The 142,187-nt window shown below is 49.4% G+C and overlaps 1 protein-coding gene across 1 annotated transcript; it reads left to right on the forward strand.

Moving 5' to 3' along the window:
* Nucleotides 1–2,453: 2,453 nt before the first annotated feature.
* On the forward strand, nt 2,454–78,974 carry SEPTIN9 (septin 9). Its single transcript, XM_030961840.1, is given in 12 exon segments — nt 2,454–2,609; nt 18,067–18,570; nt 18,573–18,725; nt 59,950–60,144; nt 64,030–64,158; nt 64,559–64,640; nt 65,291–65,428; nt 70,741–70,858; nt 73,140–73,235; nt 74,447–74,543; nt 75,995–76,046; nt 76,870–78,974. Coding segments are annotated over 12 exon segments (1,755 nt in total). The 5' UTR covers nt 2,454–2,554; the 3' UTR covers nt 77,006–78,974.
* The last annotated feature ends 63,213 nt before the right edge of the window (nt 78,975–142,187 follow it).

Below are 142,187 nucleotides of genomic sequence, written 5' to 3' on the forward strand. Positions count from 1 at the left end.
TTCTCTTCTTCTAGCAGGAGCTTGGGATATGTGCTATGGGGTGAGCTGTTTACATGCCTTGCTGCTTTAAATATTTACTGTTAGAGCTCTGGATATTCTTGCTATTCTTCAGTTGCTGTAATTTTCCATCTTTCTCTCCCCCTCTCAGTGCCTTAGGTGCACATGGGTGCAATACGACCCAGCTGGTTTTAATGAAAAGGAACTCCTACTTCTAGCCCGGATATTTTATTTCACACTTCTCGGGGCTCGCCTCTCGGCCGCTCCATTTGCTGAACTTTTATTAGATCCAGGATGATAACATTGCCTTTGCTTGGGAAACACAGAGTGACCCAGGGAGCTGGGACTGACCCAGGCAGCTGGGACTGACCCAAACTGCCCCAACCTCTTCTGCTGAAGTGCTTTGAGCTCCTCCACCAGCTCCACCAGACGTCATTGTGACGCTCCCCACCACAGTCCATCAAGAAGGTTTTGAGGTTATTTTCTAGTGGTTTATTTCTTCTTGCCTCCTGTTGACCTCAAAAACAGGGTTCCCATCACAGCATCACCCCAATCCCTGTGCGACCACAGCTCAGAGAGCGCCACCAAACTCCAAGCAGGGGCTGTCACATTGAATCTTATGGGATTTGCAAGGGGGTAGACTCTGAACATCAAAAAATGTGCTTGGTCCTTCCTCAGATTGCTTGTATTGCTCTTTTAAAGTCTTCTTTACAATAAGGATTTTTATGTTGTCTTGCTTAGTTTTTGTTTTGGTTTTGGTTTTTGTTTTTTGCTTAAACCCATTCTACAACTTTGTGATGAAGCTGCAGTCAGGATGTTTAACAGATTTTGTAAAAGGCTAATAATCCAGGTTCTGTTCTTCCAGGGAGCGAGTCATCCATGATTTTTAACAAAGAGGGACTTTTTTCTTGCTCAGGAACAAAGTTAATTATTGACAACTACATTTTTACCTGCTGGAAACGGATTGCGGGTGTGACCCGCATAGGACTGCTTGGGAGGGGAAAAAGAAAGACACTTTCTTTCAAAAATCAATGCCAGTGACAACGGGTCAGCCCTCTGTGGTGGGGACAGCAGGGACCTGGCACCCGGGTGCTGAGCTCAGTGCCACAGGAGCCACAGGTCCATGGCCATTCCTGTTCTCCTCTAGGCCATCAGGAACAGCAGATGATGTTCAGCCAGGATGGCACCAAGGTGTTTTATTGGCAGTGTGTTGCATGGAAAGGCATTTTTGTTTGCAGTTGTGATGCAGAGAGATGCAGAGCTGCTCCTCCCCACGCTGCTCTGGTGGTTTGTGACACCACGAGGAGAGCAAAAAATGGAAGAGCTGAGCACTGCTGCCTGCCAGAGGAGAGGAAACCCACTGTACCTGCCCTAAAACATCATACCTGTGTTGTAAAGGTGTTCTCAAGATTATTTAAACAGTTCTCATGGTTTCAAGTAATGCCTTTCCTTGGACAGTGTGGAGAACATGGAGCTTGTTGAGTCTGGCAAACTGGTACTGTTGGTTTCATTTTCTGGTTCATTTACACTCTGGGGGAGTCTGTGGTGTTTGCAGACTTTAAATGTGTGAAATTAAAAGGGTGACATCTGTGGTGAAGCTCATACTTTCTGCAGTAACTGTACTACTGTTTTACATAGTTTTCCTTTATGGCTCACCCCAAGCGGACTGAAAGCCCAACCCATTCATTTTTCCTTTCCTGTTGATGTGCCTGGACACATTTCAGGGGGTATCATCACTTTTAAATGATGCTATTAAAACACAGGGCGGAGAGGATAAAAAAGAGGGTCAAGAGGGCAGGATTTGAATCAACATCGGAAAGGGAGAAGCATCAGATAGCGAGATGCTCAACCTGGGAGGGTGTGAGAGGTGGGCAAGGGGCAGCAGTGTCACGGACGGGGCTGGTGTCGCTGCCAGAGCGTTTTCCTCGCTGGCTCGGGCTGGAGTGGAGGGAGCTCGGGGCAAATTTTGCCTCCTCCTCTGCTCCTTCCTGCAGCGCTGATTTTCCAGAGCGGGGCTGCTTGGATTTGGCAGCGGTGTGTTAGCCTAGCGCTGGTTTGATTTTGAGCAATCACAAAACGGAGCGTGGCCGAGTTGTCCCTTTCCAAACAAGGCTAAACCGAGAAGCGAAAGGCTCCATCAGCGCCGGAGAACATCGGGGCAGCGACCCGCCCGTGCGGGGCTGCTTCCACCCTCCGTGGGGCAGCGCTGCTTGGTTCCCCAGCGTGTCCCCCCTCACTGGGGCTCCGAGCCGAGGGGACAGCGGGCCCGGGGGATGCGGCACAGCCCGGGGGTGCCCTCCGCACCCATCAGGGCGGGGCGGGGGTCGCGGCCACCGCCCCGCGGAGGGGCCGGCGCGGCGGAGGGGGCGGCGTGACGGGCGTGGGGAGCAGCCAGTGCGCGGCGAGGGGCCGTGCCGGGCCGGGCCGGGCTGGGCCGGGCCGGGGGCACGGCTGGCTGCCCGGCGGGGCGGGGGGCGGCCGCAGCCGCTCGCCCTCCGCCATTCGCGCGGCCGCAGCGCGCACCGCGGAGCCGGGGGGCAGCGCCCCGCGCCCCGCCATGGCCGACCCGGCCGTCAGCGCCCACCTGGAGGGCATCATCTCCGACTTCGAAGGTGGGTGGAGCGCGGGGTTGGAAGGGGGACCTACAGAGGGAGCCCCGGTGGGAGCAACCACTTTTTGGGGTTCAGCCGGGACGAGCCGCCGTCCTGCCTTTATTTTCAGTCTATGGAGCACTTTATAGTTGCTGCCTTTGCAGAGGGAGAGGCTGGGGAAAGCTGCGTGTGTCTGAAGCCAAAAGCGGAGAGGGCTGAGCTCGGCTCGGCGTCTCCCGGGTTCGGCGTCCCCCGGGCTCGGCTGCCGCAGCCTCCCCGCACCGCTGGTCCCCGATGGGGTCCCGGGCGAGGCTGGGGTGGCGCCCCGCGGGCAGGGAGGGCTGGAAGGAGCGGGATGCCCCAGGGCGGCATCCCCAGGGCTGTCGGTGCCTTTTGTCCGGAGCGGCTGCGGCCGGTGGTGTATGTGCCAAGGCAGGGTCTTACGGGATGTTTCTCCTTTCCTGCCCTTCCCGTGTTCATTTATGTAGTTTTTTCAGCCGACAACACCCGCCTGACCAGACTGAAAGTCTGAACAGAAAGCCCCTTCTGTTGATTCCCACTTTTGGGGTGCAAACCCAGCCCTGGGATGTGGATAACGATCCCAAGTTTCCCGAATCCCCGCAGCAGGAGCTCTGCAGTTGTCCCGTGGCAGAGCTCCAGCGCCCTTGGAGGATCTGCCCGCAGCCCCCTTGGCGTGCGGACCGGGACGGCTTCTCCCCCGCTCTTCTTGCCTGGTATTCTGCTTTTTCCAGGCGAGGAGATAAGCTAGCGGGGAGCGTGCTGCTGCCAGATGGGTCTGGGAGTGAGAGACAGGCAGAGGAGGGCTGGGGGGCTGTGCCTGGAGCAGGCGTTGAGAGATCGGCTCGAGGGAGCTCATCTTCCTCCCGAGCAGAGTTTTGGAAGAGCAGCTCCATCCCTGCGCGCTCGGCGCGTCCTGGCAGCGACCCAAGCGGAGCTTTGTGCAGCGGTTTCTAGAAAAAAAAAAAAAGAAGAATCCGACAAAAAAAAAAAAAAAACAAAAAAAAAAAAAAAAAAAAACCACAAGAAATAGCGGAGATGATGGGGCCGCGGTGAAAGCTTATCCAGGGGCTGCGTGTGCAGCGCTATAGGCTGAGGCTCCTCCGCCTCCTGGAGAAGCCGGGCTGACCTTGGGCAAGCAGAGCTCTGCTGGTTTTCCTGCTGGGGAGCCGAGGAGGCTCTGAGAGCCGGGGTTCCTCTTCCAGGTCAGGCAGGAAACGGGTGGCAGAGCTGGGGTCTCTGCAGTCCCTGCTGTAGGCTTTAGACACGGTCACCTCCCCTGTTTCCAGCCCCTGGGCTTTCCCCAGCGCAGGAGGCTGAGGGAAGTCACGTCCCTCGGGGAGATTGGGACTAACACGCGTTGGGACACAGAGTGACCCGAATCCGCCACCCCTTTGGGTTCAAGGGCGCCTTTGTGACTGTCCTTGAGCTTCCCCACCGTAGGGCTGCGAGCTGATGTAATTACCGCTTCCCTCCGGCTGCCCCCATTGCATTTAAATCTCTGAAGAATGAGTAATTCCCCACTCGGACACGATAAAGGCTCTGCTGTGGGCCCCGGGGCTGCGTGCTTGGGCTGCGTGTGTTCCTCCATGGCACCCAGCAGCTCCGTCCTGCCTTTATTTTCAGTCTATGGAGCACTTAACAGTTGCTGCCAGTGCAGGGGGAGAGGCTGGGGAAAGCTCCGTGGGTCTGAAGCCAAAAGGTCTGGCCTTGCCCTTGAGCAGGGATCTGGGCTACTGTTTCACAATTTAATTAGCTCTCAGCCTGGCACGGCCGCTTCCCAAAAATCAGGCAATTAATCTGCAGCCCGGAGGGCAGGAGATGCAGTGTTCCCCGCTGCTGGGTGGGTACCTCAGCCCCACGCAGCCCCTGGCCAAGCTGGGAAGAGCTGCCAAAAACACCACGGAGCAGCAAGAGCAGAGCACCCCGAGCTCTCTTTGTTCCCTGCAGTCACACTCTGCCTGCCCTCCCCAGTCACCCTGGCTGTTCCTGCCTGTTTTCCTCGCAGCATCCGTGCCAGTTTTCCTCCCAGCATCCCTGCCTGGCTCCTTGTCCCTGCTGAGCTGCAGCAGGCAGGGAGCTGCAGCCTTGGCTGTGGAGCTGCCAGCCTGAGGAGGCTGCAGGGGCCCCTGGGGAGAGGCAAGCAGCACCAGGTACTTGATTCCAGCTCAATTTCCAGATTAAAGCAACATTTGAGAAGAAAACAGAGCACAGCAGAGTGTGCTGTTCCTAGTGCCCAGTGCTGTGGTGGGGATGCTCACAGTGCCCATCTTGCACTGGCCAGCAGGTCCTGCAGGAGGAGGCCACTAGGAAAGTCCAGGAACTGTTCCCAGAGGAACTGTGGCTGTCCCATCCCTGGAAGTGTTCAGGGTCAGGCTGGATGGGACCATGAGCAGCCTTGTTTAGTGGAAGGTGCTCTCTGCCCATGGCAGAGGGGTTGGAAATAGATGATTTGTAAGGTCTCTATCAACCAAACCCATTCTGTTATTCTGATCCCCCTTGTTTGGCTGACAAAAGCTTCCCTGTCTCTAATGGGGCAGAGCATCATTAGGTCTGTGGTTTGCCAGGATTTACAGAGCATAACAGCTCTGCCCCTGGGTTTATAGATTCTGGCAGGTTTTCAGCAGTGTGGCCGGTTCAGCTGTGATTCCAGCAGTGCTTCCCAAGCTCCCCTCTGCCTCTGAGGGAGCTCTGGGTCCCTCAGCTCGCTGGGCTCTCAGCACAGACCCTGAGCTGCAGGGAGGGGAGAATGCAGTGCTAAATCCACCTGGTGAGGTGACAATCCCTGCGCCCCAGAGCTCCCTGACCCAGCCAGGCTGGGTGATGTGGGCGTGTTGGTGTCCACGGTGCCCCACTGTGCAGGGGGTGATGCTCCTGCTCACAGCTTTGGTTGGTTGTGATGCTGCTCAAAAATAATCCCACAGCATGGAACTCCTCATCCTGCCAGAGCTTTGTGCACTCAGTTTCTGCTCCCTGGTAGCGAGACAGGGGAGATCTGCTCCAGTCCCTCATCCCAGGGTGGCTGAGGTGTGTTTTTGCTGGCAGTTTCTGGTGCAGAGCACCGATGCCAAGCACTCCTTGCCTTTGCCAGTGCTGTCAGTCAGCACCAGATTAGTTTCCCTGTAATGTTGAAACACAAATTGTCACAGTGGGTGTAAACTGTGCCTGCTGGAAATGCTGAGCGGGGCTGTGAGTGTGTGGAGAGCTCTGCAGGAGGGTTCCCAGGGGTTCTGTGTGAGGGCAGCTTTGCTCTGGCAGAAACCATGAGACAGCATTTGTGGATGGCTCCTAATCCCCGATTTTCCCATTGCTCAGAGCCCAGCTCCCTTGGGGAGTGTGTGCTGGCTGTGGGTGAGCCTTGGCAGTGCCGTGGAGCTGGGTGGGGATTTTCCAGCACTGCCAGGACATGACACTGCTGATCAGAGGGTTTCTGTGGCTATTTTATTTATTTACTCTTCCTTATTATTGCACACTTTTCAGACACTTCTCTCAGCACCCAGTGCAGGGTATTTTTAGTATCTCACCAGCAGACTTTGTCCCAATGAGGTACAAACTCATGCTAAGTTATGTCCCAGTGCCACCAAAAAACCATCACTCCGCTCATTTTCAGGAGGGCTCTGCATTATAAATAGTGCACAAAACTCACAGACTCATCCTTAAAACTTCCTTGAGCAGATGCCTGGGATGTCTGTGGGACACGTGGCCGTGCTGCATCCCTGGGCTGTGCAGGGCCACGTTCCTGCTGCCCCTGGAGCAGCTGCAGCCGCGTGCTGCACATGCTGGGACTCACCCGGGCTAATATTAGCAGGAACGTGCCAGTGTGGGTGATGTGCCTTGAATTCAGCAGGGTGGAAAGGCCTGGAGAAGGGATGTGCTTTGTTTTTGTGTGTCTCACTCAGGTCCAAGGTGTGTCCCCCAAGCCCAGCCCGAGGGTTTGCAGGATGAGCTGCAGGCGGGGAGCTGAGTGTGTGACTAACAGTCCCTGGTGTGCCAGCGCTCAATGCCTGGAAAAGGAAATGCAAAAAAGATCTTTCCTATTTCCATCTTGGATCATCCCAGCCCTGGGAGTGAAGCAAAGCTCCTCAATTGTTGGATTTCCTGGGCTGTCCACAAAAAGTCACACAGTGACTGGTTTCTCCTGGAGTTCTTTGTGGCCAGCTCGGTGTGGGCACAGCCAGAGCTGCTCCTCCAAGACAGCAAAGGCACCTCTGATACCCTCCAAGCTGGGCTTTACAGCCACTTCAGAGTGTTCTCCCTCTTATTCCACGTCTGTGTTTCTCTACCTGGGACAAAAGGATGGGCTGGATGGGGATTTTCTGCCAAATCCTCCTGTGGTGGGAGAGGAAGGAGCCAGAGGAAGGTGCCTGTGGGAAGGGAAGTTTTGTGTCTTCCCCAGCAGAAGTTGTATCTTCCCTTGCAGAACTGGCCTTCGAGGCACAAAGTCAAAAACCTGCATCTGCCTGGTCACAGCAGTGGGTACCTGCTGCTGTGGGCTGGGTTTTTCCTGAGTGAACCTAATTCTTTGGGAATAAAAAGGTTGTGAGGGAGTAGAAAGGGAAGAATAGTTGATCTCTCTGTCCACATGACCTGGGCTCTGGGAGGGCCTCTGGCCCTGGTTTGGCTGTAGGATCATCCAGGGGCTGTTGTTTACAGTCCTGTTGTGCAGGGGGGGCTGGGCTGTGTGTCCCACTGTGGCACTGAGCAGTGTCCCTGGGGCTGTGACAGCAGGGAGGGCTCCAGGGCTGGCACAGGTGAGCTCCAGCCCTGGGCAGAGTGAGCACAGGCTGTGCTGACCATGGAGACCCTGCGGAGGAGCCTGGGTGGGAAGGGACAGGGAGGGGATGGCTCTCTGCACCAGCCGGGGCAGCTGCTTTGGTTTTGCAAGCACAGTGCTGTGCCTGGAGGTGAGGCAGGGGCTGGAGCTCTGTGCTGGCTCTTCCCAGTGCCTGAGGTGCTGGCAGCACCTTTCCCTCAGTAAGGGACTCACCTAAAGTGCTGCACTCTTTGCTCGTTGCCTCTTGGTGGGCTGGGGCACTGCAGTGAGTGGGAAGCACCTCTGGGACGTGTTGGGTCAGCTCTGAGAGCTCTGGGTGGCCATGGACAATACATGGCAGCAAACCTGGGGCTAAATTACTGCCAGGCATTAACCTGGCACCTCTGGGTGCTCCATGGCCTCACTGGGTGCTGGTTTAATTTCTGGTGTGCTGCCCTTCCTTGCAGGGAGCTGCTCAGCCCTTTTTCCAGGAGCCAGGACTGAGGCAGCAGCCACAGAAACCTGGATGGGGACATGTCATAAATCCAAAAATAATAATGGAGGCTTCAGAGCCCATAACCACTCCAGATATTCACATTTCTGACTTTGATATTTAAGGCAGCAAGAATATCATGTGGGCTCTTCCCCTCTCCAGCCTCCCTGTCCCCTCCTGCTGCGGTGGACTCTGGCACCCCTTTGGTCTTTAGCAACAGGCCAAGTGACCCTAAATCCAGGTTAAACCTGTTTGGAGCCTGTAAAATGAGTCAGTGGGTCTGAGTTCAGTTCCTGGGGGGCTGTGCCTGGTTGGTGGGGGTCAGGCTCCATCAGGGGAGCTCTTTGTGGGCTGTCATGCCCTTCCCAGGGGTGGGGCTGTGTCCTGGCCACCTCTCATTTCACACCTGCAGGGTTTGGTTTGGTCCCGGCACCCCTCTGGTGGCACCAGCAGTCTGTACCCAGCTGCTGTGCTGGTGCTGTGTGGGCAGAGCCCTCCTGGGTGCAGGGGACCCCTCCTCACTTCCCTCCCTGCCACACACAGTGCAGGTGAGGAGGAGCAAGAAGGGCTTTGTGCTGGTAACAAACAAAGGAGTGGCAAGAAGGGCTTTTCTTCTTGGCCAGGAAGGAGTTTGTTGCTGCTCCAGCTCATTCTGAGCAGCTCTCATCTCCTGATGGCTGTGACTCAGGCTTTTACCCTGATTGCTTCTGTGAGGCTGGTGGTGCAGCTCAGCCCTTGGCTCTCCTGGGGACACCTCCAGAGCGGTGGCACAGGGACAGTGGCCACCCAGGCTGGCCCTTGGCTGGTTCGTGTGCCCAAAGGGGACACGCCATGGGTGCTGTGTGACCCTGCAGCCTCCCAGTGCTGCGGGCACCCAGGCCAGGGCAGTGTGGGGTGGGTAGGCACAGTCAGTGTCAGCCAGCTGCACTGTTGTGAGGCCTTCAGGATGAGGGAAGAGATGAGAATTTGACTTCATGTTTTCAGAAGACTGATTTATTATTTTATGATATGATATGATATTATTGTCACAGACATATTTTATGACAAATCCTTTTGCTAAGATCTTCTGAGAAGCTGAAAAGCCTCAGAAATGAAATGTAAACAATAATTATCTGCTGCTGTGGAATGCAACAGGTGCATCTTTGATTAGTCTTGTGTAGTTGTTCTTAATTAATAGCTAATCACAGTCCAGCTATCTCAGACTCTGTGGTCAGTCACAAGATTTTATTATCACTCCATTCCTTTCTATTCCTAGTTAACCTTCTGATAAAATCCTTTCTCTATTCTTTAGTGTAGTTTTAATATCTAATTTTCTTTTAATATAATATATGTCATAAAAGAATAAATCGACCTTCTGAAACATAAAGTCAAAATTCTCATCTCTTCCCTCGTCCTGAAACCCCTGTGAACACCACCACAATATTATTATATTATATTATATTATATTATATTATATTATATTATATTATATTATATTATATTATATTATATTATATTATATTATATTATATTATATTATATTATATTATATTATATTATATTATATTATATTATATTATATTATATTATATATTACATATCACATTATATCATATATTACATTATATCATATATTACATTATATTATATATTACATTATATAATATATAATATATAATATATTACATTATATATTACATTATATTTTTATTATATTATATTCTTCATATTCTATTATTTCTATTATTTTATTTCTATTCTTTCTACTGTATATTATTTCTATATTATTTCTATTATATATTATTATTTATATTATATATTATAAGAAATTATATACTAAAACTATACTAAAGTATAGAGAAAGGATACAGACAAAAGGCTAGAAAAGAATGATAATAAAAACCCGTGACTGACCAGAGTCTCGACACAGCTAAAATAAATTAGTCATTAAGTCAACACAATTCACATAAAACCAATCAAAGATACACCTGTTAGTAAATGATCTCCAAGCTACATTCCAAAACAATCAGATAATTATTCTTTACATTTCTTTTCTGATGCTTCTCAGCTTCTCAAGAGAAAAACTCCTGGCAAAGGGCTTTTTCAGAAAATATCATGGTAACAGCCAGCCTCCTGTGGATTGCAGGGCAGGGGACATTGTGACATCATCTGTGCCACTCCTCCTGGGAGGAGAGGTGGCAGTTTGGGACAGAAGCATCGCAAAAACCCTTGCTAGGGTGAGGTGGGTGCTCTGCCAGCCCTGGGGGTGGTGATGAGGGCAGTGGCACTGGTCTGTGCACTGGTTTGGGGGACAAGGAGTGTGGTGAGCACTGGGCTTGGGACTGAATCTTTATTTCATCTTGGCCGATGGAAGTAAAACTGCAGGGAAGTTTGCAAAGGATGGATTTGATTTGATTTTTCAAAGCTCTGCTCCCTGGCAGCCCTCAGGGCGTTTGGGCAGCAGCTGACACTGCAGTGCTGGGTGTCCCCTCCAGGAGAGCCAGCAGAGCTGGCTGCAGGGACAGCAGCAATCAGGGCAGCACTGCAGGGCTGAACGGCTCCTGGGGCCCTCCTTTTCCCCAATTTCCCCTTTTTCTGGAGCTTTTTAACCAGCATGTTGCAACACCACCCATCAAAGCATCTTCTCCAATGGAGACTTCACTGATTTAATCACCCAGTCCCTGGTCACCCCCTCTCCATGTCCCTTGCTGGGCACTGGGATTCAGTGGCATCTGTGGCACCAGCACGGGGCAGGCTGGGCTCTGCACGACCATCTGCATCATACTTTTGTCTCTGGGTAATCATTTCAAGGCATTTTAGAAATATTAGTGAACCAAACCAAATCTGCAGCCCCATGGGAGGCACAGCAAAGATTTATTTCTCTCCTTCCTCCTCCCCCTGTGAGAGGAAACTGGAGCTCAGACAGGAGACAGGAGCTGGAGTGAGCCCCTGGCAGAGGCAGTAATGCAATCTGCTGGGCTGGATACCCTGTGTTTTATGTAATTTTCTGTACAAGTATGAAATGAATATAAGGGATGTAAAATACACTGCTCTGAGCTGGAAGCATTTTGCTGCGAGTTAATGGTTATATAAACCCAAGTGTAATAGAGAATCAAGCTAAAATCTTTTGAGAACTGCATTATGGGGACTGGAAAGCTGGGATTTTGTATTAATCTGAGTGTGGATTTTATTGTTTTTTTTCTATTCTTAGTCCTGACTTTGCTTTTGCATGTTCATCTCTGGGAAAGGAGCAGTTTGCTGCATCAGCCTCAGGCTGTTTTATACCTTGCTGTGAGTGAGAGAAACGCTGCTTTGATTGATGTCAGAGCCCTGAACTTGCATTTATCCCCAAATTTCCACCAGAACTCACCTCTTGGTGCTGTTTGCACCATTCAGGAAGGCCCTGCATAGTGACAGCACATTGCCAGCCTTTCCTTGTGCGTGTGATTCCTGTCAGAGCAGGCAGTCTGCTGCAGCTTCCTTTGAAGGCTGGCTGTGAAATCAGAGAAGGATTTATTTGGGCATAAACTGTTCATAACCTGACCCAGGATAGTGTGAGAGTCAGGGTACAACAGCAGAGTGTCACTAGATATAGATAGATATTTTTAGATAGATAGATAGATAGATAGATTTATTTTATAGATGTAGTGCAGCAGGGTTGGTTTATTGGTGAAGAAAAGGTGTGAGGCCTCCTGGCACAAGCACAGGGAGGGGCCCCAGCCCCTCTTCTTTCTTCTGCTGCTTTCTTTTGTTAGATCGCCAGAAGCTTTGGGAAAGGTGCTTTTAAAATGTCCTGCCTTGGTCTCTGTGGGTGTAAGAGGGGATCTGAGTTTCTCAGGCTGTTTTGAAGCTGTGTGTGCTCACAAAACCCTGCCAGCTTGTGCAGCCTGCGCTGCCAGGGATTTTCCACCTCAGCTCCATTGTTTTAACCCCACTGAGGAGCTGGGAGCCCCTTGTTTTTGAGGCTGGGGTACAATTATCCTGCTGTGGTGCTGCAGCAGGGGTGCAGCTCCCTTCCCTTTCTGCTCTGGGACCTTTAGGCTTAACACACAGTGGAAATACCCTGTAGGAACATGCAGAACACCCTCCTTGCCCCCATAACTGAGCCTTTAGCTCGCTCCAATGCACCCAGCTCTGTTATGGGTGGTGGCAGCTCTTCAGGTTCTTGTTTATTGTTATCTAAGGTTTTGTACACTGTCCACACCAGGCTCAGCACACTGGAAAAGCACCACAAAAATGGCCAACAATCTCTTGTTACAAGGTATTTTAAAGCTGCACTATCCAGTTAACAACTGACACCTGGATTATTTTCCCTTTTAACCCAATTACAAAATGCCACCCAAAGCCATGGAGAAGAAGGAAGAAGAAGCATGAAGAAGAAACCCAGGATGACACCCTGTGCCCTCCATCTTGCTGCCATCCACAACACACTAAAAATCCCAAAACCTCAATTTCCCACCTAAGTGACACACCTACACTGCTCTCTATAATCTATTTCACACTTCTGTGGATTCCAGTCTATCTTGAAGTCTGGGAACTTTCTGCATGAATGAGGGTCAAAGTCAGTGCTGCCCTGGGGGCCAGGGCACCCCAGAGCAGACAGAGAAATATTCCTGATGCCCTGGGTTTCCGCAGGCAAACACTCTTTGCTCTCAGCCTGGGCCAGAAAAGCACCGTGAGCACCCTGCTGCCTGCCAAGGGGCTCTGGGAAGCTTTAGGGCCGTGAGCAGTGAATGCTGGGTTGGGTTTCCAAGGGTTCCTTGAAAGATGAGAGCTGCAGCCTCCCCCCTTTCCTGCCTGGGAACAGGAGGTGACCATCTGGTAGCAGTTTAGAGCTCTCAAACGCTGCCATTGTGTGCTGGGGAATAACGGGGCGCCCGCTGTCCCGGCCCCACTGGGCTCTGATGTGTCCAAAAACCCAGGGAAAGTTCTCTGTGCTTAACAAAGCAAGCAAATGTAACCCCTGGGTTACAGGGACCATGAGAGGGGCACAGGATGTTTAATGGGAAGCAGTTGGGGGCCGTGGCTGTGACAGAGCTGGGAAGCAGGTCCCAGAGGAGCCAGCATCCTTTGCTGTTTATTTTGGTCTCCTCCTGAGCTCTGTGCATAGATGTTGCCTTGTGTAAAGCCTCTCCCTGGCCTGTTGGTGGGATATTCTGTTTAAAAAGGGAGGAGAGGAGGAGCAGATGTTGCAGATGTTCCCTGGCTGACCCTCCTGGGGTGCCCAGGGCCAGGCTGCAGAGTGGGGTGAGCTGTGGTGGCAGTGAGCTGTGTGCTCCAGCTGGGACATGTGTGTGCTGGGGTGTGTGTGCTTGTTTGTGTGTGCTGGGGTGTGTGTTCTGGTTTGTGTGTGCTGGGATGTGTGTTTAAGTGTGTGTTCTGGTTTGTGTGTGTTTTCCCCTTTCACAAACAGGACAGCACTGCTGGGGTCCGTTCCTTGAGCTTTATTTGCAGCATCAGCCCCATCGCGTGGCTGAGACAATAGGAAGATGGCAAAGCTCACGTGCAGCCAGCAGCAGCCAGAGATTTCTTTGTTACAGAGCATCTTAAAAACTTTCTAGCCAATACCATATTGCTAAAGCTTACAGACAGTTGTTCTAACCAATTACTAGAAGTACACTTACACTTACTTCACACAATGTTCACTTATATGATTTCTATTAACACACAATACTTCTATTAATACTTTCTATTAATACACAATACTTCATTATTAGGTTTAAACCTTCTACTATCTTGCTAAACATATTTTTTTGCAATCTTAAGGTCTGTCTTAACCAAACCTAAGACTTCAACTATTGTTTCATGTCCTTACTATACTGTTGTAACTTTTTCTACCTTCAGACTTTACAATTACAGGTAATTCTCTCTATTTCTGTTTCTAAGACCTACCTTTCCATCTTTCTAAAAATGTTCTTACCTTTACTATTTCCCACATTGTGGAGCTAGATCCCTCCATGGGATCTGGGCACCCTTGTGACATCTCTGCAAGACTCTGGGCTGCTGCATGAGCTGCTGGGATTTGAACCAGACCTCTGGCTGCATCCCTAAATGTTGGAATCATGGATGCTGAGAATTTTAAACTTTCTGTGCCTTACCTTCAGCTGCTGTTTTTGTGAGGAATACAGACACTTCCCTGCAGGAAGCTGGGAGGAGGAGGAGCAGAGGCTGTTTACTTTCCTTTCCTGGCTCTGGGGCAGGACACACTATTTATAAGTTTTTTCTCTTTTTTTTTTTTTTTTGAAGCTGTTGTGCTTCCTGAGGTGCTTCTCTCTTCTCGTGCAAGGAGGAGAGAGGCAGAGCTGAGCAGGGAGCTCCAGCCACGCTCAGTCCCTCAGGAGGAGGTGACATGTCGTGCTCATGGCAGTGGGGCTCTGTCTCACAGGTGGAAACACAAACCCTCATGATCACAGTCCTGGGACCTGGGGCTCCTCATGATTTTGCTGTCAGAAACTGTGCTGAGCCATTTCTGCCCCTCTTTGAGGTGAAGGTTCCTTGTCCAGCCCCTCAGCCCCTTCCTGCCTGCTGGCACAGCAGCACAAGGGAGGATTTATCTGCAGGGCTTGGTTGTCCTGAGGCTGTAATCGTGGTTCTGCAGCTCTGCCTGGGGCTTTTTGAACCCCTTTGTGTCTGGGCTTTGACCTTTTTTTCTCTTTTCTGCCACAGAAGGATCTGGAAAAAAGCCATTTTTGGGTGTTGTAATTCAGTCCAGCCCTTTGATAAGGACAGGGGCTGGCTGTGCTCCAGAAAGACCACATGGGTGGCATTGGGCAGGTTTACCCTGGGCTTGGGGCACTTTGTGAGGTTTAAAGTCAAAGGAAAGGGGCTGTGTAGGTCAGCATTGCAATGGGGTTACTCACCATTTCTTTGGGCAGGTTTACCCTGGGTTTGGGGCACTTTGTAGGGTTTAAAGTCAGAGGAAAGGGGCTGTGTAGGTCAGCATTGCAATGGGGTTACTCACCATTTCTTTGGGCAGGGGCAGCAGGCCTCGGAGGAGTGGGGATGATGGATGTGGCTCATGTGAGGAGCCCTTGGAGGTCAGCAGGGCTGTTTGTACCCAAAGCTCATTAGCAGGTCAGAAAGAAACCCCCAAACCGCTTGGTACTGAGGGATCTCCAGGGCAATGTTCTTTAAGGAAAGACACTGCTCAGCATTTCCTTTGCTGCTGAGTTCCTTGAGAGCATTTAGCCTGTTCTGTCTCTCAGGAGGTCAGAGAGCTGCTTGTTGAAGGGAAGAGGTGGAGACTGAGCTGGCTGGAGGAGGGACAGGCAGGTTTGAAGGGCCTGATGTGGACAGAAGTGTGGTTCCACCCCTCAGGGAGCTGCCAGTGCTGTGTCCTCTGCTGCTCCTGCCCACCCAGCTTTGCTCAAGGCCAGGCAAGGGCTCCCCGTCGGGTTGTCCCTTCCTCTTTCTTTGTTTCCAGCAAAATGCAAGCTGGGCTTGGCTGCTACATTGTTTTAAACGTGGGGGTTTTGGAAAAAAACCCAGCTAAAATGTTTGTTTCTGGATAAAGTGTGTGATGGAGAGGGGAAACTGTGGAAAATCTGTGCTGGAGGGTCAGAGCTCCAGCTGAGGGTTGGAGACCTGAGAGTTTGAACATGTGTAAAGAGCTTTCCAGTGTGGGGCTTTTTTGGAATTAATTATTCTGGGATGCTGAGAGCTGTGACTTGGACATAGACCTGCAGTGCATGAGCTGTGCCGAGTGCAGACTGCAGGGCAGGGAGTGCTGCAGGAGCTGTCACCCCTGTGAGCAGGTAAAAACATGGCTGGGAGAGCTCCACGGAAATCAGAAACCAGATAAGTCTGACCAAAAGCATTTTTAATTTTCTTTATTGCCTCCCTCCTTTCTTCCACCAATGTCTGAATATTTCTGAGATGCAAGACAGAGCATTTTGTCACCCGGTGCCCTTCGTGGGACCCTTCCTGGGTTTACAGGGGGGGTGAGTGTTGTGCTTTGGTGCTTTCCTCTGGTGCTGCTCCCATCAGGCTGACTTTGGGCTTGGATCCCTCTGTGCATCCCTCCAGCTGGTACCCTGTTGTCGCAGACATTTTTTATGAAAAATCCTTTCCTTAGGATTTTTCCTCCTGAGAAGCTGAGAGGCCTCAGGAACAAAATGTAAACAATGGTTATCTGCTGCTGTGGAATGCAACAGGTGGAGCTGTGATTGGTCCATGTTGGTTGTTTCTAATTAATGGCCAATCACAGTCAGCTGGCTTGGACAGAGAGTCCGAGACAGAACCTTTGTTATCATTCTTTCCTATTCTATTCATAGCCAGCCTTCTGATGAAATCCTTTTCTTCTATTCTTTTAGTATAGTTTTAATATAATATATATCATAATAAATCAAGCCTTCTGAAACATGGAGTCAGATCCTTGTCTCTTCCCTCATCCAAAAACCCCTGTGAACACGGTCACACCCTGTGGTGGTGTTCACAGGGGTCCCAGGAAGAGGAAAGAGATGAGGATTCTCTTTCAGAATCACAGAATTCACAGAATCACTGGGTTGGAAGAGACCTCCAAGATCGTCAAGTCCAGCCCCAAGCCCTCAACTCAACCCTGGCCCCCAGTGCCACATCCAGGCTTTGTTAAACACACCCAGGGATGGGGACTCCACCACCTCCCCGGCAGAACATTCCAGAACTTTATCACCTTTCTGTAAAAAACTTCTTCCCAATATCCAACCTGTATTTCCCTTGGTGCAGCTTGAGGCTGTGTGCTCTGGTTGTGTCAGTGCTGCTGGAGAAAGAGCCCAGCCCCAGCTGAACACAGGCACCTTTCAGGAGCTGTGCAGAGTGATGGGGGCAGCCCTGAGTCTCCTTTTCTCCAGGCTGAGCACCCCCAGCTCCCTCAGTTGTTCCTCACAGGGTTTGTTTTCCAAGCCCCTCTCCAGCCTGATGTCCTGTGGGATCTCAAGCTCAGATTTTTAAAGGCTAAATCTCACTGCTGCTGTTCTGTTGATGTAAAGGATGGGTGGACTCATGGCTGATGTTTGGGCTGGCCACTGGCAGTGTGGCTGTCACCACACCAGCTCAGCCTTGCCTCGGGGAGGCTCCTTTGGGATCCCTGTGCCTTATCCTGCCCTGTCCCTGTGCCTGCCTGGGGGTTCTGGGGGGATCAGAGGGTATTTACAGCCTGTGGCTTCTCACTGGGATCCAGCAGTGGTTCCCTTTCTGTGGAGTTCAGCCTTTTGTTTCCACCTGGCTGTGTCCTGTAAGGAGCAGGGATCAGTTGTCCCTTTCCTTGTATCAGGGTCTCAGGTCCATGTGCTCAAAACACTTCAGTCTTTGGGTTCCTGTGGTCTCTAGGTTTGTTTTTAAGGATATGAGCTTCTGCCACCTTTGGTTTTCTTGCTGCATTTGTATGGGTTTGGTGCTCTCCTGGGATTGTTTTTCTGTTCCCAACTTGGATTTTGCTGGCAGTGCTCACAGGAAAGCCTGTGTTTATCTGTGCATCCTTTGGATGTGAGAGGGAAAGTGAGGTGTTGTTGCTGACCACTTTGTGTGTCACTTATTTAAACCCATAATTTTTTCTGTGTAAAGGGGTTTCAGTAGTTTTAACTGCTAGCAACAAAGGAATTAAAGTCTTTGCAAAATGTTAGCAAGAAAATGCACTTCATTAGCTCAGTGGGATAAAAAAGGTTACTTAAATTTTAACTACTGTTTAATGGTTGGTTTCACTGATTTCACCTTACAACATTTTAAAACTAAAATGTTCTGCAACTGAGTGGTTACCAGACACGAGTGACAGCAGAAGCAGGTCATAAACTGGCAGCAAATATCATGCTGAAGAATAGAATCATTGTGTTATGAGGATTGACATTCAGCTATAGTTCAAATACAGTATAACCACCAGCTCTTAGGAAATTTGGCATTGCTGTTTTTGTGACATAGGTTAAAAAAAAGAGAAAGAAAAGGGAGCTGGATCTCTATCTTCGTCCAAATGCAGTGCCCTGCTCTGCTCTGCCATACCATGGTGGGACCTTCTGCTCCCCTCTGAGTGTGGGGATAATTTCTGCTCTGGGGCTGAGTTTCCTGGCCTTGATTTGTTTTATTGCTGGGTTTTTCACTTGTCTGAAGAGGCAGGGCCTTTAATCCCCAGCTGCCTAACTGGATTGTGAGTCCTGGGATGAAAGAGCAGAAATGGAGTTTTGACCCTTGTGCAGTGTCTGTAAGCACCTCTGGACACACTCAGGTGGACGGTAACTAAATCCTGAACTACTTTTCATGTTTTCCAGCTCTGAAAAGATCCTTTGAGGTCGAGGAGGTAGATCAGTCTTCAAATTCCTCCACCCCACAAAGACGGGCCCCCAACACTCTCCTCAGGTCCACCGTGTCCAGCTCCACGCAGAAGTTTCAGGAACTCGGCGCCAGGAACTCGGAGCCATCCACCCGCCATGCGGAGCCCACAGTCCAAAGATCCCCCAAGCCCCCTCTGAGGAGGGTGGAGCTCTCTGGACCCAAACTCCCCGAGCCGGTGTCCAGAAGAACAGAAATCTCCATCGACATCTCCTCCAAGCAGGTGGAGAACTCCACCTCGGGCCTGTCGCGGTTCGGCCTCAAACGAGCCGATGTGGGCCACAAACCCCCTGAGGGCACGGCCAGGAGGACTGAGATCACCCTGGGCAAGCCGCAGGAGCTGCGGCGGGCGGAGGCGCCGGCGTCCAAGATCCCCGAGCTGCCCTCCAAGATCCCCGAGCGCCGCCGCAGCGCCCCGAAGCCGGGCCCCGTGCCGGACGCCGCCCGCGCCGCCCGGACAGCCAGGGGGGAAAGGGCACCGAGAGCCCGGCCATGAGGGCGGCCGAGAGCTCCGAGCCTGCCCTGCCCGCCCTGGCACACCTGGCAGAGACAAAGGCACACGGGCTGCCCACCGAGAGCCCGCCAAAGAGAGAGGAAGGTGAGTGCATGGCGCTGTCGGGTCAGGGATGGAGTGAAAGGCTCCGTCTTCATGAGGTGGATCAGAAGGAAATTTATAATTTTATAATTATTATATTTATGATTTTATCATTACTATATTTATAAATTTTATCATTACTATATTTATAAATTTAACAATTATTATATTTATAAATTGTATAATTATTACATTTATAATTTTTAAATTTATAAATATTTATATATAAAATTTATAAGTACACATTTATCATTTTTATAATTTTAAAATAAATGATTATGTTTATAAATTTATAATTATCATATTATTAGTTAATAAATAATTATGTTAATAAATAAAGTTAATAATAAATTTAATAATAAAGTTAATAAATAAATAAGTTAATAAATAATAACTATCCTATGAAACATATAAATTAATATTAAAAATTAATATTTAATAGTGATCAACAATTAATATTTTAATACTATATTATTAACAATTATTAACAATATTATTAATTAGTAAAGAATTTATTATTAACGATTATTAATAATAGTATTATTAACAGTTATTAGCTATTAATATTTTAATAAGATCATTACACTAATTAAAATAATATTTAATTATAATTTTTAGTATTAAATATTTATTATAATTTATTATAGTTTATTGATATAGAACATTAATATTGAATAAATTAATTATTAGTATTATAGAACATTAATATTAACATTTATATTTATCTTTTACTATTAATATGTTAAAATTTAATCATTATTATATTATTAATTATTATTAATAATAGCTATCATATTATATCGTTGTTTTATTCTTTTTATTGTTATAACATTATTTTATAATGAAATTTTATAATGAGACTCACTAAGGTGAGACTCAAAGTCTCTTTGGTCTCAAAGTCAAAACCTCTGACACTGTTGGTGAGCTCTGAACAGCACACTCTGGAGAGCCTTATCTATAAACAAGGGTTACAGAAAGAGAGATAATAGTTGTTTTAATGCTTTTATCATGTTATTTTATAATGTTATTTTTTTAATTGTTATAATGTTGTTTTATGATGAAATTTTATAATGAATTTTATAACGTGACTCGCTAAGGTGAGACTTGATTGGTCTCAAAGTGAAAACCTCTCACACTGTTGGTGAGCTCTGAACAGCACACTCTGGAGAGCCTTATCTATAAACAAGGGTTATAGAAAGAGAGATAATAATTGTTTTAATGCTTTTCTCTAAGTTTCCCACAACTTCTCACAGCTTCCCAGGAAAATCCTGGGAGGGCTGTGTTGTGGCATTCACATTCCCTGGACATGATTCCTTTTCTCCTGAGAAGCTGAAAGGCAGCGAGAGAGGCCTCAGAGAAAAGGAGAACAATTCTTATCTCATTTGCTTCTCCTGTGTTGTGCTCATGTGGAATGTGGTTGGAGGTTGTTTACCCACAGGTGATTGTTTCATTGGATTCTGCTGTGAGTTGTTTTCATTCTGACCAATCAATCCCAAGCTGTGCTGGGACTCTGGAAAGAGTCAGGAGTTTTCATTATTATCTTTTTAACATTTAGTAAGTATCCTTTCTGTATTCTTTAGTATAGTATAGTATTCCTTAATATAATCATATAGTATAATATTATATAGATATATATTATATTATACTTTATTATACTATATAATTATATTGTGTTATATAATAATATAGTATAATAAAGTAATAAATTAGCCTTCTGATAAGATGGAGGCAGATACACCATTCTCTCCCTCGTGGGTGACCCTGCATTTACAATACCCTGTCTCTCTCTGTTCAGAGGATGTGTGATTACCCTGTACAGCCCTGGCTGGGGTGGTGGCTGCCCCAGGTGTCACACAGGAGGTGGCAGGAGCTGTGTGCTGCTCTTTCAGCTCCTGTGGTGACACCTCTCGAGGCTGCTCAGGGATCTGTGCTCAGATGTGTCCGCAGGCAGAGCTGTTCCCCTTGGGTTTATCCTGCCTGAAAGAGCTGTCAAGTTCAATAAGAGCTTCTAGAAGGAAAGAGAAAAGGAGGTGGCAGTGCTGGCAGAACAGATTTGAGCAGTGCTGTGGTGCCTGTGTGGTTCATCCCTGTGAGGAGAGGAGCTGGGAATCACTGTGGGGCTTCATCCAGAGACATCCACCTGCCCTGTGCCATGGAGAGATCTCCTGGGATCCTCAGCTGGATGAGGGACAGGCAAATCCTCAGGAAAAGCCACATCAAATCTGCCATGGGTGATCCTAGCACATCCTCCATTGCACTGTGCCTCCCTGGGTGCTGGAAATGCCAGCTCTGCCAGCTCAGGCCCTGTGTGCACACCCAGGAAAGGCTCTGAGGTGTGGGAGAGGTGCTGGCTCTGCAGGTGGTGTTGGGATATCGTTGTTTGGTGCTGTTGTTTGTGGTTGTGGGGCAGGAACTGCCTCTTCATTAGCAGAAGTCAGGGTTTTTGACCTTGGAGACAAAGTCTAATAACATCATGGACCAGAGCCACTATGAAACTGGAGACCTGGCTTATATTAGCTCTATCTTGTTTTCAATTAATTCCATGTTAAAGCCAGCTTCCCTCCCTTCCCAGCTGTCGTCTATTCTCCATAATGTTTTGGAGATTTTCCTTTCAGACCTGTTAATTACTTTTCCATTCTCCCTCGCCCATGAGCTCTCTCCTGTGAGGGATCCGGTGGTCAGGGGGAGGGCATCTCCTCCCTCCCCACCCTGGGGGCTGTAGGATGGGCTGGGGTGGCTGAGCCAGGGCCTGGGAGGTCCATGCCTGGTCCTGGAGCTGGACCAGGGGTCCCATCCCCTCTCCTGTGGTCACAGTGATGTGCAGGGAGGCCAGGCTGTGGTGTGTGCTGGTGTAAAACCAAGCCAGGAGTCAGCAGGGAGCTGACTCAAACCTGCAGCACTCAAGTGGGTTTTTCTCACTGTGTGTGGTGTAGGCATGGCTTTTCTGAGCTGAGTTTTTTTCACAGGCTGGGCCAGCTGGGCACAGCTGAGCTCTGAGCCCAAACCCACGGATGGGGATTTTGTGAGGCCCCCTCTGTCCCCAGCTGCTGTGTGTGGTGCCCAGGAGCCCCATCCTGCCCTATGGGAGGGTGCTCAGCCTCACCCTGCTGGGTCTGGGCTGCTCTGAGTGCCCCAACCCTGAGCCCCACGGGTGGTTGGTGCTTTAAGAGCAGAATTCTGGCTGAGCTGCTGAATGCTCCAGCTGCCCAGGGCAGGGACAGAGTGGGGACAGCTGCTGGGACTGTGTCACCCCTGAGCCCAGCTGTCTGGAGTCTGCCTGGCAGCGCCATCAGCCTGGCTCTGCTACAAAAGGGGCTTTCAGTCCAAATGTCTCCAAGAATCAGCACAGAATGGTTTGGCTTGGGAGGTGTTGGGACCCAGGACATTGCTCTGGCTGCCCTGGAGAACTCCAGACCCTGGCAGGGGGCTCAGAGACCTTGGCATGGAGTCAAAAACACCTGTGCCTTTGATTTTAGCCCTTGGAAACAATGACCAACTTTGTGTGAAGAGTTACAAGCCACAAGAGTTTGAGTAGAATGATAGTGAATTTGTCACAGGGTGAAAAAGTAGAATTTTGGGGATTTAGAATGGGGGTTCAAGAGGCAAAATGGAGGAATCTGGGTGTGTCCTGTCCTTCTTCTTCTTGTTCTCCATCTTCTGCTGTGATGGTGACACTTCTGGATTGGTTTAGAGACAGACTGTCTAACACAGGTGATAGGTATTGGAAAATGATTGTAAATAAAGTACACGCAGTTCTTAGTATAAAAAGCCAACACCACCCCAAGGGCAGGGACTGTGCCACAAACCAACCTGCTGGACAGATCTCAGCAGGTCAGAAGAGAATGTATTAGATAAGAGCAAATAAAGAACCTTGGGAACCAGAGCCAAGGAATCCTGGCTTCTTCTTTGGTCTTGGGGCTGGGAAAAAGAAACTTTCTGACACCTCGGGGGCATCTCAACACCAGAGACCTCATCAGGAAGGGACCCTAAAGATCATCAAGGTCCAACCCCACTGCCATGAAGACAAGGTTGGAGGGGTTGTGAGGGCTCTGTCTCCTTTTCCCTGTGTGTCAGCACAAGGGTACAATTCAACCATTTTTGATAATGAGTTACCATCTGAGACTACTTGCAGTCTCTGCTTTGTGCTGTGACCACCTCAACAATGACACTGCCCCTGTGATGTCTGCAGCAGGGACTCGTGTGGCAGCTCCTGCTGCAGGGTTTGGGTCACCAGGAGCTGCTCCTGGGGCTCTGGGCACCCCTGCACCCCGTGGCTGGTCCAGCACAAACAGCTGAGAGGGGATGCAGCTGCCTCCAGCTGCCCTCTCTGGGTGGGGGTGACCTCCCCCAAATGCAGACACTGCCCTGCAGAACAGACCAATGGTGAGCTTGTTAGTTAAAAGAGTGAGAAGTTGTTGAGAAGTAAAAAGAAGCTAATAAAGAGCTCTCTCTAAAGCTGTTACTGAAGAGACTGAGAGAAGAATTAAAAAAAAGATAAAGAACTTTACAGCTAGGTGAAATATTTTTAAAGTTAGCTGAAGTTACTGTTACTTTTCACTAATAGTGTTAAGTTAATTTATTGTAACCAATACAGTAAAAAATATAAACAATTAGAAAGTATATTTTATATTTTCTGTATTTTTATATATTTTATATATATTTTGTATTTTTTATATTAGAAAGTACATTTTCCATCATAAAGAGTTACCATCTGAGACTACTTGCAGTCTCTGCTTTGTGCTGTGACCACCTCAACAATGACACTGCCCCTGTGATGTCTGCAGCAGGGACTCGTGTGGCAGCTCCTGCTGCAGGGTTTGGGTCACCAGGAGCTGCTCCTGGGGCTCTGGGCACCCCTGCACCCCGTGGCTGGTGGCTCTCCAGCACAAACAGCTGAGAGGGGATGCAGCTGCCTCCAGCTGCCCTCCCTGGCTGGGGGTGACCTCTCCTGTTCTGGAGCTGCCTTCCCCAGCTGTTGGGCTCAGCTGCCCTGCCCTGCTGCTGAAGGTATGCAGGAGAGCGTGCTGTGCAGGAAGAGGCCAGTCAGAGGAGAAAAACAGTCCCAGGGAGTTTGGCAGATCACAGCAAACCACAGAGGAAAGGAGCAATTTCAGTGCTGAGCTCCATTAGGGCAGCAGGGCTGGTGGTGAGGGCTGAGCCTGCTCCAGTGCTGGGCTTCCTGAGGTGGGAGAGCAGGAGAGCATTCATGTTCTCCCTCCCTGAGTCTTTGTGCTCTCCTGCACTCCCTGGGGAGCATTTGCTTCGTTTGTGCTGGTATAACATTGAATTGGGCCATTACTGACAGGGAGATGGGACAGAGGCACCCATCCCTGTGGGATGTGTCACTCAAAGGTGGGCTTTGTGTCCCCAAAATCTCCAGTGGAGATGTCAATGGAGGTTTTGTGTGGCTGTGCACCCCAGCTGGGACAGGGAGATGAGATGGGATGAGCAGGTGATGTGGATTGCTATAGCTGGAGTGTCCCAGAGCAATGTGAGCTGGGCTCAGTGGGGGTAGGCAATGGGAGGATGTGCAGAGGGCAGAAAGAGGCACAAACAATTAAAAATAGCCATGAAAACAGGGTGAGGGGAAGGGCTGTTTGTGAACCCACAGCCTTGGGCACTGTGGGAAGCTGTCCTTGCTGTGCAGGGCTCACCAAATGAGAATACCCAAATTGGAGTGCCCGTGGGTGGGGGTGACCTCTCCCAGGCTCCTGCTGTGGGCAGCAGCTCCCTCCCAGTCCCAGGGCACTGGGCTGGGGCTGGCAGAGGAGGATGTTCCTGCCCTGTGCTGGCAGAGCAGGTCTGAGCAGTGCTGTGGTGCCAGTGGCGCAGGAGCTGCTGGTTCATCCCTGTGAGGAGAGGAGCAGGGAATCTCTGTGGGAGCAGCAGGGCTTCATCCGGAGACATCCACCTCTTTTTGGGCTGTGTGTGGTTTTGGCTGTGTTTTTGGTTGGTTTTGGGCTGTGTTTTTGAGCTGTGTTTGTTTTTGGGCTGTGTTTTTGGTTGTGTTTTGGGCTATGTTGTGGGCTATGTTTTTGGGCTGTGTGTGTTTTTGGCTGTGGTTTTGGTTGGTTTTGGGCTCTGTTTTTGAGCTGTGTGTGGTTTTGGGCTGTGTTGTGGGCTGTGTTTTTGGGCTGTCTGTGTTTTTGGGCAGTGTTTGTTTTTGTGCAATGGAGAGATCTCGTGGCATCCTCAGCTGGATGAGGGACAGGTGAATCCTCAGGAAAAGCCACATCAAATCTGCCATGGGGGATCTGCCACAGCATCCCCTTGCACTGTGCCTCCCATCTCTGCATTGTGCCTGTGTGGTTGAACATCTTGGCCTTCTCTTGTTCCTTGCAACCTGTGCTGGTCAGGCTTGGAGAGTGGGAAAGGCCATTTTGCTGGCATTTACCTTTACACTGGCTCCAGTGTAAAGCTCTTTGTAGTGGTGTCTCAGCTCTGGGATCTCAGGGGGTGGATTGGGAGCACTCCCAGATGAACAGTGGAAGCTGATTTGATCTGATGCTCCTGTCTGTCTCCCCACAAGCTGCTGTGGACCCTGGGACAGCACACAGCCAGCAAGGCAGGCTCTGTCCCACCCCTGTTCCTGTTCCTGCCCCTTGGGCCTTCATGGCAAGCATGCTCTGGAGCTTGTTTAGATAAATCAAGGGAGTTAAAAACACCTAAAACAGGGATGTGACCTTCCTCTGTGCCCCAACATGAGTCCATGCAAAACAGTGAACCATCTCTGAGCTTTCAGCTTTGTTGGAGTCTTTGTCCCGTGGCCCTTTTGGGACAACCACACAGGGTGCCAGGTGTCTCTTGGTCCCCCCATTTATTTTGCTGCACAACAAGCAGGGCAGCATCAGGAGAGTGAAGCAATTCAACTGTTTTCACTCTTTTTTTCCAGCTAGAACCTTTATGGAAAGACTCTTCTTTAGAGCTCCCATAGAGTTGGGTTAAAATTTAAACAATTAAAAAACACTTAAAAATAGAAAGAAGCAAACTTTGACTTCCACTGAAATCCTTGTGAAAACCAAGGACCTGTTGCTGTGTGGTGGGAGCTGCAATTTCAAGCCCCTGTCGTGCCATGGACACGCAGGGATGGAGAAGTGAAGCCACACAAGCCTTGGGGTGACTTTTCTTCTGTCCTGTGCTGCTGGGGTGACACCAAGTGTGGGGCTGCAGGGTTTTTAGGGATTTGGACAGACTCCCTAGGATGGAGAGCCCAGGGCTGAGTGAAGATGCAGTGAGTCACCATTTCCAGCTCTTTAACTGTACAAAGAGATTAAAGCTGTAGGGAAATGTTTCCTCCTAAACCAGCTGACAGATTCAGGCTAGGTTATGGACAGTCTTTTTATTGTTATTATTTTTATTTTTAATGGGAAAATTCCTCCAGCCCAGGATTCCAAATGGAGGGGCCGAGTGGGAAACGCTGAGTCTTGGCTTGTGAACGCAGGTGCCAAAAATGAGATAATCTGGAAAAATCTAGACCTGCAGGCCTAATGACATGGAAAGAAGAGTGGGAGCGTGTGTGGGGGAGAGAAATGTGTCCCATCATGGAAACACTGCCTGATCCAGGACACCATGTGCATGGGAGGGCACGGCCTGCTTCCCTCCCTGTGTGTGCCCTGACCCTGGCTGTGGTTTTGGGCTGTATTTTGGGCTGTGTCCTAGGCTGTGTTTTGGCTGTGTGTTTGAGTTGTGCTTGTTTTTGGCTGTGGTTTTGGGCTGTGTGTGTTTTTAGCTGCGTTTTTGGGCTGTGTTTGTTTTTAGGCTGCGTTTTTGGGCTGTGTTCATTTTTAGGCTGTGTTTTTGGGCTGTATTTTGGGCTGTGTTTTTGGGCTGTGTTTGTTTTTGGCTGTGTTTTGGCTGTGTTTTGGGCTATGTGTGTTTTTGGGCTGTGTTTTTGGGCTGTGTTTGTTTTTGGCTGGTTTTGGGCTGTGTTTTGGCTGTTTTGGGGGCTGTGTTTTTGGGCTGTGTTTGGTTTTGGGCTATGTTTTGGGCTGTGTTTTTCATTGTGCTTTTGGGCTGTGTTTTTGGGCTGTGTTTTGAGCTGTGTTTATTTTGGGCTGTGTTTTTTGGCTGTGTGTGGTTTTGCGCTGTGTTTTGGGCTGTATTTGTTTTTGGGCTGTGTGTTTGGGCTGTGTTCTTGGTTGTGTTTTAGGCTGTGTTTTGGGGTGTGTTTTTGAGCTGTGCTTGGTTTTGGGCTGTGTTTTTGGGCTGCGTTTATTTTGGGCTGTATTTGTTTTTGGACTATGTTTTGGGCTGCGTTTTTGGGCTGTGTTTTTGGCTATGTTTTTGGTTGTTTTTGGGCTGTGTTTTGGGCTGTGTTTTTCTTTGTGTTTTTGGGCTGTGTTTGTTTTTGGGCTATGGTTTGGGCTGTGTGTGTTTTTGGGCTGTGTTTTGGGCTGTGTTCTGGGCTGTGTTTTTGCATGGGCACACACTGTGTGGATGCTGTCCCATGCAGAAGCTCCAGCTGGGCAGGATACACCCCAGGAGATGAGGCTGCTCACTGCAGCCAGCCAGCCCAGGAGGGTTTGTTTGCCTTGCTGGAAGTCCCCGAGGGCCCATAGGAAAAGCAGAGACCTCCCAGTGGAGCTCCATTATGCAAAGGGACAGTTTCCCATAGGAAACACCCTCTGCACCATTCCCACTTCCTTTCCCTGGTGTCTGAGACCAGGAGAGGGCAAAGCTGGGGATGCTGCATCCAATATCAGAAGGATGTGGTGCTGATGGAGTGAGTCCAGAGGAGGCCAGAAATGCTCTGAGGGCTGGAGCCCCTCTGCTCTGGAGCCAGGCTGGGGGTGCTCACCTGAAGAAAAGGCTCCAGGGAGAGCTCAGAGTCTCTTCCAGGGCCTAAAGGAGCTCCAGGAGAGCTGGAGAGGGACTGGGGATAAGGGCCTGCAGTGACAGGACACAGGGAATGGCTTCCCCCTGCCAGAGGGCAGGGTTAGATGGGATATTGGTGTTAAATCCTTCCCTGGCAGGGTGGGCAGGCCCTGGCACAGGTGCCCAGAGCAGCTGGGGCTGCCCCTGGATCCCTGGCAGTGCCCAAGGCCAGGCTGGACAGAGCTTGGAGCAGCCTGGGACAGTGGGAGGTGTCCCTGCCATGGCAGGGGTGGCACTGGGTGGTCCCTAAGGTCCCTTCCTACCCAAACCAGTCTGTGATTCCATGCTGAGCTGCTGAGTGACCCTGGCCTGAATGACCTGGCAGGTGTTTTCCATGGCTGGGCTGGGTCTGGGTGAGGCTGTGCATCCATCCATGCCATCTCCTCACCTCCTGCGCCTTGCAGGAGGGATCCAGGGCTGAATGTGTGTCTGTAGAGGGCAGAGCCTGACTGCAGGGTCACCTGGCTGTGGCTCAGGGCTCTGTGCTCCAGCTGGGTGTGAGCCCTGAGCACCCTCAGCAACCTCTGGCTGTGTTTAACAAAGCCTGGATGTGGCACTGGGTGCCAGGGTTGAGTTGAGCTGTTGGGGCTGGGTTGGATTTGATGATCTTGAAGGTCTCTTCCAACCCAGTGATTCTGTAATTCTGTGAATTCTGTGATTCTGTGAATTCTGTGATTCTGTGAATTCTGTGATTCTGTGGCTCCCCTCTGGGATGAAAACTGGGGCAGCCCCAGGACAGAGGTGCCTTTGCTGGCTGAGAAAGGGGTGAGTGCTCCTGCCTGCTGTGGGATTTGTTCATCCAAGTGGTGCTGAAAGGCAAAGGGAGACACAGCCCTGGCTGAGGGGGGCATGTAGGAACCAAGAGTTTCTCTGCTGATCCTGTGGTATTTGCATGTCTGCAGCCCATGGCAGTGGTGCTGGGGAACATGCTCCCCACCCATCAGCTCCTTTGGATCCTCCAGCTTTCTCATATTTAGCTTAATCATCCTGCAGGCTGATAAGGCAAATAAAATCCGTTATCTTGGCCAAGATAAAACAAAGAGTTTGCTTTGATCTCCTGCAGTAAGGCCTGGCCCCTGGTTTTGTGACTTCTCTGCTGTCTGATGAGGGAGGGAAGTGATGGCAGTGGTGATGAACCTTCTGTAATTAAGGAATCTTTCTCTTTTAACCTATTTCTAAACTGCTGTCCCTGCCTGAGATGTTTCTGTTGGCCTGTGGTTGAAGGGACACCATAGGCTGGGTGCAGTGCCAGCTCCATAAACTCTGTCAGAGGACTGAATTGAGATTATAGAGAGATAACTTTGTTTTGAGAAGATCAAACGATCTGTTGTGAGCAGGAAAAGATAAGATGACAGCAAACCATTTGTGTTCTTTACACTCCTCCAGCAAACAAACAGACACAGAGACCCTTCTACATTGTCCAAAATGCCCTGGTGAAGCTGAAGTGAATGTGGCTATAAATGGAAAAAGCAGCTGGTCTTGGATTGCAGCCTGTGCTCAGACTTCTTTGAGCCCAGTTTTTCTTACATCTGTTAGAGGTTTTAAAGGAGGGATGTGAGGAGAGAGCTGCTTTGCTTTGCCTTGGTTAAATTTGGGTCACTCATTGATCTTCTGAACTGGTCCCTGCACAGAAGTTCCCAGGGTTTCTGTAGGGTCACATGCACGAGTGCTTCACCCTCTTGAATCATTTTGGTTTATCCAGGCATGCTGGGAGACAAAGCTGGACCCAAGGCTCTGCTCCAAAATATTTTGCAAGCAACAAAACTTTGCAGATGTTCATGCATTTATGAAAAGCAAATCATTTAAACAAACCATCTGAGGTTGCTGTGCCAGCCCAGGAGTGACAGGGTGGCCATTTGGGGTTACTGGACTTGTACCAGCTGCAGTTGGTTCTGTGTGGAAGCTGTAGGCTGGTTTTTGCATGGCAAAGGCCATTTGTCCAACAGGAATTTAGGATTGCTGAAATGAAGCATTTTTCAACACCTTGAAGTTCAGAGGTTGATGATGCTCTGGCACATATGAACATAACCTTGGATTTATGTTTAGCTTTTCAAGCCTTGAGGAGATGCCCAGGGTTTGTGGCCTTACCAGGTGTTCTCCTGTGTTATTCCTGGAAGAATGGAGGTGAAAAGGGATTTGCAGCAGCACAGAACTGGGTAGGCATTAATCCCTCATTATCATGAGGGCCTGACACCCCCCAGCCAACCTTGGCTCAGGTTGTTCTGTTGCTGAAGTGTGTGTGTCAAGTTTTCTTTGATGCTTATCCGTAAAACTTGAACTTTTTATGGTGGCTCTGCCTTCCCCCCTTTCCTCCTCTCCTGCTGCCCATGGAGTGGGACAGACATTCCTTCCCCCTTTCAAAGCAAAGCTCAGCTCGTGGAGGTCTCAGAGTAAGAAGATTAGATGGGAATCCAAAAGGATGTGGTGCCTAGGTGGGGAGGGCAGCGATAAAAGTTCATGATGTGTGAACTCCTGTTAAGGCAACCTCTGTGGCAGGAGAAATGACAAGGAGGACTCCACGGATATCAGAAGGCTAATTAATTACTTTATTATACTATATTATTCTATACTATATTACACTACATCTGAACTGAAACTGCACAAGAATTCAACTCCACTGCCCAGAATCTCGTGACTGTCAGCCAAGTCCTGACACACACACATGGATCCAATTGGTCAGTGAATCAAAACACACCAGAATCCAATGACTAATTTCCTTCAGGTAAACAATTTTCCACAATGTATTCTGCTTGTTCTAAAACACAAGAGCAGTAAATGAAATAAAAATTGGTTTTTCTTTCTCTGAGGTTCAGAGAATGTAAATCCCAGAAAATCCCTGGGAAGCTGTGCTTTGCTTTTCTCTGTGGAGAGAAATGCAGCCACACTCCTGAAAGGAGCTTTCTCAACCCCAGCTGTGTGTGGTAACTCACAAGTCTTGAGTTGTAGGGCACTGCTTTCAACTCCAGCTCAAATGCACCTGGGTGTGTTTCATGTGGGCTGGGTACATCTGGAGGGACAGCACAGGAGCTGCCCTGCCCAGCTGGGGCTGCCTGTGTTTGCTTCCCCTGTGTGTTATGACTTTGGATGGGGAAGGAACTTTGCTCACTCTGCTGGGTATTTGCTCTGATCTGGGAGCTTGTGCTGTTCTCTGCTGATGCCCTGAGGGAGTTGGTGTGCTCTGGACCCTTCTCTGAAGCTCTGGCACGTGGAAGCACAGGATGAGTCCCTGGTTTCAGTCTCCAAAGCTACAAATGTGCAGGCTCATGCTCTTATGTGAGATGCACTCAGGGCACTCCTCCCATCTGCAGTGGAAGTCAGTTCAAGGACCAAGAGCCAGAAAAACACTGAGGAGGTGGCAAAAGTTTGAGTGAGGGGAGAGCCTGGTCAGGATCCTGCCTTTGCTGTCCACTCCTTTGTTGTCTTGGAGGAATCCCTCTTCCAACTTCTCCTTTTGTAACAGGGAGCTGTGAACACGGTGAGATGCCTGAGGTTCAGTCCTTGCACTGGGCTCTTTCTTCTTCTGGTGCCTTGAGAAGGCTGAGCTAGAGCAGAGGCTGGACAGAGTTACAGAATAAATAGGGATTTATCAAAAGGATCTCCTCAATGGATCCACCTTGGGCAGCACAAGAGCCCAGCCAGGGCTGCACCCAAGATGAACCAAAATGGTCCCAAAATGCACGGCCGGGCACGGGGTCTCTCATTTTCATCAGTTCTGCTCCATTTGCACATTGCAGTTCATTGTCCAATTCCAGCTTTAGCCCATCCAGTCCCACCCTGCTTGTTTTTCTCTCTCCAGCCCACGGTGTTTGTGCTCTTAGGGCTGGGATTTGGATCATTTGTCCTTGGTCCCCAGCTAGAGCAGGAATTGTTTTGTCTCCCTGCTCTGTGCACAGAGCTCACCATCCCTTCATATGAGGCTCAGACCCACACACTAAAGCAGCACAGAATGTGAAAAATAGAAAAGCCAAAACCTGAGGCATCACTTCCAGCTTCAGCTGGTGATGAGGAATTAGCTGGCCCTGCTTCCAGAGGTGCTGTGGGATTGTGCAGGGTGGGAGCAGCCCCTGCCCAGGTCGCTGGGGTGGCCCTACAAAGGGAGGTCCTGAGCTGTCCCGGAGGAAAGGGATGCATCAGGTGTTTTCTCTGTCAGCTGTTTTCTGAATCACAACCTTGCCAGTCTACCTTGCTCACTCCTGAATTTGAGAAACCCATAGTTTGAAGAGGAAATAAGGATTGGGAAGGCAGACTTTGGAGTGTGGGGAGCAGATGTGGGATGGATTGTGCCTCTGGTTGATGGGTGTTGGAGGCTGCTGGCACTGGGGGAGGAGCAGGGGGATTTGGGTGCTCCTTGCCTCGTGTCGTCTTCCATCTGCTGCAGGCTGGATGGAGAATGGAGAGTACCTTGGAATTGTCCAGATATGTCCTGGGAAAAAGGAGTAGATCTGAGCAGCTTTTCTGATAAAACACAATTGTTTAGACAAACTCTGGCTGAACTTGCTTCCTCCTGCATCCCAGCATGCAGATAAATGGGGTGGAAGTGGGAGGCCAAGTTCACAGGCTGCTGGGGCCCTCCTTGGGGTCACCCTGGCCTCAAGACCCCCTGTCCAGCCCTTTTGGTGGCCTTGGAGAAGATGAGAGGATGCAGTTGAGTGCTGAGGATGATGCCCTGGTTTTGGGTAGTTCAGTGCTCTGAGATGTGATGGGAACCTTGATAAGGCAGCACATCAGGGGTGTGGGTGGTCCTGGGGGCAGCAGGGAATCCATCATGGTCAGAGGCTGCAGTGAATCCATCATGGTCCAGCTGCAGGGGCTGGACCTCGGCTCTGTGCTGCTCTGGGGGATGCAGGAGGTGAATTTGCTCCAGCCCTGTTCTCTCCAAGCCTGGCCCTGCTGGCTGCAGGGTGGCTGGGCAGATCTGTGCCCTGAGAGATCCCTGTTTGAGCTGGCAGGGTCAGGATTTGGTGGGGCACTCAGGATCTGGGGGGGGATGTGGCCACTGCAGAGGTGTTGTGGCTCCTGCTGAGGTCTCCAGGAACTGCTTTGTGGAGTCAGATGAAATCTGAGATCCTGCCGTAACACTGATGTTCCTCCCACCATTCCTCAGGGAAACAATCCTCCTTGCCCTACTTTGTGTAGTAAATAAAAGTTTATTTACAGCCCAGGAGGGCACGCCCTGAGGTTGGGAGGTGAAGGGTTCCTGCAGGGCCCTGGAGGAGCTCTGGGGTTTCCTTTCTGCTTCGTGGCTTCAGTTCCTGGACAGAAAAGTCTTGGGAAGGAGCAGCCCTGTGAGTGGGAGCTCAGGGGAGCAGAGCTTTGCTGGCCCTTGGGGCATGGCTTTGTTTCCTGGCCCTGTGTCCCTGAGTGTCACCTGGAGAGGAGCTGAGAGCAGATAACAGAGCTCACAGGTGACAAATGGGCTGGAGCAGCCAGGGACAGCAGCAGGAGGTGAGCTGCCATCCTTGTGTCCCCATCCCTGGCTCAGGGTGCTGTGGGGACAGGGCTGAGGAGGCCCTGTGTCCCTGAGTGTCACCTGGAGAGGAGCTGAGAGCAGATAACAGAGCTCACAGGTGAGCTGCCACCCTTCTGTCCCCATCCCTGGCTCAGGGTGCTGTGGGGATGGGCTGAGGGGGATGTGGGGCTGAGCTCTGCTGACCTGTGGGGTCTGGGGGATTTCCAGCTCTGCCCTGGCACTGCCCAGAATTCTTCCGCAGAGCTTCAGGGAATGAACATTTGTCCTTCTCCTCCACTTGGAGGAGTGGGAAGGGTCTCTTTGGGGTTATTTCAGCCCATGTGTGGGACAGATTATTTATGGGGCAAGCAAACCAAAGCCATGGTTTGGGCTGCACAGAAAGAGCAAAGCTGGGAAAGCTTCAAATCGTGGCTGCAGGGACAAGGGGGGATGTGGCTGTGGCTTTCTGCTGGGGACCAGTGTTGTGTCCCTTGGGAGAGGCACAGAGAACATTGTTTGGAGTTTCTGCTTTTCCTTCTCATTTTTCAGACATGCAAGATGAATTGCTCTCTTTTATTGTCCACAGCAATATTTATTTTGCTGCTCTGCAGCAGCAGGGATTGGATAGGTTTCACAAACTGAATTTTCCCTGGACAAGCCCCTCCTCTGATTTCACACTCCCAGCTGCCAGGCTCGGTTTTAAAACAGTTTGCACCGAGGCTGGAAATATTTGAAGGGCAGAGCAATGCCTTGCAGGAAATGGCTTAAGCTTCCTGCTCCCAAGATGGTGTGAGTGTTAAAACAGAACTGGAGAAATATTAGACATCCTACATCCGGCCTGGCTGGGGAGGGTGACCCTGGGGTGAGGGGATGGAAAGCCTGGCCACCCCCTCCCCGTGCTGCTTCCTGCAGGACGAGGGGCCCCGAGGGTCCCCCTGACCCCCATCCCCCTGACTTTATGGGGGAAAAACTGGGAAATTGTTTCCTGCTCCTCGGGGCTTTGCTGTGTTTGGGTTTTGTGGGTGATGCGTGGGGTGAAATGTCTTCAGAGTGAGTTTGCAGCAGAGGATGGGAGTTAGAGAAGCAGTGGTTCTGCTGAAATGTTTGTAGCAGTTTATCCACCATCTCCCAGGCTGAAGTTGATATAAAATTTCAACTAAAATGAAATTGATATAAAATTTCAACTAAAACTAAATAACTAAACTGAATTTCATTTTTATATCTTTTATTTTAAAGAAAGCAAGCAAGGAGTGCTGGGTGGCCAGGGTGTCACTGCTCTACTCATGACACACAAGTTCAACAAAGTACATATACTGTTCTTAAGCTTACAAAGCATTTTCTAATGTGCTTGGTTAGTTTGAATCAGCAAATATCAATAAGCTGGGATCAGCAATTTCATCATCTTTCTAGGTGGTCGTTGGCTTCCTGTCCTTGTGGTTGTCTGGAGGGAGGTTTTACACTGGTGTCTGCTACATGATTTTGTCATCAAGCTTTTTATTATACAGAAACACTTAGGTGCTTTGGTGTAATATCTCTTAGTTTTACCAAAACTTCCTCTCTTTTATTCTAAGCATCAGTTGTCTTGCTACCTCATCTCTTTTACTCTGCTATACTTCTTTTATTTTGATGCTTTATTTGGCTATTCAGTCAGAAATTGTTCTTTATGTCTATTTTCAGTATATCAGATACAAGAATTTGCTGATTCCATTGCCAATTGACACCAATGACAAAAACATTTTTCAGAGAGTGAGAGGTGAAGATCTGGGAGAGCTGAGTCTGAGTTGGTCCCGTTTGTTTGGGACCTTCCTCAGTGAAAATCACTGAGTTATCGACTCCATCAGAGGCATGGGAACCCTTCCAGCACGGAGGAATTCCCGCTCGGTGCCGGCTGAGCACCATCTACCTGGCCAGGCAGGGAATAGCAGCTGCTGTGTGTCCAGGACAGACGGACAGGGCTGGGACAGACGTGGCAATGTGCGTGTGCACAGATGGAATCCCCTGGGCAGAGGGGACCTGGTGGCTGTCACCCCTTCATCTCTCTGGGGGTCACTGCCCTGGTATGGAAAACTTCTCCAAACCCTGCTTTGCTGCATGTGGAGATTTGGGAGATTGTTTTTATATCCAACCGACAACATTCTGAATAAAATTCCCTAAATCTCCACCCTCCAGCCTTTGGAGTTTACCTAGCCAAAGCAAAAATACAGATAAAAGACGCTAAATAAAAGCAAATAGGGCTGACATTAACTGGGTGCTTCTAAACTAGGAGTGTTCAATTTGCCTAAATGAGAAATTAATTGCATTTGGTAAAATGATATTATAAATCCAGTCTTATTAAATATTAGAAAAAAGACGAGAACTTGTTTCATTTGATTCAGGGCTCTGTACTTTCTGTTTTACATTTCTGAGTGAAGAACTTTGCAGTGAAAAATAAAATGGTTCCTATTTTTGGCAAAATGGTGGAAAACATAATTTCAACCCTTTCTGCTGTTATTTTTTGGGTTTTTTTTTGGAGGATGTGGAGATTTGGTTGGATTAAAAAATATCTGAGCTGTGTCTGGGAGTCTGCAGGTGCAGGAGGAACGAGGTGGAGGCTGTGGGCAGAGCAGGAGGAGGAGTATGGTCTGAGCTCACTCACAGTCACTGCCTCCAGCAGCCACTGAGAATCCTAAAATTGCTCATCATGAAGGCAAAATTACAGCCATGCTGGGAGCTGAGTCCCTTTGGGAGGGACTCAGGAGCAGCAGTGAAGTGTGTGGGTGCATTTTGGGGTGAGAGCAGCATGAATGGAGCATTCTGCTGTGCTCCAGCCACCCTCCTCCTCCTCCCCAGGCTTCCCTTCCCTTCCCTTCCCTTCCCTTCCCTTCCCTTCCCTTCCCTTCCCTTCCCTTCCCTTCCCTTCCCTTCCCTTCCCTTCCCTTCCCTTCCCTTCCCTTCCCTTCCCTTCCCTTCCCTTCCCTTCCCTTCCCTTCCCTTCCCTTCCCTTCCCTTCCCGGCCGTTCCCAGTGGGATGCTGGCAGCCCTGGCTGCTCTGTCAGAGCACAGAGGGGTGAGTCCCATCCTCAGAGGCAGCTCTGGCCCTGGGGGATTCAGGATTTGGTGCCCACCTTTCCCCTTGGCACAGAACCCCCCAAAGCCTGAGCAGTGCAGCCCTTGGGGCTCGGGATTCGGCCCTGTTTGTTTTCCCAGATTTTTCCACGGGGTGGATTTCCTGGGAAAGCTTTGGAAGGCCTGGGGGAGGGGAAGATGAGGATGATTTAAATCCCAGAAGTAGTCACAGCTGGCTGAAAGCTGTGTCTGCAGCACATCGGGGGTGCCCAGGGCTCTGGGGGAGCCAGTGCTGAGGCTGCCACTGCAGGGTGTGGGGGGCAGGAGAGGAGGGCTGGGCTGCACCAGGCATCACTTGAGGGGCAGATGCTGGAGCTGTTTTGGGGCAGAAATGCAGTTATTTGCCCCAGAGTTATCCCCCCTGGCCTGTGGCTGCCACACTGTGCAGGGACCAGCAGGGTGGTTGGGCAGGGGATGTGTGTAAAGAGGCTTTGCTGCCCCAAAAGCTGCTTGGGTTTAGGGCTGCTTTTATCCTCCCTGCCCCATCAGCTGGTGAAGCAGATACTCACACAGCATTCTTGGATCCACAGGGCTCCGGGTGGGGTGGGAGAACGGGGGGAGGAATTTATGGGGAAAGGGAATAACTTTCCCCAGGAGTGTCCTGGCTGCCCTGGCACCCTTCAGGCAGCCCCAGGGTGTGCTGAGCAGCTGTGCTGGAGCTGTGGGGCTGCAGGAGGGAGCAGTGCCTGTGTAATCTCTGTGTGGGGGATTTATTTTTCCTCTTCAGGCTGGCTGACCCTCGGTGTGCCCCTGCCACCCTTCCCTCTGTGTCACTGCGGGTCAGGGTGTCCCTGTGTGGGACGTGCCCTCCTTCCCACAGAGGGACACAGAGCCCTGGGGCTGCAGCGCTGGGACAGGCACAGAAAGGTTTGGGAAGAGGTTTGGAAAGGGCTCCTTGAAAGGCTCTGTGCAGGGCAGGGGGCAATGCTGGTCTTGCTGAACCACAGGTCTGATGCTGACCATCTATCTGTCTGTCTGTCTATCTATCTATCTATCTATCTATCTATCTAATCTATCAATCTAATCTATCTATCCATATCTATCTACCAATCTAATCTATCTCTCTCTATCTATCTATCTAATCTATCAATCTAATCTATATCTATCAATCTAATCTATCTTTCCATCTATCTTTCCATCTATCTATCTATCTATCTATCTATCTATCTATCTATCTATCTATCTATCTATCTATCTATCTATCTATCTATCTATCTATCCATCTATCCATCTATCCATCTATCCATCTATCTATCTATCTATCTATCTATCTATCTATCTATCTATCTATCTATCTATCTATCTATCTATCCATCTATCCATCTATCCATCTATCCATCTATCCATCTATCTATCTATCTATCATTATCTATCTATCATTATCTATTTTCTGCAAGCTCCTGAGGAGTATTACAGCCTAATTGGAATGAGGTGCCTAAATACCTTTTAGGATGGATGTCTTGGCTCTCCTTGTGCCTCTGAAGCCAGCACTGCCCCCTCACCCTGTTGCTGGAAGGGCATCAAAGCCCAAGATGTGCCCTTGGGAGGATGGGAGCAGCTGGGGTGAGGCAGGATGCCCCTCTTGGACCCCCAGGAAATGCTAACAGGGCTTCTTCCACCTTGTGGTGGAGCCCATGGCAGGCAGACATTGTGGGACAGCTCAGCATGGCTGATTTGCTGTACACACCCTCTGTGTTCAGTGTTGAGGTGTTTCTCCAAAGAGCGGGTCAGGACACCACAGCTCCAGCTCTGCCACCCCACCTTTCCTATTGCTCTCTCCAACAATTAGGCAGCTTGAATCCATCCAGGCCCTCATTTAAACAACTCCTTGAGCTACAGGATGTCCTGTGAGATTACTGAGTGCTTGAATGAGGGGCTTTCTTAGCTTGGCAGAGGCTGAGCAGACCCCAGAGAGCTCCCGTGCTGGGGGAAGAGGCTGTTGCCAAGTCGTAGGAGGAATTCCCACGTTCCTGTTCCTTCCTGCTGCCTGCCAAACGCTCGTCCTGTCCACAAAAGCTGATGTATTTGGTAGGATTTAACCTTTGCTCACAGAAGTGAATAATGGAGATCTTTTACTTTTGGTTTCTGGGTGTAAATTCACAGCTCAGTGCTGGTTTTGCATGCACAGCACGGACCTGTGGTGGGAAAAAACGGAGGAGGAACAGCGAGATGCTTCACTTGGTGAAATCCTCTGTAGCCATAGCTGGGAGCCTGCAGAGACTTGTCCCTCCCTCCTGCCCTGGTGAACCCCCAAACCAGGCTTTAGGTGCCAACCAGACCTCACCATTTCAGCAGAAACACAAAGGCAGCCCTGTGGAAAGCAGAATTTGGGATTTCTCACGCCCAGAGTGGCTGCAGGTCCTGCCTGGACAGACAGACAGGCTCCTGCATTTTCCCTGCTGGCAGCAAGCGTGTCCATGGAGTTTCAGGGAATAGAAATGCTCTGGTTTGTTGCTTCTTTTCAGAAGGCACAGCCAAACTAGCACTGTTTTCTCTCCCTGGACCCTCTTTCTTCTCAGTCTGTGTCCTGTGGGACAGCCCTGGTGACACTGGTGCTGCCATGTCATCAGCAGCACCCAGAGCTGCTGAAATGGGGTGTGGAGCACAGATGGGCACCTCTGTGTGGGGCTGACCTGGTCTAGCAGAGGTGAGAATGACCCAAAGCTCAGCTCCCAAATCTGGGCAAAGAGGAAAAGTAAAAACCAGCAGGTCCAAGCATGGCCTGAACTCATTTTTGGAGGACACCACGGGTGGGATCAGCAGGAGGGAGCCCTGCACAGAGAAGAGAGGTCTCTGAAGTCCCATGGTGAGGGATTGGGGCATCACAGTTCTGATGTGCTGAAGGTGTTCCAGCAGATCCCCTCCTTACTTGGACCCCCGTGTTTGCTGGTTGGGTCCCTCAGTGGAGCTCCAGAGGGACTTTGCTGCTCCATGGCTGCTTGGCACAGCCAGGGGTTCCCCATCGTGGAGAAGTGTTGGGTTGTGTCACACTGGACAGGGACAGGCCATGAGGAAAGCCCCACATCCCCCTGCACCCAGCCCTGCTCGAGGTCAGCTGTCCATCCGGGCAGTGTGTGGCCCCCAAAAAGCTGGAATGAATCTCCTGTGCTGCTCCAGGATTTGGTTCTAATTAAAGGGACACCCGTGTAGGTGACCCCAGGGCACTCCTCCCCATAGGGGTGGGGAGGAGCTGCTGATGCATTTGCTTAGGAGTGGGACCTTGGGAAGCAACGTGGAAAGGTCCAACCTTACCAGTATTTGCTGCTCCTGAACCAGCAATTCCTTCCTGGAGCTAAAGTTCCATGAGATCAGCAGAAGCAGGGGTAAAACTGAAGTGGTTTTGCTGTGAGCATGTGGAAATCAGACCCACAGATGGATGGGAATTGGAGTAATTGCCCCCAAAATGACGAGGTGCTGATAATAAGCACAGCCTGTGGCGTTACAGCTGGCCCAGGGGTTATGACCAGTGCCATAACCCCACAGAATTCTCTTTTCTTGCCTATCTGTGTAAATCTCTGCTCTCCTATCAGTGCCTGCCCTCAGCACTCCCTGAAAATTGCCCAAAAATTCCATCTTGGTGCAATTTAGGATACGCTGCAGCCTGCCCCGAGCACATCTGGTATCTGTGTGTTGGGTGATATTAATCACAGCATGAACACAGCCAAGTGTTCAACAGCAGAGCCCTCCCACCTCCCCCCTGCAAACCAGGCTTGTTTCCATGCTCCAGCAATAAAATGAACCCAGCATTCCCGGGCAGGCAGTGATCTGGCAGGAACAACTGCTGTGTGGGATGGAGGGATGAGGAACTCTCTGAAACAGGCCAAGAAAGCATGTGCTCCTAGGACTTTTTGAAATCCCTGTGGTGTTTGAAGCTATTTTCTAAGTCCTCCTCATTTTTTGGATCCGTGGCTGTTCCTGCTGCATCTGCAACTGCTCCCTGTGCCCTGGAATTTTGTTGGTTTGGGTGTAAAAGCTGCTCCTTGTTTCCAGGAAGGTAAACACCCCTCCCTCACCCTGCTTTGCTGTGCAGATATCAAAGTGCTTCGCCAAGCAGGGTGAAGATGTAGATACCAATCTACCAAGGGGTAGATGTTGTTTCTCTTTTTCAGATGGGGGACAGGAGTTGCAGAAGCTGCTGAGGAATCCATGGGAATCTGCTCACTTGGAGGGTGCTTGTGGTTTTGCTTCAGGACACTCAGTGGCTTCCTTTAGTGTTGGGCAATGAGCAGGCAGGGCTGGCACAAGGGATATTTTTGCTCCCCTTTTTCTGGGGTGACCACACAGCAGACAGTGGGCAAAACCCCACCAGACCATGCTGGTTGTGTTGCCCCCAAAGGAGAGCCTGGCCCAGATTTGTCCCCAAGTTCCCCAGTTTGTGGCTGATTTAAAAAAAAAAAAAAAAAAAAACGCAGAAAAAAAACCCCAAAACTGTGTTTTCAGCACAGTTGGTGCCTCAACCACTGAGGTTGCTGTGCTTTCAAGGGAGGCAGCCCCAGCACTGGTGCCTGGGAGGAATGGGGGGGAGAGAGCTCTTGTGTGGTGCCTTTGATGTTGGAGGCTTTTACCCGGGGAGAAACTCGAGTGCTTTTCATGTCTGCTGGTGAGGGAGGCAGAGAGCCAGGAGGGATCTGCTTTGTGAGACCTTTTCCAAGGGAATTGAGGGAAACTTTGCAGAAGTTGCAGGGAGGCTCTCAGGGGCAGCAGCTGAAATAGGTGCTGAAGCATCCTTGGCTGTCACAAGCACTGGGCAGCGTGCATCATCCTCATCATCATCATCCTTGGCTGAGTAAGTCTCTGCTTGAGCTCTGCCCAGCCTCAGGTAGTAAAAATCTGTGGCAAAGGCTGTGCTGGGGTCTCTCACACAGCTGTGCCAGTGGGGATCTGTGGGGTGGGGAAGCTGAAGGTGGCTGTGCAATGGGTCTGGGGGGGTTTGAAGGGTAAGGAGGGGAAAAACAGAGCAGTGGTTTAGCAGGGGGAGATCCCAGGGATGTGATGCAGGCGTTGTCACAGGGGAATGATTTGTCAGGGCCTGTGCTGAGGGAGGTGGCAGAGCCTCCTCAGGCTCTCTGTGGGATGGGATGTGCTGGGCTGAGCCTCTGCACCAGCTGAGCAGGCAGAGAGTGGGACAGGGGAGTCACAGAGGCTGGCATCAGGTCCTGGGGGTGACACAGAGTGGCACCAGGAGGTGGGAGCTCCCTGGGGCAGCAGAATGGGCCCCTGATGCAGATGGGCCATCCTCAGCCAGCTCCTGCAGCCCTGAGGTGAGAGGCAGCCCTGGCTGCTGGCAGTGCCAGGGAAGGGGGGAGGTGCTGCCTGTGCTGGGGTCCCTGCTGAGTTTGGGGGCCCAGCCCCAGCTGGAGGGGCCAGGTGTGGTTTGCATCTATGCAGGTAATAGAAAATAAGTTTCTAGTTCCATCACAGCCTTTGCTTGAATGGTCCCAAACTCTGAATCTGGGGTCTTAAAGCCCTGAATGTTTTTTTTCAAGTTAAAAAATATCACTGGTGGTTGATAGATTCCCAAGTGTTCTCGTGGGGTTGTGGGGGGACCTGGGCCCCCAAGAATAGGCTGAAGTCAGCAGCACTCTCTGCTCTCAGCTTCAGGAGGGTGTCAGACATGAGAGCTGTATCCTGCAGAGCTGAAAACCTCAAACCCCTTTGGGGCCTGTGACCTTTGAGCTGCAGTGAGTGTCACAGAGCAGAGCCTCTGCCTTTACCAGGTGGGAAGGGCTGCTCAGCCTCCCCAGGCTGGCAGATGTGGGGCTGCTGGAGCTGCTCTCAGGTTGCTTTTGGCAAATGCATTCCTGTGACATCGGGGGAGTGTGTCTGGTGATGTAAGGGAGGCCTGGCAGCCCAGGGCAGCCTCACTCCTTGGTTTCTGCTCTGCAAGTTGGCTGTGAACTGATGTGGAAAAGGAACTTCCTGGTGTTTGGTGGCCTCTTGTCCTGATGAACACCCCCTCTTGGGCATCCCTGTGTGCCCTGGTGGGTGCAGGGCTCCTGTGCCCAGCCCTTTTCTGTGCCTCTCAGTGCCTGTGTGGGAAGTGCTCCCCAAAAACAGCCTCCTGCTCCCCCCTTCTCTTGCCCATCTTGCCCCAGCCCGAACAGTGGGGTTTGGGGAATGGGGCTGGGGGTCCCCGCAGTGGGGTTTGGGGAATGGGGGTGGGGGTCCCTGCAGTGGGGTTTGGAAAATGGGGGTGGGGGTCCTCAGTGGGGTTTGGGGAATGGGGCTGGGGGTCCCCGCAGTGGGGTTTGGGGAATGGGGGTGGGGGTCCCTGCAGTGGGGTTTGGAAAATGGGGGTGGGGGTCCTCAGTGGGGTTCAGGGAATGGGGCTGGGGGTCCCCGCAGTGGGGTTTGGGGAATGGGGCTGGGGGTCCCCACAGGGGGGTTCAGGGAATGGGGCTGCAGGTCCCCTCAGTGGGGTTTGGAAAATGGGGCTGAGGGTCCCTGCAGTGGGGTTTGGGGAATGGGGCTGGGGATCCCCAGTGGGGTTCAGGGAATGGGGCTGGGGGTCCCCGCAGTGGGGTTTGGGGAATGGGGCTGGGGGTCCCAACAGTGGGGTTTGGGGTGGGGGGGACACAGAGGCTCGTTGGTCCCTGGGGCCCAGGGGTGGCAGCCGGGTCACGCCGTGCTCCGGTCCCACTGTGTCCCCACAGTTTGTTCTGTGCTGTGTCACAGCCCTGGAGTTCTGCAAACCAGCCCAGCTCCGAGCCTCACTTTTTTCCCTCCTTTTTCTTTATTTTTTTAATAATTTGAACCGGCCTTCTGCAGCCTTGTCTCACCTCTCCTGACTGTTTGCCCAGTGGCTGTGACATGGATATTTAGATGATGCAGTGGGATCACCTGGACTTGGCAAGCACAGAGTTTTTCCCTCTTGCCTTAGTCTGGCAGAGGATGGGGTGCTGGGCATGGCAGCTCGGGCTGTGTCAGTGTGAACCCTCAGGAATTGCTCTTTCCCTCTGTATCCCAATTTCTCCCCTCTGTATCCCAATGTTCCCCTGTCAAACAGCCCTTGGAAGCAGCCAGGGCTGCAGGAAAGGCTTTATGCCAGAGGATCTCAGGCTAGGCTTTTTATATCCATCCCAGTGTGACCACACTTCATTTAGGGAAGGAGCATCCGGGATGGATCTGGGCTGACGTGTTCAGGGCTGAGACTATCTCAGCTCTGCCAGAGCAGATCTGGGCCAGGGGAGCAGCTGGGATCCAATGGGGCCGGTGCTGCTGCCCTGTGCTGTGACTCCCAACACACACTGAGCTGTTTATCTCGGATTTCTTGGTGATTTCATGGGTGTTGTGTCCGCCCTTCTGTAAATAGCAGGTCATTCCATCTCTCCCCTAAACCCTGCTTTGGAACCACGGGTATCCAGCCATCCACGAGCTGGGCAGCCTTGTGCTCTGCACAGCACCCTGAGCTTGCTGCTGCTGCTGCTTCCCAGGGTCAGCTCACAGGAACACACGGAGCAGAGGAGCACAGGAACAGCCCCCATAGCACCAGGCAAGTTTTGGGTTAAAGTTGCTGAATTTTATTGAATTTCTGCTGCTGTGGATGGTGGGTGCAGTGGAGGGAGCAGACTGGTGCTGCAGCTCTGGGGTGGGAGGGGATTCTGTGCTGCTGTTGGACATGTGCTGGCTGAGAGTTTCCTGGTGCTAATAAATGACTGTTGGTTGGTGGGCTAAATTCCCCTGGGAGATAGGTGAGCCAGGCAATGGGGCATTTTGTGCACATACAACACTGGGCTGAGCTTTGGTTTGGAAACAAGGTAAAAATGCAAAAAAAAGCAAGAATTGTGATTATGTGTGAACCCCTAAGTGCTGCTGCCTTGTCCAGGTGTGATTCCAGACCGTAGGATACAGCATCCAGGAGGGGTACAGCTGTCCAGGGTGTGTGCCCTGCTGTAAGGGCATCCTGAGTGCAGATCAGGACATGTCACAACAGATAAAATAAGTTTGGAGCACACGGAGGACTGTGCTAGCCCTGGGAGCTCTGACCTCTCCCATGCTGTTGCCATCCATGATTTCCCATGTTGAGATCAAGATGCCTGTGGGGCTCGTGGGTAGCTCAGTGGTGGGGTTTGAATGTGTTTGACCCCAAAGCCCCTCAGCACATCCCCTCTCAGCAGAGCTCGAGCTATGCACATGTGGCAGGCTCTAATGGCTTGGTGGCCAATGACCCAGCAGCAGCGGTTCCTGGACGCCTCTCCATGGGGAATCCAGACTTCCCTTCTCTGAGCACGGTGGAATTTTTATAGCCTGTGGTTTTAAATGCTGTGATTTCCTTATGGCCCTGTCAGAGCTGTGCTGGGGCTGGTGAAACACAGGCTGGAGCTGCTGCTCCTTGGGTAATGTGTCTGAGTTTGCTCCAGTTCAGGGGAAAGGGAAGGTTGGCTCTCCTGGGCTTGTGCCTGCTGGGTGCTGTGATCTTATGGCTGAATTCAACTGGACTTTATTTCATTTATCCCCAAAATTTGTCAGGTTTTGGGGAGTAGGGTACAGTAAAGCAACCTTGTTTGTTAAAAAATGATCACCAGAATGGGAGTGAAAGAGTTAATCTTGCAAGTACAGCTCAGTGACATCCTGGAAGTGTCTGCCGAAAAATCAGGAGGGGAGAGGGCATGTAGCATTCCAAGGTAACAGGGTAGAGGGGCCAGGCTGGCAACCCCCACATAGCACAGGGACTCGGCTGTGACTCGGGCAGGGACGTGGCACTGTGGGATGTGTGCCCAGGCAAAGGCAGAGAGGGTTTGTGCACATCTAGAGGGTGTGAGCACTGTCTGCCTGCCAGCTTTGTTCCCTGGGGTCCCTGTCCTCATGGGGACGAGGCAGAGTTCTGCCATTAACGCTCTGAAAATCTCTGCTGGCTCATCCTCATCATCCCCAAAATGCCAGGCAGTGCTGGGGTGCTCACAGGTTCCTCCTCACTGTGATCTCTAGCAGCTGGTGGGAAATCAGCAGTGGTGCTTTCTCCAGCCCCTGATCAATCCCCTGAAACCACTGCCCAGGTCTGGCTGTTCTAGGGATGCTTTGGGGCCATGAGATTTTCCAGGCTGACACATCCATGTCCCCGGGGTCCTGCTGCAGGGATGCTGCCTGGGTCCAGCTGCCTCCACCCAGCTCTCCCTTCTCACAAACTTGTGGAAAAGTGATTTCCTTTCCTGTTTTCTGGCCCCTTCTCAAACTCAGACTGGGTTAACTCTTGCTGTAGATGCAAAACTTGTTGGAGGGCCCTGCTCAGGCGGGGCTGTAAAAGCCACATTTTCTTTGGGAATCGGATTAAGGCCCCTTTTTCTCCCTGCAGTGTGGGTGACATGAAGTCTCTCTTTGTCCTGGATGGTATTTCTGGCCCAGCTGCAGTGGGTTAACCCTTTGTCATCCCACCCAGTCCTGGTGATGAATGGCCCTTTGCTAAGCAACAGGGACCTTTTCCTGGGGTGGAAGCACTGTGGGGGCCCTGTGGGCTGTGTCCTCCCCCTGCCCAGCTGGGGGATGAAGTGCAAAGCCTTGGTGCCTGGCTAGGGGACGTGTCTGTGGGACAGGGACCTTCCCTAATGCTGCTTCCCACTGCATTTCTTTGCCATTTTTAGTCTCTCTTTATTCTCCAAGATAAATGGATGGGACTTTACACCCCAGTTCTGCACTGGCACCGCAGGCTGCCTGGATGGCACAGAGGGACATGGGTGGCAGAAGGAGGGGGCCAAAGGGACAGTGAGAGCAGAGGCCAGGCCAGCTGGCAGAGCGCCAGAGCTGCCTGTGTGCTCCCTGGGGGCACTGACCATGTCAGTGGTGCTCCCTGGGCACCGGTGCCCAGCCTGGTGTGGCACTGGGCTGGGGCAGGAGCATCACTTTTCCAGGAGAGCTGGAAGGCTGGATAACCAGCCAGGAGCAGGGTGATGGCAGAGACCATCCATGGGTATCGCAGGAGCCCTTGGCTGTGGTGCCCAAGATCCAAGGAGGTGTTTTGGTTTGATATTTAGTGTTGGGCTCTGTGGCCAAGCAGAAATGAAGATGATTTCCTGGCCATGCCCTGCAGTCTGGTGGCTGTGAGCATCTCATACACCAGACCTGGGTCCATTTTACCTTTTTCCCCACTGTGCTGCATTGTTGCATCACCTTGGATCCATCTACTTCTGCTGTGAGCCTGGCTTGGTTTGTTTGTTTATTGAAAAGCCAAATGGTAGCAGGAAATGTCCCTTTCTGGTGGCCTGGAAACGCTGCCAGGGGCACACAGTGCTGGCTCCCTGCAGCCTGATCCTGTGCTGTTATCAGGGAGCCTCCTGATAAGAGCAGAGCAGGGATTTCCCCAGAGGGGGTCCTGGACCGTGTCAAAGTGGCATCAGGAGCTCCCCAGGCCTCCCAGCAGTGCGGGGGGTGCAGCACAATTCTCCCTGTGTCCCTCCTCTCCCTGCTGAGTTTTAGGACGTGATCACCCCAAGGTGATGGAGGGGTGCCACCACCTCCCAGAGCTGAGCCAGCAGCAGATGGGCACCGAGCAGGGCTCACTCCCAGCGCTGGGAACTGCAGGGAGGCAACACATTTCCCTCCCAGCCCTGCTCCTCCTCCCCCCCATCCTCCTGACCTTTTCCCATCAAAACACAAAGCACTATTCTTCAGAGCGAGGCACCTCCATGCGAGGAGACAGCTGGCGCTGCAGCAGCTTGCTGGGGATGGGTTGTTATTAATTAAGCTGCAGGAGACAGCCAGGCAGCTTGAATGGAGTTTTCCTTCTTTTCAGGCTTAGGATGCCCTAAATTCTTTATTCTTTACCTCCAAACGTTTATAGGTTGAAAAAGGGGCAGCAGACAAAGGATGGAGAAGGGCCCATTATGTGCAGCTTGCAGGGACATGTATCCCTGCACATGGGCTGCAGGGACTGTTAGGGCACCCCAGCAGCTTCTTTGCAGCTTGGTTTGTGCCAGGGGGTTGCTGTGACCCCCAGGGATGTCACTGCCTGGGCATGTTCCCATCTAGAGAGGAGATGCCACTTTGGGGTGAAACGATTTAAACTACTTGAACAAGTTTGGGGTCTTGAACAAGTCAGGCAGTCGAATTTTCCACTCCCTGCTCTTTTCCTTTGCAAAGGGGATTTCTTCTCACCAAACTCATCCTCTGCCCCTGCTGCTGGGTCTGCTTTGCCCATGTTGCTGGTGGTGAGAGGAGCAGAAGTGGTGGTGAGGTTCTCTGAGGGGCTCCTTGGTGTGTGAGCTCTGTGTAGGCTCCATCTGCTCCCCTCTCTCCACAGGGCAGGATAGAGGGCTTTGGTGGAGTGAGGTGCAGAGTTTTGGGCATAATTTGTCCTTTGTGATAATCTGTGGGGGTGTCTGGGGGAGCAGATCATGCCCTTGAAGAGGAGGAGGAGGGATGAGGATTGCTCCTAAGTGTGTTTCCTCGGGCATGGCTGGGCTGTGCCATCTGCAGAGCTGGCCCAGGGATTTGAGCAGCAGCTTTTTGGTGCCAAGGCAGACCTTTCCCTGCTGAGCAAAACCTGTGCTCAGAGCTGAGGCCATGGCAGAGATGCTCAGTGTGCTTTGGGTCTGTCCAAACCAGCATGGCAGTGCCCCAACCAATGCCCCTTGTGAGGGAAAAGCAATCTGGGAGGAATGGGATTCTTTTCTTTTCTTGGGGTTCTTTCTTTCTTGGGGTTCTTTCTTTTTCCAAATATTTCTGACTGTGGAGTGCTTTACTAGCAGAGCCTGCTCCCTTTTGGAAAATTCTGGATTGCTCAAGCACAGTGAGGAGCCTCCTGCCTACAGATCCTCTGCAGGAGGAATGTGCCAGAGGAAGGGGGAGGCTGCTGCAGGGACACTCTGGGATGTGACACCAGGAACTGAGGCACGGCCTCCCCAGGGACAGGGTGACTCACACCAAGGCCAGTGCCAGCTGCATGTGATGGTTGGTGACAGCGTGTGAAACAATTCCTTCCTTCCTTCCTGGACAGTGGGACAGGCCTGGAGATGTCCAGCTGGAGCAGACTCTGGGTTCTGGTGTGGGGGGAGCTGGGGCACTCCTGGGTTCAACAGAACAGCCACGGTGCAGTGATGCTGTTGTGGGGCAAGGCATGGAGGGGTGGCTGCTCCCTGTGCTGCCTCAGGATTCCCTGAGCTCTGGAGGGCTCTGGGTGCTCCTGGCAATGCCTGCACCCCTTGTTACTGCTGTTCCACTCCCCTCTCTCTTTCTCCAAGGAGATTTAAGCCACCAAAGAGCTGCTTCCATGAAGGAAATGGTGGGATACCTGCAGAGGTGTGTCTGATATGGGCTGCTCAGCCACCAAAAGAAAAAAAACTGCATCGTCCAATGGACTTGGGAGTTCACTACAGACAGAAGGGGGGAAATGTCATTGGTCTGTGGGTCTCAGAGATGTTCTGGGAGTTACCCTGCCCATGCTGAAGGGACCATGGTGGCTGCCTGCCAGAGCCCTGCCCAGGTGGTAACATTGCAGACCTGCACTCAGGCTCTTAGAAAAGCTTTGGGGTCGTTTTTAGCTGTTCCTGGCACTGGGGGATCCTTTCTGTTCCTGCTAGAGGTGATAGTGTCTCATTCAATGCTAAAAAGAATTAACTTTTGGTCTTGTGATCTGCAAGCTTGTGTCCTTTTCTCGGTCATGCTACTTTCCACTGAGTTTGCTGGTGCTCTACCAAGGTCTCTGGATGTGCTTTTCATTCTGCTATTGATCTGAGATTATAAATATAGCTGGCAGAATTTCCATCTGTCTGTCACAGTCACTGGGGACTGGCAGGTAGTCAGCATTGCAGCATTATTGAAAGAATTAAAATTATTTCCTAAGCCCTAACGATGCACTTTTATCTGGGGCTTGCTCAGGTGCAGTAAAATTGGAAATTCAGCATTCCTGGAGAGAACATGTCCTGCTTGTTCTGCCTGTGCCCAAGGGATTTGATGTTTTTTTAGGATCTGGGCAGCTTGGGATGAAGGGGGTTTGTTGGCAGCTCTGCCCACAGGCTGGGTAGTGCTGGTGAAGCTGCCTTCATTTGCAGATCTTGGTTATTGCTCACAGCTGGGGGTTAGTGGTTGGAGCTGGCTGAGGGTAGAGCATTGCCTGGCACAGAGGAGGGCTCCTGGGGGACAGCCCCACTGCTGGGGGACAGCCCCACTGCTGGGGGACAGCCCCACTGCTGGGCACTTTTCTGCTGCAAAGGGCTGGGGTTGGGATTGTCCCCAGAGCTCAGGGACTGCTGAAACCCTCTTTGGTGTACCCCTGAGTGTTCTCCAGTGAGCCCTACCAGCCCTGCATGGTGTGGCTGTGACATGGGGACCTGCTTTCACTGTCAGGGATGTCCCATGAAACAGGAGAGATTGGATTGTGTAAGACAGACAGGAATCTTCCTCAACATTTCAGATTAGTTGCAAGACTAAAAGCTGGATCTGTAGTTAGTTCAAATCCCTTGATACAACTTACAGCAGCAATAGGCCTTGTTAGAATTGCTCCTAATTCTGATTATGAGGTTTTTCTAAGAGAAGAACAATGAGTTTGTGATTTTAAAACCCCTAATTAGGGGATTTGGATCCAGTTCTTGGCTCTGCTGTAAGATTTCTGTGTGACCCTGGGCGAGTCACTTAATCCCTCTCCAGCTGATCTGCACTGGGAGCTGCTTCCTTCCTCTGCCTGTCAGTCCTGCCTGTGCTCAGAGCCAGGAATGAGCAGGGGGAGAGGCACAGGCAGGGCCTGTTCTCCTCACAGGAATGGAGATGCTCCTGTAAGAACAAATCCCAGAGTTTGTCTGGGATTTGTTCTTACAGGAGTTTGTTTGTCACTCTGCGAGTACCTCCTGTGTGCAAACACCCCGAATTCCCTAAGAGCCGTCCAGGAGTCAAGACCAGCAGTGCTCCCAAAGCCCTGCTGCACTTGCTGTGAGGCCAAGGATGACACTTCGTTGTCCTTCTGAGCAAATCTCAGACAAACTCTCGGATTTATTTTTTCAGGAGTTTGTTTATCACTCTGTGAGTGCCTCCTGTGTGCAAACACCCCAAATTGCCCAAGAGCCGTCCTGGGGACCAGCTGTGCTCCCAAAGCCCTGCTGCGCTCGCTGTGAGGCCAAGGATGACACTTTGTTGTCCTTCTGAGCAAATCTCAGACAAAGTTGCGGATTTGTTCTTACAGGAGTTTGTTTGTCACTGTGCGAGTGCCTCCTGTGTGCAAACACCCCAAATTCTCCAAGAGCCATCCTGGGGACCAGCAGTGCTCCCAAAGCCCTGCTGCGCTCGCTGTGAGGCCAAGGATGACACTTTGTTGTCTTTCTGAGCTGCTGGCTCGCCACCTGCTGCTCCTGGGGAGGAGGAGATATGAGCTGAAACAAAATATTTTTTGTTAATTCATCTGGGAAACAACTTGTACACAGTGTTGAGTTCCCGTGTGCCCTAATTTTTTTTCCCTGAGGGTGGTGAGGTCCTGGCAGGGGGTGTGCAGAGAAACTGAGGCTGCCACATCTCTGGAAGTGTCCAAGGCTGGGTTGGCCCTGGTCTAGGGGAAGGTGACCCTGCCCATGAGTGTAATTAGATGCTCCTTAAGGTCCCTTTCAACAAAACCAGTCTGTGTTTCTGTGAAATGTCTTTGCAGAGCTTCAGTGACCATGGGGAGAGCTTCCCTATGGTTATTTTTATTCCCTCACAGGCAAGAATAAAGTATGCCCATGATTTCAATCTGAAAAAAAATTAAAAATTAACTCAGAGGAGTGAGGACTTGGTTCACGTGGCTGAGCACGCTGTGTTCACCCCTTTGCTGGTCTCAGTTTGGGCACATCAGCCCTGTGCTTGCTGAACTCCTGCACAGCCACAGATGAGGCCAACTTAATGGCAGGGACAGGAAACCATCACACCTGAGATCCTCCCTTGACTCTTTGTGCAAGCACAGCACCTAAGTGAGCTCAGCACTGCCTTTTCCTGCCTTTCTCCAGCTAAAACAAGGCTGGAGTGACTTGCAAACAGACCCAGCTGCTACTGGGGCAAGCCTGGTTTGGCATCTAGCATTGGATTTCCCTAGAGATTAGAGAGATTAAAACACTAATGCCCACTGATAGGGGTTAGAGCTTTAATAAGTCATAAAAAGTGGTGTAATCTGGCAGAAATCTGCATGCAGCTGCAGCATAAGCAGATTGAGGCTGTGTTTCCTGCCTGGGTGCTGGGTGAAGGTTTCTCAGAAATTGCTATTTTTGGTGCTTGCTGAAGTGAGGGGATGTGGGTCTTGTCCCCACCTCAGCACCCATCCTTTGCAGAGCAGGTTGTACCAGCCTTGCTGGGCATCACAGGAGGGCTGCTGCCAGCCTGGTGTGGGGTGGCTGTGCTGGGTGGAGGAAGATCTGCCACTGCTGTGCTCCGGAAGCAGAGAGGGAAGGTGACAGCCACACTAGAGCCACAGGCAGGAGACAGAGCAGGGGTGGCTGTGGTGCCACGGGCACAGGTGGCAGGGCTGGCATCAAGTGCAGGAGTGTGGCAGAGGCTGGTGATGCTGGTAGCAGGTCCAAAAGGGAGTGCAAGTACTAGCCCTGGGCTTACAGGCTGTGCAGGGGCTGTTCGTGGGAAAGGGAGTCCTCTGGGTGTTGAAGAGTGCAGATGTGCACATCTGTCTTAACCCTTTCATCACCTGCAGGCCTTTCTCTGGGAATGCAAATCTGGGAACTGCAAGGAGAAAGTCCTGAGGTCATGGGGTAGGGCAAAGTAAGGTGTCAGACCCAAAAGAGGGAGGTTGGCTTCACCTTGGCTGTGACAGGAGAGAGTCCCAGCAGCACTGCTGGACATCACAGAGGAGACATCACTGCACACCAAGGTGTGCATTGGAGGGAGCAGGGACAAGTGGTGCAGCCCAGCTTCCCTCCTGCTGCTGGGAGAGGGCTGGGACATTCTCTGATCCAGGTACAAGGCAGGAAGGAGTTGTGAAGGCAGCTCGTTTCTTCATTCAGCTTCACTGACTTCATTTCAGAGAGCAGCCATGCCCGTGGGGGTGGGTTGACATCTTGTCCTGCCAGATGTGAGATGCAGCCGCAGAGCACAGTGAGCCCACGCTCCTAGCACTCACACCCACCCGCGGCTGCCCTGGGGCTCTGCTGGAGAATTTCGGGATGCTGGGAAGCAAAAGGCTTCCCTGGGATGGGGATGTGGATGAGACCCTGGCCCTGGAGCAGTGGGTGAACTGGGCTCCTCTTGGAACGGCGCTGCCCCGCTTGCCCCAGCCTCTCTCTTTGCCGTGGAAGTTTCCCTTGCCGGGGAAGTTTCTCTTTGCTGTGGAAGTTTCTCTTTGCCGTGGAAGTTTCCCCGCACCTCCTGCGTGGAGCCGGGGTGGGACGAGCCCCCGAACTCTCGTTGCTCTCACCCTTTGCGGGCCCCTCTGGGCCGGGCCGGGCCCGGAGCGGCGGGGGGATGGAAACCGCCCGGGGGCGAAGCAACTTCCCGGGAAGAGGCTCCATCCCCCCGGGCCGGGCTGCAGGGGGAGGAGGCAGGGTGATGGGGGAGGAGGAGGAGGAGGAGGAAGGGCGATGGGGGAGGAGGCGGAGGACAGCGCGGGAGGAAGCGGGAGCCACCGGCTGCCGGAGCCGCCGCCGCCGCCGCGGGTGAGTCTCCGCTGCCCGGGGGCGGGGGCTCCGCGGGGCAGCGCAGGGGGGATTATGGTGGTGGGGAAACGCTTTTTTGGGGGTGAATTATCCTGTGGAAAGGGCTTGAGAAAGCAGGGGTTGAGTGGCGCGGTTCTCACGGCAGGCAGTGTGGGGGTTCCCGGCCGGGGCAGGGCATGCCCGGGGTGAGGGCAGCGGGTGCTGCGGGGCGCTCGGGCCTCGGCCCCTTCCGGCGCCGCCGTGCCCCTCAGGAGAGGCCGCGGCTCGGCACCGCCTGGCCGCGCTGCCGGCATTGTCCGGGAGCCCTGCAGATCAATAGATCAAGCCGTGCCCTGCCTGGAGGGCACCCTCTGGGTCTCCTGCCCTGCCCCTAAGGGCGCCCCCTGGTCCCCTGCCCTGTCCCTGAGGGGTCCCCCTTGTCCCCTGCCCTGCTTCGGCTGCTGCCCCCGCTGAAGAGCTCGCGGGGCGTCCGGGGCGCAGCTGCCTTTGGTAAAGAAAGACAACAACAGAAACAAACAAAGAAATTAAATAAAAATCCATACCACCCTGCCCGTCAAAGAACAAAACAGAGCGGGAAAAAAAAATGAAAAAGGGGAATAAAAAGGGCTGAGCTGCAACCCCGAGGATGTGGATCCCTCTGGTTTGCTCCTTTTTCTGCCTGGCTGCGGTCAGTGCCTCGTGGGACGGGGGCATCAGTCCTGAGTGCAGCCCGGGGGCTCGGGGCACACTGGGCACATTCAGCCGTGCCCGGTGCCCATTCCTGGGGCTTGGCCCGGCTCGTTCCTTCTGTAGTGCTGTCTGGACAAGCTGAGTTTGGGGATCGCTGCCTGGCTCTTTGTTTACACAGCACAGAGCTGTGCAGAGCACTGGTGATAGGAGTGAAGGGTGCTGTCCCTTGGCTGGGGGCTGGGGAGGGTACCCGTGTCCCTCCTGGGCTGAGTACCATTGTCCAGGCTGGGTGGACAGGGGTGGGAGTGGATCCCATTCTCAAAGCTCCCATGGAATCAGTTTTGTGGGTGTTTTTGGACCCTTCTGGGCCCAGGCACCCTGAGCCTGTCTGCGGGGAGCAAAGGCTGTGCTGGCCATTGACGTGGGCTACAAGGGGCCTGTTGATGGAGCAGCTTCTGCTGAGATCAGTGTGCAGGAAGGTTCCTCTCAATGGGCTGCTCCCAGTGAGGGAGGGCTGCTCTGGGGTCAGCCTTGCTCCAGCTCCAGGGGAAGAAGCTCCTTACAGAGGGTGATCACTGGGGCACGGTGATCAGCATGGCCAGAGATCTCTATACGCCCAAGCTGAGACTTGGGGTTGTTCATGATAATCTTCTCCTTTTTAAACATGGAGGAAAACAGCCTAACAACTCTTTGCAGGTTTTTAAAGTGGTTTAGAGCTGCTGTCTCACGTGGTTGGAGGAATGAGAATGTCAGACTGTGGGTTGTGCTGCACACGTGTCCAAGCAGGGCAAGGTGGTGGTCAGCCTCACCCCACATCCAGGAGCCACAGGCAGCAGTTCGAGCTTGTGGAGCTGGCACCATGGTTTGATCCCTGGGATGGGCTCCTGCATCCCAGCCCAGAAACACTGAGCAGAGCCTGCAGCAGCCAGGAGGTTAAAGATGGGAAGGGAAGCAGTGATGGGGAGCATCCATCTCTGGTAAATAAAAGAACGAGGAGGGTTGAGCTGCAGAGGGCAGGGGACTGCTGGGCTTCCGGAGCGGGAGGGGAAGCACACAGTGAGCGAGGACGGAAGCGCACGTGGCTGGCGGGCACAGCTCAGCCCATGTTGAGGGGCATGTGATGTGTGCCCCTGACTTGTGGCTCAGGGCTGGTCGCCTGTGGAAGCCCTCACACCACAGCAGGAACTATTGCCTCCTTTTAAAAACTTTTTTAAACTCTGAAACGGGTTTATTCCCCGTTTTCCACCTGAGTAAAAAGCTTCAAGCCTGGAGCATCCTGCGTTCTCAGGAGCACGTGGCCACAGCCAGGTGACAGCTCTTGGGTAGGTTTGGTCTAATGAAGAGGAGTTAAGCACATTGTGCTGTTTCTGAGTGGTGTTTGTAGGCACCCAGGTGGAAATACATGCTGAGAAAGAAACAACTGGTTGGTAGGTGGGCCTGAGCTGGTGGCCAGCCTGAAACTGCAGTCCAATGCTCAGGGATGCAAGAGACAGACTCAGCTTGGGTCTGGCAATGCCAGCCAGGTGCTGGTGATTGCAGCTGATTAATAGGAATTATTATTAATTAGGTACAGTTTGGTGCTGCAGGGGTCTGTGGCACTGGCTCTTTGTTCCAGGCTGAGCCACCTCAGCTTTGGAGGGAGCTGTGCCTCACATTCCCTGGCATCCACACATCCAGCAGGCACCTGCCACCTTCAGCACCAGGGGATCATCCTGTGGCAGCTGAAAAAAGCCAGCAGTGCCTGGGCCATGCTGGGATTACATCCAGTCCTGGCTTTGCTGAGACTCCTCCATCCCCTCGGAAGGGAGAGCTGTGTCTCTGCCACCTCCTCCGCAGGCTGGATCCATTTCCACAGCCTGTGGTCACTGGCTCAGTGTGCCAAGGGGAGAGGCCCTGGAGGCCGCACGTGCTGCAGTCCCCACAGCCAGCTGTTCTTAACCAGGAGCTGTAGAATCTCTCTTTGGAGCTCTGTGACAGCCTACTGGCACGACTCTCCAAGAAAGCTTAAGGTGATTCACACTTCTCCTGTGAAAACATCGTGGATACTCAGCTTGGTAGGCTGTGCTTTCACACCCTGGTACACCACTGTTCACTGCTCTGAACCTGCTCTCTGTGTTTGCACAAACCCATCCCACAAATCCGGAAGCCCATGGTATTTCCAGCATCTGTTGGGTGGAGGGAAGTGAAGTTATCCACAGTGTCCTGCTCTTCTGGGTGCCTGTAGCTCTGCAGAACTGGTTGCAGCATCATTGAAAGGTGGCCAGTGCTTGGTGTTCCCAGCATCCAAAGGGTGTTTCTTGGATTTACTCCCCACACATTGCCATTTTTGCATTGCTTGTGTGTGCGTCCCTGGAGTGTGAGGTGGTTTGGATGTGTTGATGGGAGGCCATGGCAGAGGTGCAGCCTCCTGGCCTCTCTCTGGTTCCTCTGTGCAGCCACTGAGCACCAGGTCTGTGACCAGTTCTGCTCTCCCAGGTCCCCAGGACAGCGAGGAGCTGCTGGGCTCAGCCAGGACCTGGGGTGGGTGAGACATTCCCAGTTCAGCCTCTGCAAGGGTGCTTTAACCCTTATGTGTCTGCAATGCAGCCCAGTCTCCTCAGGGAGGATTTCCAACCCCTGGCTTTGGGGTTTTGGGGGAGCCCATGGCTGTCCTTGCCTGCCCTGCCTGCAGTGTCCTGGGCTGTGGCAGCCTCGTGGCACCAGCACAGCAGCTCCAGCAGCCCCTGGCCAAGCCCATCCCACAGGACACAGCATCCAGCTGGCTGAAGGAGCAGGAGGGTCCCTGGGGGGCTCCCAGGGGCTTCCCTCCCCGCGGGGTGGCTTTCATCTGCTGCTTCACAGATGTTGGCTTTGGCTCGTGTCTGACATGCATCAATTACAGAGCAACAGCCCCGAGCCTTTGGCAAAATCAACTTTGGAGCAGCTGTCCTGAGTCAGCCGTGCCCGAGCTGGAGCTCTGGCTCTGTCCCTGCTTGGTGCAGCGCTGCCCTGGCCATCTCCACATCTCCTGTGCCCACATGGACAGGGTTTCCCTGGCAGGGAAGGTCTAAATATGGCACAAGCATTCCCATGTGCTTGATGTTTGTCCAGGAACACTTCAGTGGAAGAGAGCTGCAGGCTCTGAGCTCTCTGTCCCATCAGAGAAGTGATGGCCCCTTGTGTGAGGGACAACAGTTGGGTTAAGGTGGCAGTGGGGAATCATGTGAGGTCTGGTCCTGTTTTTGCCAAGGGCTCCAGACAGTAATGGGGTGTTTATTAACCCATCCCTCCCAGCAGTGCTCCGGAAGGGTCAGCTTGGTGACACTGGCTCTGTCAGCACCATAGGTTTGACTTCATCCCCTCAGAGCACAGCAGGTCACACAAATCCAGGTTGTGCCCACAATGCATTCAGGCATCCATTGCTCTGCTGCAATTTATTTCTAAGACCTTTATTTTTTAGACAAGTGTCTCCTGGGAGTGCTCCCTGCCACCCAGCACAGCATTCGTGTGTGCCATTGACGGGTCTTGTGCTGTGGCTGCACCCTCCTTCTGCTGGCACAAACCCCTGAGAGCTGAGTGTGACACTGGAGTTCTTGCTAAGAAAAGACCATCTCAGTGCTGGGAAGCTGAAAAAAAGAAAAAATTGCACATTTTGAGTTGTGGCATTTCCCTTGGGAGTTTGCTGGTGCTGCTGAGGCATTGGTGGCTTTGCATCCCTGCTGTCCTGCAGACTCCTAGCTGCAATATACTGATTTTATTGTATTTTTCCCCAGTCAGGACCCAGGTGCTTTAAATCACAGTTCCCCACAGACCAGCTGGAGCACATGGGCTGTCCTTACAGGGGTGCTGCTCTTCCTGTGGCTTTGGTCTGGCTGGAGCCTGGTGAGCCCTGAGCCCTTCTCCTCCCCCTGAGGGCAGTTTGGAGTGTCTGCTCCCTGTGCTGGGGGCTGTTTTCCTGCACATCCCCCTGCCCAGGGACGGGTCAGCCCCTCTGCATGCTGCCAGCTGCTCCTTGAGGTGCTGGAGATGCTCCTGGCTTTTATCAAGTGGAGGATGGCTTTCTGCTCGCTTTAATTTCTTAATTTCTCTGCACCTTACCTGCCCAGTGTCCCAGTTTGCTGTCCCATCCTTGGGGCTGTCCCATGCACACAAGTGGTGCTTGGAGGAGTTAAACCCATTGCATAACCCAGTGTTGCTGCTGGTGGCAGCATATTTTCCACATGATTAACTTGTCATTTTGTTGGGGTTATTTTTAATGTTTTGCAGGGATTTTTTTTTGCTACTTTTGGCCTTGCCATTTTGGAATGGGGCTAATTTGGGATTTGTGGTGAGGCCTTGGGCACACTGGGCTGGGTGACTTTGTGAGGGGCAGTGTGGCAGTGCCGTTCCAGCTGTGCAAGGTTCAGTGGCAGTGCATTTCCAGCTGTGCAGAGTTCCTGGGAGGAGTGGGATGCTCCCATGGCAGTGCAATTCCAGCTGTGCAATGTTCCTGCTCCCATGGCACTGCAGTTCCAGCTGTGCAGGGTTCCCAGGAGGAATGGGATGCTCCCATGCCTCTCAGGGACAGCATATTTGCTCCCTAGAAGCTCTGTGAGTAATGCTCAGCTGCACAGCTGGGACTGAGGGTTGGAAAAAAGTGTTCAAAGTGACCCAACAGTCTTTGGGATTAGTTCTAGGTTTGGTTTTTTTGTTTGGTTTTTTTTTCTGCTTGGCCTATATTAAGCATGTGGAAGTGTGCTGTGCTTGCAGGAAGAGTGTGGTTCCACCTCACAGACCCCAGCAGGGTCCAGTCTGAGACGGCCAGAGGAAAAGGGATGATGGGCTTGTGTTTGGAGGAGCCCCTTTGGCCAAGCCACACTCCTACAGAGAGAGGGAGGGAGAGAAAAGCAGGCAGCACATCATCAAAGGGCAGGAATAAGTGGGGCGAGATGAGCTGAGAGCCGTGTTGCTGTCTGGAGGGGTGAGGACTTTGCAAATAATAATGTTTTCATTCATAATAATAAATGATTAAAGAATAATAAATAATCATTGCCAAACACTGAGCAACAACATAATGTTCATTTAGGCTGGTGGCTGCAGGACCCAGGCAGTGAGCAGCAGCAGCCTGGGGCGGGGAGGGCTCTTAGAAGTGTGTTTTCCTAAAACCTCCCTCTCTGTGCCTGCATCACAGGAGCGTGCTGCATGTGGCTGATGCCTCCAGGAGCTTGCAGGGGACTGGGCTGATCTTGTGCTCACTCTGCCTTTGGGATATTTGCTGTGGGTGATGCAGAGCAGCTGGGGCTGGCAGGGGACAAAGCCACATCACCCCAGGACACTTGGGGCACTTTGTCCTTCCTGCCAAGGAATAGATAATTCCCTGCTTTTTCTTAAAAAGCTGTTGGCTGAGGCAGTACTTTTAAATTTGCTTCTCCTGAAGCACTTTGTTAGGCTGGAGCATCTTGCAGGGGAGACAGGCAGCCTGTCTCAGAGGGAAACTGAAGGGTTTGGGTTTCTGAGCAGATAAGGACAGAATGAGAGCGAGACCACAGGAGCTCCGTGGCTGCGTGGGTGTTGTCTGGCACAGCTTGTCTTGATGCAAATGTGTTGGGTTTTCCACAAGCCAGGGCCAGCAGCTCTGATCTGCGTCAGCTGCAGCTCGAGGAGGGCACGTGGCAGTGGCTGCCAAGGACTGCCTGTGTCTGCAAAGCCAGCCAGCTCCCCCCCAAGAACGTGGCTGAGTTGTTCACACCAGCAGTGTGCACAGTGCTGTGATTCCAGTGCTGTGGAGGAGTGGGATGTGTAGGTCTGCCAACCTTTAACAGCAGTGCCTGGGCACAAGGCTGTGGGGTAAAAGCCTTTGTCACTCCCAGACATGGGCTGAGGACTTTTGGGTGCTGGGTCCTGCTCACCCCCCACAGCAGCATCCCTTTGCTGTGCCAGCTTTGGTGGAGTGAGCAGGGATCAAGTGAAAACAGTAAACAGAGAAAGAAATTCCCAAATTTAATGTAATTATTGTGGAGGAAGATCCCATACTCCTCCCTCCCTCCCTCCCAGCCTGCTGGTACCGTGAGTCTCTCCACGTGTTTTACTCCTGCTTTGGATGCAGCAGGCAGCACCTGTGATTCCTTGTGAAGGCTGAGCTAGGACAGAGATTGGACAGAGCTAAAGAATAAAGTGGGGATTTATTAGAAGGTTTTAATGGGTACACCTTGGGCAGCACAAGAGCCTGGCCAGGGCTACACCCCAGATGAACCCAAAATGGACAACTGGTCATGGGGCTAGGGTTAGGGTTGGGGTTATAAGTTCTGGTCCATTTGCATAGTGGAGTTAATTGTCCAGTTACAGCTTTAGGTTGTGAAGCCCCATCCTGCTTGTTTTTCTCTCTTCAGCCCACGTTGTTTGTGCTCTTGGACCTGAGATTTGGATCATTTGTCCTTGGTCCCCAGCTGGAGAAGGAATTGTTTTGCCTCCCTGCTCTGTGCACAGAGCTCACCATCCCCTCACATGAAGCCCAGACCCACACACTAAATCAACAGAGAATCTGGAAAATATAAAAGCTATAAGAGCTAGAATGCTGAGGCGCCAGGAGCAGCATGTGTGAGCAGGCTGTGTGTCCCCCCAGGTGCAGAGGCCGTTCCCAGCCCCGCTCCCGCCATGACGGACGCTGTGCGCGATGCCGGCCCCAAGCAGGCGGCGCCGGCGCGGCGGACGGACAAGCCGGCTGCCGACTTCGGCTACGTGGGCATCGACGCCATCCTGGAGCAGCTGAGGAGGAAAGCCATGAAACAGGGCTTCGAGTTCAACATCATGGTCGTGGGTGAGTTGTTCCCCCCGTGTTGTCATTGTGCCACCACAATGTTTGTGCCCTTTGGAGCCTCCTTGGGAGCAGCGCTGGGGGCTCTGCCTTGGCAGTCAGCAAGCGCTGCTCTCGAGGAGCTGGCCTGGGGTCAGCTGGGGTTAAAGCTGACTGTGTGATGGGGTCTTCATCCTCCTGCATCTTGGGGTGCATTGTCCATAGGAACACACCAGAGGAAAGCACCTCAGGGGGCTTTCAGGGGAAGGAGCCTCATTAGAGCTCACAAGAGCTCCCTTGACAGCTCTCCTGGAAGTCCTGCCGTGGTTTGAGCAGTCAGAATGCACATTTAAGGGCTCAAGGGGCTGCACTGCTGCTGCTATTCCAGAACCCTCATCTCTGCTGGTACCTCCAGCAATTTGGGTAAAATTCCTGTTTGTGATTTCTTTTCTTTTGTATTCAGGCAGCTCTGCTACAAGTACCAGGGAAGAAATACCAAAAGCAGTGATTTACTGATGGAAATAAAGAGCAGCAGGAGGGGTTTGCATAGCTCTGTCATTTGGCTCCTTTGGGGACCTGCAGGGTGGCACAGGAGGGATGAGGATGTCCCAGGGAGTGTCCACATGCAAGGAGGGAGGGCTGGAGGGTTGTGTGCCCAAATCCTGCTGCCCACAGGCTCCTGCTTGTTCAGTCTCCTGGGCTAATGACCACCGGCTGCATCACTGCTGCTCTGGCTGTAGCTTCAGCTCTGGGGATCTGTGCTCCTGCAGCCCCCAGCCCCCTAAGCCAGAGATAGCACAGCCACTGACCTGCAGAATGCTGGAGAGGTGGGCAGACACTGTGTGACACCAGCCAAGGGGAAAATGGAAAAGAAATGAGGCTTTTCTGCTCTTTTCCAGCTATTAATGTCTGACCTGGTGCTGTGGAGCCCTTGTGTGAGCTGGGCTGGTCAGGTGGCAGCTCTCCCTGCCTGTGTCTGCCAGAGGAGCTGCAGGAGGATGAGGGGAGTAAACACCAGTGGTGTGGTGATGGGGCCTCACCATCCCTTATCCTCCTGGGAGGAGCTGTGTAAGGCTGCAGGTTTGATGGGCATCCAGGAGGTCTGCCTGGGGTTGTGGAAAGGTCTGATCCAGAGGTTTTGCTAATTCTGTTAAAGATTTCAGTGTGCTGGAGCTTTCCAGCAAGGTCTGTGGATGCTCAGCCTTTCCTATTGTGATACTTTCATTCCCTCTGCAGGGAGGGTTTCTTGGGCTGGGTGATCATGACAAGGCTGGTCAGTGCAGACCTGTTAGAACCCTGCATGCTGAGAAATTTAGACTTTCTGTGTTAAAAGGCACAGACCCTCAAAAGAACGCTACATTTGACCTGAGGCTGTGGAGAAAGCTTCCAAAAAACCAGAACCAGTTCTTGGAAGGTGTTTTAACAAATGCAGTTCTTTGCTGCAAACAGAGCAATCACTGCACTGGTCCTGGGAGCCTGAAAGAGAGATTACCTGTGCTGAGCTCCCATTTCCCTGCTGGAGGAGGCTCCCATCCCTCCAGGAGCAGGCTGTGCTGCCTCAGCACCTCAGCAGTGTGCTGTGCAGATGGGGAGGGATGTTCAGGAGCAGCTCAGCTTTGGCAGCACTGTGTGTGGTATGGAGGCCTGTGCTGCAGCGTGCCTGGAAAACATTGTTCTGCCCTTGGCAGGAGCTGGGCTGGCTGTTTACAGGCTGGGAATTCAGGGCAGCATAAACAAGTGGAGCTCTGGCCCTCCCAGAAGATGCAGGAGGAGCAGCACCTCGGGGAAGGGGCAGCAGCCAGCCCTCATCCTGCTGTGCCTCCCTAGGGATGGAGTTAGCTCCATCACCTCCATCCAGCCTAAGCTGTGAGTCCTTGAGCTGGAATTGTTCCAATCTCTGTCTTACAGGAGGGACTTGTCCTGCAGGGGAGCTGGGAACTGAGCATCACTGCCTTGTGGGGGTCACTCCTCACCATGTCCCTGTCATGGGGCTTTGTGAAAACCCTTTCCCCACTGTAGCAAGGTCCCCATTCCAAAGGGTTTCACAATCCCAGCCAGAGCTGAGAGGGGTCTGCAGGCTATGGTCAGCTTAGTCCCTTGTCCTCTGAAGTTGCAGAGATGAAGAGGAATGTCTGAACTCTTAAAAATCCCAACCCTAAAGCACAAATTTTGCATTCAGTTTTCTGTGCAAAGCAGCTGGAAGGAGAGCAGAGGTGCCAGGCTCAGCTGTGATTTTCCCACTGGATTTCAGTTGTGGGAAAGGCAGTGGGCTGCAAACCAGGGCTGATGGAAGAGGGCTCTGCCCTGTGCTCAGCTGCCTGTGTCACAGCCTTACGGTCCCCAGCTGCAGCCCAGTGTGGCTCAGTGAGTTCAGCCTGTGGCTGTGGTGCCAATGGGACATCACATCCTGGCTGCTGGTGGCTCTCACCTCTGGTCCCTTTCCAGGCAGTGCAGCTGCAGCAGCTTGGACAGACACAAATGCAGAGACCCACTGCCTGGACTCTGATTTCACCTGTCCCCAGTGTGTCATCCTGATTTCACCTGTCCCCAGTGTGTCACACAGCCTTCCCCTCTCCCCAGGTGCTCCACTGAACAGTGTGCAGTGAGAGCTCTGTTTTGGCTCTGCATGCCCAGCTCCAGGCCTGTTAGTGCTTGGCCCTGTGTTTTTAGGCAGCAGGGGACTGGCAGCACTTCCCCCCAGCCTGGTCCATGTGTTTCCTACAGCCCCACAGTGACAGTCAAAGAGAGTTTTCCTGTGCTGGATTGCAGCCATTGGTGATGTTACAAACTCAGCTGTAAAATTGCTGTTTGATCAGGGAGTGGGGTGATGCCAGGAGGTGATGCCCCGTGCTGGTTGATGCTTTGGCAGCCTGGATGGGCCAGGACCCTGAAGGATGTGGGTGAAACCCTTGCTGACTCTGCTCAGGGACACTCTGTGGGACAAGGGACATGCTGGTGACAATGCTATGATAGTTGGCTGTAACATCTTGGCAGAACGGGGGCCATTGGGTCCCCATGGTGTGTGCAGGATCTCTGCAGTGTTTGTAGGGGACCCTGGGTTTTGAGGAGTTAATTTTTTTTCTGCTCCCTTGGTTTTGAGGAGTTAATTTTTTTTCTGCTCCTTGGGTTTTGAGGAGTTAATTCTGTTTTCTGTACTCTGGAAAAATTGTTCTCCAAGCTCACGGGACAGCTGTTCCTGGAGAGTCAGGAGCTGCTGCTGTCCTTTCCACACAGATCAGCACCAGCTCTGGGATATAAAGCATGAAAATGCTTTTCTAAAAGCTGTTTTTCTGAAGTTGTGGAATCTCATGTGCTTCTTGAGCTGTTGTTTGTGGGATTCAGAGAAGCTCCTGGCGTGGACCTGTGTCTGTGCAGCCAGCTGGGCCGATTGCAGCAGCAAGTCTGTCAGGGAAGCAGCAGCAGATGCAGCAGGCCTGAGGTTTGTAGGATTGTTGCTGCTGTTAGTTGTGTCCAGATAAAGGCTTGCCAAGCTGCTCCAAAGCCTTCCCTGTGGAACTGCACAGAGCAGACTGCAGGAGAGTGAAGGCACACTTGGGATGCTTTTTCCTGGGGTTCTGTCATCCCCATGCCCTGCTCAGCATCACCACAGCCCTTCAAACATCCCCAGCACTGTCTGCCTGTCCTTGGGGTTGCTGGGGTTTTGCCTGGATGCAGGGAACCAGCTCTTGGTTTGCTGCTTTGGAGCCAGGGAGGGGCTTTGCTACCTGCAGCATCCTCCTGGCTGGGCTGGGCTGGACTGGAGCCCCTTGGCTTGGGGGAGCTTCAGGAGAGCAGCTGTTCCTTGTCCCTCCATCCCATCTAGTGCAGGCTGAGTCTGTCAGCAGCCCCATCCCCTGGCCCCTGACAGAGCAGGGAGTGCTGACTCTGGGTTATCCTGCTCTCTTCCAGGTCAGAGTGGCTTGGGGAAATCCACGTTAATCAACACTCTCTTCAAATCCAAGATCAGCCGGAAATCTGTACAGCCAACTGCTGAGGAGAGGATCCCCAAGACCATTGAAATCAAATCCATCACTCATGGTGAGGCCCTGCAGGTCCCACCTGCTGCTTTGGCTTTAGGTCCTGCTCTGCCTTGTGTCTCTGGGGACTCAGAGAGTTTTGAACCTCCATAAACCTTCACTCTTATCTCTCTAAATGGGCTCTTACCATCCATAGATGGTTGCAGGGCTGAGAAAACATCTGGTTTTTATTTATTCATCAGCATTGAGTTAATTGTGTTGGAAGGCGCTGTGGGAGTGGCATTTCAGGGTGGATATGGGGCTGGATCCCTTTGGATGCCTGATTTGTGCCTCTGAGGAGCTGTGAAGGTGCATTTCTCCCCTGGGAGCAAGCTCCAGCCCTGCAGCTGATTTTGGGAGGGTGGGCTTGGCCAGAGCACCCATCAGCACTCCCCTCACACAGCAGCTTTGCTCTCTTGCAGAGATTGAGGAGAAGGGAGTGCGCATGAAGCTGACGGTCATCGACACACCGGGCTTTGGGGACCACATCAACAACGAGAACTGGTGAGCTGCCCCTCTGCCCTGGCTGCAGGGGGAGGGCAGGGGAGCCCCAGCAGGGCTGCAGCCTGGTGCTGTGCCCCCTGATCTGTGGGCAGCAGGAAGGAGGTTGTTGTGGTGGCATAGCTGTGCCATGCTCCCCATGAAAGCCACAAACATCCTGCTGTTCCAGGCATGAGACAACCTTTGTTTGTGGCTGGGAGCAGCTGTGTGCCAGCAGGGCCAGTCCCCAGACCCTGCTCATGTGGCTCTGGAGGCTGAACTCTGCCTGGAATCCCTGGCACAGTGTATGGCTCTGTGGGATGGGCCCTGGGCTGGGCAGGGCTGGCTCATGGCAGCGACATTGTCCCCACCACCAGCTGGGCTGGGCTTGTGGGCTTTGATTCTGCTCTTGCTCCTGTGCCGTGGCACCCTGCAAGGAGCCAGGGCATGGTCCCAGAGCTGTGCTGCTCCCTAGCCAGGTCCAGGAGGAGAGAAGGGAGCTTTTTGGCACTTTTTAGGCACTTGTTTGTCTAAAGCAGCCAGTAAATCCCCTCCTGCAGCAGTGTGTGGAGCTGCTAAGCAGCAAACACCCGAGGTTTGTGATTTAGGAGATGCTGAGCATCCCACAGTGGTCCAGGTCCCTCACACCACCCTGTGTTGCCCTCTCTCTGCAGCTGGCAGCCCATCATGAAGTTCATCAACGACCAGTACGAGAAGTACCTGCAGGAGGAGATCAACATCAACAGGAAGAAGCAGATCCCCGACACGAGGGTGCACTGCTGTATTTATTTCATCCCAGCCACGGGCCACTCGTACGTACCCTGCTGTCCCTGCTCCCCTCAGCTCCCCTCTCCATGGCCCAGCAGCTCAGCCCTCAGGGCACTTCTGCCCAGCATCCTCCCATGGGTTCTGGGGCTTGAGGAGCTCGAGGACAGCTTGAAGCCATCCTTAGGAGGCCTTGCAATAACACAGCAGAGCTGCTGTACCCCAGAGAAATGTGATGTTTCCTCTTCTGAAGGGCCATGAAATCCTCTCTGAGCTCCTGGGAGCTGCTGCCTTTGCTGTGGTCACCTGCCTTGCTTGACCAAGCATGGACCCAAGTCTCAAACTGGATGGAGAGGCTACTTTTGCAAGCAGAACATTATTTTTTTTTTTTTATTTGTAAGGGGAGAAGCCAGTTTTCCTTGTGCTTCCAAGGCAGTGAACACCCTCACCCCATAAGGGTATTTTGTAGATTGTTTGACTAGTCTGCAAGAGGGATGCTGTTTATTCAGCCCAGAGTTCTCCTGGCTCTGGCACTTCTCAAGTGACAACATCAAAAGGCCCAGATCTTAGTCTATTTTTTTTCTCCCTCCTAGGCACACAGCCCACCCTGAAAATCTGGGGCACTTAAAATGTCTTGAAAAATGTGACTTAAAGTATCACAACAGAAAAGGAGACCTAAGTTTCCTTTTGATTTGTGTCAATTCCTTCCACTTCTGGCTCTGTCTGCATCGGGGATGTTTTTGGGTCTGTTTTCAAAAGTAAACTTAAGCCTCCAGCACTGCATTAATGTCAGCCTTTTCCACTTCCCCATGTGGAGATTTATTCCAATAGAAAAGACTTTGTTTTCCTTCTGTCAGTGGGTAGACCAAAAATGCATCCTTCACTGGAATAAAATGCCTGCATGGGCCAGTAATGCCCCTCTTGTGTAACTGATCAGGAGCAGAGGGGCTGATGAAACATTTACGGTTGAATACAATAAAGCAGAGAAGCTTTCAAAGGGAAATGACATTTTTAGGCCAGTCTAACGTGTTGGTCCCACTAATCTCAGCCCAGATCTGCAGCCCCTGCCTCGGCAGGTCTGACTTGCAGCTTTAGCTGTGCTCCAGCTTTTCCTCACCCCTCTGGCTGTTTAACTCTTAAAGAGCAGGTCTGGTGCTCAGAGAGGGGGTGTGCTGGGTGCCTGGCAGTGCAGGCAGGGATGTGGAGCCCCACTCTGTGTCCCCTGGTGGAGCCTCTCCAGCCACGCTCTGGTTTCTCTCACCCGCCGGCCAACAGCAATTGTGTGGATTTTCAGCTGCTTTTTTTCCTTTCTCTCCAGTGAACATGTGTTTCCAATATCTGAGTGAGCCCAGCAGTTGGGGGCTGTTGTTTGCTGAGCCCTGTGCTGATCCTCTTTCCCTGCAGGCTGAGAGCCTGGCTGGAGCTGTCCCCACTGTCACCCATCCCCTCCTGCCACCTGAGGGGCAAGCCCCACTGGGAGGGGGAGGTTGATGGGAAATTTTGCTTCTGTAAGAGCTCAAGCAGGAATCAGTGTTCCTTTCTGCTCTCTTGGGAAGTCCAAATTGTGTTTTTCATCGTTGTGGACAGGCTTTCCCCAGCAAAGAGTGATGTGGCCACCTCTCCTGCAGGGTGGAGCTGTGACAGTGCTGTAGCAGAGGATCCTGTGGGGGAGCCTTGTCCTGGGGTTGTCACACACAGCTGGGTGCAGGTTTGTGCCCTGGCTGAGGCAGCAGGTCATGGTCCCTTGCAGCAGGCTATGGGAAGGGCATTGAGGTCCTTGGCATGGCACAGAACTCCCTGTGCAGCTGGGTGAAGCCTGCCAGGGCACTGGGTGAGAGCTTGCTTTTTGCAAAAGGAGTGAGGGATACAAAAAAACCCCAAAGTTGGTGCAGAGATCTTGAGGCTGGAGCAGAGGATTGCTTGGCTCAATTTCAGTCGGGCCTTCCCATCCAGGCAGCTCCAGGGTTAATCAGCAGAGAAGTTTCTGCTGAGGGAGTTCACAGGGGAGTTCAGGGCAGGCTTTGCAGCCCATGCAGTTCACACACAGCCTGTAACACTCCCATGTACCCGTGCCTGTGAAGGCTGAGGATGGTGCTGGCTGGGGTTTCCAGCTGCAGCTGCACAGGCCAGGCCCTGCCACCCAATAAATATCCCTGCTCTGACCCCTGCAAAGCTCTGTTCAGCTCAGGAACTCTGCCTGGCCTCATCAGCACCTCTCCTCCCTCTGCCAGGGCTGGTGGCTCAGGAACTGCCACCCACTCCCTCTTTCCCCTCTGGCTGCCCCTCTCAGATGCCAGCAGCTCCCTGGAGCAGGTGATGGGGCTGGGCAGCTGCTGGGTCCTCACTGGTGTTTGCTTAACACACAGCTCAAATTCCTGCTGTTAGTTTGGTCTGGGGCACAACCAAAAGGAAATAACTTCACAGCTCACTGTGGATTTTGATTCCTGTAGCAGCATTTCAGGGGAACCAGCAGGAATGAGCCTGTGCTTAGATCCTGTCTGTGCACAGTGGCAGAAATAAAAATGTGTGTCCTGGGCACCACAGTGTGTGCCCAGCCCTGGCAGGGCGTGCCCAGCTGCAGAGCCTCCTCCAAGCCCACAGCAGGAGGGGATGAAGGAACAGCCAGCACCACCTGGAGTGGTTTGAGCCCATGCTGCACCTCCTGCTGCAGCCCACCCACTCCCCTTTGAGCTCCTCCACCCCTCCCAGCAAAGCCCCAAATGTGCATGTTGTAAGTTGATAATATCAGGGACCATTTGGGGAAGGGAAGGAAAATAGATTTGTTTTTTTTCTGGAGCCTTCCCTTCCCTTCTGTGATGTGCTTGGAGCAAACAGCACTTGTCACCACCTTAATCCACGGTGTCCTCACATGAATGTGATGTGTAGCTGCAGGCAGGCATTGTTCTTAGTGAAAAGCTTCACTTCCTTTTACATAATGAAGGTTTTGGGGGAGCTACCTACCTAGCAAGAGTTGATAGGATATCTAGAAACTTGCAGAAAGCCCTAAAAACACACAGTTTGCTCTGCTGAGCAGTCTCAGGGTGGTGCAGGGAGGTGACCTCTGTAGATGAGGCACTTGCAGGAGCCCATGGGAGCAGAAAGTTGTGTCAGAGGTGCCTGGGTGCAGATGGACATGGTCACTGTGCCTGGGGGTGTGGGCAGGCTCTGGCTCTGCCTCCTCTCTGGCTCACTGTGGCATCCTCAGCATCCTCCAGATGTGTGAGGGATCTGAGGGATGGAACTGAGCTTTTAACATGTAAATTGAGCTGAAACTCCAATGTCTGCCTGATTGTGGATTCATGCTCTGTATGCATCCTGGTCTTTAAAGGAAAAGCTGATGAAAGAGGCAGAAACACAGGCTCAGTGGGGAAGAAGCTTTTAGAAGAGAAAAATTGTTTGGAAAATAGCAAAGAGAGAGGAGGGGAAAGAATTCTGCTGGGAAAGGAGCATTACTGCATTACTTCCTTGGAGGTCTGGGAAATACATTATGCAGAGCTCCAAACAATGTTTGCCAGCAGCAAGTCAGCTTAGATGTGTCCATGGGGGGTTCCTTGTGGTTTCTTCTATTCTTTTTTTCCCTTTAATAGCCAAAATCTCTCTTTTCCTGGGGCCCAGGGTGATCTGTGACCCTGTGTTTGTGTTAGGACCTCGTTTGTCCCTGTGCTAATGATGTGCTCAGGGCTGTGTGTGTTGTTGGTGTGTGAGGACAGGATCCACCTGGCTCCATCCCTGGGAGAGGGGATGACCAGGCCAGGGTTCAGCTGGGTCACCAGTGCTGGCTGCTCTGGGGCAGCCTTGAGCTGCTGTTTTCAGGTCAGCTGGAGCTGAGTGGGTCTCTCTGGGGCTGAATGTCCCTCCCTCAGCACTGGAGCCAGGCAGAGGTGTCCCTGTGGGGTGGGGACACTGCCTGGTGGCTGCTGAGGGGCAGGATCAGTCCCTTCCCCTCTGCACTTCTGTGCCTGGGTCTTCAGGGGTCTCTGAGCCCTTTGCAGGGCCCAGGCAGACCTTGGGGGGGTTTGGCAGTGGGTGCTCTCTTGGCCCTTCACTGAGGGCTCATTTCAAACACCTCCTGCCCAAAGGAGATCCTTGGCCCTGGGACCTCCAGGTTTCCTTTTCAAGGCAACACCTACTCAACTGTGCTGCATGTCCCCATCTCCTTCAGAGCCACCAAGGGGGACCTGCAGCACCTGGAGGTGTCCCAAGGAGGTTTTCTCCTGGTTTGGGACCCCCAGCAGTTCAAACACTTCCAGGGAGCACTGAGGAGCAGGAGAGGATGATGGCCAGGTTCCTTCATCGCTGTCTGCAGCCTTGGATGTGGAGCAGTGTGGAAGTGGAGCTGCCAGCAGGGAGGGATTTCCCAAGGCACTGATCACTGGGGTTATGCAATCCCTGCAGCTTTCCTCTGCTGAGACTTTTGTTGTAGAGATTTCCTGACATTCTTGCCCTCTGGAACAAGCAGCATCTCTTCTGTGCTCTGTGAGCCCCTGGAGAATGTCCAGAGCTTTTTTTAATCCCAGCTGATGAATGTGAGAGGCACTCCCAGCTTGTGCATAATCACAAACTTCAGGGTTTGCTTAAAGTAAACCCTTTCCTACAACCTTTCTGTGTGACCCTTTGAAAGAAATCTAGAGACCAATATGAATCACAGATTGTTGTGTGACATTGATGGAGAACTTAAAGGCTCCCTAAATCAAAATCCTGTGCAGGCATATGATAAAGCTTCAGCATTAATTTTTCTGGATAAAGTATCTATATCACTTTGAACAACATGAATATTTTGCATAAATATTAATTTACATTTTATTGCTTTTGTACCACCAGCATAACAGGTGCTTCCAAATACTCTGAGAGCAAATGATGAAGCAGATATTAATTGAGATATGCAGAAATACTCTCAGTAAGTTGTCCCAAGCAACTGGTGCTCAGCACATGGGGGAATGTGAGCAGGGATGATCACCTGTGGCCATTTCCACGTCGTGCTGTCCCTGGATGGTTGGTGACAGCTTGGACAGAGCTGGAGCAGGTTTGGGTTTGTACCTGGCCCTGCTCTCATCCCAGCCCCACCGAGGACACCAGTGGCTCTGGGCAAGTTCCTGCAGTCCTCTGTGGCCCTGCAGAGATAAAAGCCCTCTGCCACTTCACGGGGCTTTGTGAGGGTTCACAGCCGATAGCGGCAGCTTTGAAAGGGAAATGTTTAAAGTGCTTTCAAACCCTCTTTACTCGTCCTAACTGAAAGGAAGCAATTCCCTCTTTGTCTGCTCTTTGAATGCCTCTCCCAGCCAGAGGATTGCAGCAGCAAATCCCCTTTTTCCTGCCATTTTCCAGAAGTGCAAATCCCCTTTTTCCTGCTGTTTTCCAGGCTCCGGCCGTTGGACATCGAGTTCATGAAGCGCCTGAGCAAAGTGGTCAACATCGTCCCGGTGATCGCCAAAGCCGACACGCTGACGCTGGAGGAGAGGGACTACTTCAAACAACGGGTAAGGGGCTGCTGCCCCTTCCCTGGGCTCCCATCTGGGCTAGCCCATCCGCTGCTGCCCCTTGTCCCCCTCGTGGCTCTCCTGGCAGGGCTGTGCAGGCAGGGCCTGGCCCAGGGCCCAGCGCATTCCTCCGGCTGCAGCTCGGAGCGATCCCGCGTGGCCGCAGGGTAGGCCTGCTCTCCAAGCACTTCCTTGTGTTTCTCTTGGATCTTTGTCAGTGCAGGATAAGTTTGGAGCTGCAGGCCTGCTTCTCCTGCCTCCTTTGTTGTTGTTTTCAGGCTGGTTTCTGTTATTTTGGGAGGTTGATGCACGTAGGGGCTGGAAAAGCCTCCCTGTGCAGCGTCGTGCACTGATACAGGAACCAGTCAAAAACGTGTGGGTTTGCTGAGCTCAGCTGGGTGAGGTTTAGGAGGGAAGCAAGGTATGAAATTCCCGTGGTTGGGAGCTGAGGAGGGGCTGTCTGAATCCACAGCAAGGCATGGGCTGTGCTCTCAGAGGTGGAGGTGGCCCATTTGGGGGTTTGGTAAGGAACTGTAAATCCCTTTGTGTGGGTGGTGGATGTGGCTGCAGGCGTGAGGGCCTCAGCATTCCCTGCAGAAGTAAAAACCACCAAGCTCCTTGATCCATGAGTCTGACCTGGGAGAAGTAAAGGGAAAGAGAGTGTTGCCAAAAGGGTGGGTGTAGGGGCCACTCCTCTGGTTATAGACAGCTTAGCCAGGGGTGGTTCCATGCCCCCTTGCAGGAGAGGGTGAGCTGCTCCTTCTCACACCAGTGTGGGAGCCTCTCCTTCCCAGTTCTTAATGAGCAGCGTCAGGCACTGAAATACCCAGTCTGGTTTTGGGGGCTAATCCAAACTCTCCAAGCAATTTCCTTGGCTAGAGGCTGGCAGGGAATGGAGCTGAGGAGTGGCCCAGGCTGGGCTCCCTTGGCTTGTCAGGCTGTTTGCACAGAGCTCTGCAAGGGGCTGGTGAGGGGACACGGAGGGGTGAGTCCATGGTGCCACATCTGCTCTCTGTGGTGGCTTCTGCAGGCTGCTGGCTCCATTCAGAGGTCACCAGTGCACACATCCCTGTGTCTGCAGGTGACTGGCTGGCTCTGGCACTACAAAGTCAGTGTGGGACCTCAGATGTCACCTGGGCATCCTTGGCTGCTGATACCATGGGGACAGTGCCTGGCTCTGCTGCTCTGCACTGGCTCAGCACAGGACGAGCTCTCCTTATCTCTGATTGCTTCCTGATTATAACCAAACCTCCCAAATCCTTTCAGAGGGAGGGAGAGCATGTCAGCACATGGTGTGTTTGCTCCCAGCAGATGAGAGGACAGGAAATCAGGCCAGCTGGGCACAGGCTGGGACCTTTTCCACTCATTCATTCCAGTGTGCTTCCAGAAGCAGAGCCCTGTCTGCATCTGGGGTGTGGCTGGTTCAGAGAGATGATAGATTTTGGGTTTGGATGGGTTGGGTTTGGAGATGTGAAGCCCAGCCTGGCTGCAGGTTGGTGCCAGTGCTGTGCTGAGGGAGTGGAATGTGCTCCCTGGAGGTGGCTTTGTTGGGTTATTCCCCTAAACTCTGTGTGGGGGTTTGGTGGGGGTGGGAGGCTGCCTGGGGGCATCCCCTGGGCTGGATCCACTCCTTTGCCAGCCTGCACTGTAGGACTGGTGTGGAGTTGTTGCCATGGCAAGTGGTGGGAGCTGCTGCCAGCCTGGGCTGGGGTTTGCAGCACTGTAGAAGGTTGATCTTTCAAGGTTTGCAGCACTGTAGGAGAAAGTTGATGCTTCAAGCTCCCTGTGAGCTGAGCCCCCACCCAGGAATCAGATTCCAGCATCTCCTGGCCTTGCACAGAGGCAAAGTCCAAAGTCCTTAGAGTCTGCTCTTCCAAGCTGTGTCCTTGTCCCCCCAGATCAAGTTCCTTCTCCAAGGAGTGTAAACAAACAGCAGAGAGCAGTTTTTCACCTTTGTGTTACAAGCCTGGCAGCTGTTCCCCTTTGCTTGGGCAGCTTGGGTTGTCTTGTTTGTCTTTTCCAATCCCCAAACAACATCCAGCTCGTGTAACTTCATCTCCCTCTCTGCCTGAGCTGTGTCTTTGGCACCAGGTTCTTGCAGAGGTTCCAGGGGAAGCCCTTGGTGGGTGTGTGGCACAGGTGTCTGTCCCCAGAGGGGGTGTGTTTAGGATGGAGAGGGAGATGCTGCTGCTGGGACTGGTGGGCATCGCTCAGAGACCCTTTTGGGAGCATCTCCTGTGCCTGCCTGTCCTTCACCTGTGCCTGTGCTCTTCCCTCCCAGATAATGGCTGATCTCCTGGCCAATGGGATTGATGTGTACCCCCAGAAGGAGTTTGATGAGGACTCTGAAGATCGGCTGGTGAACGAGAAATTCCGGGTCAGTGCTGGGGCTGTGCCTGGGACAGACCTGCAGCTCCAGGGCTGGGCATGACCTGGGGCTCCCTTCCAAAGGCTCTCTTGTGTTCCCAAAGCTGCTGGGCCCTGTCCATGGGGTCTGCCCAGCAGCAGGGATCCTGCCAGAGCTCAGGGCAGGGGTGGAAGGAGGGTGGGGAAGGTGGGGAAGGTGTCCTGTCCGTACTCCTTCCCCATCTCCACCCTGCCAGGTGTGTCGTAGACATCTTTTATGAAAAATCTTTTCCTTAGGATTTTTCCTCCTGAGAAGCTGAGAGGCCTCAGGAACAAAACGTAAACAATGGTTATCTGCTGCTGTAGAATGCAACAGGTAGATTTTTGATTGGCCCATGTTAGATGTTTCTAATTAATGGCCAATCAGAGCCCAGCTGGCTTGGACAGAGAGTCCAAGACAGAGCCTTTGTTATCATTCCTTCCTATGCTATTCTTAGCTGGCCTTCCGATGAAATCCTTTCTTCTATTCTTTTAGTATAGGTTTAATATAATATATATCATAAAATAATAAATCAAGCCTTCTGAAACATGGAGTGAGATCCTCGTCTCTTCCCTCAACCTGAGACCCCTGTGAACACTGTCACACCAGGTGCCCTCAGCAGAGGGTCCATGGCCCCTTGCCCTGCCCCAGGCTCAGGGAGCAGAGGTGCCTGCCCATCCCTGGCTAGGGCAGCATCCTTTCCAGCCCTGGGATAGAATTTCACCTGTAGGCTGCCTGATCTGACAATTCCACACTGCAGGAATCAGCCAGCAATTTTTTGACACATTAAAGTGGATTGGACAAATTCAAGGAAGAAAAATGTCTTTTAGGGACTCTGAGGTTCAAAGACACCAACTTGAATCAGGAAATGAGTTGGCCACAGGTTGCCAAGTGCTGGGGGCAATTCCCAGGGAAGCTTTGGGATACCTTTGCTCCAGCTGTACTGGTGCCTGTCAATGGGGGACTGGACTAGGCTGGGTTTGGGCTGGTTGTAGGCTGGACACATGTGCAGGAGATGCTGGTACCCAGTCCTGGGCTGCCTGTGGGCCCTGACAGGCAGCACTGCTCAGGAACACCAGGGGCAAACCAGCTCATCCCATGAAACCGCCCTGGAAACAGGAGGATGTAGGACTTTGCTCACTGGTTTGGTTTCCTGAGCAGTTCTCAGAAGAAATCACAGCCTTGTTTTTCTCTTTCCACAGGAAATGATCCCATTTGCAGTGGTGGGCAGTGACCAGGAGTACCAGGTGAATGGAAGAAGAATCCTTGGGAGGAAGACCAAGTGGGGCACCATTGAAGGTACCTGAGCCCACCTCCCTGCCCTGGCAGGAGGCAATGAAGTCCAAAACCTGCAGTAGAAGTTGAGGTGGATGTGGTGCTTCCCTGCCCTTCCAAAAAAAGATAATTTTCCTGATGTTTGAGGACTGGAAACACCTTGGGCATTGCTCCTGTGCTGGGTTCCTGGGCCTTTGTGTGCCTTGCGGGGGGCTGCTGAGTGCTGGAGGGGACATTTCTGGGGGTTTCATGGCCTGCCTTGTGCTTCTTGCACAGTTAATTGCCTGATGGCAGGATTTCAGGGCACATCAGTGATATCCCCATGTCTCAAGCCCCTGTTAAAACCTTCCCCTGGCATCTGTACCCTCCACCATGCCTTTGGTTGGTGCCCTTGTGGGATCTCTTCCCTCCTCCATCTCCCATCTGCATCTCCCTTTTTTCTCCCCCATTTTACAATCATGGTTTAAAGGCTAGATGAAAGCTCCTGCCTCCAGCACATCCACACATTTCCCTGTTGCTGGTTTCTGGCAGCCAGCTGGCTCATCTCCAGTGCCACCCCTCTCATCTTCCTCCCCTTCACTTCACAGGTTCCTCTCGTTTACGAGGCTTTTTAATAGGAATCCTGTGTTGAGGGATGGCTTAACAAAGCTGCCAGGAAAATCAGTGTATTTTGAAGCTCTGCTGCCCTCTCGTGCTGTGTCCCTGAACATTCTGAGTTCAACGGGATTCATTAAACACTCACCTTCCCCTTGTGAAGGCATCTGCCTTCAGCACAGGGAGACCCCCAGGACACAGCCATGGCCACAGGCAGCCTTGGCACAGCAGTGCTGTTTGTCTTTTGCCATTCCTGCATGATGTTTAATGGCTGGACTCAATGATCTTAGAGGTCTTCTCCAACATAAAGGATTCTGCTACTCTATGTCCAGGATTGTTTGGGTAAAAAAAAAAAAATTAAAGAGGAGTTCTTTGTTTAAATTGAGGAAAATTAGGGGTAAAACAGCAGCTGTCAGACTGATTGTGGTGGAGCAGCACCCCTTGGTTTTTCCCTGTTGCAAGCACTCCTCCTCCTGCCAGCAGAGGCTTTTGGCAGCAGGAATTCCTGTCCTTGCACAGCCCTCACAGTGTGCCTGGGGTTCTGCAGGATGGTCGTGGCTGAGCTACAGATGAAACTTCAGTGGGGACACAGCTGGTGCTCACTGCAGAGCTCACCACAGCTCTTCCCCTGTCTTTTTGGGGTTCTGGGGTTGTGCTGGGGGTGCTGCTGGGAGCTCCTCATTGGTTGGTGGGACCCTGGGAAGGGGCTATGGGTGCTCAGTCAGACCTCACCAGGGCTGAGCTTTACAGCAGCAAAGAGGACTCCTGAGTCCTGCACTTGTACCCTGGGGTGTCAGAGCCCACCTGAGCCCCCCACAGTCTGGGGAAGCCCCCAGGTGGTGCCATGGGGGCTCACTGATGGTTTCTGTCTCTCTTGCCAGTGGAGAACACAACACACTGTGAGTTCGCCTACCTGCGGGACCTCCTCATCAGGTCAGTGCCCTGTCCCCAGAGCCTTTGGTCACCAGGTGGCATCCAGGGAAAGGGGACAGCCCAGCACAGCTTGAGGCAGCTGCTGCTTCCCTCTGCTGCTCCATCCCTCCAGCCATTCACCCTCCTACCCCTGTACACCCTCCTGTACACCCTACACTCACCCCTGCTTTCCCTCCCGGCCTGCTGCCACTCTGCAGCCCCTCTGCAAGGGGTGGCCCCACTCCTTGGGGGCTGAGTGCAGGGCAGAGGAGCAGTGGAGGGGTCAGGACACACTCCAGGATTGCTGGTAGTGTAGCTCCAGCTTGTCTGCAAGCAGCTTTTGACCTTAGTGGTCCCTCACCAGTGCCAGATCTCACCCCCAGTTCAAAGGCATCACCCTTCACTGGGGTGCCATTGTGGGGTCTGGGTGAGGCTGGTCCCTCTTGAAAAAGTGTCCCTGCTGTGGGGGAGAGGGAGGATCAGCCCCCTGGACTTGCTAGAGAGGGGACATTGGGCTCCTCCCCAGTTTGGCTGCAAAGCCAACTCTGCACAGGTGATCTGCTGCTGGCAGAGTTGTGTGGGGCTACAAAACCTCAGCCCAGGACTGGCAGGGTGGGGATCTCCCTGGGTGGGTGTTGTGCAGCCACAGGTCTGTGTCCCCAGGCACAAATGAAGGCTTCAGCTCCTGCTGCCCAATAATGCTGCCAATGACTGCCTTTACTTCCCTCCTGTGCCCTGAAGGAGGGAACTAACCATTAACCAGCAAGGCAGGAGGGGTCATTGGGCCTGGGGGTGTTCAGGGTGACGTGGGCTGGTGTGATTCCTCCATCTCCCTTCCCTGCAGGACACACATGCAGAACATCAAGGATATTACCAGCAACATCCACTTTGAAGCCTACAGGGTGAAGAGGCTGAACGAGGGCCAGAGCTCTCTGTCCAACGGCGTGGCTGACAAGGAGCTGGTGGCCAACGAAATGTAACCATCCCTCGCCGCAGCCAGGACCTCGCTCGCTCACGCTCGCTGTTTCTCCCCTCTTCCCCCTTTATTTTTATATAAATCCTCTGCCACTGTCCCTCTTGCCCTGCTCCCTGACCCCCTGCCATGTAAACTGACCAAATAACCAGACGTGGAGCGGGGTGGCCACTCTCCCCCTGCTTTGTGCCATGAGTTTTGTGCTCAGCCCCCGGAGCGGCGTCCCTGGCCTGGGGACCGTCCCTCTGTGGAGGTTGGGCTCTCACTGGTCCCCAGCTGTGGCCCCACAGCCAAACCAGGGGGGCAGATCTGTGGGACCAGCAGGGTTGGGGTGCCCTGGGAGCCCTTGCAGCCCCTCCATGCAGGGACTCCTCTCCGTCCATGGAAGGCGAGGGCTCCTCCAGGTGGATGAGGCCTTCGGAAGCGAGGTACGGTGGGATGAAGAGAGCAAGCCAGTGCCATCCTTGTCTCCTGCAGCCCTCTGGGAGCCACCAGCACCCAAGCCAGCCCCTGTACCCTGTCTACATGCAATAAACTGGGAGTGTTGAGGTGTCACCTCGCCTGTCACCAACCCCCGGCCAGGCAGAGCGCCCTGCTTTGGGAGAAGTGCCTTTTCAGACTGTGACCTTGCAATAGCGTGGGAGAGGGGAGGGAAGCTCTGCCTTGTCTGTCTCTGCAGCCTGCAGAAGGCTGTGAACCTCCACAGAGACTCTCATTCCCTCTCCCTTGGGCCAGAGCTGTGGCTGATGTCCTGGGAACACTTGTTGTATTTATTTGTCACTCAGTTGGGTGGGTCTTTGTCCTCTGAAGGCTCTGAGTGTGTTTGTCCTGAGGGGGCTGAGCGTGGAACTTTGTCTCTGCAAAGCTGTGCTGGGAGGCAGAGGGTTGTCCTGTCTGACCCTTGTGATTCTTGGGCTTTTCCCTACATCAGAGGAGCCTCTTGGGTAGCTGTAAATTCCTTTTCATTTCCTGGGTCCCCTGTGTGTCCAGGGAAGATGCTCCTGTTTTGCTGGTCCTTGTGCAGGGGGTCTGTGCATGTGCTGACCGAGCCCTGCAGCTGTGGGGGAGGCTGGGGGGTGTTTGTGGGTGCTGCTCCCCCTGCTCTGCCCCCAGACCCTTCTCTTTCTGTGTGTCTCCAGTAAATCAGACCCTGCAAGCATTAGGTAGCGCTGTGACGCAGGAGCAGGGGTTCCTGGAGCAAAGCTCTGCAGTCCTGCCCCTCTCCCCAGCTCCCCTTTGCCTTTCTGGTGTCCACCAGTCTCTCAATCCTCTCTAAGGGAAAAGAAAACTTCCTGCAAATCACCCATTTTTGGGGGCACACACTGAAGTGGCAGCGTGTCCCATCCTCTAGCACTGGAAGGCACCTGCAGAGCTCACAGGGGACAGATCCTGGCTCAGCACAGGAGGAGGGAGGAGGTTGCTCTCCCCTTGCTGGGGATGCCCAGCCTTTCAGGGGCTCCCCACACATCCCCCCCAGCAGCCAAAGGGTGAATTGTGAGAATCTCTTCTCCCCTTCACTCACATCCCCCCTCCACAGCAGCCCCACGGAGCTGTTGGGGAACAGCAACTCTCTACTTGCTGACTTGCTATATTTTAGCAAAAACAACAACAACAACAAAAAATGTATTAACTGAAAAAAATATATATATTTCAAGTGTTAAAAAAAAGACTGAAAGGGGAGAAAAAACCTCTTGAGTGAGGCACTTCTGCAAATGCCATCTTAAACTTTTTTTTCCCTCTAGTTGGTATCTCAAGCTGGGCCAAGCAAGACACGCTGCTTTCTCCTTTGTAACCTGACTTTTTTTTTTTTTGAAGGAAAAAAAAAAGAAAATAATACAATAAAAAACCCTTCATCCAGATCTATTAAAAATGGCCTTTTGGGGGTTATAAGCATTATGAAAATTTAGTCCATTTTTGTATAAATAATAGTGTTTAATATGTATTTCCCAAAATAAATGTTTCGAATGCAAATAGAAGGAGGCTTGTTTGGAAATGTCTGTTCCCAGCCTTGGTGTAATCATTGCTGTAGGGCTGGGGGTGATGGGAGAATCCAGCCACAGAACTGCCCTGTTTGGGGTGGAACACAATTCCTGATCCCCTTGGCTCATCCCACTTCAGATTCCTGCCCCAGGTACTCTCCACACTGCTGGAGCTGATGGATGGGGCTTTGGGATGGAGCCAGCCCAATCCTGAGGGAGGCAGGTGGATCCCATCCCTCTGCTTCCTCATGGAGCTGTTCCTGGTGTTTGTTTGGAGAAGTGGGCTGCCCCTAGTTCAGGGGCAGGCAGGAGCTCAACTTTCACACCAGTGTGGCTTTGGCTCCACAGGCAGGTTGTTCTTCAAACCCTTCATGGCTGCAGGCTTGGCCTTGGGATGCGCTTGGAAGTGCAGATTGGCCATCCTGAGAACCACATTTTGCCCTGATGTCACAGATGTGACACTGTCCCCTCTGGTTTAATCTCTGTCTCATGTGTTTGTTGTATTTTTCCCCCTGAGTACTTGAACTCAGAAGCCACCTGGAGCTCTAAGTGACCCTGCTTAGGCTGGAGCAAGTGACTTCAGAGGTCCTGTCCAGCCTCAGCCCCTCTGGGATTGTGTGCCTGTGGGACTGGATGAACACAAACCCAGCAGGGCAGCACTCAGGTCAGGTTCCTGATGGGCTCTAGAGCACAGGACAGGCTTATGTACTTTTTAACTCTTCTTTTCTGCTGTTATCTGGGTTTTGGTGCAGTGAATTGTCTCATCTCACGTGGCACCCAGTGATGGGCCCCCTTTGCTCCAGTGCCAAACCCATCCCCATCAATGCCCTTCCATTTCCTGAGCTGTTCTGTGCTTGCCTCACCCCAAATCCTCACCCCCACAGCTCACAAAGGATTCCAAGGTGAGAAGCAGCAAAATCAAAGTGTTCTCACTGCTGTTAGCAGAGCAAGACCCAGAACAAAAGCTCCCAGGGATGGAGCAGGGAAAATCAACGTTGTAGTAACTACAAACACAGGCCATGGGCCTTGCCCCTGGAGGAACCTACAGCAGTTTTTACCTATATTGTGGTTTTTCTTGTGCTGGGATTTGGGGGTTTTTGCTGTTTTCCTCATTGTTGGTGTGTGAGCATGTGAGGGAGATGGGACAGAAGATGCTCAGATGCTGGAATCTGAGTGTGTCCATGGAGGGACAGGGGACAGAGGATCCTCCAGGGCTTCTCAGGCAGATGCTGGAATGTGAGTGTGTCCATGGAGGGACAGAGGATGCTCTGAGGCTCCCCAGGCAGATTCTGGAATCTCAGCCCATGGAGGGACAGGGGACAGAGGATGCTCCAGGGCTGTGACCGTGTTCACAGGGATCTGAGGATGAGGGAAGAGATGAGGATCTGACTCCATGTCTCAGAAGGTTTGATTTATTATTTTATGATATATATTATATTAACACTATACTAAAAGAATAGAAGAAAGGATTTCATCAGAAGGCTAGCTAAGAATAGAAAAAGAAGGAATGATAACAAAGGTTTGTGTCTCGGACAGAGAGTCCGAGCCAGCTGACTGTGATTGGCCATTAATTAGAAACAATCACATGAGACTAATCACAGATGCACCTGTTGCATTCCACAGCAGCAGATAATTATTGTTTACATTTTGTTCCTGAGGCCTCTCAGCTTCTCAGGAGAAAAAATCCTAAAGAAAGGATTTTTCATAAAAGATGTCTGTGACACAGGGCTATCCAGGCAGATGCTGGAATCTCAGTATGTCCATGGAGGGAGACAGAGGATGCTCCAGGGCTCTCCAGGCAGATGCTGTCCTGGTGACACATTGAGAAATGGTTTGTGGATGGAGAGAGGGGAAATCAGGCAAAATTCCCCGGCTCAGCAGTTAGGGCAGCTTTTGTTTAGGCCAGAGGAGGAGCTCAAGGGGTCGGAGGTCCCTTCATGGGAATGGTGCAGGGAATGGCTTCCAGATGTTGGGAAGCTCCAGAGAGGTGGGGTTGGCCAAGGGAGAGCAACAACACCAGATGCTCTGATGGAACAGGGTCTTGTATGGTGCTCTGGGAAAAATCCCAGCTGAGGGAAGGGCTGGCCATTGCAAAATTCCCCTTCACTCCCCAGAGCCTCCCGGGAGTGACCTGGGAGGGTTTGGGCAGAGGAGGGGGCAGGCAAGGAGCTGCCGCCGCTGCCCACACCCTCCAAGGGAAATGTGCCTCAGGATGGCAGCAAGGACCTTGCACTAATGGCTTATTGAGTGGCCTCACTTGAACAAATGAGGGAAATGAAGATGAGTGAGAGTTTAATTACTGAGCTGAACAGCTTTCCACAGCAAGGACAGCCCTGCTTGCCTTGCCTGGCTCTGGCAGGGAGAGCGGTCCCCCCAGCACTGCTGGGCTCTGGGGGTGCCTGGCAGCCCTGGAGGAGGTGGCTGGGAGGGCTGGAGATGGGTCAGGTTCCAAAGAGCATCTCCATCCAAAGAGGAGGACTATAAATAATAAGAATAAAAGGGAGTATAAATAATTAAAGCAGCTCATAGCGAGCAGTTCCCGAAACGTCTGCCTGATTTAAAAACTAATTACTTGGAGGGTAAACACCACCAGAAGTGCACATATTTACCCACAATGCTGCTCTTCCCTCCTCTTCCCTTCTCTCCCTTCTCCTGATTGCTTTCCCAGGCTCTGGCACAGACTTATCATTCACCCACAGTGCACAATAAATGGGCTTGTACTCGTCCATCTCCCTGATTAATTCCAGCACTGGAGACCTGCTCAGGGAGGAATAAATCCTCTCAGGGTGGGAGGCCAGGTGCTGGCAGGAGGGGAAGCTGAGCTGTGAGGTACCTGCAGAGCCCAGAGGAGCTGGGAGCCCCAAAAGGTGAATTTGTGCTGCCCAAACCCAGGGCACCAGCGGGCACCAGGAGCCCCAGGGGGATGGGGCATCCCCTGCTCAGTGTGAGCTGCTGGGCCATCCCTTACACACAGGGGTGTGCAGCAAACCCTGGATTCCCTGATGTGGAGCTCTCCTCTGGGAAACATCTGCCTTTGATGTGCTTGCTGGGCTGCAGCAGGCACAGGCTGAGCTGCAGAGCTCCTGCTTTAATTACAGAAAATCTGCTGCACTGCAGCTGAAAGCTTGGGGGGGTTTGATCATCCTCACTGTGGCTCCAGCAGAAAGGAGGATTTGTCCCTGCACCTCCAGCTCCTCCCTCACACAAGGTCCCAACCCTTTTCTCACAAACCCTTTTCTTCCATGCCCACAGCAAACTCAATTTTGTAACTCTCTCACGCAGTTTAGTTTGTATTTATTTGCCTGAGCTTCTCTCTGGACCTTCACAAATTAATAAATAATGCTCACCATCAGCCTGATTTAGGAGCAGCATTGCACAGAGCTGCTTCATTTAGGAAAACAGAATAATTTACTCCTAACTTATGGGATTCAGGAGACTTCCACCTGCAGCCCATGATATTTTCTCATTAACATTACCCAGCTAAGCTAAAAACTGCAATTTCATAAGTCATACTTCTTTCAAGGGCACATTACCAGCTTCCCAGGGACTCCAAAAGTTTACTGGAGCTTAAAGACATTTCCAATAAGAAAACCATTTGTATAGGTCATTTCTTGCAATGAATTATAGTACTAGAGACTGGTTAAATATACTCCTTACATGCAATAACTTCCTGGAAGTATAGGGAAAAAGTGCTTTTCCACAATTAATAATAGAAATCATTGTTAGGGAAACCTGGGTGACTGGAATATAGAGTATCATGAGAAATAGCATAGCAGAAATGTGCCAAAGTCTCCCTTCTTATTGCTACTGAAACCATCTTTCCTGCAAGTTCCCCTCCCCTGAACTCTTCCCATCAGGAGGATGTTTAAGTGAGTGCTGCTGGGCAAAAGAATAGCACCGAGTTACTCTTTAACAAGAAGATAAAATGAAAATATTTAACTGGGAAACAAAATAAAAGTCCTTTATCCTCTGCTCTAGGGCATATCTATAAATGACATAAATCAAAATATTCCCTTTTTGTGTTTTTTTTTAGTGCTGGGGGTTGCCCACGGTGAAAATATGGGATGGAGGACTGGGATACAGGGGGATGGATGATTCTGTGAGAGCTCCTTGTCACAAAGCCCAGCAGGACCCAGGGCTGAGCAGTTCTTTCAATCTGTGCACCATTTTTAAAGGAGGTCTCTTTGGTTTGGGGTTTTTTTTTGTAAGTCACAGCTGAAAGCTCTTGCTGGCAAAGTTTACAGACCCCATTCTTTCACAAGTAAAAACTGTCACATTTGAAGGCCCTGAAATGTCCTGAAACATTTGAATGTCCTGAAACATTTGAATGTCCTGAAAGAGCTTTGCAGAGGACAAGGATGGGGAAGCAGAAAGAGCCCCTGGGTACATCCAGGCACCCCACACTGCATCAGCCCTGTGGGGCAGCAGAGGAGAGCCCCACCTCCAGCACTCCCCCTTGTCACCAGCCTCAGAAAAAAAAAAAATCAAGATTAAAATCATATTCCTAAAGCAAAATTACACATTGGAGACTCCAGGGCCCTCCTGGGAGGATCAGGGCACTCCTCTATAAATATCTGCCTCGAAATGTTTAATTTGCAGATGGAATTAAGGCTGGGAAGAAAGGGAAGGATGTCTTTTCATGTGTGGGCTGTCCAGCTTTGCCTTGAATATCAAAGTGAGGCACGTTACAAAGCAGCAGCTCCACGGGATTATCTGAGAAACCTTGTAGGTCCCAGGTGGCAGAGCTTTTGGGATCAAAAGGTGTGGGACTTATGCAGAAAGCCAGGGAAAGCCAGCCCCAAGGAGCCAGATCTCAGGGCAGTTGGCAGAGTTCAGAGATTTCCAAGGAAACAAGAAGGTGGGTGAGGAACCAGGAGAGCTTGGGCTTTCACGTGGATTTTGGATTAAATATTAACTCGCTGCAGTGGGTTATGAGGATAAATATTTTCATTAATCATGCATGTGCTCATTATGAGGGTGAGAATAGACCATTCAAGATTCATCTGCACGAGCTTTTCAACTCCAGCCTCCCGTTTTCTGCCTGTAGCTTTTGGTGAAACATCATCTTCTGTGCTTGCTTTCTTCAGAAATCTTTTCCCCCCACAAATAGTTTTATTGGTTTCAACATTTTATTGGTTAGGCTTTGAAAGCATCAGATGAAAAGGTTTGGCTTGAGGGTGAATGGAGAATGGAGAAAATGCAGCTCAAGTTTAAACAAGGGGAGGGGAGTGGGGTGATGGTTTTGAAGTGGCCCATGGAGGTGGGAGCCTGACCTGGGGTGGGAAATCAGAGCTCAACTTCCAGGGATCTGCTGCCATGTACAGTGACACCTTGCCATCCATTTCATTAAAAATCGGAATTTTTCCTGCTTTCCTCTGATTTTATTGAACTTTTCAATCATTATAACTTTCCTTAGCTTTCCTTCCTTTCTGCTTTTAGCAGCTCTTTTCAATTACTTGGTGCTTTCCTTTTTATTCCAGTAATTTTTTTTTAAAGACTTGTCTAGAAGGAAGAGGTAAGACAGATTAAAATTTATACTGGAACAGAAAGTGAATATATGGCTGAGAGTCTAAAACCCTGTCATTAGCAATATTTAATAAGGAACAAAATTACTGGGCAAGCTGAGATATCTGCAAATTACTTCTGAAACTCTCCAGGATGGAAGGGGAGAGCTGCCTGATGGATGAAGACACAAAGGATTTGGAAGGACCATCTCTAATGACCACTGTCCCACTAAAAGGATTTATGGATGCTCTGAGGGCCCCATCTCTGGGTGAGGGTGACAGGGGTGACACTTTGGAGGTGCCCTAAAAATGCCCCCTGTGCTGCTGGCCCGCTCTGTGCTCCCCCCAGGGCTGCCAGCAATGGCTTTATTTTTTTTTCCACTGGCACCAATCCCAATTTGAGCCCTGGGGAGGAAAAGAAAGGCCACAGATGTTGGATGTTTCCTTTTCTGAGCACTTCATGGAGGAGGAAGGGGCAGATTTGGGGTTGTGCTGGTGGCTGTACCTGGTTTTTTCAGATAAAGCCCTTTCCTGACCCAGAGATCAGCAACATCAACCTAAACTTCCTTCTCTTCCAATAATTCCAAGAAATTAACCTCTTGTTATCACTGACTTAAAAGATTGTTTTTTCAACATTCCACTGCATCCAGATGATGCTATTCAATTCACCTTTTCAATTCCAGCCATCAATAAAAGAAAAACCCTTCAAAAAAGACAAGCACATCATTGTGCTCCAAAAACCACTTTTTTTCCTCACACAAAACACCAATTTATCAATTTAAGCCCTTTTCTAACCCAAAAATAAAAAAAAGACTGGATATGGTACTTGGTGGTTGATGTGTTAGGGCATAGGTTGGACTCGATGATCTTAGATGTCTCTTCCAACCTCATTATTCAGTGATTCTGTGAACTAAAAAACATTTTAAAAACTTTTATTCCGTTTTCAATGCCATTTAAAAATTAAAACAATACAAATGTTACAGTTTGGAAGCTCTGGGCTTGGACCTCTCCTACCTCAGTCTGGTAGCTCTGATGTTTATCAGATCACACCACACTCTCAATGCTTCATCTACAGGAGAAATCTGTTTAAAATTGAGCTTTTTGCTGCTGTCAGCTGTGGTATTTTTGGGGTCCCCCAACAAAGGGAGGAAATGATGAATCTGACTCCATGTTATTAGAAGGCTAATTTATTATTTTATTATCTATAAATATATAGATATATTTTATAATTTTATATATAGATATAACTTATATATATTTATACATAACTATATAATATATAATATATAATATATAATATATAATATATAATATATAATATATTATATATTATATATTATATATTATATATTTGTTTATATATTATATATTTATAATTTTTATATATTTTATATATAAATTATATATTATATATAATAGATTATACATATAATTTATTATTTTATGATTCTATATTATATAAAAGAATGCTATACTAAAACTGTACTAAAGAACAGAGAAATGATGCAGACAGAAGGCTTAACAAGATAATAATAAAAAACTCATGACTGCTTCTAGAGTCCCAACACAGCTGGACAGTGATTAGTCATCAAGTTAAAACAATTCATGTGTTGGATAAACAATTTCCAACCACATTTCAAAGCAGCAAAACACAGGAGAAGCAAATGAGAAAAGGGACAGAGCTCACACCAGACACAGGCCTGATTTGGGATCAGGTTTTATTCCCAGCAATATGCTTGAGAAAGTGCCCAGCATTAAGGGATTACAGCTCTGGGGGTTTAGAGACACACTCTCACATCCATCTGCACCAGGTTTCACACAAAAGCCTTGACAGAAACAAAACCCCAAACCAGTGTGAAATATGTGCATATAAACTGTGATAAATAACAGCTGTCTGCTCTATACATTGAGCCTGGTTTAGCAGGGATGAGGCCACCAGTTAATCCAGCTCTGCCAAACCAGAACCAGCACAGCAGAACCAGCCTGCTGACTGCAGGGCCAGACTGGCACCACACTCAGCTTTGGCACCCTGGCAAGCTGCAGAGGCCAAAATTGAGATAAAGCTCTGGAATGGCCTGCCCAGGGAGGAGGTGGTGGAGTCACCATCCCTGGGTGTGCCTGCAGGACAGGGAGGGGCCTCACCCCTGCCCCAGGACTGCTGCAATTCCCAGTGTTGAAGATTGCAATGTAAGATGTTTTCCATTACCATCTGTATGGCAGATTACCTTTGTCAAGTGGGCAGTTTGCCTTATCTCTCTCTTTGAGTGACCACATTCACTCCTCTCTCGGGAGGGGACATCTGCTGATAACAGCTATGGAATGTCCCTGCATGGCTGATAAGAACTACAGCATCCCATTGGCAGATGTGAGCCCAGAGGGAGGAGCCAAGCATTCCTACCTGGATATAATCTGGAGATTCTGGAACACCAGCACGGCTTCTGCACTGGATTTCCCAGAGGAACAGCAGCTGCCTCTTCCCCTGGATCTCCAGAGGCAGAGACTGCACCTTTCTCCAGGATCCCTGCTCCAGCAGAACCACCCCTGACACTGCAGGAGGGCTGAGCCACAATCCCAATGGGACTGCTGCCAGCACCCTGACCCACAGGGTGTCAGGTTGGGTTCTGAGTCTGTCAGTGTTGTTCTAGTGTACTGCATTGTTTATTTTATCCTTTTATTTTTTTCCTTTCCCTAATAAAGACCTGTTATTTCCTGCTCCCATATTTTTGCCTGAGAGCCCGTTAATTTAAAATTTATAGCAATTGGGAGGGAGGGGGTTTACATTTTCCGTTTCATGGAAGGCTCCTGCCTTCCTTAGCAAACTCCTGTCTTTCCAAACCAAGACACACAGATTTGTTGGGGCTGGAGCTGTGGCACCCATCAGGTCATCCTGATTGCTGCATCCAAGGTTGTGTTGAAAATCAAACCTGCTGAGCTGGGATGGGGGACTGTCATCACAGGTGCCCACTAGAGCTCTACATGCCCTTAAAACAAAAATGGGGTTGAGTTTAGAGCACAGGAGCTGCATTGGTGCTGCTAAAGCCCCCCTCAGAGAGCTCTGACCATGCCATAGTGAGCTGGAGATGCTCCCACAGCCACAGGGGTGGGCAGGGATGTAGATCCCTCCCCCCAGGTGATGTTCCTGGAGGATGAACACACCCCCCTCCATCCCTTCCTCTCCTTTGCTTGTGAAGAGTGATCAAAGTGCAGCTGTTGGATTTCATAACCTGAGTAAATGCTCAAAAAAAAAAAAAGAAGAATCAATCCCAAAATATCTCAGGGCTGGTGTTTTGAGTTTTGGCTGCTTTGCCTGAAAAACAGTCTCCTCTGATTCAGCTTGTTCAAATCATCTTAACAGTTCTTAGCAAGAAAAAACCCCTGTATCCTGAAGGCAAGTATATTTGGGAGAGCAATAAGAGAGACTTTAAGAGGTTTGGAGGTTACAGTGGGAAATAGCAGTTATTCCCAATAAGCAGTGTTAAATGAACTGCTGCTGACAGTAGCCTGAGGCAGGTTCAAGAGTTTCAAGATTTGCAACTAAGAGATTAACCAAAATAGATGTCTTATTACGGGCAAGTTTGTATCTAAATCATTTAAAGTACTTTTAGATGCTGTAATGTTTTTCCTCCTAAGTGCTCATAGTATATCTGCAGCTTCCTCCTGCTTTCCAGGGGTGAGCAAAGCCAGAGCCCTTGATCTTGGTGAGGTTAAGGGCCTGTGAGGAGGGAGCCCAGTGGATTGGCAGGTTCCCTTTTGATGGGAGGATGCTTGAGCAGTGATCCTATTTTACAAAAGGACAGATCCTGGCCCAGCTCCTCCTGTGTGGTGGCTGACAAGCTGGATGGGCCCAGCACCAGGTTTTGCCAAAGATTTGGGTGTAAAACTGCTCTGGAAGAGGAGCAGCAGCATGGCTGGGAGCTGGAGGAACCTGGCCCTTCATTTGCAGAGGCTGAAGATTTTCAGGAGAGCAAGTGTTGTGTTTGGGGGTGTGAAAAATGATACTTCAAAAAAATTTTAAATGTTTATTAAAACCTTATCAAAAATACAACAGAAGATTGAATAGAGAAAATATTACAGGAGCAGAGGATTTTTCCCACCATGTGCACATCCACACAATGGATGTTCTGCCTTTTAACCCTTTAGCCCCTCCCAAAGTTCTGTCCATTGACTTCTTTGTCTAGTGGTGGAGTTTTACTTTTTCACATCTTGATTTCAGGTCAGCTGTTGCCACAGTAACAATCCCACTCTCCCAAATGTCCCAAACCCAGGCCACCCCCTGATAACAACACAAGGGGGGTAAAACACAACTATAAATCTGTAAAACTTCTAATATTTGCCTTTTAATTGTGAGAGTCAGCCATTGCATTACTCATCTGGCACAGGGGTGTAAATAAGAATTACTCAGCTGAGTACAAAACATCTTCATCTTTGCCAAGGGCTGAATCCAGCTGCTGATATCCCAATCTCTGCCACCCCATGGGACTTCCACGTGCATGGAAATCCCCCCACCAAAATCTGTTTGGGATTCAGGATGTTGGGTTTTTCCTTCTGTGCTGAACTGGAAGGAGATTCAGTGTAGGGCCAGCAGCACGGGGGATACCAGAATAAATTATCTGCCACCAGCATGGGCAGTCACTGGCACAGAGCCTTGGCTGCAACCTGGATAAGGTAAATTTAAATTTGATGGGTGAGGAATCAACAGGTCCAGGAAAATTCTCTGCAAAAGAAGGTCAAGCTCCATGTGCTCAAAAATAAAGCAGGGGAGAAGGTCAGAGGGGTTTCAGGGGAGCTGGTGTGACCCTAAGGAGCAGCCTGGGGTGCTGAAGCTGAGAGAGGAAAATGGGTGTTGGTTATTTGAGATTCCTGTGCTCCTTGTGTTCCAGGTGGGCAGCACTTGATTTCTGGCAGCTCCAAAGCTGGGCTGCCAAACCTGGGCTTGGGCAACCCCACAGCCTGTGGGGATGAGCTGCACACCCTGCAGGGCTGGAGCCCATGGGGAAGGATTCTTGCTTATGGGGTGTCTTGGGCACCTTCAGCTGTTCCAGGGCTGAGGGCCAGGAGGGTGCCTTGGGCTGCAGGATCTGTTCTGTCAGAGCTGGGGCAGTTCTCTGCTGTCCATGGGGCAGTTTTTTCTTTATCTCTCCCACAGCCAACCCTCCCTCCAGGAGTTCTCTGCTGTCCATGGCCAGTGAGTGTCCCTGCAGGGCTGATCCAATTCCAGCATCCCATGGGGAGATGCTGCGCCCAGGGGAGGAGCCAAGCATTCCTACCTGGATCCAATCTGAGCCTGGAGCAGCACAGCAGCCTTTGCCCCCTGCATTGCCAGAGGAGCAGCTTTCTGCTGCCCTGCATTGCCAGAGGGAGCCCAGGCCCATCTGCAGCAGCCCTGGAGCTGCAGAGGAAAACTCCCCCCTTGTGCAGGATCCCTGCTCCAGCAGCAGCACAGCTGGCACTGCAGGAGGGCTCAGCCCCCATGGGATGGGGCTGTGCCACCCCCTGACACACAGGGGGGCAGGGCATGTTCTCACTCTGCCAGTGGTTTGTTTTCTTTTTTGTACTATTGCATTTGTATTTTTAATTTTCCTAGTACAGAACTGTTATTCCTATTCCCATATCTTTGCCTGAGAGCCCCTTAATTTCAAAACTATAATAATTCGTAGGGAGGGGATTTACATTTTCCATTTCAAGGAAGGCTCCTGCCTTCCCTAGCAGACACCTGTCTGTTCAAACCAAGACAGTGGGACAAAAGATCTGTGAGAGGGAGCCAAAGATCCAGAGCTGGAACCAGGGAAATGACTGGAGATTCAAAGAGGATTTCTGCTCTTAAATATGTGTTAAATGTGCTGAAACCATCCTGGAGAAAGCTGGTGAGGGCCTGTCAGGGCTGGGTGGCACCAGCCCATGGGGAGTTACTAAAGCTGAGCTCTGGGAAATGAATCCTCCTGTATGAGGCCACCTTGAGCCACACTCAAAATATCAAATACTGCTCTTTCTCTTTGCCCTTTCTTTCTCACAGATTCTCACATTCATGAGATTTCTGTGCCATACAATAGACCTGAGACTGCAAGGTTTTCTCCTCCATGTGAACAAGGGAAAGTGTCACCAAGTGTCTTTGCACTGTTACCCCTCTTCTAAAAAGTGACTCTGTGTCCCTCCAGGCAATCAGATATTCACGGTGACCTGGTGGCAGTGGCACCTCCAGCAAGTGTGCAAGATGTCATTTGGAAAGCAGCAGAAAGCAAATGAGAGGTGTTTCATTTTCTGTGACCGTGTTCACAGGGGTCCGAGGATGAGGGAAGAGACGAGGATCTGACTCCATGTTTCAGAAGGCTGATTTATTATTTTATGACATATATTATATTAAAACTATACTAAAAGAATAGAAGAAAGGATTTCATCAGAAGGCTAGCTAAGAATAGAAAAAGAAAGAAAGAATAACAAAGACTTGTGTCTCAGACAGAGTCTGAGCCAGCTGGACTGTGATTGGCCATTAATTAGAAACAACCACATGAGACCAATCACAGATCCACCTGTTGCATTCCACAGCAGCAGATAATCATTGGTTACACTTTGTTCCTGAGGCCTCTCAGCTTCTCAGGAGGAAAAATCCTAAGGAAAGGATTTTTCATAAAATGTGTCTGTGACAATTTTCAGCCCCGCATGCTGGGCAGACTGGTGGCAGTCACCTGCTGCACATGGACAGAGAGAGGTGGCAGAGTGTGGCCTCACCTCCCCTCAGGTGGTAATGGCTTTTCCAGGGCTTGCAAGTGTCAGGAGTGAATTATAATGCCTCTGTGAACTGAGGAAGGGCTGTTTTGTCTTGTTCCTTGACAGGTGAGGGAGCTGCATCCCAAAAGTCCTGTATCCTGCTTTCCCTTTCAGTACAACAGAGCTGTGGATGCTGTGCTTGTCAAGGCTCAGCCATGGAATTTACAATGGATATCTGGATGGCAGCCATGCCACAAACCCTCTTTAAGTGTAATGGGAGCCCCTGTGCAAGAGGATGAAGGAAACGAGGATGAAATGTGTGCTGGCTTTTGCCAGTTCAAAGGACCAGGTTGCGCCAGACTTTTATTTCCTGCAGTGGAAGTGCAGACTCCAAACATTAAAGGGAACAAATGGAAATCTGACTTTTTTGGAGGCTGCTAAGGACCTGCCCTGACTGCCACAACCACTGCAGCTCTCTGGGCTCCCTGGGCTGTCACCAATTTGCCCCTTTGAGCTGCCTTCCCACGTATGGCCCATCTCCTTGTTGGTGTGCCTGCCCCCCTCATGGGGCTGAGGGTTTTACTGTGGAATGTTGAGTTTTTCTCCTTTTTTCTTCCTTGGTCAGGGTCGGGATTGAAAGCACTTGAGATGGTATTTCTGCCTGAGACCTGACATGGACAGAAAATCTCTAAAGGGCTCGTCCACCTCAGGCTCTCCTTCCTGGCCTCTCCCACCCAATGTTTTGGAGTAGGAGCTAAGAAACCTGCCATCATCTGCCTGCAGGAAAGGCTTGTCCCTGTTAGGATCCAGCAGGTTTTATACTTTGCTTTAGAGGAGTATTCAAATAATTTAACCGTGGATGTTCTCATCCCTCCTCTGCTGGCAGAGTTGTTTTTGTGGCTCTAATGCTTGCCTGACCTCAATAATGTCTCCTGTGCCGTTGCTCAGGTTAATTATGCATTAGGTTTACACAAGGCTTTTCCGTTTTTAATCAGCTCCATCCCCGCTGCCTTGGGCTGTGCTGGATGTGCTGACAATGGGTGTTGGAACCCAGGAAATTCCTCTGGCTGCCCTGGAGGGCTCCAGCCCCTGCCCAGGGGGCTCAGAAACCTTGGCACAGAGCCCCAGACCCCTGTGCCTTTGATTTTGACCAATGGAAAAAACCAACCTTCATATGAAGAATTACCAGCATTTATATGGAGAATTACAAGTCAAGAGAGTTTAAGTAGAATAATTTTGTCACAGGGTGAAAAATAGATTTTTGAGGTTTTTAGAATGGAGGCTCAGGGTCCCAAGATGGAGGAATTTGGGTGTGCCCTGTTCTTCTTCTTTCTTCTTCCTAGACTTCATGTTCTGGGTGATGGTGGCACTTTTGGATTGGGTTAGAGTAGAAGCTCACTGTCTAATATAGGTGATAGGTATTGGGAAGTAATTGTAAATGATGTACACGTAATTTTTAGTATAAAAAGATAACACCACCCCAAGGGCAGGCTGAGTGCCTTTGACTGTCCTGCTGAATGGACCTCAGCAGGAGGTTTGTACATATCTCAGAGTCACTCTGACCAGCAGAGATTCTGAGAATCGGGCGCTTGCACAAGGGCTGCTCGGGTTCTGAGCTGTTGGAATGGCTCCTGAGGTATTAAAAAGTGTTTTTTCCCAGCCCTGTAGTCGAGGAAGAAGCTGAGATTCCTCAGCTCTGGTTCTCAAGGTTGTTATTTTCTCTTATCTATTCCATTCTTTCTCTGACCTGCTGAGATCTGTCCAGCAGGTCGGGTTGTGGCACAGTCCCCGCCCTTGGGGTGGTGTTGGCTTTTTATACTAAGAACTGCGTGTGCTTTATTTACAATCATTTTCCAATACCTATCACCTGTGTTAGACAGTCTGTCTCTACTCTAAACCAACCCAGAAGTGTCACCATCCCAGCAGAAGATGGAGAACAAGAAGAAGAAGGAGAAGAAGGACAGGACATGCCCAGATTCCTCCATCTTGCCTCTTGAACCCCCATTCTAAAAACCCCAAAATTCTTCGTTTTCACCCTGTGATAATTTCACTATCATTCTACTCAAACCCTTGTGGCTAGCAGTACTAACAGTACATGCTTAACAATTATCAGCTATTTTACAACAGTTTCTAACCTTTTTTTTTGTTAGAAGGTTGCTGCTGTGATTGAGCTCGGTTGTACTCAGCTCCTTTTCCTTCTCCACGGGCTGGAGATGTGTGTGTGTGCTCTGGGAGAGGCTTGGGAGCTGCTGGGAGGTTTCACCTCAGACTCAGTCCTTCCCATATGGTCTGAGTACAACAGAGTGGGTACATCAGGAAAATTAATCCACGAACACCAGAGGTTTATGTGCAAAAAGGAGACAGAGGAGTCCTTTTATTTTATTTGAATAAAGGGAGAGGCCATGGGGCATTCCACTGGGATCTCTCTAATTTTTGGAGGATGCAGCCTCCTTTTTATCCCAGTTTTCCTCTCTCTTTCCCCATTGGTTGAGATACTTGAGAGGTTCAGACTTCCTGAAATGCCTGATACCAGAGATTCCCCTCTAATGTACAACCCTCCCTGTTAATTTTTAATTCTTTTGGAATTTAGGTGTTTTCCCCAATGTTTCTTACATCTTTCAATATCCAATTTCATTTATCAGCAAACCTGCAGTTTATTTGTAAAGGCAAATATCTTTTTCCATTCATCAATCAGTGGAATCCTTCCCATTGTTTCTTTTACCTCTCAGTGCTGGTTTTATCTACCAGCAGACCCACAGCTTGTTTGTAAAGAAAAATAATTCCTCTCAGGTACTGAGATGGTGTTTCTCTTTCTTCTGGAGATCTGTTTCTCTTCTCTTTGCTTTCCTCTGGGTCTCCCCTTTGTTTTTGCTGCAATCTCTTTTTGATCTGGATGAGCTTTCCTTCTCTAAGACCTTGAAAGTAAAGGTTATGTGGAGGTTGCACAAGAGAAGTTGGATAACGTGATTCTTTCTTCAAGGCAAGTGCTCCTGTTTGCAAAGTGACTTGGCAGCCTTGTGTATTTTGGATTTAGGCATCCTGGTGCATAAGCCAAAGCTAACAGATATTAATTAGCTGGAGGACTGATACTGTAATGAGAGCAGTTGTTCACATAGCTTGGCATTTTTATTTTTAATGCAAGTAATTAAAGGAAAAATTGTGTTGAAGAAGCCAATGCTTAGAGATGTTGTATAAATAACACACCTTGGGTGGTGAGAGCTGGGGAGGAGCGTGAGGGCAGGGAAGAGCAGCTGAGCTGCTGCTGCGATGCCTGGCTGTGGAAGGAGGGATTACCCCTGCAGCAGGAAAATATGGTGCAAAGGAGAAATGTGGTTCTAAAACCACATCAGAGGAGAAGGATGGTGAGTTGGAAGAGCTTTGGAACTGCACCAGGGTGTTTATTTGAGGATCCCAACAAGCAGGGATGCAGGAATAGAGTCTGCAGCATAGGCTCAGGGTTGGAGGAGCAGCACAAGGTTCAGGGCATGCAGCCTGCTGTTTAAAATACTACATTTTAAATTAGTAAATTAAAATACATTTTTAAAATACTCCTAAAATACTTCCCAGCCAGTCACCCTGCTGAGATGGTTCAGGAAGAAGTTTTTCATGGAGAATTGCTGAATGAAACCAGTTAAACTCTGGCATGACGTGGGAGGCAGGGATGGATCTGTGGGGCTGCTGGAAGCAGAGCCACACCTGTGGTTTGTGGTGCCAGGAGAGTGAGAACACAGCCAGGTCTGGGTTTGAAACCTGGCAGGGGTGTCCTGAAGATGCCCAGAAAGTGTCTGGATCAGGGAATGGTGGTCTCTGTCCTGTTAGGCCAGGGAAGTGCCAGCTGGGTCTGCAGCTGAATTTCCCTGCCCTGCTGGTGATGAAACAAAGCCTTGGTTATCTCCAGGGTGTTTGTCTCCAGCCTTGAGACAGAAAAGAGACTTGAAACCACACCCAGCCCCCAGGAGCAGCCGTGCAGAGGAAAAGCTGCAGTGCTGAGCACCTCCCATGGTACCTGGGCTCTGCAGCCCTCACTCCCCTGTCCCTGGCACCCCACTGCCACTGGCCAGGGCTTGGCAGAGCAGGTTCCCCACAGGGATCTTGCCCTTCCCATGGGCATCAGGGTCTGACCAGCCCGGGCTGCTGAGCACCCACCCAAAACTCACCTCTGAGCAGGCTGAGCTGCCCCAGTTCATGGTTGGGGACCAGCACTTACCTGAGGTGCTGTGATGTGAGGCTGGATGTGCTGAATCACCTGGACACTGCAGTCTTTGATGGAATTTTAACCATTTGTTTCCCTTCTCCAAAAGCCTGCTGTTGGCAGGGATGGCCAAGTCCTTGCTGTTCTCCAGGTGGTGTATTGTGAAGGAGAGAGTGGGTGAGGAATGCAAATCAAAACTAAACCCTGTGCTTTATCTTTTTTTTTTCCTTTAAGAAGCTTAATATATTAGCTAATCATGTGTGTAAACAATCTCAATATGCAAACTGAAAAGTCGCATCCATACCCCCAGCATCAGCTGGCTTGATCTTCCCCATTAACCTCTCCAGAGCAAAAAACCCTTCCCGAACAGCCATTTCAGAGTGTGCAAAATTGATTTTGCATTCGGCCTCCGCAGTGGGAGAAGATGGCGGCGTGGAGCTGCGGGTGCCTCTTCCCTCCCCTGGCATTTTTTTGGGATTTCCTCCTTTCCTTGGCGATGGAGGACGGGCAGGTCTGGGGCCAGCAGGTCACACTCCCACTGCCTGGGCATGCAGGTCCCCACTGGTGCCTTCTCCCGAGCAAAAACAATAAAAACCAAATTTACAGCGGCCCCTCCTTGGGTGATTTCCACAACGCAAAGACCCCCTGCCTCCCACCCCCTTGGTGTGCATCTTCTCTTAATTAATTAATGCCGCATTCATCAGCGCTTAATTCCTGTTTCCGTAGCACCCGGCGAGGGGGGCTGCCAGCTCAGGGCGGGTGCTGAGACAACTCTGAGCTGCTGTCTTAGTGCAGGAGCTTAATTAGCCCCTGTGACAATGTGGGATCGTTTGCCACAGCCCGGGACCGGGAACGGGAATGGGAATGGGAACGGAATGGGAACGGAACGGGAACGGGAATGGGAACGGGAACGGGAATGGGAATGGGAATGGGAACGGGAACGGAATGGGAATGGGAACGGGAATGGGAATGGGAACAGGAAGGGAACGGGAATGGGAACGGGAATGGGAACGGGAACGGGAATGGGAATGGGAATGGGAATGGGAACGGGAACAGAACGGAATGGGAACGGGGGAAGGGAACAGGAATGGGAATGGGAACGGGGAATGGGAATGGGAATGGGAACGGGAATGGGAACGGGAATGGGAATGGGAACGGTAATGGGAATGGTAACGGGAACAGGAATGGGAACCGGAATAGGAATGGGAACGGGAACAGGAACGGGAATGGGAACGGAATGGGAATGGGAACGGGAACGGGAATGGGAACAGGAATGGGAATGGGAACGGGAATGGGAAAGGGAACGGGAATGGGAATGGGAACGGGAATGGGAATGGGAACGGGAACAGGAATGGGAACAGGAATGGTAACGGTAATGGGAATGGTAACGGGAACAGGAATGGGAACCGGAATGGGAATGGGAATAGGAACAGGAACGGGAATGGGAACAGGAATGGGAATGGGAACGGGAATGGGAATGGGAACAGGAATGGGAACCGGAATGGGAATGGGAACAGGAACAGGAACGGGAATGGGAACAGGAATGGGAATGGGAACGGGAACAGGAATGGGAACAGGAATGGGAACAGGAACGGGAATGGGAACAGGAACGGGAATGGGAATGGGAACAGGAATGGGAGCAGGAATGGGAATGGGAACAGGAATGGGATGGGAACAGGAATGAGAACAGGAATGGGAACGGGAACAGGAATGGGAATGAGAACGAGAACAGGAATGGGAACAGGAATGGGAACGGGAATGGGAATGGGAATAGGTGACTTCCTGGTGCCCAGCAAATGCAGCTCCCTGTCCCTATGCCAGTCCCCAGGCAGCTGGGGTGAGGAGGAAGGGTGGTCTCCTGCAACAGCTGCCCAAATTTTAAAAAAAATGTAATCAAAAATTGGCCTCCTTTTGAGCAGGATGAGGGAAAGCTGCCGGGTTTGGTCTGTCTCGGTGGTTTTGGGGACCGAATCCCGTTGGGTTGTACAGGGTTCAGTACACTGCTCATGGTTGTGTCTGTTGGTGTTGTAGGGATCCTGCTCTCCTTTTCTTCATTTTTTACCTTAAACACAACTTGCTGGTACTTGTGGTGCCTCCTCTGCTGAAAACACCTTGCTGCACTGTGCTGCAGCCCTGGTGGGACACGGCTGGAGACCCCTGTGGGGCTGGTGGGGCAAACCAGCAAATCAGCCAGTAAACATGAACTGCTGGGGTGACTTTAGCAGAACAGAACTGTTTGAGGACTGCCTGGAAGGAAAGATGATGGGTTTGTCAGTTGGTTTTGTGGTGTGCATCAGGTTAGATGGGTGATTATATTTTCCAGGTTTTACCTCCCAGACTTTGAGCTCTCCTCCCCTCCACAAAGAGGGAAAACCCTTGTACCCCCACAGCTCACTGGGATGGTGACCAAGGTGTGCTGTGCTCATACCCACGCAGCTCCCACCTGGCTGGGCACCACGTTTGGGGTGAGATGGAGAGATCCAGAGTGTGTGTGTGTGTGAGGGCAGGAGATGGAGAGGGAACAAAAGCAGCAGATCCACCGCGGTGCTGGGCCAGGCTCCTTGCCAAGAGTGGCTGCAGCAGCAGCCCTGGTTGGGGTGGTGGCTCCCTGCTGCCAACACCGTGCTGTCCCTGCTGCCCTCTCCTCTGGGACATGAGCTGAGGGTGGGCTGGGGCATGAAGGTGGCTCTGGGCTGGGATGAGAGGTGGTGATGTCAATGCAGGGATGTCACCTCACCCGTGCCCTTCCCACAGCATGTCCCTCATGCCTCATGGCCACAGCACAGCCATGCTCAGCCAATGTGAGTATTGACACAAGGCTGACACTTGAGGTGTGGGGCGTTGGCTGTGGGGGGTTTTTTCCTTGATTTTTTTAATCTTTAATTTCTGCTTCCTGCCACTCTTTTATTTTATTGCGCTGCCAGCCCACGGCATTGAGACTTGGCTGCCTCGTTGGTGGTGGCTCCCTGCTGCCAACACAGTGCTGTCCCTGCTGCCCTCTCCTCTGGCTGAAGGTGGGCTGGGGTGTGAAGGTGGCTCTGGGCTGCGATGAGAGGTGGTGGTGTTGATGCTGGTGTTGATGTCAATGCAGGGATGTCACCTCACCTGTGCCTTTCCCACAGCGTGTCCCTCATGCCTCATGGCCACAGCGCAGCCATGCTCAGCCAGCATGAGTATTGGCACCAGGCAGGGGCTTAGGCTGTGGGGTGTTGGCTGTGAGGGGAATTTTTTGCTTTATTTTTGTTTAATCTTTAATTTCCACTTCCTGCCACTCTTTTATTTTATTGCGCTGCCGGCCCATGGCATTGAGCCTTGGCCGCCTCGTTGGTGGTGTCTTTGGGAGGGATGGGGTCAGTTGGCACAGCAATTGCTGCTTGGGGACAAAAGGAGGCTTTTCTTTTTTTTTTTTTTCCTTTTTTTTCTGCAGCGACAGTAGCAGCTGCCAGCCAGAATAGCAAATCCCTGCGACTTGGCACCGCTCCAGCTTCCTTGCGGGTTGCAGAGGGATGGTATGTTGGAGGGTAAGACTAGCTAATTAATCTTCTGGCAGGGAACAATGTAATATCAGACAATTACAAAGACAGAATGAAATTGCTATAGTGGGAAGGCTGGCATATGAATTTCTCAAAGGGTCCATCCCTCAGCCCACTGCCGTGGTACTTTGTATGCGGGAAGGGCACCCACTGTACATGTGCTTTTCTGTTGTGTGGGTTTTTTTTTGTGGGAATTACATCGTGGGTTTGGAGGAGGGGTGAGGGGAAGCTTGCTCATGGGAGAAGCTTTCTGAGGAGCAAAAGAGAGAAAGAAAAGTCCTTCTGAGCAGATGTGTCCCCACCGACCCGCTGTGCCCAGAGGACAGACCTGGTGCATCGCCCATCCTTTGGGCTCATGGGGTTGGTGATTTTTTCCCAGTTCTTTTTCGTGATTGCACTGTGATGTCTGATGGCTAAGGCTTTTGGAAGGGAGATCTGACTACTGGGCAGAGGGGGAGGGATTTCCTTACAGCCTGTTCTTCACAGAGAAACCTTCAAAGAGCTTTGGAGCTGCTGAAAGTTCTAGGGGGAAAACACCTACGAGCTCCGCGGAGGTAATTGCCCATAATGAGCTGTAATCACCGCTACCTACAGTCGGGACGGGTGATGGATAGGGCAGTGCCAGCCGCATGGTGCAGGCTCCCCGTCTGTTTATTTGCAGCGGGGAAAGAATTAGGCAAGTCTCATTTATCCTGGAGCACAGGAAAGCATCATCGGTGGGAATCAGCCTGCGCAGGATTAGCATAGGGAAGCCCTCCTCCCTCCTCCTTGTCATTAGGGATGAGCTAATGACTCTCCTCCCTCTGCATCTCCCTCCCAGGATGACACTTAGAGCGGTGGGATCTCTAGAAGCATCATTAAAAAGCAAAACAAACCAAAAACAACCCCGCAATACCAAAGGTGGAAACGGCATCAGACAAATCCGCTCAGCGATTTCGCGTCTGCGCGCCAGGAGCTGCTTCCAGCTCCATTCCAGGGTGGAATTGGAGCAGCTCCAGCTCCCTCGTTCCTCCTGCTAAGGAATTCGAGTGGGTTTTTGTTTGGTGCCTGCACACATCAGATGGTGCAGAGAGGATGTTTAGAAACCACTGCAAACCCCCCTGGCTGCCTTGGCTGTTGGGCTGGGCTGCCAGTTGTCACTGGAGCCTTTGGAAGGCTTAGGCTGAACAAGGGGCTCCTTTTAAAGCAGCAGCAATGCCAAGAGCTGGACTGGCAGGCTGGGGCCCTTTTCCAAGGTGGAGATGAGGAGGAGCTGCCCACATTTTAGTCCTTGACCCGTGCCCTGAGAGGCTCCCTGGTGGGTGCCCATCTGTGGGTGTTTGCCTGAATATTTTTGAGGGCTGGCTGGATAGCAGGAACGTTTCCCATTGGGTTTTCTTAGTGATGAAGGTCCCAGGGCCGGGTGCCATCAGAACTCCCCTGGTGTGGCTCATGCAGATGTGTAGCTCCTTCTCTGGCCATATATGTTCCCTGACACCACAAAATCCCCTGTCACACCCAAAAGAGATGGATCCCAAAACCCAAGCCTCTGTTCCCACCATCTGCTCCCTGTGTTTGCTTTGAGCATCCCAAGCACTCGGGGAACAGTGGCTGTTCCTTCCCTGGAGGCAGAATGGATGCATCACCTCTCTCTGGAGGATGCAGAGCTCAGCGCAGCCATCCCTTGGGTTCCTGCCCTCATCCACCCACCCACCTCCAGAGCTGGAGGGAAATTCTTTCAAGACCAGCCCAGCTAATGTACCTGCAGGAGAAGGCCCTGGAGACTTCCTATCCAGGCAGTCATGGCTCTATTAATGGATGCTGATGAGCAGGAGTGAAAAAACTGAAGTTATCACAATCATTTAATAAATAATTTCAGCCAGAAATTGTCACTGTCATATTTTCTGAAAAATCCCTTTGCCAGGATTTCTTCTCCTGGGAAGATGAGAAGCCTCAGAGAAAAACCAATATTATCTCATTTGCTTCTCCCTGTTTTGCTGTTTTGGAATGTGGTCTGGAGATTGTTTACCAACAGGTGAATGTTTGATTGGGTTCATGTGAATTGTTTTTACTTAATGACCAATCACCATCAGCTGTGTTGGACTCTGAGTCAGTCATGAGTTTTCATGATAATTCTTGTTAAGCCTTCTGATGTATCCTTTCTCTATTCTTTAGTATAGTTTTAGTATAGCATTCTTTAATGGAATATATAATAAAATAATAAATCAGCCTTCTAAAGAACATGGAGTCACTCATCTCTCACCTCATCCTGGGGAGCCCTGCAAATACCACCAGAAATGATCACATTCAGTCCCTGTCTGAAGCCCTGCTGAGGACTCTCCCTCTTTGGGGTTGTGCCCAGGCCCAGCCTTGCCCTCGGCTCTGTACAAAGTCTGAGCCAGCAGCTCCTGCATGGCAGTGGAAGAGACAATCTGAACCTCTTCACAGTCAATAATTGACACCAGGGATGTTTTCGTAAATTAATGAGTAGATCTTCTTGACTGTACTTCAAAGTTTTCACTTTATGAATCTTTTATGGAATTCTCTACGCTGGGGGAAAAAAAAGAAAACAACAGACCCTTGTAGTACTGAAATTTTACCTTTGTAAATGATGCAATAAAAAAAAAATAAATTACTTAAACCCCACCCTTTCACAATCAGTTGACTTGAGAAAAATCATCCAGTGGGTTGTTGTGTGCACTGTGGGGCTGAATTTGCCCATGGAGGTGGGTACATCTAAATGGGCTGGTGTGCTGAAGGGTTAATAATGGTCTGGGCACTCTGACCTGACCCTTAATGCTGCCCAAATTCCCCCCTTGCAGCCTGGTATGTCCCTCCCCAGGTCCTGCTGAGGCTCTCCAAGGAAACTTCTGGAGTTAAGAAATTTAATTTGTAATAAATCAGCATTACAGTACAAGTAAATGTGCTTCAGTGGCTATAAAAATTAATTCCTTATCCTAAACATTATTATATAGCTTTCAAAATGAATTGACTGTGGTTGGTAGTCTAGTATGTGCCATTATTGGTAATTAGTGTAACAAAATAACGTTGCTGTAATATTTCCTGTCTACCCCTCCCCCAGTTGGGAGCTGTTTTGTATTAGAGAATCAGAATTGCAAATGCAAGGCTTGTGTGCAAGCTGCTGGCTTTGATTTTTTTTCCCCTTTTTTATAAAATATAATTTTGTGTGTGTTGGAAGTCAGTCTGTTCCTGTCTGGGGTTTTCTGGGAGCATTTCCTCCTGCAAAAGCTTTGGAATGTCACGGGGCACCATCAGAGCCTGATGCTGGAGGGGTTGGGTGCTGCCCAACGCTCTTGGATCCCCTTTTGAGCTTTGCCTTGTGTGCAGTTGGTGCTGAGATCCGAATCCCAGGATGGGTCAGGCTGGCAGAGACCCCAGGTGGGATCATCTGGTCCCACCTCCCTGCTCCAGCAGGGTCATCCCAGGCACAGGATGGTGCCCAGATGGCTCTGGAATACCTCCAGGGGTCATTCACATCTCCCAGGACGTGCCAGGTCTCACCCACAACTTGTGTCTCAATAGTTTCTTCCAGGGATCCACCACATCCTTGTCTTTATCCAGAAGTTTGGCTCATCCTAAAACATCTATCTGATGGATCTCCCATGGAGACACTGGAGCAGCTCTGAGCCTGCCAGGAGCTGGAGGGAGCAGAGATTCCCTTTTCTGAAGCAGGGGGCAGGTGAGGGATGGGCTGGGGCAGCGATTTCTGGAGCTGTGTGCAGCAGGAGGATCCCAAAATGTGGAAGGCAGAAAGATCCTGAGGAATTGCCTTGGTTTGAACAGACAGGTGTCCGCTAAGGAAGGCAGGAGCCTCCCTTGAAATGGAAAATGCAAAACTCCTCCCTAGGAAAATTAAAAATACAAATGCAATAGTACAAAAAAGAAAACAAACCACTGCCAGAGTCAGAGCAGTCCCTGCCCCCCTGTGTGTCAGGGGGTGGCACAGCCCCATCCCATGGGGGCTCAGCCCTCCTGCAGTGCCAGCTGTGCTGCTGCTGGAGCAGGGATCCTGCACAAGGGGGGAGTTTTCCTCTGCAGCTCCAGGGCTGCTGCAGATGGGCCTGGGCTCCCTCTGGCAATGCAGGGCAGCAGAAAGCTGCTCCTCTGGCAATGCAGTGGGCAAAGGCTGCTGTGCTGCTCCAGGCTCAGATTGGATCCAGGTAGGAATGCTTGGCTCCTCCCCTGGGCGCAGCATCTCCCCATGGGATGCTGGAATTGGATCAGCCCTGCAGGGACACTCACTGGCCATGGACAGCAGAGATCTCCTGGAGGGAGGGTTGGCTGTGGGAGAGATAAAGAAAAAACTGCCCCATGAACAGCAGAGAACTGCCTCTGACAGATAGGAATAGAATACACACCCCCATTTCCAGCCTAAGACAGGAATTTCACTGGGTTTTTGCTGCTTTTCACACTATTTTTGGCCTGATAAACCTGAAGAGGCTGAAAAGTGGGATGGGAACACAGCAGGAGCAACTAAAAATGAGTTTATACCTTTCACCCCCTCTGTGTGAGATGGACACTGTTGGGGCTTTTCTCCAGAGCCTCATTTTCAGTGTGTCCAATTCCATCCTGCCTTGGGTGGTTCCTTCCCACTGCATTTCCAAGAGTTATCAAACCCCAGTGCCCACCCCAAATGTCCTGGATAATCCCTCAGGCACAGCCATACCAAACACTTCAGTGGTGCTGACCAATACAACTCCTGCCATTTAATTTGTGGAGTGTCCTTTTGAATTTTTTTTCCTCCCCACAAATCATAGTTCTGTTTTTCTTTTTTTCTCCTCGATTTTCAGCTTGGAGTGTTGCCTTTTGAAAAAAAAAAAAAATCCTCAGCAGCCATGGTTAGAAACCTGATTCTCCATGGAATCAGAGAAAGGTTTGGGCTGGGAGGAACCTTGGAGGTCATTTAGCTCCACATTTCTGCAATGGGCAGGGCTCCTTCCACTAAACCTGGTTGCTCCAAGCCCTGTCCAGCCTGGCTTTAGGGAAGGAAATTTCAAATCCTCCTGTAATTTTCTGGCTCTGGGATTTTTTTTTCCCTATGAAATAACCAAATTAAAACTTAACAGCAGTGTAATGAGAACCTGGGGGCAGAGAAATGGGGAGCTGTGGGGAGACTGGATTCTTTGCGCTGTCCCCAGCACGGAGCTATTTCTTGAGTCCTGAGGACATGACAGCTTCAGGAATCTGGAGATATGCCCAGCACTCAGCCACCCCATTTATCACAGAGCCGAAAAATGCAGAAACTCAGCAGGAAAACTGAGCAGGAGATGCCTTTGCCATCCTGGAAAACATTAAAGATGTCGATACAGAAATAATAATAATAATAATAATAATAATAATAATAATAATAATAATAATAATAATAATAATAATAATAATATCAGTATCATTGTTGGCCCAGACAAGGCTGATAAATCATAATTCCAAATATCAGCAAGTTCCAGGGTGAGCAGGCTGTGCCATCTGAACCCTTTGATTTGGTCCAGGCTGGGTTTGGGAGCTGAGCCTGGGCTTTGTGCTTTGGCTGCAGCTGGACAGATGCAGTCAGCTTGAGCTGCAGGATACAAATTCCCTCCAAGCTGAGGGAGGAAAATAAATTGCATGTTGGAAGCGATATAAACATGATTTCAGGACTTTCTCCAACTTTTTTTTCCCTTCGGGGTAAAGGATATTGAAATGATTCAAACCAGGGCTCTGCTGGGAATGAACTGATGGATTTTTTTTCAATATAAATCCCCACACTGGTACCAGTAGAGTTTGAAGCCTCTACCCCACTTGCAGGATGAGATCAATGCTTTGGACCAGGAAAATCAGGATATTTTCTTCTAATTTCCTCATTGACAGGTCTATATCTCTGGAATTAAATGTTTTTAATCCCTTAGACCAGTTCCTCCCATTCTTAACTTAAAAGTAACTTTAAAAGTTACTTTTCTGCTCTTCCTACCTGGGAGTTTGGTGGGGTTTTATTTCCTTCCCTGTCTCATGCCAGGCAGCTTTGCTGAAGTCTTTGTGCATAGACTTCAAAACGCTCAAGTTTTTCATCAAAGTGGGAAATACCTGGGTTTTTTCACATGCATATTTCTGCATTTCTTCTCAGTTTTCTTCCTCCCAGCCTGAAATCTCTCCCTCACCATTGCTCAGCTGTTTCAAAGGATCCCATAAAATTTATTTCAGCTTCATCCTTGGGGTGGGAGCAACATTTCTGTATTTTGTTAATGAGCCATGTAAGTGTGGTGGAGAGAAATTATGTGAATGAGTCCTTACTGGAGACAGCAGAAAGCAGATCTCCTGTTTGCATGAAAACCTCTGCAAGTCTTGATTTCTCAAATGAAACCATTCTCCAAGGTTAAAAAAAAAATAAATCTGAGACAATATTTTGAGTCAAATTAAATATTTAATTTCAATAAAATCAAAGTATTTCAAACAGATTTCTTTGTCCATTTAATATTTCATGAGAGAAGCCTAAAATTAAACACAGAGTTGTTTCTCTGGGGAAAAAAACAGAGGTTGTTTTTGTATGCTTTAAAGAAAAAATATATCCATCTAGTAAAAGCTTTTTTTTCCCTTAGAATACTTTTTTTTTTAAACAATGTGAGGCTGTCACTGCATCCTTTGCAGAAAGTTGGAGCCTCTGTGGCTGCCAGACCTCCTGGTGCTCCAGGGACAGAGATGATTTTTTTTTTTGTTGTGAGCTAGGAAGATAGGATTAGGAGAAAGGTAAAGTAGGTTTAGAATTTTAAAAGGGTATAAAGAAAATTTTATTAGTAGTAATTAAAAGAAAAGTAGTAGGAATTAAATTTTTTATAATTTTTTAAATCATTTTTTTTATTATCGATGATGAAAAGAAATAAATTTAAAATTAAATTTGGTTGGGTACAGCCCTCTCAGAAACAGCACCATGCGGGCCAATAAACCTCCCAGTTTGTCCCATTTTCAACTGTTCAAGTGTTTTTCTTTATTTTCTTTGTGTGCACAAAGGAAGAAAGGCTTCTGATAAACTCCCAAACAACCCAGCAAGGCATGTTTGGGCTGTGACACCAAAATCTGTGTGTGCTTCCAAGTGAGACACCTCTCCCTGGCCCAGGTTTATGGATGCACAGGATTGGGGTTAACTTTTTTTTCCTTAAATATTTGATATTTGAATATTTAAAATGAGGTTGTGCTTTATCATCATTATAGTAAAGCACAACCTCATTTTAAATATCCAAATATCAAAAATCATGTTGATTATGTTGATTGATGGACCAATTCTTACTCTGTTGTCTGGAATTTCACTGTTGTGACTAAAAATCTGGGGTTTTTTTGAGCAGTAAAAATGGGGCAAAGCAAAGAAATTCAGGACTAGGGCAATGCAGAGCAATCCTTTAATGCATCTCATTTATGCCTGGGCTCGTCTGGTGCTGTTTCTTCCTCTGCTGTTTGGCATCTGAGCTATTTATCTGTTTTCTGTGCCCCTAAATCACTCAGTCTGCACTCAGCTTCCACTTCTGCGGGGAGATTTGTAGGGGGACAGCAGCTACACTTAACCTTTTGTTTTCTTCATCGGGTTTCTGACAATATAAATAGTTTGCTGCTTGCCACTGGCAGGAATAATTTTGTTTCTATCAGCTCTGAACCCCCAGGATCTTCTTAAAATGGGTGGAGGAGTCCCAGACCCAGCAAGGATGGGAATTTTTGGAGCTCTTCTCATTGCTAAGCTGAGCTTAATTTCAACAGGCACAAGGGAATGGGGGTGAAATTAAAATTATTGCAGCCCCCTGGCTTGGGAGTGCTATGGCATCTGTGGTGGCTGCACTGGGAAATTCAGATTTTGGGGGGGAAAATTCAGATTTTGAGGGAAAATTTAGATTTTGGAGGGAAATGTTCAGATTTAGTGGGGAAATTCAGATTTTGGGGGGGAAATTTAGATTTTGGGGGAAATTGAGATTTTTTTGGGGGGGGAAATTCAGATTTTTTGGGGGGGGAAATTGTGATTTTGGGGGGGAAATACAGATTTTGGGAGGAAATTTCAGATTTTGGGTGGAAAAATTCAGATTTTGGGGGGAAATTCAAATTTTGTGGGGGAGATTCAGATTTTGGGGGTAAATCAGATTTTTGGGGAAAATTGAGGTTTTGGGGAAAATTTCAGATTTTGGGGGAAATTTCAGAATTTGGGGGAAAAAATCAGATTTTGGGGGGAAAATTCAGATTTTGGTTCAAAATTCAGATTTTGGGGAGAAAATTTAGATTTGGGGGAAAATGCAGATTTTGGGGGGAAATTCAGACTTGGGGGGAAATTCAGATTTTTTGGGAAAAAATCAGATTTGGGGGGAAATTCAGATTTTGGGGGGAAAATTCAGACTTCGGGGAGAAAATTCAGATATTGGGGAGAAAAATTCCGATTTTGGGGTGAAAATTCAGATTTTGGGGAGAAAAATTCTGATTTGTGGGGGAAAATTCCGATATTGGTCAGGAAAAAATCAGATTTTGGGGGAAATTCAGATTTTAGGGGGAAAATTCAGTATTTGGGGGAAAAAAATCAGATTTTGGGGGAAAACCTCAGATTTTTGTGGAGAAAAATTCGTATTTTGGGGAGAAAATTTTAAAATTTGGGGGAAAATTCATATTTTGGGGAGAAAAATTCAGGTTTTGGGGGAAAATTCAGAATTTTGGGGGAAAATTCAGATTTTTGGGGGGAAAATTCAGATTTTTCTGGGGGAAAAAATCAGATTTTGGGGGTAAAAATACAGATTTTGGGGGAAAAGGTGAGGTTCAGCTCCTCTGTAACTTCACTCAGCACACTTTGTGTGATGCTGCCTCTGCTCCCCACGTGCCAGGGAGCAAGATGTGCGTGTTCTTCCCAAGGGAAGCGATTTCCCAGGATTTTCTGCTGCCATGGAGCCACCCACTGTCACCTCCAGTGCTGACAGCCCCAGCAGCAATACAAACAATTTACAGTCCTGCTGCAAGGATGCTGCAAGGAGGCCGTAAATGGGCACATAAAGGGAATCTGGGTGGGAGCTGGGAGTGCCCTGACAAACACAATTCTCCCTTAATTTAATAGAATGGTCCATTCAGCAGAGAATATATTGTAAAGCACTCTCAGGTTGGATGGCCTCCTATTGTGCCTGGCCTTTGAAGTGCTGATTAGCTGGGCTGGGAACACGCTGATAAAAAGTTAATTTCTATTTGCTGTTGCTTTGTAATTGGATGAACACGAAAGCAATTAAATATTAAAACATACAAACAAATAACGAAGTCACTGTAATTAGCCAAAGTTTGATCACTGTCATATTTATTTAGGAGGAGATGATACGTCTCAGCAGGTGACATTTTAAATACCCTTGGCTGCTTTGGTGTTGTCTTCAGAGAATGCTGAATAATGTACGGAGGATTTAATTAAACCCCATTGTAAATCAGCTGTGATGACAGGGAAGTGACAGCCACATGTTGAAGAGAGAATTAGGCTGCAGCAAGAGAGATTAATTAAGTATTTTCCACAGAGTTCAACCTAGGGGTTGTGCAGGGAGTCGGCCTGAGGAGGAGAACTTGATTTTTAAAGTTGTTCCACTTGAGGCTGGAGCTGGGTGTGGAGAAGGATTCTCTGTGCCCGGAGGCATCCCAGGCCCTTGAAGGGGTGGCTGGGATCTGTGCTGGTGTTCACAGGGGTCTGAGGATGAGGGAAGAGATGAGGATCTGACTCCATGTTTCAGAAGGCTTGATTTATTATTTTATGATATATATTATATTAAAACTATACTAAAAGAATAGAAGAAAGGATTTCATCAGAAGGCTAGCTAAGAATAGAAAAAGAAAGAATGACTAACAAAGACTTGTGACTGACTGAGACAGTCCGAGCCAGCTGACTGTGATTGGCCATTAATTAGAAACAACCACATGAGACCAATCACAGATGCACCTGTTGCATTCCACAGCAGCAGATAATCATTGTTTCCATTTTGTTTCTGAGGCCTCTCAGCTTCTCAGCAGAAAAAATCCTAAGGAAAGGATTTTTCATAAAATGTGTCTGTGACAGGGATCATTCCTGGGTCTGGAGTGGGAAACTGAGGCACACACACAGGGCTGCAGCCCGTGGCTCTCCCATCCCTTAGCAAAGAAAATTCTTCTACATCCGTGATGAGGTCTCTGGTGTGGGGATGACCCCAAGGTGTTGGAAAGTCTCTTTTTCCCAGCCCTGAGGCCAAAGAAGAAGACCGAATTCCTTGGATTTTGTTCTCAAGGCTGTTTATTTGCTTTTATCTATTAAATTCTTTCTCTGACCTGCTGAGATCTGTCCAGCTGGTCGGGTTGTGGCACAGTCCCTGCCCTTGGGGTGGTGTTGGCTTTTTATACTAAGAACTGCGTGTGCTTTATTTACAATAATTTTCCAATACCTATCACCTGTGTTAGACAGTCTGTCTGTACTCTAAACCAACCCAGAAGTGTCACCATCACAGCAGAAGATGGAGGACAAGAAGAAGGAGGAGAAGAAGGACAGGACACGCCCAGATTCCTCCATCTTGCCTCTTGAACCCCCATTCTAAAAACCCCAAAATTCTACATTTTCACCCTGTGACAAATTCACTATCATTCTACTCAAACTCTTGTGGCTTGTAACTCTTCACACAAAGTTGGTCATTGTTTCCAAGGGCTAAAATCAAAGGCACGGGTGTTTTTGACTCCATGCCAAGGTCTCTGAGCCCCCTGCCAGGGTCTGGAGCCCTCCAGGGCAGCCAGAGCAATGTCCTGGGTCCTGACACCTGGGTGGTGAATCACAGAAATCCTGAAACATCCTGGAGAGCTCCTTCCAGCTCTAAAGCAGGAGGGGAAGGGAAGCTCTGGGGTGTTTGCTGCACCAGAAAACCCCAAAGTTCCTCAGCCAGGGTTATCTGAACTCCCTGGGCAATGATTTTGCAGGACAGGATTTCTGGAGCTCCATTTGGCACTTGGGAGTGTCAGCAACCAGAAATAAAGCTAACCATGGTTACCAGAGATAAAACTAACCATGGTGGCACTCTGCTGGCTCCAGCCTGGTGAGGTTTTGGTGAATTGTTCTTGCTGGCCTTTGCCTTTGGCAGCTCTTGCCTGCAGCCTGATGAATGTGCTGCTGCTGGGAAAAGCTTCCAGTGCCCAGGAGAGCACGGGAGGAAGGTGCTGGTGTCCCTGGGAAAGGACAGGACTGGATGAAAACCCTCAAAAAGCCTTCAGGATAGCTGGAGAAGAGTCAGGCAAATGGGGAAAGCAGTGTGAGATGGAAATGGGAGAGAGAACACAGGGAGGAGGGAATGAGAGGAACTAAAAAGTCAGGATGAGGGGGGAAAGGGACACTATGAGTGGTTAATCAGCAGCATTTGCATTTGGAGATTATTAATAACTAATAATTGTTATGTCACAATAGGACACAAAATAAAGCAACACATATGCTGGAACTTCTAAGGTAAAAAAGAAGGGAAGTTTATTTCTTGACCTCAATATATATAAAATTAGAAAAGGAACCTTGGACTGGAGGATGGAATTGCCACTTTTCTAATGACACTGGTCAAATTAACAGTCCATCAAATTTCTCCTCTTCCAGAAAAGAATGCAAAAGCAATTGTTATTTACATAAAAGTGCCTGAGAACCCTATTACAAAAATGTAAACGTTAGAAGGCTTAGAAGAACTTAGAAGAACAGGGCAACACTATTATAACTTTATAATAATATATAATATTATATAATACTATAACTATCAATAACTTAACTAATTTGGACATTTCTAAAAGTGCTGTTGCCTTTGCATGGGCTGTGGGGCAATGAGGTGGCTCAGCTTTCATGCAAGGCAAGACCTGGCAAAGCATTTTATCTCATTTTATCTCAAGATGCTTGTTGGGATGCATAAAGCTCTGGCTGCCACTTGAGGAGGTTTAGACCACACCAGGCTGTTCTTCCTTTCTTCTCCTATCAAGCAACAATATTTCCAGTGCGACGTGAGAGAAAACCTATTCCCAGCTGCCAGCTCAGAGTGGATTTTGTCCATGTTTATGCACTCAAAAAAAAAAAAGGAGAAAAAAAAAACCAAAAAAAAAAACCAAACCAAACCAAACCAAACCCCAAAAAACAAAAAAAAAAATTAAAAAGGCACCTAAATGTAATAATGCAGGAGGAAATTGAGCTGAAGGATCTTAAAATAGCAAATTGGTCTGAAAACCTCCAGACAGCCTCTGTGCAAGGTTTTCCTCCTGCTGTGCTTCATGTTCCCTTTTTCCCCAATTCCTCCCCAATGCATTTGCTGTGGTTATTCAGTAAAGCTGCAGTGGTTTTGATTATTACTGCAAACCCCTGTGCAAAGCCCAGCAGCTCTGGGGTTCATCTGAGATGAAGCTTCTCCATATTTTGTCTGACACTGCTGCAGCCCAGGAGCTCCAGAGAGACCCAGTCCCCAGAACCTTCTACAAAAAACCTGAATAGCCCTGGCTCTTCCTAAACCTGCTGTGGAGCAGAGGGTTTTCCAGGAGCAGCACATCCCTCTGGGATGTCATCTCTGAGTACAGCCAAAATAATCCCTTCAGCCTGGGCCAGCCAAATTTACACTGTGGATCCTCCCAGAGACCATCTCTTCCCCATAACACAGCCCACACAAAACATTCCCTCACACACCTCTGGCAAGCTGAAAATTTGGGGTTTTGCACTCTGAAATCAATTCAGAACCATCACAACACCCATTTGTAAGGACAGATGGTGACACAGGGCAAGGAGGAGCCTGGGTGACTCCTGGAGCTCCTTCCCTCACAGGTGAGATGCTGCCTCACCTGGGATCACAGCACCAGGGGGAAGCTTTTGCTGCTGGAGATGATGATTTGCACAACCGACTTTGCATTTCAAAGCCTCAGTCTCCCCTTCTCTTACCAATGAAAGCAGGGAGTAATTGTACACGTTGGCAGGAAAAATCCATTTTATTCCCAGGGGTGTAAATTAATTGATTCAGCCCAGGAAAAGGACCTGGGCACTGTTACAACCAGCTCCCTGAGGGCTTTCTCTTGGTGTATGGGTCTGATCAAAAATGCAAATAAGATCTTAGGAGGGGCAAGAGGCTGGAAAGGATGAAAAGTAAAAAGAAAATGTAATAGTCATTATGCGATTTGTTCTTTCTTCTTGAAATACAATATAAAACACTGACTTCTGCTCCCCAAAATGGTCTTGTGATTCTTCTGGGTGAAGTGAAATCAGTGACCAGGGGCTGGAAAACCTGTCAGGACAGAGTGAAAGGCTGGTTCTGCCACGATGAGATTCACCAGCACTGGAGCAGGGGAACTGAAGCTCTGCCTCCACCAAAAACGTGGGGATGTGAAGCAGCTGGATCTGAGCTCTTCCTCTCCAGGGTGGCTGTGGTGGCTGCAGCCTGGCTGGTGGGTCAGAGAAGGGACTCATCCTCTCCCCTGCCCTCTCCTGTGATGTGCTGGCTCTGTTCTGGATCTCCTTTACACCTTCTGGAGCCTGGAGAGCTGCTGTGGCAGCCTGGCCACGTGCCCTGGCACCATTCTCTCAGTGTGGGGTTGCTCTAAGTGCTCACACAGGCTGGGTCATGCTGCTCACTGCATTTAGGGGTGGGATAACCCATTTTTCCCCCTGGACAAGGAATATGGATGAGCTTTTGCTGTCTCCCCATGTGCTGTATTTATGGGTTATTATCAACAGGGACCATTATTGTTTGGTGGCAGGGCTCCACTCTGTCTGTGTTGCTCCTGCTCTCTCCTCCTTTGGCACATTTTTGCTGTGATTTCTGGTCTTACCCAAATTTTCAGCTTGCCAGAGGTGTGTGAGGGAATGTTTTGTGGTGGGCTGTGTTCTGGGGAAGAGATGGTCTCTGGGAGGATCCACAGTATAAATTTGGCTGGCCCAGGCTGAAGAGATTATTTAGGCTGTAGGGAGGGATTATTTAGGCTGTGCTCAGGGATCACCATCCCAGAGGGATGTGCTGCTCCTGGAAAACCACTCTGCTCCACAGCAGGTTTAAGAAAACCAGGTTAAGCAGGTTTTTTGTAGAAGGCTGTCTTGGTTTGGAAAGACAGGAGTCTGCTAAGGAAGGCGGGAGCCTCCCCTGAAATGGAGAATGTAAACCCTCCCCACCCTTCTGAATTGCTATAAATTTGAAATTAAGGGGCTCTCAGGCAAAAATATGGGAGAAGGAATAACAGTTCTTTATTAGGGAAGAAAATAAAAAGATAAAATAAACAATGCAGTAACCAAACCAACACTGACAGAGTCAGAATCCAACCTGACACCCTGTGGGTCAGGGCGTTGGCAGCAGTCCCATTGGAATTGTGGCTCAGCCCTCCTGCAGTGTCAGGGGTGGTTCTGCTGGAGCAGGGATCCTGCAGAAAGGTGCAGTCTCTGCCTCTGGAGATCCAGTGGAAGAGGCAGCTGCTGTTCCTCTGGGAAATCCAGTGCAGAAGCTGTGCTGGTGTTCCAGAATCTCCAGATTATATCTGGGTAGGAATGCTTGGCTCCTCCCTCTGGGCTCACCTCTCCCAGTGGGATGCTGTAGTTCTTATCAGCCATGCAGGGACATTCAATAGCTGTTATCAGCAGATGTCCCCTCCCGAGGGAGTTGTGAATGTGGTCACTCAAAGGCAAACTGCCCACTTGACAAAGATAACCTGCCATGCAGATGGTAACAGAAAACATCTTGCATTGCAATTTTCAGCGAAGGTTCTGGGGACTGTGTCTCTCTGGAGCTCCTGGGCTGCAGCAGTGTCAGACAAAGTGTGGAGAAATTTCATCTCAGATGTGCCCCAGAGCTGCTGGGCTCCCAGCTCAGGTGCCAGATGGGATGGGGAATGCTGGGGGCTCACAGCCAAAGGTGGAGGTTTGTTGTAATGTATTTGCAAGGGTTAATCCACAGTGTGCACCAGCCAACCTGCTTCTAAATTTGTTATCAAAGCCTCAGGAATTCATCAAGGCTATTAGAACATAAATTGTGCTAAATTAAGGAAAAAGAGGCTGAAAAACCGAATACCAAGACTGCAAGAAGTAAATAAGAGGACTGTGAAACACCTGGATTGTAACCAATCATAGAAATACAAGCAGAAAATGAGTGAACAAGACAAAAGCACCAGTCAAGAAGTGTGTACTTAGCAGTTTGTAGAATCTATAAATATGTTTGTAATGTGAACAATAAATGACTTCTGCTTGATCATATTGGTCAGTTGTACAGGAGTCCTGGATTTCCCACAAGAGAGGTTGTGGATGTGGTGCCCTGAAAAGCTTTGATTTGTACAGCTCTGAAAAATTGGTGCTTTCTCTATCTCAGCTGGAGCACCCCAGCCCAGGGTACCCTTCTGGTTTTAAACGGGCCGTGCCTCAGTTCTCCATCTGCACAAGAATAATTCCACTCTCTTCCAGGGCTGCTCTCAGGCAAATTAATGTTTGCAAACCACTCAGATACTGTGATAATAAATGCTGTGAAAGCCCAGGAGAAAATTAATAGCTCATTATTTAGCCCAGGACTTCAATAGCGTGCCATGCCCAGGACACAGGACTACATATTGAAGGATGAGGATAAAGAAAAATATTGAATAGCTGCTCATTAAGAGAGCACCATCCATCTGGTCTACGAAAGGGGCTTTTTCCTGCAGGATACAAAGTGCTCCATGATCTTATTATTCCACTGTGTGTTGTGATGCACCTGTACAAGGGGACTGGCCTGGGGTTATCTGGATTCTGGCATTTTTCAAGTGCTTGACTGCAGCCTGAGCGCCCTTCTAGCACCGGGGTTGGCTTTAATTTACAGCAAGGAGATAAAAATGCCAGTAGATGGCACTCCAGAATATGGGCCGTCATTGCTGGCTCTGGGAGAACACTGAAATGTGCTGGAGTGTGCCACAAATGGCTCCCCTGCTCAGCTCTTCGTGCAGCCTCTCCTTCCACCTTCTTCTGGCTCGGGTTTGGGGCACAGAGCAGAGGAGGAACATGTGGGAGAAGCAGCAGACGTTGTTTAGGTGGTCTCTGTGCTCTCCCTTGATCTCAATTCTGTTTCTGCCCTTTGGGTTTAAATTCCTTGTCTGGAAAGCCTGGGCTCTGCTCTCCTCAGCTGACCCTTTTTTTACGCTTTGCTTACAGCCTGTCTGTAAAACGAGATGAGAACTTAATTTGAAAGCTGTAGTTAATTGACCTAAATAAGCTAAGAACCTTCTGCTGGCTTTAATGCACAAAAAAACCTGCATAACCCTGGCTGTCCTTAAACCAGTGGTTTTCCTGGTGCATTTTCCAGCTGCTGCTGTTGACTAACAGGGGTTTGTGGCGTGGAATTGCCTGGAGAGCCCTGCCCTGCCCTGCCCTGGGGAGGTTGTGGTGCTCAGTGCTGATGTGCAGAGATGGGGATGCAGCACCAGCCCATAACAGCTCGATTTGACTGGGCAGGACAGATCAGGGCAAGGGGCCTAAATCAGGAGAGGGTCTGGGGTTGAAGATTGCAATGCAAGATTTTTTCAATTACCATCTGTATGGCAGATTACCTTTGTCAAGTGGGCAGTTTGGCTCATCTCTCTCTTTTAGTGACCACATTCACTCCTCCCTTGGGAGGGGACATCTGCTGATAACAGCTATTGAATGTCACTGCATGGCTGATAAGAACTACAGCATCCCATTGGCAGATGTGAGCCCAGAGGGAGGAGCCAAGCATTCCTACCTGGATAGAATCTGAGATTCTGGAACACCAGCACAGCTTCTGCACTGGATTTCCCAGAGGAGCAGCAGCTGCCTCTTCCCCTGGATCTCCAGAGGCAGAGACTGCACCTTTCTCCAGGATCCCTGCTCCAGCAGAACCACCCCTGACACTGCAGGAGGGCTGAGCCACAATTCCAATGGGACTGCTGCCAGCACCCTGACCCACAGGGTGTCAGCTTGGGCTCTGACTCTGTCAGTGTTGTTCTAATGTACTGCATTGTTTATTTTATCCTTTTATTTTTTTCATTTCCCTAATAAAGAACTGTTATTTCCTGCTCCCATATTTTTGCCTGAGAGCCCGTTAATTTAAAATTTATAGCAATTGGGAGGGGTGGGGAGGGGTTACATTCTCCATTTCAGGGGAGGCTCCTGCCTTCCTTAGCAGACACCTGTCTTTCCAAACCAAGACAGTCTGGCTACATAGTACTGGTGGGAAGCAAATCCTAGAGCTGCAGGAAGGTCTCCTCACATCTGCTTCCATACTTGATCTACCCACAGAGTCCTGTGCAGGCAGATTTCCTCATCCCATTGTTGCTGCAGAGCTGTCAGAAGTGAGGGAGGAGCAGAGCCATTGCTGGAAAAGCACCTGGTTTTCCAAACAGGACATAAGGCTGACCCTTAAGACCCAAGATAACCTTTCTGACCTGGAACCTCCTCCCTGCTGGGCCTGCAAGCCCAGGCTGCCTCCTCCTGTGCCCTCCCCAGCCTGTCTGAGCCCAGCTTTGGTAAAACCAGTCCCAGTGAGAGCACACAGCTCCAGCCTGAGCAAGCAGGAGCTCTGGTGCTGCTTTAGCTTGGTTCACTGCTGCCTGGAAGAGCTGAAACCAGAAGGAGGAGGACTGTGTCCACACCTGGATCAGTGCAGGGATCCAAAATGCTTTTTTGCTGCATTTACCTCATTTTTGTAATCCAGACAAGTTCTTGGACTAGGCTAGGGGAGTGCAGAGAAGAGGATGGGAAGATAAAGGGCACAGCATTAGCCTCCAGCTCATTTAATCCTCAGCTACCTGGAGCACTGTGGAGCTGGGCTCTGGGCTTGGCCAGGGATGGGAGACCTTGGTTTTCACCTCTGAGGCTGCTGGAAACCTGCTGGGTGAGCTTGGGCAAGACAGGAATCAGCCACTTCCCTTCCCTGGGCTGCAGTTTTCCCCTTGGAAGACAGGTCAGACAACAGCCTGGCTCCTTTGTGAGAGCTCTGGCAGCTCTGTGGCTGAGATTTCCCCGTTTCACACATTCCTCAGGTGGAACACTGGGAATGAGACAGGAAAATGAGATTATGGATTGAGACCCACAATGCAGACATGGCTGGGTGTGGTTTTTCAGGGCTGTGCTTTTCAGCAGAGCCTCCTTGGGTGTTTGCAGGCCCTGGGGGTGCAAGGGGCAGCTGGAGGCCTCTGGTGCTGGTGGAGGATCCCTGTGGCACAGCCTGAGTGTGCTCAAGCTGTTGGTGGTGGCGTTGGCTTGGGTCCAGGGTCAGGAGGGATTGAGTGATTTGAAAACAGAGATAAATGTGTCCAGGAATAACCAATTCAGCAGTGATTTGGTGTCTGAACGCCCCTCCTTCAGTGCAGTGCAATGACACTGCTGGCACTGCTCATCCAGGGTGTCATGGAGGAATTGCCAATGCACTTCTGAGCTGGGTGGGAGCAGAGAATTCTGGAATATCCTGACTTTGAAAGGGCCCTGTGAGGATCAGAGTCCAACCCCTGGCTCCAAACAGGACAACCTTGAGGCTGACCCATGTATCCAGGAGGGTTGTACAGGCTGTGTTTGAGCTCTGGCAGGCTGGGGCCATGGCCACCTCTCTGGGGAGCAATTCCAGTGCCTGATCACCCTCTCAGTGAAAAGTTCTTTCAGCACAGGCAATATGACCTTCCTCTGATGCAGCTTTAAGCAGCTTTTCCAGCCTCTGGTCCCTCATCCCATACCTACAGCCAGGTTTGCACATGCAGGTGCAGAACGTGGAAATTGTTAAATTTAATTCAATTCCTGATTGCCCAGAGGTCTGCTGTAGCAAGATCTCTCCATAAAGCCATAAAGTCTCTCCTCTGCCTTCAAGGGAATTAACTGGACCTCCTGATATAACTCTGTTGGCAAATTTACTTAGTTTGTGTTCAACTCCTCTGTCCAGGTCACTGATAAAACACAAGAGCATGGGCTCCAAAACTGAGAACAGTCCTGACTGGCCCCCAGCCAGATGTTGTTCCATTTTCTGGTGGAGCTTGACCCTTCACCAGCTGTTTGGTACATGTCTAGCTGCCTGCTGGACACCTTGTCCAGAAGGTTACTGTGAGAGACAGCATCAGGAGCTCTGCTAAAATCCCCAAAGCCCACACCCACAGCCTCCCTCTGCCCCCTGGGAGGGTAATTTTGTAATAAAAGGGTATTCAGGGAGTGTCAGGCCTGACTGGCCCTTCATCAACCTTGGTTTTGTCCACTGACTGAATTGTCTCTCAAGTGTTTTTCAATAACTCCTGGAATGATCTTCTCCATAATTTCATGAGGCGCTGATGTGAGATTGACAGGCCTATAATTACCAGGGTTTTCATTCTTGCCCTTTTTGAAAATTGGAAAGACATTTGCCAGCTTCCAGTTGACTGGGACTGCTCTGGGTTCCCAGGCCCATGGATGGATAACTGTGAGAGGGCTCCTTCTGTCCCCTGGGATGGATTTTAGCAGCCCCATTGTCTCAAATGCATTCAGTTGCAGCAGTAAATCCTGTACAATTTCAAAGCTAACTTTTATCTTATCACTCCCTGAGTCAGGATCCTCCAGCCTGGGGCTCCAGGCATCCCAGAGTGGGGTAAAAAGAGAGGTAAAGGAGTAAAATGTCTCTGCTTTATCTTCGTCCCTTTTCATGAGGTGACCAAACACCAGTGGTTGGGGTTTGGAGGGAAAGGGATCACAGACCCCCTGAGAGGGGTCCTGGGGGTGCCTTGAGCCAAACTGACAGTGGGGTCACTGACAAATCCAGGGTGACCCCAACGTCTGGGAATGAGTGGCATCTGACTCCATTGGTTCAGAAGGCTGAACAATTGTTTTATTAAAACTATATTATATTACATTAATACTATTATACCATACTAAATACTATTATACTATATTACATTAATGCTATTATACTAAATACTATTATACTATACATTAATACTATGATAACTAAAGAGATACTATAACATACTCTACAAAAAATTGCTTTATTAAAACTATACTATATTACATTAATACTATTATACTATACTAAATATTAATATACTATATTGCATTAATGCTATTATACTATACTAAATACTATTATACTATACATTGATATGATTATAATTATACTAAAGAGATACTATACTATACAAAAATTGCTTTATTAAAACTATACTACATTACATTAATACTATATTACAACTCTACTAAAGAGATACTATACTATACTATACTATACTATACTATACTATACTATACTATACTATACTATACTATACTATACAAAAGATACTAAAAGGACGCTAAAGAAAAACCCGTGACTGCCTGAGACAGCCAGGGCACAGCTTTGACCCAGTTGGCCAAGGAAACAAAACAATCCTCAGCAGAATCCAACTGACAAATCACTTCAGGTAAACAATCTTCCTAACACGTTCCACGTGTGCAAAAACAACAGGAGCAGCAAGTAGAGATAAGAATTGTTTTCTCTTCTTCTCTCTGTGCTTCTCCAGGAAAAATCCAGGCAGAGAAAATGATGTGTCTCTCTGTTCAGAGAATGGGAGTGCCACAGGGTCACCTCAAACCTGTACTCTGCTGGCAAATCTGGTCAGGGACTGGCACCTGTTGCTGCGGGGAGATGTCCCTGCCGTGGTAATTGAAATAATGACAGAGGGGAAATCGCCGGCAGAAGGAAACAGATGTTCCCCACTACATTTCCTCTCTAAGTGGGAGCACAACAGATGCAAAACAGCATTAAAATGGTAGCAAGGCTGTAAATACAGCTTCTAATTACTGCACCAGGTAATGTCAGCCACAACAATACAGATTTCTCCCAAGGATGCTCTGTGAGCTGTTTTATTTGCAGGGACCCCGTGGCAGGGAGGAATGATGAATCTGACTCCATGTTCTCAGAAGGCTAATTCATTATTTTATTATACTATATTATATTAAAGAATACCATACTATACTAAAGAATACAGAAAGGATACTTACTGCATGCTAAAAAAATAATAATGAAAACTTGTGACTCTTTCCACAGTCCCAACACAGCTTGGCCCTGATTGGCCAAAGAGTGAAAACAACTCACAGCAAAATCCAATGGAACAATCACCTGTGGGTAAACAATCTCCAAACACGTTCCACACGAACACAACACAGGAGAAGCAAATGAAATGAGAATTGTTTTCCTTTTCTCTGAGGCTTCTCAGCTTCCCAGGAGAAAATCCTGGGCAAAGGGATTTTTTCAGAGAATGTGAATGCCACAGTGAGCAGGTGGGATGTATAAAGGCTTTTAAAAAATGGATTTGTTGGGTTTTTCCTCTCCCTTTAATGGCACAGAGATAAACTTGCTCACTTAGGGCAGCAGAGTGGAGCGTCACAGCCTCTCTGCTTGGTGTATCTTTGGTACGTGGTGCTGAGAATAGCTGAGGAGATGGGAACAGATCATCAAACACAGATTTGGGGACAGGGAGAGGTGGGTGGAGGAAGCTGCCTAGATTTGGAATAGTGTGAGCAGGAAGGGAAAGGAAGGAGCAGCAGTGAAGAGCTCTGAGAGACAGCATGAGTGACAGAGGCAGAAAATAGCTCTGAGCTGGGTGGCCCCAGCTGACTCCTGGGAAGTTACAGAGAGGAGCAATTTGGGATTCTCTGGGCTCTGGCAATGCCTGAGTCACCTTGGTGGGGATGTAGTAAAAGGCAATGGATGGAAATATTCCCTCTGGTTCTCTGCTAACCGCTCTGTTCGCCAAGGCTGGTCTGGGGTTTGTGACTGCTGAACGCAGACTCAGCCTCTGTGACACCCCCACAGCACTGGAGTTTCCCCTGCTCATTCTGTGGTCATCCCCTCTACAATTTGGGACATGCAAGTTCCAAAGGAGTTTGGTCTGTACTTAATTTTTCTTCTAAAACAGGAATCACTCTTTTTTTCAGAAGTGACTTGGTTTGGAGTGGTTGGTAAAGATGTGTTGTGTCACAACACTGTAATTTTTAAGGTGGAAAGTCCTTTCCAAAGTGATTGTCACAGCTCTTCCTGAAGCAGGGAGGGTTGGGACTGCCCAGGTGAGCCTTGGAGTCAAGGTGTTGGGTGCTTTTCAGCTCCAGATTGGGATTTCTCCAGTTTCTCCAATTTTCCCAATCCAGATTGGGATTTTCTCCCAATCCTCCAGATTGGGAAACTGAGCGTTGGCTGCTGGATATTCAGCATTATCATCATCCTTCTGGGGTCTGGGGCTTGTGATGGAGCCAGCCTTGGTATGGAATACCAGCAAATCCATGGGATACCCTGGAGAGGAGATGTGCATTAGCATGGACACCCTGTGTCAGCTTCTAAAAGAGCTGGTTGGTGATTCCTGCATTGCTTTAACAAGCTGGGCAGGTTCCGTGGAAAAATGTGGATTATACAAAATATTTGGAGTCTGGATAGATCATGAAAGGAAGAGGAAAATGCATTTCCTTCTCTTCCTTCCTGTAAATGCTGCTCCAGCTTTGTTACTCTCTCTGCTGTTGGTGGGAATAATGTGTGGGCACTGAAGTGAGAACCTTCAGGATAGTCATACGTTACAGGCAAGTGTGAAGAGCAGTGCCTGCCTGGAGTTTATTTTGGATATTCTCATGTATTACAGATATTTCTGGAGCTGATGCTCAGCTTTCCTTTTGCTCCAGAGCTGCCGTGCCCACCCACGTGCCCTTTGTGTGGAGCTGGGGAGGCAGAAAGGAGAGGCTGAGCCTGAGGGGTATGGGGAAGGATGGAGAAGGATCCTGGGGAAGGCAGGGGACTCCCAGCCTGTTCTGCCCCTGGCTGGGACATGCCAAAGCCCCATGGGAGCAGGGATGTGTCACCACATGCACAAACCAGGAAACAAATCCCCCCCTCTCTCCTCCCAATCAAATTAAGAGCAGAGAGCAGCAGAAAGTGCATTAACTAATCAAACTGTGGTTTCAAATTGATTATTGCAAATTGCCAACCATAACAATCCTCCTAATGGCAGCGATTTAAAAATAAAAAATAATAAAAATAGAGTCTGCCTGAGGCACTGGGCTAACCCTGTCCTTGCTGGTGGGTGAGGGCTGGCTGTACAGCCTGACCCTCATGCAGGGCTCACTCCCTGGCTATGGGGGCTGAGACCAGCCCCTAATCTGGGCACTGTGGGAGCAGCTGCTTGGCTGGCTGCTGTTTCTGCTCCTTGCAGGCTGGCCTGGCAGGGCTGCAGGCAGTGGGATCCTCACTGGTGTCGCAGACATTTCTTTTATGAAAAATCTTCTCTTAGGATTTTTCCTGCTGAAGCTGAGAAGTTTCAGCAACGAGATGTAAACAACAGGTTATCTGCTGCCGTAGAACGCAACAGGTCCGTCTGTATTGGCCCATCTTGGATGTTTATAATTAATGGCCAATCAAGGACCGAGCTACCTCGGACAGAGGCCGAGAGAGCTGCTTTTATTATCATTCTTTCTTTTCTATTCTTAGCTTAGATAGCCTTCTGAAATGAAACCTTTCCTTCTATTCTTTTTAGTATAGTTATAATGTATGTATATAAATATGTATATATATAAAATGAAATAATAAATCAAGCCTTCTGAACATAGAGTCAACATTCTCGTCTCTTCCCTCAAGAACCCGTGTGACCGCTGTCACACGCTGGCAGCCTGGTTGTGGTGCCCAGATGTGGGCAGCAGCCCCTCTGCACTTCCCCAGTGGTTTCCCTGGCAACCAAGTCATCCTGCCAGCAGCCTGCAGTGCCAGCAAATAAAACAAGATGACACTACAGCTCCTCAAAAAGAGGAAAAAAAAATAAAAACAACAAGCCAGAAGAACACCAACAACCTGTGTCCTCTTTTCTACAGCCCATGCTTTGGCTTCTTCTTCTTGGCTCCCAGCCTCTGTTGGTTTTGGTTTTGTCCAAGGAGAGGCAGAAAGCACTTTGAAGGATTTCAGTCTGCTCAGCAAGATGCTGGAGGGCTGGGATGTGGCTGCTGTGTAAACTGGGGTGTCCTGGTTTAGGGCAAATTTGGGAGCAATCTTCCACAGGGGTTCCTTTAGAAAGCAGATTTAAGCGGCCCCTCGCCCAAGTGATTTGGGAAAATATTTCCTTGGAGAAAAGCAAAAAACCCTGTTAATTTAACAGGCAGAGCATTCACCAGTATTAAACAATAAACCCTCTTGCCAATCTGAAGAGATGACAAGCTCAGAAGGTCCCCTTTGTGGGCTGTAGCTCGCCTCACTCAGTCTCTTATCAGCCCCTCCAGGCCTGGCCCAGTGGGCCACAGGTGTGAGCTCCCTGTGGTTTTCTGGGTTTTCAGTCCAGAGCAGGTTTAAACAGTTCCAAGGAAAAGAAAACCCACAGTCCAGAGAAATTCTCTGCCTCACCCAGCTAAAAACTAACTAAAAGCAAAGGAGAGCTCTGTCCCACTGTCTGTCCATCCGCCGACAACACAGTCAGGAGCAGGAATGTAGAGTGAGTGCAGTGTCTGAAAACAAACTGCACACTTCTTCTTACCCCCCCTTCACTCTCAGAACCAATCTTAAAGGTGCAAACTTATTTCTGGGCCAAACAGATGAATGGGGATACAATTCAGCATCATAAAGTCACCTCAGGACATGGGGTCAAATTTTGGACAAGTTCCTCCATGCCTATTCCCTGGCCACCCCAGTGGTTTGGCTGTGAGTGTTGGGAGCACCGTGGGAAAAGGAGTTTGAAGGCACCAGAGCTGCCTCAGACCCTGCTTTGGGCACAGGTAACAGCAGCAACAAATGTGGTGTGCCCATGACTTTCTGGGCTCCCACTCTGCTGTTGTCATGGCCAGCCCTGTGTGGCCTCTGTGCTGCCTCCAGGGGAGGTGAGACCTGGAGCAAGGGCTCCTTTGGCCTCTGGTTCCCTCAGCAGTGAGCTGGCTGTGTGCTATGGTGGGGACATGGTCCTATGTGGTGGTGGCACCATCAGGAACACCCCTGGGAGGTGTCTGAGGTAGTCCATGTGTTGGACACCCACCTGTGGCTATTTCGGGTTTAACCCTGCTTGCTGCCCATAACGGTGGGTCCCAATTCTTTCTTTTGGATGAAGTGAGTTGATCTTGTTGAGCAAATTAGATTATCCTCTCACTTTGCCTCTCTCCTGCTTTCCAGCTCTTGCCTCAGCAAAGTGTTTTGCTCCAAGAGCTCTGGTACAAAATCCAGAGCAGGCATTTCCCACCCCATGTTCCTTTCCAGCTCTGTGAAAGCTCTTCCAAAGACATGAGCTCCTCCTGAGGTCATGGAAAGCAACTCTGAAGACTAAACATGACTGAAAACAAAAAATTAAATAATTTAGACCTATTTTCCTGGTTTTGAACAGTATTTAGGTAAGCCCTGGAGTAACACACATGGCCTTCCTACTCTGAGCAATGCAGAGGTAAGGCAGGGGGATTTTTTAGATCCACTTCTGGATATAACTGAGTATGTAGGGATTGGAAATATTAGAAAATGGGATAAAGATTTCTATAATGGGGTCTATTGTTCCAAATAACACTTCCAGGGCTAGATGTGTGTGGCTACTTGCAGAGATGCTTTTTCCAGGTTAAAATAGTGTTGAGGATTGTTTTGTTTCTTAGGCCATGATGTCTTGAGGATTTTTTCCTTCTTTTTTATTTTTTCTTTCTTTTTTTGTCTTTTAACACAAAGCATCCATCTGCAGGCCTGTTTGTCTGACTTTGCCCAGCCCTGTGTCCCTTTTCTGAACTGCTTGGACAATTCCTGCAGATTTTGCAGGACAGTTTGCTTGTGTACCTCATTTCCCGATGAAGCAAGACAAGACTTTCCTTACATTATAAACTGCTATTTTATATTTATAAATGCTATTTATATTACTGTGTAATATAAAACTTCTAATCTCTTTGAGGGTCTCCTCCAAGGCAGTTACACTTCCAAGAGTAAAACCTCAAAACTCCTCCTTTCTCTGGGAGACATGAGGTAAAACTAGAGAGCTCCTCAGTTGCACATGTTGAGTGAAGCATGTGCTCATCAAATTTGTTTTTCTGAAGCAGTTTTGCTTGGATAGATCAAAACACTCCACTGCCAGAGTTGTGTTTGGGAACACAGGTCCTACTTTCATTTGCTACTGATGCCTCTGTTTATATCTGATTGCCTTTATTAGTCCAGGAGCTCATAATCATGAGTACTTGTGCCCAGGTTGCCTGATACTTGTGCTCACCCACTGGGGTCAAATATAATAACCATCTCCCTTTGATTACCATAAACATTTGATAACCTGGCAGTTGGAGAGGTTTAGTCCCTCTTCTCCAGGGAATTTGTTCCTCAGGCTCAGGAGCACCCAGCTAATGTCAAGGAGATAATTTCTATGGAGAAGCTTATCCTGTTTGTCCAGGACAAATCTTGGGACTATAGAGTTACCAGGCAGGTTCTGTTTGTCTCTGGGTGAGCAAAATGTTTCTGAGATGGGCAAACCATTGCTGCCCTTGCCTGGTTCTGTCAAGGAGGGTCCCATCCTCCCTTCCTGACTGATTCCTTCCCTCTTTCCTTCACAGGGCCCTGGAGATCTCCCCTCAACCAGGAACAGAGAATGGCCTCTCTCCAGGGAACGCAAATGAACAGGTTTGGGGATCCTCTTCCATCATGTGTCTAACTTTGGAAAGACCAGATGATTGTCCCAAATGTGTCCCATCAAAAGTTGGCACTTCCTCTTGGGTTTCTGTGGTTCGGATGACCCCCAAGGCATTAAATACTCTTTTTTTTTCCCAGCCCCATGACCGAAGAAGGAATCAAGATTTGTCAGTTCTGCTTTTCAGGGTTATTTTCTCTTATCTATTAAATTCTTTCTCTGACCTGCTGAGATCTGTCCAGCAGGTTGGTTTGTGGCACAGTCCCTGCCCTTGGGGTGGTGTTGGCTTTTTATACTAAGAACTGCGTGTGCTTTATTTACAATAATTTTCCAATACCTATCACCTATGTTAGACAGTCTGTCTCTACTCTAAACCAACCCAGAAGTGTCACCATCACAGCAGAAGATGGAGGACAAGAAGAAGAAGAAGAAGAAGGACAGGACATGCCCAGATTCCTCCATCTTGCCTCTTGAACCCCCATTCTAAATCCCCAAAATTCTACATTTACACCCTGTGACAAATTCACTATCATTCTACTCACACTCTTGTGGCTTGTAACTCTTCACACAAAGTTGGTAATTGTTTCCATGGGTTAAAATTGAAGGCACAGGTGATTTTGACTCCATGCCAAGGTCTCTAAGACTCCTGCCAGGGTTTTGAATCACCAAGGGCAGCCAGAGCAATGTCCTGCATCCCAACAACTTCCCTGTCACACAGCTCATGAGCTGCATCCTGCTCCCTGCCCAGGGCTGGTGCATGCTGCCTCCTCCAGCTCCCTGCCCTTGGGAGAGAGCAAAAGGTCTGATTTGTGAAGAGCAGATACTCCTGAAAGATTGGCAATGGGGCCATCACTGCTTCTTTTTCCTATTTGTTTTATTCTTTTCCTTCTGTGGCTGTAGAAAGAAAGGTGGGGAAAAGTGAAGGAATAAAAGAAAAGATGAGGTGAAAAATCGGAAATAATAAGTACAAATTTCTCTGAGGGAAATATAGAAAATATTGTCAAAAAAATTTAAATAGTGGTTTATTCAGAATACAGAAAACAAACCCAGCATCTTGATATAGTGTGTGGTATTTTTTCTGGTTTCCTCCTAGCTCCATTAAAACCTCAATAATATACAGGAGTCTATTAAAGATTTCCAAGATGAAACCAAGGCTGGTCATTATCACAAATGGCTCTTTGGTGGGCTGTGTGAGAGGAGTGAATGGTCTCACTGTGGTTCTTAGTGCAAACACGCCTGAACTGCAAACCCAGGATCTCTGCTGGGCTAACAGATGCTGCAGGGAGCCAGGGGTGTGCCTGACTCTCCTGCTGGCCTGAGCTAACCCCCTGTTCCAGGACCAATTCTGCCCCAGGCCCTGAGAAGGCAGCACCTCTGGAGTCCTTCTCTGGGGTTAATCTTTTCCATTTTATTTCTGGGAATCCTCGGGGAAGTCTGAACGTGGCCACTCCTGCTGCTGCCACAGAGCTCTCCTGGGAGCTGGGGCCCAGCAGCTTCCGTCTGCACTTACATCAGACTGCTACCATGTGTTTTTTAAGCCTGCACATCTCATCCCCACGCAGAGAAAGGCTGATGAATTCAGCATTTCTGGCAGCCTTTGCTCCTTTGTGCCTGTGTGAGGGCTCTCACCTGTGGAGTGCACCGAGGGTTAAATCTTCCCTTCAAGCTGGGTGCAGCCCATGGGGCTGTGAAAAACGCCAATCACTTGTTTTAAAATTTTAAATGTTTAATAGTAATAAAATGGTTGTAAAAATAGCAATGTAATTAGAGTAATAAAAAATTGGACAATTTGGATTAGGATAATATGAGACAATAGAAACAAAGAGTTACAGACAGTCCGGGTACCTTTTCTGGGCAAAATAAGCCCAAAAAAAGACCCACGTTAACAGAGGATTAACGCTTAAAAACAATAGCCTGTTGCATATTCATACATCTCATACATGATGCATAAAATCCATTCAAACACAGGATTCTGTCTGGTCAGTGTCAACTTCTTCCTCTTAATCCTGACAGCGTCTTCAGCGCTGAGCAAGGCAGGAAGAAGTTCATTTCTCCTGATAATGGAGCAATAAATTCTCTTTCTCTGAAAGATTTAGGTGTCCCGTGGCTGCTATCTGCTGCAAGTCCTTTCTTTAGAAAAAAAAGTATCTTACATAGCATAGTTTCTATTTTAACATTCTGTTATAACCTAAAACTATATTTAACACTCTACTTGAGAAAATTAATACAGCGCAAATTTCTAACATAACACATATAATATTCATTTCAATATTTGAAATTGAAAAAAGTTAAAAATGCATATTTTATGATTGGAAAAGCCAATCATAAAATATGCATTTCTCACAGGGTGGTGATGGGACCTCCCACCAAAACCTCAGCAGTCCTTAACCATGCTCCCCACAGCCAGGACTCAAAGCCCACTTGTCTCTCTACTGGTTGAAGAGACCCCAAATGCATCTCTGGGATTGACTGATTCTTGGAGAGATTCTTTTCAATCTACGAGACCAATCCCTCTGTCACTTTGCCTACTGAGAAGATGGGAGAGCCAAATTTAGACCTGGGAATGAGGCTTCTCTATGGGATAGCAACAAAACCAACTCTGCCTCTTGCAAGTGAAAAAGGGAGGCAGCAAAAGAGGAGATTTGCTGGGATCTGGCAGTTTATACTGTCATTTTATTTGGTCTATTGCCAAACAGCCACAGTCTGTGCTTGGGGAAAACACAGGGATGAGTCAGTTTTCTGCACTCAGGTTGTTACAGGCACTTCTGGCAGGCTCTAATTTAGGCTCTGCTCAGTGGATTTGAGTGCTCAGTTCCACAATCTCCCACTGCCCGTGGGAGGACAGGTCTCTGCCACAGGGTCTGGCCACCTTCACACAGCCAAGGCTCATCAGAGAGGGGAAGTGAAAATCTCCCTCGCCTGAAAGTGGGAGGAGCTGCCCATTGCTGAGTCAAAGTGATGCCTCAGGTTTTGGCTTTTATATTTTTCAGATTCTGTGCTGCTTTAGTGTGTGGGTCTGAGCTTCACGTCAGGGGATGGTGAGCTCTGAGCACAGAGCAGGGAGACAAAACAATTCCTGCTCCAGCTGGGCACCAAGGACAAGTGATCCAAATCTCAGGCCCAAGAGCACAAACAACGTGGGCTGGAGAGAGAAAAACAAGAAGGATGGGACTCCCTGGGCTGGAGCTGTAATTGGACAATTAACTCCAATATGCAAATGGAGCAGAACTGATCAAAGTGAGAGACCCTGTGAGTCCTTGTGCATTTTGGGACCATTTTGGTTCATCTTGGGTGCAGCCCTGGCTGGGCTCTTGTGCTGCCCAAGATGGATCCATGGAGGCTTTTTAATAAATCCCTGCTTTATTCTTTAGCTCTGTCCAGCCTCTGCTCTAGGTCAGCCTGCACAAGTCATCAAAAGGAGCAGCCAAATTCCCCTGCTGGGGGCAATTCCTTAGGAGGGGTTTGGGTCAGTGCCAGGGACATGTCATGCCCCTGTGGCTCTTGCTGTGCCTGGCTCTGGGGCAAGGAGCAGGGGATGGGGATGTCCAGGGTCAGTGCTGCTGTCCCAGGGCTGCCCAGCACCACTGAGAGCTTTGGTTTGTGTCAGCTCCAAAAACCTCCTGGTGGGGCAGCCAGCCCTGCCCAGGGCCTCTCTGCAACCCTGATGCCTACTGCTGTCCTGTCACAGACACATTTTATGAAAAACCCTTTCCTTAAGATTTTTTTCTCCTGAGAAGCTGAGAAGCCTCAAAACCAAAACGTAAACAATGATTATCTGCTGCTGTGGAATGCAACAGGTGGATCTGTGATTGGTCTCATGTGGGTGTTTCTAATTAATGACCAATCACAGTTGGCTGGCTCGGACTCTCTGTCCAAGACCAAAGCTTTTGTTATCATTCCTTCTTTTTCTATTCTTAGCTAGCCTTCTGATGAAATCCTTTCTTCTATTCTTTTAGTATAGTTTTAATATAATATATATAATAAAATAATAAATCAAGCCTTCTGAAAGATGGAGCCAGATCCTCGTCTCTTCCCTCATCCAAAGACCCCTGTGAACACAGTCACACTGTCCCTTCTAGGAGCAAAGTCAAGAGCAGAACAGTCCAGGAGGGATTTCTCAGGGCTTTTTGTGCCAGCCCCTAAGCCAGCAAGAATCCCTAGGAAATGCAGACTCACGCCTGAGTCACCCTGCTGCATTCAGGTCATGTTGGGCACAGCTGCTGCTCTTCTGAATTTCACCTCCATGGGCTCTGGAGGGGTCAGTGCCCATCCTTTTGTGGGGGGGAGATGCTGTCCAGGCCTTGTTCTGACAGCTGCTACAGAGTCTTTTGTGGTTTAGGTGATTCTTTTCTTGCTAAGAAGGAAGAATTTTTTTTTACTACTATCCCTATTACATTATAATGGTAACCAGCTGGTAGAAGGGACAATGTGGACCTGTTGGGATGCTGGTTTTTTGCACCATCTGAGCCTGTCTAGAAATCCTTATGGAAAGTAAATATCCTTGTGAATTTGGGGAGCATGAATAGATCTGTGTGCTCTGTGCCCCCACAAAAGCCACAGCACTGGGTGTGCTTGGGCTGCAGGGCTGTGCATGTCTGCAGCTGTGCTGCTTGCTCTGAGCCAGGGAGCCAAACCTGAGCCTGTGTGGAAATTTTCCAGACTTTTTCATCTATTACTCATAAAGTTTTGATGAACAGATTGTGATCCAGAGAGCTGCTATTCTCTGCATCATGCAGTAAGTCAATGGACAAGGACAGAGTTCCTGCCTGGCCAACCTGCTCAGAAAATGTACCTGGTTGCTTTTGTGCTTTCTCTGAGCTTTTCTTTTCTCTATGTACAATTGTAGCTGCTGTGGGTAGAAATAGGAAATTATCTCATACAGAGTATGATATAAAATAAAAATAAAAGGAAGGGGAAAAAAAAGTTTCATTTCACTGTTCCCAGCAGAGAACTTCATCTAGCATATTTTACTGCAAATAGCAATTCCAGTGGACTTACAAAAAATAATTTTCTGAGCTTAGTTTCTGCTAAAAAGCAGTCTGAATGCAAGCTGTTTTTTTAATTAACTAGGTGGTTTGTAATCAATTCCACCCTGCCAGAGACGAGAGTGGCTGATTCAGTGTCATGATTGTGAAAATCCTAGCAGGAAAATGTCTCTATACCCAGACAAAGGAATTCTCCACAAACAAGCACTCGTGTCCAAAGCTAATTTGAATGTTAAACACAAAAGATATTAAGAGGTTTTTTTGGGGTTTTTTTTTTGATGTTTTACTATTATTTGGACACTTGTGCTGCTTAACTCTGCAACTACCTGTTTGTTATTGGGCTGAATTAAGCCCTGCTGCATTCGTTAGCATATACAAGAGCTTAGTAATACAATCAGGCACTAATGCATTCATTTTCTACTTGACTGCTCATTCATTGAGATGTTAGTACATAGGAAGAATATGATCAGGGTGACTGTGGGATGAACTAATCAATTCATAATGAATAATCCAAAAATACAGATGTCCTCGGCACAGACTGAATTCTGCAGAGCTGGAGGAGAGCAGCTGGAGGAGACCCCAGCAAGGGAGGGGTGTTCAGCCCTGAGCTGCCACCATCTCATCCCCCCCAAAAAAATCCCCAAAAAAGGGCAGAGCTCACTGGGAGCCAGTTCAAAAGCTGCAAACTGGAGGAGCCTTGGGCTGCACAGACCTGTCGACCTTCAGTGGAGCTGCAGAGATCTTTATTTGCAAGGGCTGGTAGGGGAGACCTGCCAGGATTTCCTCAATGACAACTTCTCCTCCTTTCCGTTTGCCTCTCCTCATCCCAGTCCCTGCCAGGAATTTGTCATCTGTTGTTTTGTTGGGTTTTTTTTCTGGTTCTGAGCTGCTTGCCCTTACTGTTTTCACTTTAACTTCTCTCTCGGGAGTTAATTATTACAGATAGTTCTGTGTAATCCTCCTGACTGCAAATAAGAAAGCTGAGCAGTGGCCAGAATCCATTTTAAGCTGGGGCAGCACAAACACTTGCATGGCAATCAGAGTGGGTGCAGGTCGTTGTATCTGGGTGTCTCGAGTGACAGCAGAGCTTTGCAAAGCCACGTTTTAAACTGCTTTAGCAGCTGAAAATGCTGTCGTGACAGGGACTGAGCGTTGCCCCTGCATCACCACTTTTCAGTAGAAGATGGGGAGAACAGAAAGGGCTGGATGGTTTCCTGAAGGCCGCCTGGATGTGTGCTACAGCTGATCCAGGGATAATCTGGGGATTTTTTCCCTGCAGTGCCTCTGTCTGCCTCTCATAGGAGTCTCCTGCTCTTGCAGAGAGTTGAAGGCAACTTTTAGAGTAAAGCTGGATGAATTATTTGTCTGTTTGCAGATTTTCATCCCTCTGCCTTGCAAAGCTTGGACTTCCCCTCCACATTCAGCTTCCTCAGTACTGCAGGTGGCTGCTCTCTCGCCCTTGACTAGAAAATCTCCTTTTCATTTCAGCACCTCTGGTTCCTAGAGGCAAGAAGATCACCTGGGTCGCTCTGACTGGAAAGGGGATGTGACTGGAAGCGTTTCCTTTCTTGAGTCTTGGCATGTCCTGGGTTTCTTGGGAACAACCAAAATTAGGACCTGTGCCTCAAAGAGAACTCCCATTTCCTACACCCAGCAGTGCTACACCCCAATCTGTCTGTGCAGGGCCATAGAAGGGATGTGGCAGCAAGTGAACTTCAGCCTTTGCTTCAAAACAAACCAAAATTCACTCTGGGAATGGGGCTTGTGGGGCTCAGGAGCAGTTCAGGGGCGCTGGTGTGGAATGATTCCTGCTGGCAGGGATTGCTGGGGATGGTGGTGAGGGGATTAATGTCCCTGTGATCAACTCCAAAGTGATGTGTAGGGCTGCCCTGCCCACCCCCCTGTGTGTTACACCCACAGCAGTGTGAGCACTGCACTCCTGGGCTGCTTTCCTAGAGGGATGGTGGTTACTGAGAATTTTAGACTTCCCGTGTTGACAGACTCTGACCCCCAGGAGACCCCTGCATTTCACCTGAGGCTGTGGAGAAGCTTCCAAAATTAAATTATAGAACTGGTATTATAGATGTGCAGTTTGAATAGAAGTGTGTAATATCACAGGGTGGAAAACTAAGAGTTTAATATTTTAAAATATAGTAATATATATAGAGCAAGATGGAGGTTTTAGGGTGGAGGCTGGTCCTTCTTCTTCACCTTCTTCTTCACCTTCTTCTCCACCTTCTTCTCCATGAGTTTAACTAGTATTGTGTAATTAGATTAAAAAGTCAGCATTGTTAGCTATTAAATATAAAAATAATTTAAAATATAAAAATAATTTAAATATAAAAATAATTTAAGTGTGATTTACAAATGATTCTGTGGACTAGATTCTCCACTCGAGGAGTGATCCCACTCCTATATGATGCTTCATTCACCTTAAACCCAAAGATTTGCAAGTAAATTCCAAGAAATGCAGGGGTACACCTGTCCTGTATGGTGGAGGCTGCAAGATCAGGGGGACTGGGGGCTCAAGGAGAGAGATTTTCAGTAAAAGCAGGGGAAGTTCAGGCAGGGCTGTGTGTGCATCTGAGCGCTCCCCACGCCTGCGTGTGTGGGATTTTTCCTTCCCCTTCTTTCACCACCCAGTGTTCTTTATTGTCTCTTGCAGGTAGATCACTCATTGCCATAAATTTTCTTATCTCTAGTGCTTTTCCAATTATGGATAACAACAGGAAAGCAGTCAATGGTTTCTAAAAGGTCATCAAGATATAGGGCCCGATTGGGAAGGGGATGACTTATGGAGTTGGCTTGTATAAATCTGGGGAAGTTTTATGCACAAGTCAGGCACGAAATGTAAGTGAGATTCATAAAAAACAGAGATTTACACTGGCTTCAGTTAGCAGGAATCAAAATGGTTATGAAAATTTGCCATTCTCTCTCTGCCTGTAAGCTTTGAATGTGGTTTTCAAGTGCCTGTGGTACTGGGGAAGGGCTGCCCTGCCCCTCTGGGTGAGGACCAGTGCCTGGCCAGGGGATGATCAGGGTGCAGAGAAGTGCTAAATGGGAAGCTTCTCCCACACCTTGCCTTGCCAATCATCCAGAGGTGACCTCCTCCAGGCAGGAGAGGGAATTTGGTCTCATCTGAGTGTTGGCAGCACCTGGTGACAGTGACATCTGGGGCAGAGCCACTTCTCAGGTTGATGCCTCAGGTTTTAGCTTTTCTATTTTTCAGATTCTGAGCTGCTTCAGTGTGTAATTCTGAGCTTCATATGAGGGGATGGTGAGCTCTCTGCACAGAGCAGGGAGACAAAACAATTCCTGCTCCAGCTGAGGACCAAGGACAAATGATCCAAATCTCAGGCCCAAGAGCAGAAATAAGAAAAACAAGAAGGATGGGACTTTACGGGCTAAAGCTAATTAACTCCAATATACAAATGGACCAGAACTTGTAAAAGTGAGAGACCTAATGACCAGCTGTGCATTTTGGGACCATTTTGGGTTCATCTGAAGTATAACCCTGGTTGGGCTCTTTTACTACTCCAAGTAGATCTATTAAAGCCTCCTAATAATACATCTTGCCTTGCAATCTGGAACAGATGGACAGGGGAAAACCAAACCAGGCTCTTCTCCCTTGACCTGTTCAACTCTGCTGGGATCTGCCCAAATGAGAACATGATGCAGTCCCGAGGTGGGAAATCCCAACAATCCCAACAATCCTGCCTGCCTGTCCCTGGTGCATGGATGATTAAACTGGGCTCTGTCAGGTTGGGTTGCAATTTGGCAAATTAATGGAAATTATTCTCCTTATCCCCCGTTCTCAAAAAAGTTTTAGGAGTGGTGCTGGTAGCAGCATCCCCCTCTGACCCCCTGTAACATCCCAGCAGCAGCTCTCGCCTCCAGGGAGAGAAAAACTGCCAGTCCCTTTCTTATTTTGCCTTTCTCCTCTGCTTTTAGGGCTTGTTGGCAGGACAAAGAATGGCAAGTGAGCCGAGATGCCTGTTCCAGATTGACACCCGGTGAATTCCGCCGCTGTAACCACCCGAGGAGCATTTATCACCTCCTCAGACCTTAACGTGGGGAGCAGGTGTCTGACCTGCGACGACAAAAGCGAGCGGATGCAGGAAGGGAGGAAATAGATAAGATGTCATTTTTCCAGCGCGATTTTTCTCTCTTTAATGTTCCCCTAGATTATGGGAAACAATCATGGGATGGGGGACGCCGGTGTTTTATGGTGTCAGAAGGGTTTAAGGTTTTAGGTGTAAAAAAAAAAGCAATGCTGGATCTCGCTGTATTATGGGGTATTTATAGGATGCACTAAGTTGGGTTTTTTCAATTTATTTACTTGAGTCAGGAAAGATAAATGGGTGTCTGGATCCGAGTACTTGTATCCAAAGGAAATTAAAAGAAACACAGTTCTCTTGAACTTGGCCTCCACTTAGGGCAGAGAAGTGACACAGAAATGACCCTTCTCAGATTAAAGGACTGCTCACGCCTCAAAGGAGGGGTGGTAGAAATTAGTCTGTAAAAATCTTTCCTTCCCATATTACACATTTTCTGCTTTTCTTCATCTCTGCTTTGAGAGATACAAAAATCCACCAGCTTTGCTGTGCTCTCCTCCGGTGGCATTTCTGAGCACACTCCTCCATGAGCGCTGCTTTGGTGCTGACTCCACTCTTCCATCGATGAACGTATTTCAAGGTGGAAAACGGTTTTAACTTTCCTGATCTGCAGTTTTGGGTTTAAAACCTCATCTCTCATTTTAATAATAGTAATAATCCTGTTCTGAGCTCCTTTCATGCTTTCCATCTGAAGAGCTGGCAAATGTCCTACTCATTTAAGCATCACAACATCCTGAGGGCCAGTGAGTGCAAGCTGCCAGGAGTCAGATCCAGTTCACTGCACAAATCAGAGCTGGTTGTGTTTGAAACCTTGTTCTAGACTCATTATTGCCATGTCCTGATGGGAGTGGGGCAACTGAGAGGCAATGGGATCCTGCATTGGATACAGGCAGAGAATCACATGTGACCATGTTCACAGGGGTCTGAGGATGAGGGAAGAGATGAGGATCTGACTCCATGTTTCAGAAGGATTGATTTATTATTTTATGATATATATTATATTAAAACTATACTAAAAGAATAGAAAGGATTTCATCAGAAGGCTAGCTAAGAATAGAAAAAGAAAGAATGATAACAAAGGCTTGTGGCTTGGACTCTCTGTCCAAGCCAGCTGACTGTGATTGGCCATTTATTAGAAACAACCACATGAGACCAATCACAGATGCACGTGTTGCATTCCACAGCAGCAGATAATCATTGTTTACACTTTGCTCCTGAGGCCTCTCAGCTTCCCAGGAGGAAAAATCCTAAGGAAAGGATTTTTCATAAAAGATGTCTGTGACAGTCACAGAATCATTAAAGCTGGGCATTTAATTTAATGAATTAAATCATCAAGTCCAGCTGCCAACCCTGTGCCACCACCACGTTCACCACTGAGCCATGGCCTCAAGTGCCACATCCACGTGCGTTTTGAACACTTCCAAGGAAGGTGACCCCATCACTTCCCTGCCCACCACCCTTTCTGTGGAAAAAGAAAAAATAAAAATCCTTGAAAAGATGAAGGAGCATCCCTATCTCTGTGCTCAGGGCAGGGAGAGCTGCTTGCAGGTTAGCCTGGTTGTGAGAAATGCTCCCTTCAGCCCCTGTGCTGTCCGCAAGTGCACATGAGGGACTCCAGGGCTCTCTGGGAGGATTTGGGAGCAGTTGGTGCTGCTGTTGAGCACCAAGAGAACAGCTTCTGCAAGGAGCAATTTCCTCCTCTGTGGTTTATTTGATTGATGGAGATTGATTAGCGTTAACTAATCCTAGAGATAATTTGGAGCCAGAGGCTGCGCAGCACATATGATGGGGCTCTCTCTTCTCTCTGCTAGGTGGGAACAAACCAGATTTTCTTTTGCAGCACATTTCCAAGCAGAGAGGTCTCTGTGCCACTCACTGAGTCTTGCTTTTCACCCTACAACTGCAGCGTCTGGGATCAGTGTAAAGGAGAAGGAAGGAAGGAAGGAAGGAAGGAAGGAAGGAAGGAAGGAAGGAAGGAAGGAAGGAAGGAAGGAAGGAAGGAAGGAAGGAAGGAAGGAAGGAAGGAAGGAAGGAAGGAAGGAAGGAAGGAAGGAAGGAAGGAAGGAAGGAAGGAAGGAAGGAAGGAAGGAAGGAAGGAAGGAAGGAAGGAAGGAAGGAAGGAAGGAAGGAGCAGCCAGCTCCATCAGCACTGTTCCTCTCCCTGCTGTGTCACAGCAGATCACAAAGTGCTCCCTGCACACCCACATCAGCCTCCAAAGCAGAATTCCACAGCCTTGAAAGTGAATCCATGAGAACCAACAGCAGTGAGGAAGAATTTACAAGCCCACCTCTTTTTGTCCTTGATGGGGTGCTCTTTGATGGCATTGCTGTGGGACAGAGGGGTTTCCTCTTGTGCTACCAAAACTAAATAAAAACAAGGACAAAATTTTGGAGATGATGGTAATGAAATTAAGGGGGCTGCTTGTCTCTATCAGTCACAACCTTCTGGCTCGTAATCTGAACAGAAATAATAATTTGAAAGGGAAGATAATTGAATTAAACAGGCAAACAAACTGGAGGAATGAGACTTTTGATGAAGAAGGGCAGCTGGGGGAAAAGTAGAGGAGGTGGCAGGGAAAAGAAGCACGTCTCTTTAAATTGTCAATCTCTCAGGGCAAGGTTGCTGCAGACATAATGAGTGTCCTAGTGAATTATCTCCCACTTTTATTGTCTGTCTCTACCACAGAAAGATGGGGAGGTGGGGAAACTAACTTTTTTTTCTCTCTTCTTTTTTTTTTTTTTTTTTTTTGAATTTGGACAGACTTAAAGAAGTGGCATCAAATTTGAAGGGCACCCAATCAATCTGTTGTCCTAGCTGCATGAAATTGTATTTCCTTGCCACTTCATATCTTATTTGCAGCAGCTGGGCTGTAAGTCATTGGTGATAACATTCTTTATTATGCAGCCGTGTTTATGAACTGTGCCTGGAAAGAGATGATAGAAATATGCAGCAATATGCAAAGGGGGGGATGCAGGGGGGAGGGGGAATAAATGCTTGTTGCTAGGGCAACCATGGGGCTATTTTGGGCATCAAATTTTGCAGATGATGAAAAGCATTTTCATGTGATGGTTGGTCTCTCTGGGAAGAGAAGGGGAGAGAGGGCACACAATAAACGGGGAGATAATATTCAAGAAGGCAGTCATTTAATTTTTTTCACATATAAATACATCTATAGTTTCAGCTGCGCTGAAAATGCATTAAAACCAAAGGAGTTGCTGCCTCTTGGTTAGGGGGAAGGAGAGAGGTTTTAAATAACTAAATAGGAGATGGAATGCTGGTGATTTGGGAGCCTTTCCTACACCTCTTGGCACAGCCTAAATCCAGCTGGTGGTCTCAGGAATTTCCTCATGAGCCAGGCTGGTGTCTGCAGCCACCCCTGCTTGCCCCTGGTCCCTCTGGACACAGGCAGCCAACAGCTCCTTCCCCCAAAGTGTTTTCCATCTCTATCCCAATGGAAATGGAGCCAATTAATTCACAACCCCTTCTGTCACGGGTTAAAAAGCACCGAATGTTCAAAGACTGCTCTTGACTCTTGCAAGTACCTAACGATACCCATACTTGATACCCATTAAAACGCTAAATTCATAAAAAATGGGAACTGCTCTCAGGCAGAGATCTCCCATCTGGAGGATGTGAGCTGCTCCCTCCAGCTGACGTGGGACAGGCTGGATGTCCCCAAGCTGTTGGAGAGGATCTTGGGGACTCTCAGGGTCAGGTCACAGAGTGGGGGACAGGGTCAAATCACCCTCATTTGCCCCATCTAGGAATCTAGGACCAGAGCAGGTCCTTTTCTGCTGGTGGGAATGGAGAGGGTGGCCCCAGCCAAGGTTTTGTGTTGGTTTTTGGTTCTGCACCTTCACCTGTGGAGCTCTCCCAGCACTAATAGGGCAGGAGAGCACAGTGGGGGTGCTTGGGAATGTAACCCAGTCGTCGTGGGAAAACAAAAACTCTCCAGCAACATTTTTTAGTGTCAGAGAATTAAGGCATTACTTTTATTCTGGCCAGGATGTTGTTCTGGTCAGGACGTGCAATAAAAATCATTTCATCCACACATAGCCCGGGTTGTTCAGAGAAATAATTCCATCATGCCTGATTCTTTACTAGATTTCCCAGATACTCATACAGACAAAACCCAGAGAAATTCATTGATTCAATATTCACTGGTCCCAAGTTACACAATTCTCAGTATTTGGTTGCCTATTGGCTATCGATCCCTTCGCCTCCGATGCTAATTAGGTTCTCAGATGCTAATTAGCTTCTCATTCTTGGTTCTCTTATCGATCTTCCCCCAGACCAGGTGTCTCTGACCCTCCAGGGGGGATCTTGGGGTTGATGTTCGTTAATGGTCCCTTATGTCCTGTGGATCTTCGCTGCCATCCCCAATCTGTAGATGTTAAACTCATCACGCCTTCTCCAGGAAACAGAATCTTTTGAAAAGAAGCTTCCACTCCCTTCCCCCTGGGCGAAGATGAACAAAACCCCTACCTAAAATTAGTTTAAAAATAAATAAAAATTAGAAGATGTATAATTTCCAATAGGAACAGTGGAGCAGGATAAGAATTTGTCCTCATCTCTCAGCTCCTGACTTTTCCGAGCATCGAGTTTTATGCTCTACACCATCTCTGTCGCAGCGCTGCTTTTCTTAATTTGATCTGAGTGGAATTGCTCCAAGCAAGAACAAGCTCATGAGTGTTGTTTGCAGCCCCCTGGATGATGACTGGTGCTCGAGCCATTCTTAAAATCCTTGGGACTCCAAATATATTGGCACATTAAGCCGGTTAAAATGAACTGCGCATGTTTACAGCAAGAAATCTATTTCAAACGCAATATAATGTGACTCTCTTATTGCTCTAAAGTTGTGTTTTTAATTAAGTAGTTATCAGTGGCAGTGAGATTCTTCTTGAATAATTAAATCAAGGTAGTTTAGTGAGTAATTGTAAAGCGAATTGCTGAGGCCATCAGGCTGCTGTTGAGACAGTCTGTTTCCTTTAGGAAAATTAATTCAAGTGACGCGGGTTGCTAAGAAAGTAGCAGCACATTGTGCTGGGTAATGGGCATTTGTCTTGGAATGCTTTGTGTCTCTTTCTCATTCTGCCTTCCCAGTTTTCAGTTGTCTTCTCCAGAAACAAATGCTGATGACTTTCTGCTCCGCATCTCCTTTTTCCCTTGATCCGCCCTGGCTGGTTCAGCAGGGAAGGATGAAAAGGGAGTGGGTGATAATTGGGTTACTCAAGAAAATACCCACAGACCTGGTCTGAGCAGCTCTCGTGTGAATTCAATTTCTGAACTTTGGGCCCAGGGACAGCAGAGCCAGACCCATCTTTGACACTCCCAGCGTCTGACTCAGAGTTTTTCAGAAATGGGAGGTTAATGGCTCTTGAATTAAATTTGGAAGAGTTGAGGTGAGTCAGTGCTGCTGAAGGACTTGGAAAGAGAATTTGTTCACTGAAGCTTTGGCCCCCCTGTCCCGTTGTGAGAGATGCTACTCACTTCCAAAAACTGAGAAAGGTTTATTAAAACCTTATCAAAAATACAACAGAAGACTGAATAAAGAAAATAAACACGTCACCAGGAGCAAAGGATCTTTCCCACCATGCGCCCATCCACACAATTGAAGTTTCACCTTTTAACCCTTTAGCTCCCCCAAAGTTCTGTCCATCCACTCCTTCTTCGCTGCCCAGTGGTGGAGATCACTTCTTTACATCTTTTTTGGAGGTCAGGGGCTGCCATAGTAACGAGCCAACCCATCATCAGGAGAAATGAACTTCTTCCCACCTCGCTGGGGCAGGATGATGCCATCAGGATTAAGAGGAAGAAGCTGACACTGCCCAGACAGAATCCTGTGTTTGAATGGAATTTATGCATCGTGTATGAAATGTATGAATATGCAACAAGTTATTGTTTTTAACGGTTAATCGTCTGTTAATGTGTGTCCTTTTTCGGGTTTATTTTGCCCAGAAAAAGGTACCCGGACCATCTGTAACTCCTTGTTCTTATTGTCTCATATTGTCCTAATCGCAATTGTTTAAATTTTTATTACTCTAATTACATCGCTATTTTTATAACCATTTTATTACTATTAAAATTCTAAACTTTTAAAAACAAGTGATTGGTGTTTTTCACACTTGGCACGTAGGAATTCTCTCACTGTTGGGTATCCCGAATGCACACAGCCAGCAGATATCTTCCATCCTATTAAACTTTATTTACCAGGAGATCAAGGGGAAAACCCCTGTGCAAACCCAACATCTACAGATGCCTAGGGCAGGATGTCCAAACAGAGCCACAGTGAAGAAAAATTAGTGCACACTGTAGAAACAATATTTGTGATGCATTTTTAAAATTAATTTTTTTAAAACCTACCTCATGTTCTCTCAGCAGCTCCCCTTGTTCTGCCTGAGGAACCTGTCTAACAATAACACACAAATTCTGAGGGAGCTGGGCTCACTCTGTATCAACTTGTTTGTATTTTCCAAGGCAAAATGAAGAATTAAGTGAGGACAGTCTGGCCAAAGTCCTGATGTTATCCTCAGGCACCAGCAATCACACAACAATTTACCAGCTGATGCTTTTTTAGGGTTTTTATTCTGTCACCACTGAGTCCACGAGGACCAAGGGGGCTACAAATATCTTAAGAAATTATTTCTGCCAAGTGGGATCTTTCTAAAGCACCTCAATAATTTAGGGGCTCAGCTAAATTATTATTATTTTTTATAAATTATTTTAAAGCTGGATTCCCAGCTTTAAAATAATATTAAATAACACATTTTAAAATAATAAATGTTAAAATATTATTGTTATTATTATCATCATCATCATCATCATCATCATTATCATTATTATTACTACTATTATTACTATTATTACTATTATTACTATTTCAAAGCTGGATTATTCCCAGCTTTTTTTACAGAGTTGGGGCAACTGAGAGGCGTTTTGAAAGATTTTATTCCATTATCAGTTTCAATGAAGGTGAGACATAAGAAATGCAAAATTCAACACCATTCCATCAGAAGCCAACTTATTTCCTGGTTACAACACATTAAAAAATATTTTTCAGCCCATTAGCTTTTGTCCCACAATGCTGCTATTACTTCTAACACCAACCACCTCTATTTTTTCCCCACATGGTCCTGGTACAATGCATCTCTCACAGTTCTAATTCTCTAAAATATCTGGTGTTTTTGCAAAGCCATATTTTGAAACTTGTTGAGTTCAATCTCTCTCTCAACAATGTCTATTCCATGGCCTTCCTAAGTCAGCACACCTTATCTCAGTGTCTGCACACAGATGTACAAGACTGTGAGAGTTTTCTGTCAGGTTTTGAGAATTCTTTACAAATCCATTTCCCACATCTTCGTTCACTTCGTTGATCTTTCTCAAGTTGTGGAGTAATCTCCAGGAATCAGAAGTTATCTTATGAATGACAAACACTGGGGAATTCCAAGGGCTATTTGTGGGCTTGATGTGACCTTTTTGTAATTGTTCATTTACTAATTTTTTGAGACCATTCAGGTTTTCCTTTTCTTGAGTCCACTGACTCACCTAGACAGGGTTGTCAGTTGTGGGGTTTTTTTGGAGAAAACAGTTCTTTGTGTCTGCAGCTCTAAAATAGAGATATTGGCACAATAGGGGTGAGGAGGAAGCTTTTGGGGTGAGCAGAACATCTTCAGCTGTTAATGGCTGCTCCAATTTTGATGAAATGT

Source organism: Camarhynchus parvulus, chromosome 18 (genome assembly GCF_901933205.1).
Source record: "Camarhynchus parvulus chromosome 18, STF_HiC, whole genome shotgun sequence".
NCBI lineage: Eukaryota > Metazoa > Chordata > Aves > Passeriformes > Thraupidae > Camarhynchus > Camarhynchus parvulus.